Below are 144,179 nucleotides of genomic sequence, written 5' to 3'. Positions count from 1 at the left end.
ACAGGTAAATGCAGGTAAGAGCGGTGCCTTTACATGATAATGGCCCTGGAAGAAGCCTCGGTCTATTATCACCTTGCCAGGGCCATTATCACTCAAAGGCACCACTGTCCCATTTATTAACGTATATATAATGCTCATGTGTTTGGCCTGGGTTACAGAACTTCATCCATTTCATGTTTGTTACTGTTTATTGTAAGATATATAATAATTGCTTTTACAATAACAATTTTGAAATTGTTATATATTTTTTAAGAAATAAATCTGTTTTAAAATCATAAGCCACCAATGTATTTATTTTCGTTTGTTTGTTTGTATTGGGTTTAGCGCCGTTTTCAACAGAATTTCAGTCATGTGAAGTTAACCTAACCAGCGTCCCAGAATTCTCTACCAGTACAAATCTGTTTCTTCGCAAATAACTGCCAATTTCCCCACATGAATCAGAGGTGGATGACTAATAAAATTCGGACACAGTGTCGTTTGTCAAATAGTACATAACATACACCCCAACCGAGGATCGAACTCACGACACCGCTATCCGTAGACCAACGCTATACATATGGACCGGTGGTATAGTAGTAACACGCTTGGCTGTCAATCCAGAGGTCCGAGGTTCAAATCCCGGATCAGGCACTGGATATTTCTGCGTTTTCTTGAGTATCTCCCACCTGACTTAGAGGCTTGTACTGGTTCTTCCCAGGAAACACGGCTGCTTCGCGAGTATTGGTTCTATACATAAGCACGTTAAGGAAACAGACTGTCTTTTCGCACAGAGCTAGGCGTTCAGGCCTGTATGATTTCTCTCTATTAGTTCCGGGGGCTTTATCTCACTCTGTCTCTCTGGTCAGATCGCTCTGGGTGTGTTCGATTCGTGTAGAGTCAAGCGTATTTTTCACACTACCGACAATCGAACGCGGGTAGTGCAACGCTAGTTTCGGAGTCACAGGTCAAGAACATGCTCCTCCCGCATTGGGAAGAGAAGTCTAGCAAATGTGCGTTTTGACTTGATCCAAAATGGCGGCATAGCAACGGAAAGCGAAAAGCTAGCACAAACTTATACCGATTGTAAATAAAGTATAACATTTGCATCGAAGCTGATGATGAGAAACAATGCAAATTGATTGAATATATGTAGATGCGTCATTTTAGTAAAAAAAATCATATTTACATTCGACTCGACCCAACTCGAACCTGTTTGATTTGACAGTAAACTGCGCATGCGCGAGTGTAACACTAGTGTACTCTCGCTTGACCGAATCGAACACACTCTCTGTGTCTATACTAGTAATGGATGAATATATTTTTATATTTCAAGAAAGTAGGTAATTTACAGATTGTCTGATACCTAAATTGAAGGACTTGATGGCAAAGTCAGCAATGAGCTGTTGATTAAATTGATGAAATACTTGTGCTAAACTAGTACCATATATATATACGGATAAAAATCGCTTTTACCACAACCAATATTGCATAGTAAACAATAATAATAATGTAATCTCTTATATGATTTATCTTACATGTTTAGAGACGGGATTTGAAGAGAGCAAGGCGCGTAATCATGGTAAGTAAAAGCTTTATACACTTGTTCAAATAATAATAATATTTCCTGTCAGTTGTGAAAACAGACTGGTTCTTCTGTTTATCGCCCGACCAATGGCATAAATAGATGCGTTGAGTGGGAAATTGCTATCATGGTATTTTTCAAATGGTACCGCAATTAATAAAATGATTATGGAAAGTCGTTTTGAAAAATCGCAGCACTGGTGAATCACCTGATTTTACCGCGAACTCCAGGTACACTTTGTAGGTTTGAGACAAAATACACAAGAATATATATACGCTGCAGTTATATTTGGATCAACTATGTTTCACTGGTTAATAACACATTACAAATACATGACTGAAAGACTACTTTATAATTTAAATAATAATGATTAATCACATGTAGCAAAATATATATTTGGAAGCCTTGTTTTGAAAATTTGCAATTGTGACAAGGTCAAACATACTTAACAAGTATATATTTCTTTGAATAATTGTATAGATCTTAATCCTCGCAAAATAAACTGGATCTCCAAAATTATCAAAATTGGGATTCTATCATATTTGGAGTGCTCAGAGTGTAGGTGACACAAAGGTCGTTCTTAATATTTTAAAACAGCGTAAATACATCTATAAATGAATCCAGCCGAGCACTATTTTACAAGAATATATTTAAGTTCAGTTTCAGTAATAACTTAACAGTTATAAATAAAGTTCAGAATAGCATAAACAAGACTGAAGTTGTCATAGCATAGATTGGCTGTTGAGACTGGTAGATAGAGTTGTCCAAACAATATACCTTTTGAAAACAGAATTTGAACTGTCACATATTAGAGAATGAGTATCATTTTGTCATTGAATATCAGGCTTTTGAAGATTTAAGAAAACAGTATATTAGGAAGTATTTTTGGCATCATCCAAGTTATCTTAAATTCTTGCAATAATTCATTGATGAAAATAATAAAGATTCACGAAATCGTTAAAGCTTTTGTAAAAGGAAGTATCTTTTAGTAAATAGATAATCTATAAAGTTTAAAAAAGCTAAAACACATGCTTGGGTTAACAAAACTGTCTGTCCCAAAACAGTGTTATAACTGATACCTATGACTTACTGAAACAATTGTTACTCTCGTATTAACATATATTGTCATACATGATATGTTTACTTTGTACAAAATGTATAAGTATCGAATAATTGATGATGGATTATGTTTGATTTATTGCATAATAAAGGTTCTTCTTCTCCCTTTTTTCATGCAGAAAGATTTAAAGTCACTTTCGCGCATCATTTTGCGAAAATAAAATGCCCCGACCCCTATTTGCCTATTTCGTGGGGTCCCCACCCTTTTAACATCCCCTCTGACTGCCGAAATTCATAGCTGATAGGCTAAATATGGATAAATTTGAAATATAATTTACTTAATGGGGCAAGGGACAGTAGATTTGAAAATTCCACAGACCTGCGCTGTTACCAGTGCGAACAAAATATAAACAAACCAATTTTGAGAAATTCAAGGTAAGTGTTAAGCGGATGTATTATATCTACACAGCGCGTTTATATCACATTTCTGTCGATTCTGTCATTTCTATGGTAAAAAAGGGTAAAACTACGATTTCAGGACGGTAACTTTTGAAACAAAAGTGGCCCGAAATACACACTTTGCACGACCTGGACCATAATAGAGAGTTTGAGATTTCAACCTTCGCCTTCCCCTTCAACGTCTCTTGTGAAATTAACGTGTGAAGTTGAAGTTTGATTAAAATTCCTTGAGATTTCAATCTTTAGCATGAACCTTACTTCTTTTAATAACCCTTTCAATTTATCCGTAATTTTGATCGCTTTTATCGTGCATTTTGGTATCAACGGTATAAAACGGTATTGTAATGCTTGAATATTTTGAACTTCGTAAAATAAGTTTAATATATGCGATCAAGCAAACACAAAAGGCATGGCCATAAAATATAAAGGATAGATTCATCCGTCATGCTGTTGACTAGACTGGCATCAGTCGTTAGAGTCATTGAATGTAAAGCACCTGGCTTTCCTCTCTGATACCACTTCTAAAAAATTTACAATATCTCTTGCCTCTGTCTCTGAGCCTAGAGAGAAAATGTTTTTCTGAGAAAATAATTTAGTGTCAGTGTGAAGAAATTAATATTATTACAGACTATTTGATCTCAACAGACTTTGTAAGTCTAGCTGTTGACTAGTATTTCATAGTTTTTCTTGAAGTTTTTTTCACTTTGAATTGGTACATGTAGACAACGTACCTGCCGAAAATCTAACCTTTTAAAAGATATGTTGATAACATGAGCCAATATACACAAGTTATGAGTACGTTTAACAAGCGAATTGAAACAAATGTAAGATACTTTCGTGATATCATACGTTTTAGCATCATGAAACTCTGCATGACACTGTATAATGCCAAACTGTAAGACAGCACGACCGTGCCAACTTACCATGTTTCTAGCGAAACAGTGGGCATATACATGTATTTGTTTGAATATACTATTTTATAGGTAAACCATGTTTCAAGACCGATTTCTCTTGTAAAATCAAGGGGGGGGGGGGGGGCTGACCCACAATGCCCCTCTGCCAGGCTCTGGGTCCGTGCCTGTAAAGAATGGAGTTATCCAATACGGCTAACAGGAAACTTATCGCATCATGAGATCATAGATCTGAAATTGTCTGATACTTCAGAAGCATTTTCCGTCTTACTAATACCATTTTATGTTTATAATCAAACGAAACCTTCGTGTAAAGTGTCAGACAGAAACAGATTGTTTTTATGTGGAAGTGAATTTTAAAAGTTCCACCAAATAATAATCGCGAGTAATTATTTATTTTTCAAGTAAAATGACTGTCCTGCCATGTGCCTCCTTCCAAATTTCAGTGTTTGATGCCGAGATTGTGGACAGAGTAGATGACAAAAGACTGAAGTTTTGACTTTGGTGATATCACATCTTTGGACGTTCAAAACTTCACTTCATACAACAACTAGAATGTGTCTGTAGGACAAAGGGTGTGCCCCCCAATGGTGCATTTGTCACAAATAAGGGGCAATAATTCAAATGTTTGCTTTCTTAATGGGGTATAACCTCAACAAACATTTTATGAAAAGGATTCATTATTCTAGGCCCTATACTTTTTGAGCTATCACAAACAAAAATCCACTATTTTGGCTATTTCAAGGGCCATAACTCTGTAATAAAAGCTAAGATTCTCAAGAAGAATGCCAAGTGTGCAAGGTCATATCACAATAAAGACTCCAGCAAGGTTTCCTGAATTTACATCTAATACTTTTTGAGCTAGGCACATAATTAGGTGAAAATGTGCGTCATTTTACTATTTCAGGGGCCATAACTTTACAAATAGGGGGTGGAGCCAGTCAAAAAATTAGAGATGTGCAAGTTTATATCATTATAAAGACATATGCAAGTTTTCAACCATTTATATTAAATACTTTTTGAGCTAGGTGCGTCACAATTTGAAAATGTACATTTTTGACTATTTCAGGGACCATAACTCTAAAAATAGGGGCGGACCCAAATGAAAAATAGGAGGTGCGCAAGTTCATATCATGATTAAGACTCATGCAAGGTTTCATGAATCTATATCGAATACTTTTTGAGCTAGACATGTCACAAGTGAAAATACGCATTTTTGACCATTTCAGGGTCCATAACTCTGAAAATTGGGGGCGGACCCAAATGAAAAATAGGAGGTGCGCAAGTTCATATCATGATTAAGACTCATACAAGGTTTCATGAATCTATATTAAATACTTTTTGAGCTAGGCGTGTCACAAGGTGAAAATGTGCATTTTTGACTATTTCAGAGGCCTTAACTCTCAAAATAGGGTGCGGAGTCAGATGAAAAGTAGGAGATGCACAAGTTCATATCATGATTAAGACTGATTTTCATGAATCTATATCAAATACTTTTTGAGCTAGGCATGTCACAAGGTAAAAATTTGCATTTTTGAATATTTCAGGGGCCGTAACTCTAAAAATAGGGGGCGGAGCCAGATGAAAAATAGGAGGTACGCAAGTTCATATCATGATTAAGACTCATGCAAGGTTTCATGAATCTATATCAAATACTTTTCCAGCTAAGCGTGTCACAAGGTGAAAAAATTTGCATTTTTTACTATTTGAAGGGCCGTAACTCTGAAAATAGGGGGCGGAGCCAGATGAAAAATAGGAGGTGCGCAAGTTCATATCATGATTAAGACTCATGCAAGGTTTCATGAATCTTTATCAAATACTTTTTGAGCTAGGCATGTCGGGGCCATAACTCTGAAAATAGGGGGCGGAGCCAGACGACAAATAATAGATGCGCAAGTTCATATCATGATAAAGACTCATGCAAGGTTTCATTGATTTATATCAAATACTTTTCGAGCTAGGCGCGTCACGAACTTCGGATGGACGGACGGTGGAAGGTTTTGAGTATATTCAAAATTGGAACGTTCACCACCGGACAAAGGTGTCTGAAAATTGTACGGTAGCAATGCGCTGGTATGCGTTTTGTTTATTACTCTTCGTTTCCTATTTTGTACTTGTCCGCTTCGCATCCGTTCTTGTCCGGTAGACCCGATTGACGGTTGGAGAACTACCGGACATGCAACGGATGTAGAAATCAAACTAATACCTTATGCTATATTTCCTTTAGGACACAGTAAACAACAGAGACGAGAAATCCGGCTTTGAAGATACGAACTCCAATAGTCGAAGGCGGGGTTAGTGTATTAAAATCTTAATAAATAAAGAATAGAAAGTTTAGAAGGTTTACATGTTTAGATTTTTGAAGTTCGGCCTTTTATCAAAATTTGTTCTAAAATTCCACATTTTCAATTGATTAGTTTCAAATAATTTTAAGCAAATATTTTTATACGTTTGAAATGGTATTCGTGATAAGAACGGCAAAATAATTACAAAACGAACAATTAGATCAATTACTCCAATAACCAGCTAATTCTTACTTAACCTTTCAATTAAATTAGTTTAAAATTGAAGATATTGAAATTAATATAGTTTGTTACAAGAGTATTTACACATAGACTTGTAAGTAATTACTAGTCATTATTAGAAGTCTAATAAATGTGTGTTGTTCAAGGAATTTGCATTTATTAAAGAAGTGTTGCCATTGCCAAGTGTGATCTTGAAGACTTTGCATAACAACGTACTTACGGCTGGGTTGAAAACGTCGATTGAAACATATTAATGGAAAGTTCTCCTGTCCTCACATAAAATAATGAGAACTTGGGGTTTTCCTCAATCATTTCAGCATAATTCAAGAGGTATGATATAAACCCAATACAGTCATACAAAGATTTTGTTTTCAGATATGAATTCACAATTGCTGTCAGTTCAAATATTGAATGATAGAAGCACCACGCCAGCAAAACTATTCGTAAAATGGCTACAGTATGACTTACAGAAAGAACATCATATCAGAGCGACAGTAACAGAAAAACTGGAGGAGATGAAACTCGAAGAGAGACAAATTTTAGTTGTAATATGTAACAAAAGCGAATGTTGTTCGCTCACTGCCGCGGTTGAAAAATGCCTCAAGAATATTGATCGTACGTCTTTGTATATCACTTTTTGAAGAAAAAGTATAACTATTTTATGTAATGTCATAACTATAAAGGTATGCACACGAAAATGTAAATAATTATATTTCTACGATTTTAATCGATTAGGGTCCGCATATTCTTAGTAAAACTGTTGCTATTAAGAATATTTCCAAAATGGCCGCCAATACATTTAACATATACATTTCGATACCTGTAGTATGTTGACTTTAGTTGCGCAAACTATATAGTTTGAAGAGATCAAAAGGAAAAGGGCAAAAATATCATAATAAATTATGTGGTTCATTTGCCAGTGCTTTTCAAAAGAGGTCTATATTTAACGCATTCGAACGATAAGACAGATCAAGCTGATGAAAAAACTCTACATTGATACATGGCAGTATAGATTAATTTTATTTGACTTAGCGCAGTCTTATGAAATACGTTGAATACAATTTTCCATTGCTTCGTTTTCTACATGCAAGAAAAAACCGAACCTTTTGATAATAAAACAAAAAAGAGCCGATTTGCTTGCATCCTACATCATAATATCGCAAACAAGTATGCATTATCTATAAGCGTAAAAGTGACACGAAAAATAATCATTACAAAGTAAAAAGTACATAATATCATTCTTACACCTATTTGAATACTAAAAATCTTATAGTTTCATTAGTTTCATACATTTACATGCATGTATAGTAAAACTCGTATGTTTTCTACTTGATTATTGATACTATTCACACAAGTGAGCCGCGCCATGAGAAATCCAACATAGTGGGTTTGCGACCAGCATGGACCCAGACCAGCCTGCGCATCTGCACAGTCTGGTCAGGATCCATACTGTTCGCTAACAGTTTCTCTAATTCCAATAGGCTTTAAAGGCGAACAACATGGATCCTGACCAGACTGTGCTGGTCGCAAACCCACTATGTTGGTTTTCTCATGGCACGGTTCAATTATATATATTATATAATTTTGTATATAGTATCTATAATCATGTATATATTGGATTTAACGTCACATGATAGGTTATATGGCGACTTTCCAGCTTTTAATGTTAGAAAAAGACCCCAGGTGCCCCTTCACCAAATTATACATAACAAACATATCGGAATTGTTGTTTTGTAGAGGACAACTACATAAGAATCATTCTGATCGTATTGCATGTTACGAGGCACGAGACACTTCCAAAACTGCCTTCGAGAGGCGAACTGCAAAGTAACAAACTCTACAGCAAAATTGGTAGGGTAATAGATATGGGTTTCGACAGTAAAACAATATATTCCTGCAGAACAAATGATTGCGCTTTTGAAGAAATAACAAAGTTCTGTTCGGAATACGGATCAACATCAAACAACCCAGTTATACAGTCTACTGTGGAGAGACAAACCTACTTACAGGACTGCAATGTTAGCAAATGCATAAATGGTATAATCTTTTATAAAATTTGTTAACTAAAAATCGTTATACTCGAAAGAAAGCAAATTTCTATACAATTATTAGCCTTAGTCATACCTTTATCGTTTGGGAATTTTGCCATGGTGTTAAAAACCATACTACGCTTTCCTGTTTAAATCAGTCATTCTAAATCAATTACGTATTTTTAAAGTTTGCAAATGTTTATGCCTCAGCGTATTTTGTCCATCAGTTCCCAGCCAATTGATAACAACTGACTGATATGTATTTTTCCAGAATCGACGCGTCGTCCGACGTACATTTACATAATCGATCCATCGAATGCAAATGCAGTAACACGATTCATTGAAGCTTTCAACGAGAAACTAAAGACGACAGGGATTGTTCTTAAACAAAAGCAAATTCATGATGTCAGAGATCTTGACCAAGACCAGTGCTTAATATTACTTTGCAATGCCTCATCACGCATTGAATCTGATATTGAAGGATGTTTATCTTCCAATATACGTTAGTAATGTAGATGTGTTTAAATATGTCAATGTTGACATGTTACAATTTTTTCTATATACCAAACTGTTACTGTAACAGTAGTTTTATTGTAAACTTACAGTATAATATTCGTCAGCAAAAAAGGTAGATAAAACACTGTATCTGTGTACATTTGACATCTGTATGACTGGCTTATATATAAAGGTCTGTGTATTTTAGTTATGTTTTATTGATGCGCACATTTCTTACATACTGTGTTATAATTTTAGGATCAGTTGCCTGCACCCTTTCAACGAAACTAATTCTAATGACTCTTTGTCATTGACATGTTTTAACCCTTACCTTGCTAAATTTCTAAAATGGACAGGTCCATCATTTAGTCTCGGCAATACGATTTATTATTCAAAGGGGAGTTCACTGAAAATCAACCGACTGAATAGCGAACAGTGTAGACCATGATCCGCGCAGTCTGATATTGTTCTGACCTTGTTGCAAAGGCAAAACCACTTGCCACCAGAGTTAATGCAATGCCTCGAGATTTTTGCCAAAAGCTTTGGAATAAAAACACACACCAGTTTATAGTACATATGAATAGGAAAAAACAATTTCATTAAGTAATAGTTTATCCACCAGTCATATAGACGATTGAATATGTACAAAATGTTAGCTGTATATTACAAGACTTCCACCTAACTCATTGAGAAATATCATATTTAAATTGTATATACACTTTTTGGTTGTTTTAGCCCCTGCATGATTTACACGATTGATTGTGCCTGTGCAAACTATGTAGATTATCATCAGCCTGCACAGGTGCAGTCTAATCATGATATGCACTAATAACTATTCAACACTTTTTTTCAGTAAATTGGACAGTCCGAATTGGAAAATAGACAATGATATTATAGAAATTTAGCAGAGCAAATGAGTAAAAAATGAATTTCTCCTATATAATATCAGAATACTCAACAACGATTATCTGTTTGTTTGGACATTAATTCAGTATAATTTTACTCACATTTCATAAAGGTTGAACCAAAGTAACGGGCCATTTAGAGCTTCAGCATACATCTTACATAACGTTATGTTATCACTCTGAAAGGTCATTTGCTCTAAATACGAACTAAATATTATACTAAGCATTTATTGTGTGTTTCAAGTCAATTAAGCGATATCAAAAAATAAAAAAATATAAATAAATAAATGTCGACTGCAATTCAAGAAGGCATAAGAACTCATAAACCACAGAAAAAAAAACTTACTGTTTTCTCTTCTGGTGTATTTTACTGTATGTATGTATTACTGAAACTATGGTTCTTTTTTATAAATCATTAAATCATAAATAGTTTTGTTGCAATGTTTCATTACAACTGTAAAGTAATAATGGGTCATGTGCATGTTACTGTCCTTCATGTACGTATTCGCTTGAAAAGGAGTAAAATATGTAAGAATTATAATTAGTTTTAATAATAGATTACTTTATTTGCAGAGGATGCCATCTACATCAAAAGAATGATTCTTATAGTTTTGCACGTGGTTCGAAAAGGCCGGGAACCTTTCTGGGTTCTAAAATTATCTTTGGGTTAAATGAGCTTTAAAGTACTTGCTAGATTAGCTTTGACTAAAGCGGTCTTTAATAGTTCCTATTTTGTTAGGCCATACTGTAAAAAAGCAGTCTTGTTTCATGTTGCACTGGTGGTTGGATAATTAGGTACTGCAGTGTACCTAGCGGTTATATCAATCGCCGAGCGGCGGCGAGAGTAGCACTAGCAATGCTTTGCGGTTTTATCTAGCACCGTGTAAATGAGTAGCAAAGCACTATAGCAGCGTGATTGCACTGGTTGTTGGAAAAACAGCTACGGCGGCGGCGAGAGTAGCACTAGCAATGCTTTGCATCTGACTGTGTTTATGCGGTGCATATTTATTACAGATGACGCCAAACGGCGTTATTAGTGCAAAGGGGGTGGGGGCTTCCCGGGGGCTTTTCTTATAAAGTCCGCTCTTGGTCGCTCCTATGCATATGTCTTTCCATAGTTATAATCTATGGATCGAACAAACTTCATTAGTGTCGTCTGATGAGGTTTACCACGTCCGTCATGACCATATCCGCCATTCATATTCTCAATTATAATGTTGGAAATATTTTTTTACAAAATAAACTTGATGGAGTTATGTATATGCGGCAATGCAAAAATCGTCAATAGAAATATAAACTATCACATGTCGTTGTTGTCATTGGTATTTATCAATTGAGTCCTAGAATAATAAAGATTAATTTTTCATATTAATCTCATTTATTATGGCTTAATTGATCTGGTCAGCTACTTATTATTAAGCTTGTCCTAAATTGTCGTCTGCTGTCCATAAACCTTGATGCAAGTCACGCGACATATAGTATAAATGTAAGCAACACCGTCTTCTATCCTCTTTCAATACCAGTAAATCGAAGCCTACCCACCGCACCCAATTTCTTTTATATTACTAGTTAAGGGAAATGGAAATTCAATTTTCTGCCGTTGAGATTTTGTATATTTCAGTTTGTTTCTTCACAATGTATGGCAATGCATGGCAAACCCGGCATTTCTTGGCACTATCGTTGGTATACAAGAAGGATGAGTTTATTTTGCTGGATCTCGCTAAAAACACAATCTGCATACTGAAGCCGACCATAGTTGAGCAGTAAGACTGGTGGAATAAATATAGAAGTGTCCAAGTAAAATAGAAACAATAATATATTTAATACATAACAATTGTTTAGTTCAGAGTTTGGAGGAACTGAGGCAACGAGACACTGGTATCTCATTGTTATTCTAGGAAAGTAGGTCTTACATTCGCTGAACTGAAGCAGAAAGATTTTATAATTTGAAGTTGTTTCCACGTGTTTATGACAGCGGAGTGAATTTAATATTCATAAGGTTCCATTTACGAGGGGATGATGACTACAAACGAAGCTTAAAAGCAGTTTATGCTGAAGAGTGACTTTTATAGTCATAAGGTTTAATTTACAAACAGATGATGAATAAAAACGAAGCTTGAAAGCAGTTTAGGCTGGAGAGAGACTTTTATATTCATATGGTTTCATTTACGAGGAGATGATGACTAAAAACGAAGCTTAAATCAGTTTATGCTGGAGAATGACTTTTATATTCATAAGGTTTCAGAGGAGATGATGACTAAAAACGAAGCTTAAAATCAGTTTATGCTGGAGAATGACTTTTATATTCATAAGGTTTCAGAGGAGATGATGACTAAAAACGAAGCTTAAAATCAGTTTATGCTGGAGAATGACTTTTATATTCATAAGGTTTCAGAGGAGATGATGACTAAAAACGAAACTTAAAATCAGTTTATGCTGGAGAATGATTTTTATATATTCATAAGGTTTCATTTACGAGGAGATGATGACTAAAATAGAAGCTTGAAAGCTGTTTATGTTGGAGAGTGAGTTTTATATTAATTAGGTTTCATTTACGAGGTGATGATGTCTAAAAACGGAGCTTGAAAGCAGTGAATGCTGGGACATTTACAAATAAACGTTAATTTGTATTCTAACGCATACTATATACAATATCGTTGTTTTTAAGCTGTAAGAGTATATTGCTAATTATTGATGTTTCATTCAGATGTCTATATATTTTATAAACGTGCAATTATCATAGATATACATTATATGAAATATTTTCTGTCATGACGGCGGAAAATTTTTACGTATGGGGGCGGCCAGGAGTTCACATGTATTCTTTTTTCCCCTATAAGGCGGCCAAGATTTTACATAATAGATACATTTGATTTACCCCCTATGAATTTAATTTGCCTAGAGTGTCGTCTGTAGGTGGATAACAGTTTATAGGGTTCAAAAAATATTTTTCTGGGTTCTAAAATTATCTTTGGGTTAAATGAGCTTTAAAGTACTTGCTAGATTAGCTTTGACTAAAGCGGTCTTTAATAGCTCCTATTTTGTTAGGAAGGGCCCTCCGCGGCCGAGTGGTTAGAGTCGTTGACTTCAAACCATTTGCCCCTGATCGATGTGGGTTCGAAACCTCTTTTGGGGCGTAGAATTCTTCACGTGAGGAAGCCATCCAGCTGGCTTACGGAAGGTCGGTGGTTCTACCCAGGTGCCCGCTCGTGATGAAATTGTGCACGGAGGGGCACCTGGGGTCTTCCTCCACCATTAAAGCTGGAAAGTCGCCATATGACCTAAAATTGTGTCGGTGCGACGTTAAACCCAACAAAAAATATTTTGTTAGGCCATTCTGTAAAAAAGCAGTGTTGTTTCATGTTGCACTGGTGGTTGGATTAATAGGTACTTCGGTGTACCTTGCGGTTATATCAATCGCCGAGCGGCGGCGAAAGTAGCACTAGTAATGCTTCGCGGTTCTATCTAGCACCGTGTCAATGAGTAGCAAAGCACTATAGCAGCGTGATTGCACTGGTTGTTGGAGAAACAGCTACGGCGGCGGCGAGAGTAGCACTAGCAATGCTTTGCGGTTCTATCTAGCACCGTGTCAATGAGTAGCAAAGCAGTATACAATGTAGCAGCGTGATCGCACTGGTTGTTTGATAAACAGCTACGGCGGCGGCGAGAGTAGCACTAGCAATGCTTTGCATCTGGCTGTGTTTATGCGGTGCATATTTATTACAGATGACGCCAAACGGCGTTATTAGTGCAAAGGGGGTGGGGGCTTCCCGGGTTTTCTTATAAAGTCCACTCTTGGTCGCTCCTATGCGTATATCTTTCCATAGTTATAATCTATGGATCGAACAAACTTCATTAGTGTCGTCTGATGAGGTTTATCACGACCGTCATGACCATATCCACCATTCATATTCTCAATTATAATGTTGGAAATAATTTTTTAAGAAATAAACTTGATGGAGTTATGTATATGCGGCAATGCAAAAATCGTCAATTGAAATATAAACTATCACATGTCGTTGTTGCCATTGGTTTTTATCAATTGAGTCCTAGAATAGCTAAAATGTTTACCGCAATAAGTTCTATCGCCGCCAAATAGTATCATAAATGCTAGTCCTTTTGTCAGTTGGTGGGCTCGATATGTTGCCCGTAGGCATCTAGTTAAACTAAACATACTTTTATTTATTACAACCCAAGAGTTGGTTTATGCCACGCTTGTTATTACTAACTTCACCTCATCCAAATATTCAATATACATGTTTGTGTACGTCATACATTTTTGTATAATTAAAAATTATTCGTTAATGGATAATTGAAGCAATGGTCTACTACACTTCTTCACTACAGAGTCTATTTGTGTTTTGACTATTTTACGACGTGTGGCTCTGGCTATGCTTGTTATGCTCATTGTATCTAGAAACTTGTACATTTTACTTTACACGGAACACAAAATTTGAAAACTATTTACGTACAAATGGTTAGCACATAATACGACACTTCAGATGAAAGAATATCTTCGTTTCAATATTTAATTGTTTCGAGCGCATTTATTTTGACATGTCTACATGACCATTTGCTTGCATATATGCAACATTCCCATTTTAGAACATAATATTTAACGTGGAGCTGCGGCTGCTAGCAGATGCACATTCAAAATTCAAACCGCTTTGTGTCATTGGATATTGACACAAAAACTATAGGAAGGCACCTTTCAGTTGTTTGTAAATGAACGGGAATAGTAGAACGGGCATTATGAGCTTATTTCTTATTCAGTCAAGACATTCTATTTTGTAAATCATACACGATCCTTGTATGGCAATAACAAACATGTGATTATGTTCATTATTGAAAGTAAAATATTTGAAGGCTTACTGTCGTTTGAAGGTATAAAAGGAAACATGAAAACAAAATTTTGTTTGTCACTAACGTGTACAACTTCACGTAAAGACAATACATGTTTGTTTTACAGAAGATAGACTTTGGACACGTATCTTCAACAGGTAATAGGCACCATCACCTTCGCAATTCATAAACAAATCTCCATTTCAAATTTTCTCAGTTCCGAGCGCATTAAATTTGATGTTTCCACACGGCCCCTTGCACTTATATACATAATATATGCAAGACTGTATTTTTATTACAAATAGTTAAGGCTTTCAAAGTACATATAACTTTCCATATTGTTTTTGTTGTTAGAATGTTACTATAACATGTAACATTCATTTTATTTTTCTCTAAAGGAGCGGGAATTTCGAAACAGACATGAGTGTAACATATATACAATGACAGCTACAAGACTGATGATAGTTTTTTTATTGTATAGGCCTTTGCCCTTGTAAATTAGCCTCTATTCTGTTGAAAATCTGGTTGTATATTCAGCAGTTAAGACATTTACATATATCAGTAACAAGGCTGTTAGGTCTTCGGCGATAAAATGACTGTACATGTAATATTATGTATAAATGTCATTTCTAAAGTTAATAAAGCATTACTATTTTGGTATTGACAAAATTAGAAAATAGGTATTGCGTACCGTATATTTTTGCTTATAAGGCGCATTAAAAGCAGTCATATTTCCAGTTCAGAAAGTTGGGAGCATCTTATAAGCGTCTAACACAAGAAAAGTAAAAGAAAATGAAATCCCAGATCGTATGTCCGGTGTCTTATAAGGGAGTGCGTCTAATAAGCGAAAGAATAGGTACAGTTTTGTTTTTCTTTTCTTCCTTCTTTAAAACTCCTCGTCGTCATCTCTGGCCGCAGAACTGCTACGGAAGAAATCTGTTCCAACGTTAATCATTTGCCGTAGAGCAAGAAGTGGTAAGATATCTTTCTTGAAGTCCATCTCCATTTCATTTTCATAGTTTTTCACTGGAAAAATGTTTTGTTCCTGTAAAAAAAAATGAATCATGTTGTGAAAATCACAAAAACATCAAAACAACAATAGTATTTATCTGTTTAGTAGTACATGACGCATGCGAAGTTGAAAGAGAAGAGCGTCTAGGACCAAACTGCTAAAATATTTATCTAGTCTACAAAAACGTTACTATGGTTAACTTTATACTATTTTACATACTGATTTGATAAGGGGAATACGTCCGCATGAAAGTTCCATGTGTACCGCCGTATGAGTGAAACTGCAGATGTCTGTAAAATGTATTTTGGTACTCATAACATGTGTAAATGTTAAGTTCCGCTCAACGCCTTGCTTAAGCATTTCCACTACCGTTTATGAAAAGTCTCAACCAAATCGTGCCTGCAAAGTTTTCGCTTAACCTGTGGTTTTCCACATTTTTATTTAATTGTATTTTGTTATAGATCTTCAAAGGTACGTAGACCAGAAGGTATGATGCAACGATAATATTTTATATTGCATTTCCAACCCAATGAGGTTTTTTGCACTACAAGGAAATCTGTCCTTCGCACTTGGAAGACTTTATCTCTTTTCGGGTATTTAAAAGCTATAGCGATTAACATAATTTTGTATATACTAGAACATGTCATCTAATGGCCTCCGTAACTTCTAATCACTTCTCTCTCGCCTAGGTGGGTTCGAGTCTTGCGCGAAGCGTTGAATTGTTCACATATGGAAGTCATCTGGATGACTTACCGAACGTCGTGATTCTACCCAGGTGGCAGCCTGTGATGAAATAATGCACGAGCAGGCACCTGGGGTCTTTCTCTACAAAACTGGAGAGTCGCTATATGAAATATAATTGTGTCAGTGCGACGTTAAACTCAAACAATGTTTTTTAATGTACAAAAACACCTTTTTACCGGAATATAATACAACTCCTGTGCTAGACGTACAGCTTCTTCAACTTTTGGACTCTTGTAAACATTCTCAATATCTGCTTCAACCAATTTACACAACACGTCAATCTTGGTTAGTAACACAATTCTTGGAATATCTGTGCATAAAAATAACTTATCTGTATCAAAATATCAATAACCAAATAAAATATAAAAACGATATCTGTTGACAACTATTATTAGCACAATATGTCGTCATCATTCCCATTGTACATGTCAGGGACATATCTTAGCTCTCAATTTTTTAAATGTAAATTCTCTAACTTCCGTTTATCTTACTATGAATGAAGTTTGTTTGAATGGATCTCTGTTTATACGTGTGACCTAAGCATTATATTCAGACTTAATTAAAGACCAAATTATTCTCCTCAGTTTTAATCATTACGTTTTGAAAGTGGTAAGCTGCCTGGTTACGTTCCAAGCTACTGAAAGATTCACGGTGAATATGATTTCTGCTCTGCACTTATACAGGTGTTCATGAGCTCGATATTTCTCCAGACAGCACCAGTTGCCTTGGTTTACATGAGGTAGTCTAGATAATAATGCAGCGTTGTTTATATTTCTGTTGTATATCATCATACAAGTCATGCTATGTCGTTAATTTCGGTGCTAAGGGGAGTGCTGACTATTGCGCTTTCGTTTTATGCTTACGCAACAAAAAGTACACTGTTATAATTTCATTTAAATTTTGCTGTTAACTATGCTTCAAAAACATCTTATCATAGATAAAGTAGATTATGCGTTATATAACACTATTGAAAAAGAAAATTAATTAATAATACCAGTAACTTTAATGACTTTATTTTTAAGCAAATTTCTTACCAATAACTTTTAACTCATCTTGCAGTGCTTTAATTTTTGCTCTTGTCGCATCAGAAATATTGTTCTGTCCGATAACATTAGCATCACTTACAAAAACAACGCAATGGATTTTCTCCTTGTTGTTTGGATCTGACCTAAAGTCTTTATTTCCTTCATCAATTGGACTGGCAGGATTGAACTGAAAATGTAACTCAAATATTGGAGCAATTTTGTCTGGATGCAACGTTCTACGAGGGCCATTTTTTTATGTTCGTAGAGTAGGGCGGTTTTTCCCAATAATGTTTGCGATATTAAAATGTTGTTTATTTCAGACCTTAAAAGTATGCCCCATCTGCCTCCACACACTTTTCACAACAATCTACCTACTTCCGGAATGCTGTAGAATACTCCTCTTTAGGTATATGTTGAAGACACTGGTAGACTGCACCACAACGCGATTCGAACCGGCGTCTTGCTAGCATTTCCTTCAGCCGTGGGAACAACCAAACGTCACAAGGTGACAGGTCAGGTCTGTATGGAGGATGTTCTAAAACATCAAGCCCAGATTCTTTCAAGAACTCTTGTACTGTGGCGGATTTATGTGCCGGCGCGTTATCATGCAGAAATTTTATGCCGCGGACGCCAGTGCGCGGTCTGCGTTTGTGATAGAAATCAACGACTTGTGTAAGAACGTTTTCTCTATAAAACTTTCCGGTAACAGAACTACCTTTGGGAACTGGTATTTGAAGAACAGGGCCTTTTGAATCAAAGAAAATTGCATATAACATGCGATTTGAGGTCTTATTTCGCCGGGCGATAATAGGTCTTTCACCGTCGGAAGTAATCCAAACCTTATTTTTAGGCTTAGACTCGGGTTCAAAATGGTAGATCCAGGTTTCATCACCTGTAACTATTTCTATTTACTTGTGATGCCAGCCTAACCCTAGTTTGTTTCTGCTCATCAGTGAGCAAATGGGGGACCCAGCGCGCACAGACCTTCCGAAGTCCAAAGCGTCTGCGTAATATCTTAAAAATACTTGACGAATGAATGCCTGTTATATCAGCTATCTCTTGCACTGTAAATCGTGCATCTTCATCAATTAATGATTTCACGACGGCAGCATTTTTTCCGTCACGACAGAGTGAGGTCGGCCTCCCGTAGTGTCATTTTCAATTGACTCTCGACCATCTTTTAAATGCTGGACCTATTTACAAACTGTACTAAGCTTTAACGCATCCTTGCTATAAACTTTCTGCAAATCAGCATGAATTTCTACCGACAGACACCCGAATTTTACAGTATACCCTCTGTTCAGACTTAATTTCAGCCATATTGAAAGCGATATTTCAGTCTATTGTTTAAAAACCACCTGTTGTGCATCGTTTACCTTGACACCAATCAATAGGTGAATGTTTACACTAGCGCTGTGTAAAATATCGTGTAATTTGAGTTTCGGATAACCGAATCATTGTATATCCGATTCAAACTAATCCGAATATCAGCTTCGTAAGCAGTGTATCACGTTAAAGTTACCGACTAACTACTCTTGTTAGTTATACTTCTTTCATAAATATATACATTGAACAATTTGCTTCAAATGTGTAGATGTGCCGTTAGTATAATTTCATAACTTGCCTGTAGTATCAACTAGAAGTAGCAATACAGTTCCTGATACTCTTTTTCTGATGAAAAAGATGACCAGAAATCTTTTAAAATATACATTTACACCAAATATTATCAATTTAATAAAAAATATTATGCAGTAAAAATAACTGTAAGATTTCTTAAAAGTATCTCGTAACTAAAATACCTCATCAGATAATGAAACTTTGCAACATTATATTAAAAATGATGCCTGTTAAACATGTAAAACACTGAAATGTTTAGAAATCGTGGCAGAACCGGACGATTACTTTTAGTGTACGGAGGTATTTGAGCTACCCGATTTCAGGCGGATTAAGTTAGACGGTAGAAACATAGCAAAGTATGCACGAAATAGTCAACATGTATCAGCATTATGATATTATTTATTACGAGAGTACATAAAACATACGCAATTTAAATAAATTTATTTTCAAACGGGAATGCATTTACCTCTTTATGAAATTCTAGTATTTATTCAGTGTAATTCAAGAATAATACCTCAAAATAATGATCTTAAATGTTACTTTGTTGGGTTTTCCAACATTTTAATTTATGTGTTTAGTGGAGAAACATCGTTTACTTACTTTTGGAACATCAATTGTGGCTCTTACCTTGTAATCAGGTGGAATGTTTCCTTTGACAACGTACACAACATCCTTAAGATTGAGACCTCCCTGATCGCTATCCTCCACTCCCATTGTGTCTAATATACAGAAGTTCTTTAATTTCTCTGCTGGTCTATACTTCTTCAGCTGTTCCGTTTAAGCAAAGACACTTTTAAAGTGGTATGGAAGGCTAATATGTAATATGCTGCGACAATTAGTAACGGGTTTGCAAATTTGAAGATTAACTATAAAACTTAAATCTACTGCAGACAATACAAGAGGTAATAACTATATGTGTGAACATGTAATTAATGAAAAGAGTAATCGTGCTTTATGTTTTATTTCACTGTATATAAATATTTATCTTCATTGTATATAAATGTTTAGCAATTAAAATCATTTCCACGATTTTGAGTCTCTGCAATGTCTGCATTATATTCAATGCAGACATTTTTCTATACAGAGAGATCATATGTTGATAGATAAATTGATAAGCATTATTAAATTATTGTTTTGTTTACGTTGTACACTTTCGATGTGGTACACATTACTGTCTTCTGAACGTGTGTAAGCATGTACCTTTTTACAATATGTTCATTATTACGTAATGTTTCATTAACTATCAAGTTAAATGGTAGTCGATCACATTTAGACAACATTCTACAATTTCTCAATATATTCCGTTAGATTATTTAAGAAACAGAAAGGTTCATTACATAGATATAGATTCCAAAATCTAAATCAGTTAATCGGAAAATATAAATATAATATAAAAGGCAAAAACTTGGAGATTAGATTATTAAGATTTCTTTAGAGTATTTACAACGAAACTATTGAAAATAAACAAGCTATAAGAAGACCTTTTGAAAGCATAGAATTTAGGTTTGTTTAAAAAAAAATATATGTGCTGCATTGTTACACCCCTAAGCATCGGGTAAAGCGCAATTCTATTACAGTGAAATAAAATGTAATTATAGAAAATGGAAACACACCGTTTATATAATACTGTGATAATTGTTACTTGAGTTCAAATGGTCAAATGGTCAAAGTTTAATTTTTAAACTAAGTAACATGTGAATGTTTCTAAAAGATGACTGGCATAACAGTTTCATTAACTTATTATAGTACAAATAATGTAACATGAAATGAAATGCACCTGCCAGCTATATTCTAATACATTTGTACATGTAGCTATATCTACAAAAAAATTATTAGAGTCTTGATTTCAAACAAACATTTTTGACAAGCCGTATAATGCCATAGAAACTTTAAGTTTTCTTTACACATAGCGATGATCAAGACTTTTTCATAGTAACTATTTTGGTGCAATTATTCATTTAAATAATCTAATCTGCCTTGCTGTGATGTCATCGTTCTTAGAAAATGACGATCATGTGCAAATTATTCTTTTAATATTAAAATGTTAAAGCAGCTAGAAATGATATAAGCTTGACTTATCTGGCCTGCGGGACGTCCCTTTGCGTGACTTCTTGCGTGTGCACCTTTTTATTTGACTACTAATTTAATAGCTACAACTTAGTGTGCGTATTGCTTTCAACACAGAGGCAAAAGGTATATACCGTGTATAAGTAAGACTGACTAAAAAAAGTGTTTAATGATATAGTGTGTGAAAACTTGCCCATACCGCAGAAGTCGTACTGCTACTCGAACCTGCTGCAACGGTTATCTGTGACATTCTTCCTGTATCGATTGAAGCTACTGTATTCAGAAAGGAAGATTTTCCAGCACTGACTGGTCCCAGTAGCAAAATACGAATGTTTGAGAGATCTGTTTTCTTAAAATCATGTTTTTGTATTTCGCTCAAAAGTTCTTTAGCATACTGGAAAGCAATTATTATATATGACTGTAAAGACACATAAAGATGTTTGTCAAACATGTACTAGTATCGCACAAAGTTAATAAGGTATTTATTTTATACGCTTTAGTCATAACATTCCCTACAGTAAAGGCAGATCGTTGTGTTGAACAACTAAACAATATTGCTAAAGAAAATTTCTTATCAAGCATGATATTTATCGCAAATTAATGCCCTTGTGATTTTTTTTATTTAATATTATAAGGAAGATTTCCGATGTGCATAGCATTAATGAAGTGGTAAGCACGAAGGACCGAGGAAGACCACCTGCAATTGAAGTTTGTACACACGCAATACACTACAAGTTACCTTTTCCGTCCAGGTGCCTTTTCTACCTAAACATCTCCATGGTTCTTTCAAAAGGCCATGTTTATCTGGCGTTTCTGGAAATTAAACAACTTGAAATTTGTCTTAAAACTGTTTGGTAATAACCACTTTTATAAAAGACGTTTATTACTGTATATGATAAGAATTTTGCCATGATCAAGAACAATATGTAGTTTGCAAATAATATTCCAATAAATGTCAGCTTGAAATACCAGTCTTTTACCCGATTTGAGTTTGCATTCTCAAATCGACACCAGAATTACATGATATACGAATCCGTTTGTCTTTAGTAATATATAAATTAAAAGTGATGCCATGATCTACAAATATTTGTGACCTAGGCGTATTATGTGATAATGCGTGCGTCTGTTAGTCTGTCCATCTCCATCTGTCCGTCATATTTTCTGTCCGGAGCATAACTCATAACAATTCAAGATTTTGAATTTAAACTGGAGCCTTAAGAGACGATGTGCTGATCTAGGTCGCAGGTCCAAGGTCAAGGTCACAGCAAAATCAAATCTGTCTGTCATATTTTCCGCTAACTACAATTCAATGCATTGAATTTAAACTTAACCTACATTTATAGGTATGTGGCGATGACATGATGTGCAGAGCTCATGAACTTGGCTGGTAGATCATAGGTCAAGGACACAAAATAAGTTTAAATCTGTTCTTTTTATTTTGTTTCCTGAGCAGAACCTCAAAAATATTAAAGATGTCGACTTTTAACCTGGAATATAGGTGAGTGACGATAAGATTATTTGAGGAGGGCAACAGTCCACATTACAGACCAGGCTCCGAACGAAATATCATTTTTAGTTCTCTGTGCTTAATATTCCATCACAGTCGCCGCACGAAACACCCTAACCACAAACCACAGTTATATTTCATTCCCTTCCGACACTGACTCTAATATTTTCTCTCTACATTTTACTTCCTCCATTCTGATATATAAATTTGGGCGTATATTGTTCCGCTTTGTGTAGGAGTATTTGATTGTACTGTACAGGTAGACATTAACCTCTATATTTATACAATTTAAAGCAAATAACTCTCGGTCGTTTTCTTTCCTTTTTATCTTAAAGTTTATACTATTTAAGTGCAACTTCGATAAGACGACAAATACTGAGCATATACATATGAGTATTATGTAGATATTCCCCATCAATTGATTGAATTTAACTTGGCTATATAAACTTATGAATGTGACTAATTGCAGACTTGGAACTCCTGTGAAAAGTTATAAGCTCCGGTTTGAATCAAAAGTGTCTTTAATGTAAATATTGTGTAACCATCGTAATACTAACCCTAATCTTTAGTTGGTATATCTTACATACAATAATTGCGTGCGCATATGCAATAACTTGCGTATTTTTTCACAGTGCGCTCCAACTAATAATCACTTCCGGACATGCTTAGAAGAGCGCCCCAGGACTACAATGAGCAACATTGTAAAATTATTATGTTTGTAAACCTGCTTTCATAATAAAACGTGAAGTATTACAGTCATTTGCTAAAAACTCTTTTCAGTATTTCGTAACATTTGTACTGTGCTTAGTTATGCAATTATATTAAAGGTATGCACTTTTTAAGCTTAACACACTACTGTTTTATACAGACAAACATGCCAATGTTATGCTTACAAGATACTTTGAAGTTATTTATTCTATTTTCAAATACAGTGTAACTTCTAAAAACCGGGTCTTCTAAAAACCGGAAACCTTTGAAAACCGCAAGAAACTCAAAGTCCCGTTTTTGTTCCTTCTTATTTCTATATATTTTATATTCTGAAACCCGGAACTTCCGAATTCTGAAAACCGGACGATTTTTGAAGGACCGTTTATATTTTAACGCTAAAATTGACTTCCGAAAACCAAACAATAAAATATTTGCCAGTCTGTCTTTAAAGTGTTTTGTATAAGTTTGAATCTAATTTATATTTAATACACGGGTATGTACTTCATTTTTTAGACCTATTGGTATTTTCAGGATTCAAATTTATATCAGATGAGAACATTAAAAAGAAACTCAAATTCAAAAGAATGTCATACAGAACAATCCCATTTTACATTAATATGTTGTTTAAACACCTACTCTTATCTTTGTCATCTGGACTGCCTCCATTTCCTTTCGTCTTCTTACTTCCAAAAAAGCCTCGAACCTACAATGCAACAATAATGATAGCAACAAATAATTTTGATTTAAAAACTGTGTCAACGACAACGAAAGACAAAACTAAGAAGGCGTACAATAGTGCTATGAACCTGTGATAGCTCAATTGCCTCTTCTGCACATTAAGTTGACGGTGATAAATCAGGTAGCACAGTAGTAAATAAAGTGCTACATTAATATGTTTAGATAACAAGAATAATCATTTAAGAACCCAGTCTTAAAACATAGCCAAGCCCATTTTAAAAATGACTTTTTAAGTTCAGAAATGACCTATATCCACACGAACACCTAGACAAGTAAGGATCTTCTAAGCACATGTTTTTGATTTACATATCAACGCTATAGAACATCTCAAAAACAAACATTATTATATACCTGGTTTTCTATTATTGGGTCAATTCTATTTATAGGTTATGTTTAACCGGTTATCAAATTGCATTATATTAAGTTTCAATCAACTAGATAAAGTCATATCATGATTGTGTGACATTTTCAGTATCAAATTGCACTGCGCAAACATTAATGCAAAAATAGTTGTTGTTATGACATTGTGCCTAGCTGGAGTAGATTTTGTTCTATTCAAACATCTTATACTTAAATTCAGAAACAAATAACAGATTTATATAGTTCATTCCAAAGCAACTCGACTCCAACATGACTCAATATGATTTCCAGTTGAACAACGCCCTCGTGGATTAATTGCTACGCGTCTAAACTCGTGGTAAATCAGACGATAGACCACTCGAAGGTCTTGATTATTTGATAAATATACCAAGTGGCAACTCTTACAGGTATAAATTTGCAACATTTAGGCAATAATAAGCATTTTTACACAAATGCACCAAAAGCTGTAAAAATGTGGTTTTATTTATGCAGGAATATTGCAATCACAAGTTCATATGCTATCAAAATCTGTCCACAATAGCACATTAATATTCATATCTTCACAAATCTCAATATTTATCAATATTGCTGTTATAAGTAGGTCAGTAGCAAATAAAATTGCCATATGAGACGCGCCATGACAAAACCAACATAGTGGCGTTGCGACCCGCCTGGATCCAGACCAGCATGTGCATCCGCGCAGTCTGGACAAGTTCCACGTTGTTCACAAATGGACTCTTTAAGCAGAGATCCTGACCAGACTGCGCAGATGCGCAAGCTAGTCTGGATCCATGCTGGTCGCAAAGCCACTATGTTGGTTTTCTCATGGCGCGGCTCATATTTTCTTTATACACATGACATAAACGATTCCGGAGGGTTGTCACACATAGCCATGCACATTTCATAAGGAATTGCTAACCTTATATTCATAAATGTTTTTTAAACCACAAATGAACATCAAGAAAAGTATATTCTAAGAGATATTTATTTAATCTGACATGTCGGAACATTTTCAAAACTAACTATTATAACTTTTGTAAAATTTATACAGAAATTGCTAAAAAGATTATGGATATAAATGTGTAACTATGCATAAAAGTCAATTTTCGCAGAAAAGTTAAAAGTTGATAATACGTACTTTGTTCATAGTTCCTGTCTTTCCTTCAAAAGAGACTAAGTACGCAATGACAATACAACTACTGCACTACTTTACGCATTTGCGCAATCAAATACACGTGACAGGCATCGTATTTCCGGCGACCAAAACCGGTTAACTGTTCAAGGATAAAACTTGAATTTAGGAGGTAAGATTTTTTTATTTTAATTAACCTGTTAGAGTCAAGGAATACCAAATCTATATTTACTTGTTGTCGATATTTTAGAGATGTTTAATTTACGTTTTAGATCAACTATTAGATGCCTGAATATTTAAATATCTGTAGCTATTTAAACGACAGCTTTATTGTTATGAAAGTGTGTTTATGCTGAGATTTTCCCATATACAAAACTAGATACAATGATTTAAAACCTCCATGATTTTCCATTTGTGCTGTTCCAATGGTCGTGTAGTCGATACTATTTCTTCCTAGGAGCTACAGATATGTAAAATGTACTATAAGTAACAATTCGGTACCTACTGAACCTGTCCTGATTCTGTTTTCCCTCATTGGGATAATGACGATAACATGCTGTGGGATGGGTTGTATGGCATTTTCCCCTAAGAACATTTGCAACCCAATGAAACAATGATCTGCTAGACATTTGCCCCCACAACCACCCCCACCCCCAACACACACAAACACCCGTACTGAAACGGTAGATATTTATCCGCGTTTAATTTTCTATAATGATATGTGTGATAAAATGATGACAATCGAATATTGCGAGGGACCAAATGTTCGTTTCAGAAACGTCTACAATTTTATATGGTGTGTGTGTACGGGGGGCGGGAAGGGGTGGGGGGGGGCGAGCAAATGTCCAGCAGTTCACATTTTCAATACAAACACAGAAAAAATGTTCTTGTGAAGACAGACAAATGTCCGGATTCCCAAATGGATGTCTTTTTCTCAGTAAATCATATCTTTGGAGTGTGTAATCATTTTGGTAGGCATTTAAGTCCTTTAGACGTCGTTTTCACACCGCTAATTACCCTTAAAATATGTTTACAGGTCTTTTTTGTTGAAGATGTAAAGATAATAAATTTAAAATAGAGACATTATTTTTAAGAATTGTGAAAATGCAGTCTAAGCAAATACCTAAGAATATATAATTAAATCCGCCATTTTCTATTATGTTACCATAGAAACAAAATGGCTGCCATTTTATACAAATATTCTGTCATAGTTTTATAGCTTTTAAAAGAAGAAAAATGTTCAAAACGTTTGTTTTTGCCATGAAGCTGTGTAAAACTAATGTAAACACTCCTTCTATTATATAAAAAGAGAAATATACAGACAAATAATCCGCCGTCAGAGGAATGATCGTGTTACTTTAGTAGTTTGTATCTTTTTCCACCTTTTATTCATGTTGTGGATAAGATTACTTTTATTGAAGGTAACATAATGTCTTAGTATCGCTATTATTCTCCTTCAGTGTCATCAGGTGTATCAGTCGATTGTTGCAACCAACTTAATAACATTTGAAATATTTGCTCATTTATATTCATATGTTTTGTTGGTTTTTTTTTTAAGGAGAAAGTTAAATCCAGTTGCTTTTATGCGCGCCTTAAGATGGAGAAATGTGGTATATTGATTCTTATCTGCACGCCTAATTTTAACATATAACATTCCTTTAGCTCTAAAGTAGTTTCTACTTTATAGAATTCTATTCAACCCTTTATTGTTTATGTAAAACACATATGAAATAACGTATAATGTAAAAGCAGCAATTTACGTGAGGGTTTAATTTTCGCTATATTCGTGAGGCGCCCCAAGTGGTTCTGGGACGATCTGTATATGAAAAGAATTTGAACCACTGCCTTACCCTTGCATTATCGTAAGAGGCGACTAATAGGGTCTTAACACTTGGTTTTGTAGTAACTCTGTGATTCCAGCAGGTATGCAACTTTTGATTCCATACCTCATGTTTTTATTTCGATGTAAATGAGATGTGGAACCAAAATTTGTAGTCCTGTTTGGTGCCATATAACCTATACTGTGTTGGTGCGCCGTTAAACCCAAATAAATAAATAAATATTCGTGAGGCCCTACATCTCGCGAAAATTAATCCTCGGGTTAATATTCACCGTTAATATACTAGTAATCTAATTCAAGGAGGATACCATTTTTTACAGTTTCACGAAAATTTTGACCCAGCGAAAATATGTGCTTTTACAGTATTCACACAAAAATTAAAGCAAACGGGATAAACAAATAGGCTATAGGAAGAATAAATTTAAAACAAATTAATGAAATTTTGATATGAAGCCTAGTAAAATACCAGTAAATAGGAGTTTACATCGGATAACTGTGTATAGAATTTGATTCTGAATATACAACAACCCATAAGTTGCAAGATAGTGTAGAACAAACGTATTCCAGCCAAAGGAAAATCTATTTAAAAACATGCTGAAAGAAATTATAACACGACAACCTAAAACACATAGTTATACGCATATACCAATCGACAATTATTTGCAGAAGGCCTGGCAACAAGGAAAACACGTTCATAGGTAATTCGAACCAGTACATAAGAAAAATATAAAGATCTTCGAAGAGGCAGTGGTCATTGAGAACTTCCTGTCGTTCAGTTTTTCACGTGTTCATCTAGACATACGCATAGCTCCAAGTTGTAAAAAATGGCTAAATGCGTCGCAAAGTAGTCTGACGATTTTTAGTAACAAAACCTCTTTTAGTTTAACCGAACACCTTAAGAAATCTAGCGATGTTTGAAAACAAAATCACTTTAAAGCCATGTCCATGCATAATGTCTTGCACAACTGACTGCAGAATTAACATACAAATTTTTTTTATATAATTTACTGTTTGCTATCATCTAAAAATGTGATTTGTTCTTTTTTATCATTGTGTAAGTACTACATGTGTATCAAGAATGGCAAAAGATGAACAATGACTTGTTAACATGAATAAGGATTTTTTTTCTGTATTAATCTTTTATACTGCTTGTCTAATCAAATGAAGGGATTTATTGTAATCAATATATTACAAAATTTTAATAAATTTCTTTAGCAAGGCTACCGTTATTACAAATTACGTAAATATTTTGCCTAATTTTACTATCGTAATTCTGATTTGGTTTTAAAATTAGTAGTAATTTAAAGACACTTCTGCGAGAAGGTAGTTCAAAACCCGATATTTATGGGGATGTGGTTTAAGAAATTCTTAAGGTTTTGAGCCAACGTAATTTTCCAACTGTATTTGGTAAAATTATAAAACGTTATTTTAAAAGGGGTTACGATCTAACAGTTTTGAGACACACCGCATGTTTAGTATTCAAACCGATAATCTTTCCTGTTTGATTGTGTCTGACGGAAGATGGGGAGGACCCTGTGATCAACAGTTTTATTTAAAATCCCAACATAAAGGAACTATTTTGATTTCTATCTTCGGGCCCGTAAGTGTTCTTTCTCGTGATAGTCTGTCTACTGCAAAGGCATTGAGTACATGCGTTTTGGTTCTTAATGTTTACTTTGTATGTAAATATACACGAGCATTATTTGTGTTTTACATGTCATGCCTTCTGTTTCCATTGCGTGTGTTAGAGATTCACTTGGCGGGGATTACTTTTATTTACACTGTCCTATGACTTTGGAACATAGTGGCGTAAGAGTGCGGTTGAGTGCGCACGATAAACCGGTTTAAACTCCCCGGTGGTGTTTTTGTTACTGACCGTTCCAAGGCGGTGCCCCGATGTGTTTCTGTATTTGTTTTTAATGAATTTAATTGCTTGTCATACTGCCAACGGATCTTCGTTAAATGAATTTAAACTTAAAAAAAAATGAATATCCCTTATTTCTCTGCTCGTATACAGAACACACAAGAGCAGCATATTTCTACGAAAAAAACTTCAAAAATGTTTTGCCATTTTAATACCAAACTCGCCCCTACTATAATTCAATTTTTACAGGGTGGGGGTTCAGTCTCTAAGGAAACATATCAACTTCAAGTAAAAATTATGTCATAGAAAACATTTGTAAAACCGGCATTATTCGTCTCACTCAAGACCGAACTGGCGACCTCTCCCTCTCGAATGATAGTTAAGAACCCTCTTCTTTACATACAGGAGCCCACGGGCAAGATGTCTTCTCATAATACCTATCTTATGAATAATGAAAGTTATTGAAATAAGTATCATGCTATAAAGTTTACAAATTGATTAGGATTGATTTGTTATAAAACAAAAGTGACGGGGCCTCCACGGCCGAGTGGTTAATGTCTCAGAGCGTTGAACTCTTCATTTGAGGAAGCCATCCAGCTGGCTTAAGGAAGGTCAGTGGTTCTACCCAGGTGCCTGCCTGTGATGAAATAAGCAAGGAAGGCTACCTTTACCATCAAAGCTGGAAAGTCACCATATGACCTACATTTGTGTAGATTCGACGTGAAAGCTAACAACAGAAGTGTCATTTAATGTAATGGTATTGATCGGCTGGTCAACTGTGTGTCGAGCTATGCCATTGGTAACAATGTTCGTTCAGTTACCTATGAATGCTTAGCCAACGATCCTTAAACATGACATACCCATTGCCCTTGGGTTGAAAATACAGAAAAAATAATTTTTATCTGCATCAAAGGTTAAACTCACAATCACCCTTCAGAATGCACCCCTCATTAGTTTGAGGTTCTTAAGGCAAATGTCATGGTCACTGTCAAGCTTAGTTGTCAGAAAGACATTATTCCTTGTATCTGCAGAACCTCGTAAGCTAACCGTAAGATGACACGTATATATTCCCATATACCTCGTTTTCGTCGACATTCTTGTTACTTACGAGTTTCTCTCGTGTTAAAAGTCACACGAGTCTTTGTTAGTTGTGCAATAGATACGCTATTTAAACAGATTAAAAGTGTAAATACAAGGAGATAAACAAAGATATGAGGAAAATGAGTAAGATGAAACGTGTAAATAACATTTGAAATTAAATAAAAACATAGTTAAACAGCCGATCGAAAGGCCAAGTATGATATCTACGGCGAACCAAACAAAGATATATAATAGGGGATTTCTTTATGGGTTTTTTTGTTGTTGTTTGTTTATCAAAAGAAGTAATCGAAACACCCGGAAGAAATAGAAACTAGACATATTTTTTATACAGAAAGCTCTTTTTTTCAAAATGGATGGTAAATAATCCTCTTTTCTGTATACAGGGTCTACTCAGCTTACGATTTATAAAATAGCTGAATGCAATTCGATATAGATAATTTAAAGTGGAATAATGCACTGCAATTTACTTCAAAATGTCATTAAGTAAGTGAGATAAGCATCAAGTCATAAAAGCTACCAACTAGTTTAAGATCGTGTTTGTTGTACACTAGATACAAGATATTAAACTTTTTTCATGCATATGTCATTTTACTTTAAAATTCATGGAATGCTATGAAAATAGTATGTCACGAGTAAAATAAGACATTTCTTATACCTTAAGATGCATATTCATGACAAAAACTTTAATTTTCTGTTAACGTTATACAAAAATGTTTGAAACGTCTTTTGTTTAACATTTAGATGTTATTGACAGCAACGACAAGAACAACAACACATCTCCGTGTAGGTGGAACCTTATTAAACTTAAAAGGTAGATGTACGAGTTGCGTACAACTCTCAGTACCAGATCATTTCGACATTCGTACATCAATCAGAGGTGTTATATTTCGATCTTTTCAGATCGTTCAGCACGATATCTATGCTGTTTAGTTTTTAGCTTGAACATTTCCTCTCGGGTGGTCTCAATACTCCAACTTTTATAGCTCCGGGTATTGCATAATCAAGCTTGCCTTTGCATAACCTCAGATCCCATTTCTAAATTCCAGTTTGTTTAGTTCTACCCATTGTTTTATCATTTGGGGCAAACCCATTACTTTATCTAGGGACCAAACGCCGCTTTTCATGGAATTACACGCCAGAACCCGTGTATCAATGAAAGTTCCATGTTCACCGCCGTTTGAATACATCTGAGGATGTCTATAAATTGCTTTTTTGTACTTTTAGCATGTGTAAATGTTAAGTTCTGCTCAACCCGGAGCTAAAAGGCATGGACGGTAGCATGAATTTCCACTAATGTCCATGAACAGGTTCAATCAAACCGAGCCTGCAACATTTTCGTTTTTGTCATGTTTAGCGACCTGTGAAGTTTCTATTTTTTCTATTTTTTTTTATCACTGTTGACAGCAGTTTTGTTTCTGCCGTGTGGCGCCCGTAAAAAGCCTCCCCGTACATTCAATCCGGGCTGTTATATTTAGATCTTCTCAGATCGTTCAGCACGATTTGTATGTCGTGTTATTGGTACTGTTTAGTTTCTCAGCATGACCATTTCGGCCTGGGTGGTTCCAATACTCCCGCTTTCATAGCCATGGGTATTGTATAATCACCCCTTGTATATGGTGCCTGCCTTTTAATTTTGTCTTTTGACAGTTCCTGTGATATGCAGGCTGCATAACTTCAGATCCCCTTTCTAAATTCCAGGTTGTTTAGTTCTGCCCATTGTTTTCTCGTTTGGGGTAAACCCATTACTTTATCTGGGAACCAAACGCCGCTTTTCATCGAATTACACGCCACAATCCGTGTATCATTGAAGGTTCCATGTTCACTGCCGTTTGAATACATCTGCGGATATCTCTAAATTGCTTTTTTTGTACTTTTAGCATGTGTAAATGTTGAGTTCTGCTCAACCCGGGGCTAGAGGGCGTGGACGGTAGCATGAATTTCCACTACCGTCCATGAACAGGCTCAATCAAACCGAGCCTGCAACATTTTCTTTCTTGTCGTGTTGAGCGACCTGTGAAGTTTCTATTTTTAGCTCACCTGTCACATAGTGACAAGGTGAGCTTTTGTGATCACCCTTAGTCCGTCGTCCGTCGTCAGTCCGTCCGTGCCTGCGTGCGTGCGTCCGTCCGTCCGTCCGTCAACAATTTCTTGTCTGCACGATAGTGGTTTCATTTATGATTTTATTTTAACCATACTTGCACACAACTTGTATCACCATAAGATCACGGTTCCTTTCTTGAACTGGCCAGATCCCATTATGGGTTCCAGAGTTATGGCCCCTGAAAGGGCCAAATTAGCTATTTTGACCTTGTCTGCACAATAGCAGCTTTATTTATGATGTGATTTTTACCAAACTAGCACACAACTTGTATCAGCATAAGATCTTGGTTCCCTTCTTGAACAGGCCAGATTCCATTATGGGTTCCAGAGTGATGGCCCCTAAAAGGGTCAGAATTAGCTTTTTTGACATTGTCTGCACAATAGCAGCTTCATTTATAATTTGAATTTAATCAAACTTGCATAAAACTTGTGTCACCATAAGATCTCGGTTCCTGTCTTGAACTGGTCAGATCCCTTAATGGGTTTCAGAGTTATGGCCCCTGAAAATGCCAAAATTGGCTATTTTGACCTTGTCTGTACAATAGCAGCTTCATTTATGATTTGATTTTAACCAAAGTTGCACACAACTTGTATCACCACAAGATCTTGATTCCTTTCTTCAACTGGCCAGATTCCGTCATGGATTCCAGAGTTATGACCCCTTAAAGGTCCAAAATTGGCTATTTTGGCTTTTGCAGCCATATAGAGACTTCATTCATGGGGGGTTTTTTTATACAAAATTCCAAAATATCTTCAACAACAATAAATCGCGGATTCCATGACAAATCAGATCCAATCGTAGGTTCCAGTGTTATTCTATATCTGATTACCTCCCCTGATTGTAATCAAAATGGATTTATATCAGTAAGTACTTATAGGACTTATTTGAAATTTCATTATTGTTTTAAGTTGGACTGAGACATTCAGGGTAGATAACTATGAACTGATTTATGCCAAATTACCTCCCTTTATTTCAAATTAAAATGGGTATATCTCCATAATTAAAGAAGATACTGATCTGAAATTTCATTTATGTCAACAGATTTATTTGGCAGATCCTTCTTTTGTTCACTTATAATCTTTTTTTAATTCCCTTTTTACGTTACTATAAACAGCTTATTTTTAGTAACTTTTTTATTATTGGCCGTAGGGAAAAACCGAGACCACTTTTTGTGTGGTACAACATGGATGGTACCTCCAATTTTAAGGTGTATTTTGACATATCTATACCTTGTAAGAATTTTTTTTTTTCTTTTTGGTTAAATTTCTTAGCTTTTTTGTTCCTGTCCTTTGGACTTAGATATTTTTTCTGAGGACCTTCTTGTCCTCAAGTGCAATGATAACAGGTGAGCGATATATGGCCATCATGGCCCTCTTGTTTATATTTTTTCCTTTTGGCAGTTTCCGTGCAGGCTCCGTAATCTCAGATCCCCCTTTCTAAATTCCAATGTGTTTAGTTCTGCCCATTGTCCTTTAATTTAAGCCCAATACTTTAACTGGGGACCATACGCCGCTTTTCATGGAATTACAAAGTAGTGTATGATTGAATGTGTGTGTGTTTATTTTCTGAAAGTGGTGAAATGGTTTACCGATTTGTGTCCGTCTGAGGACGTTTAAATGCCATAAACTCGTATCCATACCAGGTAAAATGCATGATAGGCGGAGAGCAATCATCCTAAATTTCATTTTTTGACTTTTGCAAGACAGAAAAAATAGTTTATTTAATTATTCATATGTTTTTCAAATGATCCCGAAATTATTGCCTAAAGATAGTAAAACATTTCCCGAAAAGCTGTGAAAATATATCAAATATGTTTCACTGCAGTGGAAATATAGAAAATATGTTTCACTGTTACAGTAGTGAAACTTAAATAAGATGAAAGTATGCAATTTATTTCATCAATATTTATCGATAATTCTTTAGTATGTGTATAATCAAATAGGGTTATCATAATAGTAGCTTTATCTGGGATGCTGTTTTCGGATCGAGTAGATTTTGCCAGGTCGAATCACACAAGACGCACAAGCAACGAGTGTTGGAACTAGCTACTGTTATAATGACCCTTTTATTATATGCCTCCACCTTTTCAATGTGTATCGATGTAAAAGTAGAACTGAATGTAGTTTTTGTGTGCGCTATTTATAGAACTGTGTCAGATCATGCATATTAAATGAAAGGAGTCCGGTAGCATACAATACAAAAAAACAATACGTACAATTCTTTTTGAGTGTTCGTATTTACTTGTGAAATACAAGACGTATTGTTGACAAAATATAAATAAAGGTTTATAATAAAAGAGAAATACATATTATGTGATGGTAATGACCGTCCACCAACCTGTCTTTAAGCCTGTTCAACTGCTCAGTTTCTTTATTTCTCAACAACTTAAAAAAATCGCGTTAAAATGTTTTTTGAAAACAGTACGAGACAAACAGATTTTCTTTTGAAATGGACCTCTATAATATTCAGTTACTATTTATAAAACTTTAATCATAAAACAGTAAACAAGTATTTAGGACATACTTGACATTAGATACCAAGGATCAGACATAAGGTAAAATGATCTTATCGGCTAGAATGTTGTATCTATTAAAGTATTATATCAGTACATGTGTAGTTACATTATGTAAATGTCGCTTCTAACGGACGTAACATATGAAATGAATTCACCAAAAATATAGGCTTTTAAACAAGTGTTATTTGCTGTAGACATTTAAGTCAAAACGGGGCCACGTGTTATACATATACTTATATATGCAATGTACAGGAAAAAATAATGGTATGTGTTAAAATGAATATAATTAAATATGCAAATATGTTCTTCCCTAAAACCACAGTAGCTTTAGTTTAGACTGCTAATGTGCTTTACTGATCTTTATCTTTAGCAAGAAACTTGTTATATATCATAATATAGAGCTAAAACAACAAGCTTGAACTGCTAATGGGGAAATATTGGGGTCCAAGCCATTGAAAAAAAAAAATGCGGTACCTATTTGAACGAGATTTTTAATTTGTGCATTTTGAAGAGTAGATGCTCAATAACTGATGAATACGTAAACAATTTTATTGATTTTGTAATAAGAACAAAACCAAGAAATTTAAGTGAACATCATATTAACCCTTTGGTCAAATGTGGTCACATCAAGGGAGTCGCTTGATTTACATCAACTAATATATATTTATAAAAAAACCTCTAAAATTGCAATAGATAGAACAAAGATGTTTGGTATTTAGAATTATTAACAGACCTTCATCAGACTTCAACATGTCATGGCCCTGGTGTTAAAAGTGGCATCGCCTCGAAGACCACTTTTTTTACAAGGACACACTGTAAGAAGTTCTTCTCTGACCACTTCAGTTACAGATAAGATATGCATCATATCTAATGGGTTTGTTTCGAACTTGAACAAATCATGACCCATGTGGTTACCCAAGTGTCATTTATTTCACATCGTCTAACATAGGAAAGCACTATTATTGTCCGAAGCTAAAAAAGATGGACGTTAGGTTTGTTATCAAATTTAGAAAATACGACCCTCGAGTTGAATTGTTCAAAAGTATTACGTATTAAATGATTATTTACACAATTGTTTGTAGAGTATGATTTTTTTGTTTGGCATCATATATTACGTTACATGTGATGGGTTAACATGGTACACAATACATCAGGAAGTGTATATGGTCGCACTCATTTTACCTTCCTAAAGAGGTAGCTTTTATATTGACGTAGAAGTGTGTCCGCTGTACATGAAAGGGGTTTCGGTTTGAATTCCGTCCAGGGCTGAACACATTGGCACCCAGTATAAATAACCCACGATCAGACATAAATTAACATCTTAGCATATTTCACAGAAGTTCTAACTTGTTAATTCAGCCTTGCTGTAGAGATAGGTTTTAGAGCCAGCCACATTGTATAGTGTCCGCCTCAGAGGTTAAAGACCTTGTCAGGGTTGATATAAATATTTTCTAACTGCTACCTGTTTCCTGGTAACGCGACACTGGGTCAGCTTTAGATACTATCTGATCAATGCAACAGTAATTTGACAAGGCTGGGTCATGTCATATAACCTGTAAACAAATCCCGGATACATCAGAACCTTAGATATCCAGTAAAGTCTCAAGATATTTATGTTGCATAAATTGCAAATGTAGGGGGAAAAATGTATAATCACCATTCTTTTTGACACGGCAACTTGACTAGGCACGTGTCCTTTGGCAAATTATTAACCCATTGCAACATGTTTTATGTTCATCCCACAATGACAAAATATCGTTATATTAAAGACTTATTGCATCTGGTTTAAAAGTAAAAATGTTGGAAATATACTTTACATGCCTATGTTTGATGCTTTATTGTTTATTTGTTGTTGTTGTTTGTTGTGTTGTTTCTTATTTGTAGATTTTTTTATGTATTAATTCATTGTAGATGTCCGATACCTTAAGTCGTTAGCCTTTATTTTCTGTAACTAGTTTAATGTATCAAAGCGTTATACTATAGTGTTACAAAAACATAGTATAGTTTTTTGCTTATTCTATTGTATCGACACAAAGAAATAAAAAGCTTTCAAAATAGATGAATGTGGTATACAGTATACTAAGGCGAAAGTTAATACATTTTGTTTAAACAAGTACGAGGATAAACTAGACTTTTGGAAGTCAGGTATATACTACAGACTATATTTTTACAAAACAAGCAGATATCAAAGTGCAGGCAAATCATTCAAATAAAACTACTGTGTTTTATTCAATAAATGTTCTTAAATTATATTGCCGTTTACCCTTTATAAAGCACAATATATAGAGAATATTAGATAACTGTTTTTCTTAAGTTTTCGACAGATTTAGAGAAAGGTTTATCCACCCCGAGGCTTGCCGACAAACAATCCAGCTTTTTTTTCTCTATTGTAAATTCCTACGCCCTTGCTTGATCCAGTTACACACGATTCCTTACAATAAAATATTATTTTTTAGCATATGATTTGCCTTCTGAAGTGTTTTGTGTATTATAAGTCATCGGTGCCAACAGAGCATTCGTGTACAAAACAAGCAGAGTGGTTTTGACTCGGATAAAAAACAGCCGAAAACCACGCTTAAGATTAATTCAAATGCCCGCAGTCTATGCCTTAAATTTACTCCATTTCCATGCAAGACAATGTGGGGTAAATGAAATGCCTTCTACCATGAATAGTTCAGATCCAATAATTACAATAAACGACAGCTTAAATCTGGCTATTTGTGTAAATTTCTAACTGAAATTGAGTAAACGCCACAATACATAAAGTCAATGTCGATTCATCAAGACTTTAAAAACCGCACCATTCCGTATTGGGGTTTACTAGGATAAGAGTCATTTATATATCATCTGTATATAATATTTGTCCTCTCTTTTTATGATATTTTATAGTTCGAAACATCTATAACATTTCTTACCTAGCAATCACTTACATTTGAACAAACATTTTAATGACAAATTGTACACGTACAAACAAACTTCTAATGGATCAGGATTAGAATGTACTATTTCAGTCTCGTATTTCAAGCATATTAAATTATATTTTTCATCCGTTTTTTTTATACAAAGTTGATCTACGATAACAAGATCTATGTAAAGATCCTTTAGGGCTATAGAACGCAACTAACGTAAAAGTGCTATTCAGATGACGCTAAACTTTTACAAAATCTAAAAATACATATACGTGGCGGCACATTTGGAAATGATATAAAGTTAGCGGGGCATGCTCTTGAGTTTGGATGGACAAGTAAGTTATTATAATAAGTATTTGACTGTAATGATTCCGAGCCTGGTATTGACCCCACTTCTCTCGCAGGACTGAAAACAATAACAAGGTTATTGTACTGAAACCGAGGTCTCTTATCTGATAAAAATGTTTGTATTGTAGTTGTCCATTTTTAATTACAATGTTCAAATTAACTTTGTTTTCTAAATTCAAACCGAATGCTATAAATAACACTTTAATAATTGGGTAACACTGCCAGTACGATAAGTCATAATGCAATCGTGTCCAAAATTATCGCATGTGTTGTTTTTTTGTTGTTGTTTTTTTTTTAATTTCTAGAAAGAAAATATTTCGTTTATTTACAAACAAAAAGATATGTTTGTTTTCTTTTAGGTACAATGGGTGAAAGATGCTCTTGTGTAAGTCGTTATCAAACTGCATGTAACTAATCCTACCTTGGCAAGCTGTAACATGTATAAGTTAACTTCTTTTTATCAATATTTACACTAACACTTTTCAAATTAATTTAATTCCTGAATACATCTTAAAGAAATATCGTTCATTTTTGTTTTAGCAAGAGACATAGTTCGTAATATCTCTATATTTTATCACAGAGTTGTACATGTTTTTCACAGTCAGGGTTGAGTTTAAAATACATTTCACGGATGTCTATGACTGCATGGTAAAATATTTTGGTAAAGATTTGTGCCAAAATGCTGCTGAATGGAAATATCAACAAATGGAATAGGTATTGACAAAGTTATCTAGAGGTTCTATTGTGGAAGACTTCTGAAGTAGATGTCTAGTCTGCTTCCTGGAGAGTGTAACGTCAGTTATTGACAATAATTTAAAGTGTTACACATATAATTTTTTTCTGAAAAATCTTATTTTAAACATTAGAAAAAGGCAAAAGCTAAGGAGAAGGAGTCGGAAGATTCCGAAGACAAACCCGATAATGTTGAAGAGGTGATAATACATGCTGATTAGAACATTTTTCTTCAATTTAATGAATATGCATAATATAATATTATATACATGTATAATTATGTATCAATGAAAATCTGGTTCACTCTGAAGTTTGCTGTAATGTCCCCAAATGAAACTTTTTACAGCAGAAGACAATTTCTTGATCAACTCTACAGAATAGAATGGCTGACGCAGATTGCTTAAAACAAAAACAAAAATACTCTAAAAATCACATTTTTTGGTTTTTCTTTTTTTCAAAATTTAAAGATTAATGGAAAAAAAAGTCTGACAATATAATATAATGCTATAAAAATACAGTTCTGATTTTCTTTCACATTTTCAATGTTTCTGTTTAAGTATACTTCGGGACAAAGAGCAAGTTATATTTTTATGACTTCAAATTCATAATAAAATCGAACTTGAGAAATTACACTTCGCTATATCTATGAAATCCTATAATGAGCTCACTCTAGACCTAAACCGCTGTTACAGGTTGCCGCCCATGAAGAGAACATTGATACACCAGAACGTCGTGCTTTAGAGAAGGTTTGCAGTGAGGTAAGATTCAGTAACCATTGTTGTCTAATTTGAATAGAAGATAGTGTCATTTTACATTTTTAAATACGTTAAAGATATTCATTCAAAATATTCATGATACAGCAAAAGTTTTCTTGTATACCGGAAATTCCGGTATATTCCGGTGATTTTACCCATACCGGCAAAACCCATCTGGTACCGCCATGCCAGATGACTCTCGTGCTATTAAGGACAACTAGTGGTTCATGCACTGAAAATTTATTGTTTATGCAAAAACACGAAAAAAATGCAGGTACCTTGATAGTTTTTCTCCGTTCCCTATAGTATATTTCTCGATATAAAATATGTTAGTTTACCGTAAGGACATAACATTACGCTACAAACGATAAAACCAAAGCGGAACTTTGTTATTGCGCGTAACGCAAAACATCATGACGTCACTTTTGCTTACGGACGTTCATTTCCCGCGCTCTACTATAAGAAAGAGTGCTACAAAGAAAATATTTCTACCTGTTATTTGTAAGATATGGTATGCAAGAAACAAATTCTGCCAGAATAAAACACTTACATGTATACGATATGCAAGAAAACGATATCAGTCATGTGTTTACAAATCGGATGGAAATATCCGTCCCTCGGCCACCTGCGCATGGGCGGTAATTCGGCAAGATTATTACCGCCCAACGCGCAGGTGCCTTCGGGACGGATATTTCTATCTGCTTCTTAAACACATGAGAGATATTATTATTCCAAAATCTTAATATGATCAGTCATTTCATCCTTGTCATTTCGAAATGTCTCCCCGTAATATAGTATTATTTCGTATTCAGTGTTGTTATATTTTCTGGTCCTTTGGGATCATGGAGTGCACTCATGTTTACTGTAATAAAATTCCGCTTAAGCCGGTGCGAGGGGGCATGAGAGGTGTTGCACCTAACATTAACCCTTATGAACAGACTCAGTCAAACCGAGTCTGCTATTATATTGCTTGGCTGCATTCTAGCTTCCGAAGGATCGCTTTCAAGGTTTTTGCAGAAAAAGAGGCAGGTTACTGTTTTGATCATAATGATTGCTTGTCGGTCGGTTTGTCTGCCAGTCTATTTTTCGGTCGGTAGGCTATTAGGTTTCCGATCAATAACTACAGTACTAGTATAAAATACTTTATCCAACAATGATCAAGTTTTATGCGATGATTGACTATAGCTTGTAGATGACCCCTATCGATTGGAGGTTAGTGTGACAAAGCTCAAGGTCAAAAAAAAACTTGAGACCGAAAAGGTTCTTGGCCCTATATATAAAGACAGGTTTGGGCTACAGTCATCAAATTTCATAAAGTGACTACTTGTGGTCAGCAGATTTTTCTTTTTGTTATGTGGATTAGTATGTGAAAGGTCAAGGTCACAGTGACCTCGAGACTGAAAACGGTTACAGCTTAATAACTAAAGAGTGATTTTGCTTAGAGTCGCCAAACTTCAAAGGTCGACTTCCATTGCCAAAAAAATGACCCCTATTGTTTTGGATTCATTTAGCCAAAGGTCAAAATCAGATTAGATTGATAGCTGTTTCCACTTGGTAATGAAAGAACTCTTTGCCTGTTAAGTTTCGTAGGATTCTTGCCAGTTGTTATTACATTAACCCTTAGTTAGGTTCTACGGCTCTTTTATGATGTATTTTTCTTTTCGTTTCCACCTTAGCCCTCAAGCATTTATGAAATTTGAATGGTCATCAGGTTAGCGTTCTACACACCCAAGCGTAAATTTTATAAATTTACACGAGCATTTAACGGTTACCATATCATGCTTTCAGTTACTATGATATTTGCAAAGGATTAACCTGGTATAGATATGTAAATGTTACAGTACACTGTGACAGGAACTAAGAGAGTGTTTTGTGCACCTTTAACTGGTTGAGGCTAAAACGTGTTGTTTTGCCTATGACTATTTCAATATATCAGTTCTATCTGTGTTCCTTTGTGTGTATACATACACTGCTGTGGGTAATATATGATGGTGCGTCAATATTGGAATGTGGCTTTACCTACATACTTTATACTTCTTTGCAGTTTATTTGAGGGGTCAACTTCGCGGCTCGAACGGGATTGAACTCATGAATCCCCGACATAACGGCAGGCAAAGTATCAGCGCATCTATCATAGTAGATCTTTATATATTATTAAGTGCATGCATGCACTTTAACTTGCTTGCCTTAACATTTACGAACAATACTCAATTTATAGTTTTTTACAACCTAGGAGTTTAATTTTACTTTTGTTCGCATTTTCATTTTTTGAAATTGATTTTTTTATACTATAATGTAAATATACTTTTAATTTAGCTGGAAAAATTAGAGAAAAAATCAGATGAAGACGACATCAAAATACCAAGAAAGCAATTCCAAGCCATTATCAGAGACGTTAAGGTAATATCGAATAAAAAAGAACGCAGGAACATCTGTCGATAATGAACGCTTCATGCGATCCTGGGCATTTTTTCCTAATCTTATGGCTTTCCTTTTTGCTGCAGAGTCATTTTATTACAGATGAATCGGGAGTTAGTTGTTCGTATCTAATTGAGAAACTATTAAACTTATCAATAGCTTCAGTAAAAGGTAAATATCAAACACTGTGGTTTCTGTTTCACAGAACGTTTACGTTTTGTCACATTAGACCTGAATACAAAATTGTCTTTGATATAAGCATACTAAATCAATCAAAAGTAATCTACTGTTGCAAATGCTTTTATTATTTTAAAGTTGCATTAGTTCCTAAGGTAGAACAGTTACCTTTAAGCAAGGAATACCAGAGATATAGTTCTTTACAGCTGATATGGACATACATTTCATATAGATCATATTTCTCAAAATTAGTTAGTCCGTCAAAACATAACACAGATTAGTCTATATAAAAACTGCACACCGTTTCACATCGCCTTTTATACTCGTGTTGCTTTTCAACCATGTTTGTTTATTCGTTAACTGTGCATTTATTTTAGGACGCATTAAACGGAGCTGAAGGCAGAAGCAAACGTTAGTATTATGCTGTTGCGATAAGTAATTATATTAGCACTAGGAATAGCTGGGCAGATTAAGCCAATTATTCAGGAAAATACTGCATTTGGTGATGCAAGCATGAAATTTGGCATGTTTACTCGTCTGAGCTTCCTTTTTCAAAAATCCCGTTAGCCACTTGAAAATTCAAAATGGCGTCCATTTTTCAAGATGGTGAAGAACTAATTTGCCATTAATACTGACGTTCCTAGTTGAATCAGTTTTAATGTTATAGTCGAATAACATATTTAGAATGTTAAGGACAGTTTTTGTCTCGCCTGTGATTTTAGGAACTTACGGCGAACTAAGGCGTAGTTTTTTTCCCGCGGGACTGTAATGACGACGGCGACGGTGACGTCAACTTTAAGTTTGTATGTCAAATCAGTATCTCAGAAACTAATCTGTTTATTGGATTGAAACTTCACACATGCCTTTCTGGCCATTAGGCGCTGTACCAGGCCAAGTTCCATAACTCTGACATAGTTAACTTACAGTTTTTAACGTTAGGTCTTCGTATTAACTATTTTTCTCAGTACTATTAGGTTTATAGAGTTTCAACTTCACATGCGCCTTCATTGTCATTGGGCACTGTGTAAAGCCAAGTTCCATAGCTATGACATGAATGTTAACAAAATTATCCCCCTTTCAAAATTAGAAATTGTAACGTTAAAGTTTTGTGTCTCTACCTTGAATGTTATTCAATTATGTCGCTTCATGGCCGTCACTGCGGATTAGAACTTGTGGTTCAGCTTTATATAACGCAGAATTAAAGAGTATAAAGCATTCCACGTAGAAACATAAATTTTGATAAACAGAAGACCTGCTTTGTGTCATAGGTGAAACAATACAGATCTACTGTACTTGTCTCCCCTGGAAGGCATGTCTTGAGACTTTATAATTTTGCCAAATAGTTGTCACATTTTCAGCTGTATAAATCCGTAAACGGGAGTCCGAAACAATTGCATTTACACCTAGAACAACATTGTTTTACATGCATATTTGGTCAGTTTTTACAGCTATTTGCAATTGGTGGGTTGTTGTCCAGTGCATCTGCCAAAGGTCACATTGTTTCTCTTTACTGGCAAGCTGTTTATGTCCCTTCACAACAACATGCATGCAAAACCATTCGTATATCGAATTCTTCATGACAGCATGGCGTCAGATATATACCTAGCTGGTTGCATATGGGGACAGGCACAGTTTTGCCAAATGGAAGTCGATAATCCTGCTGAATGGGAATGGGGGAAACATGGTGACCTTTGGCAGATACACTGGATAACAACCCACCAGATGCAAATAGCTTTAAAAAAAACTGACCAACTGTGCATGTAAACAGAATGTTGTGGTAGGTGTACATGCAATTGAACTCCTGTGTACAGATCTATACAGCTGCAAATGTGACAACTATTTGGCCAAAATATATTCCAGTGGAAACAAGTACGATAGATCTGCATTGTTTCATCTATGGCACAAAGAAAGTCTTTTGTTTATCAAAATTAATGTTTCTACGTGGATTGCTACATACACTTTAATTCTAAAATTGTCTGTCTTATATAAAGTTTGACTACAAGTTCCAATCAAGCAGTGACGGCCATAAAGGGACATAATTAAGATATATTCCATTTAGAGACACAATAACTTATCGTTACAATTTCCATTTTTAAAAGGGGGTAATTTTGTTAGAATTCATGTCAGAATATGGAACTTTGCTTTGTACAGTGCCTAATAACCATAAAGGCATGTGTGAAGTTTCAACCCGGTTTAAACAGTAGTTTCTGAGAAAAAACTTAATACGAAGACTTAACTTTGAAAATTCTAATGTTTAAAAGGGGGATAATTTTGTTAAAATGTATGTCAGAGTTATGGAACTTGTCTTTAAACAGCGCCTAATGATTAAGAGGACGTGTGTAAAGTTTCAATCCAATAAACAATAGAGTAGGTTCTGAGAAGAAAAAAACTTGACATGCACCGCCGTCGTCATTGCCGTCACCGTCAGAAAAGCTACGCCTCTGTCCGCCATCAGTTTTAAAAGTCGCAGGCGAGACAAACATGTCCTTTAACACTCTTAATATGTTATTTGTCCATAAAAACATTAAAATTGATTTGACTAGAAACGTCAGTGTTAATGGCAAATTAATGCATTTTACATGAAACGGCGGCCATCTTGAAAAAAAGACGCCATGTTGGATTTTTAAACTAGTCTTTTGTACATCAAAAATAGGTTTTGCACACGCAAAACATCCTAAGATATATTTTTCTCAAAATTGACAAAAATGAACTCTGTATAGGTCTGTTCAATTCAAAATTTAACTTCCAATTTGAATTTTCAAGTGGCTAATGGGATTTTTGAAAAAAAAGTAGGCTCAGACGAGTACACATGCCACATTTAATGCTTGAATCACCAAATGCAGTATTGTTTTAGTTATCTGCCTAGCTAGAATGTATATATGATTGTATAAACGTTCATTGTAAATTTCAAACAGGGACATCGTCTTGTATTTTAAGGAATGAGTTCTATTGTAACGTTGTCCTTTTGAATATATAAACAAGTACTAAACTTGCCCTTTGAGTTAAATCTAAAGTCTCAAAGTACGGATATCAAATGAAACTTTGTATGCTTGAGTAACTGCGATAGGCAAGAATTACTGTACGTATGAAACTTAGCTTTCTTCATACAAAGCAGCCGGACAGAATGTTACATTGAGCTAAGTTTTAAAGTTTGTTTAAAGTCATGTTTGAAAGTTGAGATCAAATGTGACAATGCAGTATTTTTGTTGGTTCATTTTACTATCTTATGGATGAAAAACATACGAGATTAAATGTTTACATTAATGAGACCTTATAAAGGACACATGGATACCCAATATTAAAGACGTGCAAATAGATCAAATGTCAAAATGTCTTTCCATTTCTTTACATGTGGCATTTAAGATTATCAGAAAGGCCGAAGTCATATTTTTAGGATAAACATGCATTTCACTTATAACGATTCAAGTTAAGTATCTAAAGATTAAAGAACCATTTTATTATTTTTATACCAATAAATTATCTTTTGTAATTAGAGAATATTACTAAATATTTATTTTGCATTAAGTTTACTACTTTTCAGAATCAGATCGACTGTTTGCTTACTTAATTGATTCTTCAAATGCAAATGCAGCCAAGTCGTTCGTAGAAGCTTTCCAAGAGAGAATGAAGAAGAAAGGAATTTCGTTAAGCCGAAAGCAAATCAGTGATACGGATAAACTAGATCCGAGCCTGTTTTTAATACTAGTTTGTAATGCCTCTTCTCGCATTGAAGCCGACATTGAAGCATGTTTTGATAAAATCAAAGGTTAGTACGGTAGACCTCTTATAAATCCAAACAGCATATTTGGCATAATTTGACTGTATCAGATTTACTTATTTATATGAACGTTTAAGTTTTCTATGAAATTGATAAATATGTACACAGTTCGAAATAAATAAAATAAGAGTTAGGCTGTTTATAACATCATACATCAACATTATTAGAAGTATGATGTATGATTCAAAATATTCTTTAAGATTTGTCATACCTGATCCTGTTCTATTCGTGTTATGACCTCAGCCAAACTGTTGTAATTTATACTATCAGCCGTTTGGTTTTGACATACATAATCTGAAAAATTACATTCATGCTTTAGCTGCATATCTTATATATTCCTGCATTTTCTTCATACTTCCATCTATTCCAGTTTAATCTACTAATTTTCATACAGTCCTGTTTTATTTTCAAATTTTATATATTCTTGCTTTACGTTCATATTTTGGTATATTACTGCGTTACGTTTATCTTTTTATATACATGTAGCTATACTTTACTACCATATTTTGACGAATTCTTGCTTTACGTTCATATCTTGGTATATTTCTGCTTCTTGAATATGTCAGTGATTATTTGTGCAAAATTTAACTCTCCCTACTTGATTTTATGTATGCATGTATATATGCTTTCTCGGTTCAATAATCAGGTCACCAGAAAATCACACATATTATTCCATGTCATGCGTTATTACTGGTGTTTTCACTTATATATTTACCAAGGTAAACAATCTTCCACGGTGATTTATCTTAGATAAATTTATGTAACACATAATGACCAAGAATATGCTCTTCGTTTCTGCAGCATGATTTACTGTCCGGCATTATTGTTACAGTTTGCGTATGCGCACTTGTCTTTCCTCACTTGACCTACTTTATTTGAAAACGAATCGATTTTTTTATTATGAACTTCTTATTTGTTTCTTGTCCTGTTATCTGGCTAGTGTAAAGGGTGAATCCATCGTGTAATGTTGTTTTTGTTATAATACAAATTGCGTTGTTTTACGTGAATCTTCGTATTGCCGTTTTCCTCACGATATCTTTAGTTTTCCTGACGGAGGTACAGAGGAATAGGTGTTTCTCTCCTCACTCCCCGACTAGCTTCCGTTAGCAACATTTCGTTCTAGTATTCACTCATTAGATTTTCTAACAGTCTTTGACTCTTGTAGTTAATCAGAGGCATTTACACTTGAAGACAAAATATTTATCTAATTATTTCTAGCGAATTAAATACCAGTTTTATTGTAAATTTCCGCTTCCCGTGGGAACGGCCGCTTCACCCTCCAGCCTCGCCACAATATTTATTGTTTTTAATTTGTTCACGTGATACTGTCAATAATATATAAAGTAAAAGTGATTGAAACGTTACATCGACTTGAGTTTGCCTGCACATAGAAATACACCGGACTCCTGGGTTGATATTTCTGTCTTAGAAACACGTCGTCCCTGCCCCTGTACACGCTACCTCTTATCCATTGTGATATATATATATATATATATAGAGAGAGAGAGAGAGAGAGAGAGAGAGAGAGAGAGAGAGAGAGAGAGAGGGCAAAGGAACAGGTGTTACAATAGTTTGGCATATTTCTGCTGTACCTCCACATTTTGACGAATTCTTGCTCTACGTTTTATTTTGGTATATTTCTTTTGTACCGTCATAGTTTGACGTATTCTTGCTATACATTTATATTTTGATATATTACTTCTTTACCTCATATATATATATATATATATATATCTATGCCTTACCTTCCTATTTTGATGAATTCCTGTATTACAAATATATATATTTCTACTGTACCTTCAAAGTTGGACGTATACTTACTTGATTTTTTGTTTGTGTATTTCATTACGTAATCATTTATTAGAAAATAAATGTAGAATCTTTCTCGCCTGTACACATGTATCTAGATCTTGGCGTCACGCAGTTTAAAATTAAATAGAATATGTGTGTTACAGGAGAGGTTCACGACAGAATAATTCTAATAATCTTGCATGTGGCGAGAAGAGGTAAAGCGCCCGCGGAATACACTAGCAAGAAGCTAGGGAATAGTTTTTGTTCTGGAAGGTACAGCTCGGTATTCTCTATAATTGACATGGCATTCACTATAGAAGATGGAATATATGAATGTTCCATGAATGAAAAAGCATTCAATGTTCTTGAAAGCATTTATTCGGATAATCCCACAAACCTTCAAACGCAAGAAACAAACACAACAAAAGATACACCTTGCACTGAAGATACTTCCAACCACGACGAAGCTACAGAAGATACAGAATCACTGCTACCAAAATCTGTGAATAAAAAAGCATTCACCGGTCTCCAAAATTCCACAAACCTTCAAACGCAAGAAACAAACACAACAAAAGATACACCTTGCACTGAAGATACTTCCAACCACGACGAAGCTACAGAAGATACAGAATCACTGCTACCAAAATCTGTGAATAAAAAAGCATTCACCGGTCTCCAAAATTCCACAAACCTTCAAACGCAAGAAACAAACACAACAAAAGATACACCTTGCACTGAAGATACTTCCAACCACGACGAAGCTACAGAAGATACAGAATCACTGCTACCAAAATCTGTGAATAAAAAAGCATTCACCAGTCTCCAAAATTCCACAAACCTTCAAACGCAAGAAACAAACACAACAAAAGATACACCTTGCACTGAAGATACTTCCAACCACGACGAAGCTACAGAAGATACAGAATCACTGCTACCAAAATCTGTGAATAAAAAAGCATTCACCGGTCTCCAAAATTCCACAAACCTTCAAACGCAAGAAACAAACACAACAAAAGATACACCTTGCACTGAAGATACTTCCTACCACGACAAAGCTACAGAAGATACAGAATCACTGCTACCAAACTAAACAAAGATTTTAGCAACATTTTATTATAAATGAAAGCTTTTTACCGCATTTACTTGTGAAAATTGACTAACAAGTACAAACATTAAGACGAACGTCAGAAATCGCTAAATATAATGGCATCTGAATAAATTCGAGACTAGAACATCCCGATTTTATAGGAATGTCTTGTACAAACCTTGAAAGGTTTCAGTCAAGGAAAGTTCCAAATTGTATTTCATTAAAATTACAGGATGTTTTCTTTCTAAAGAGGTTATGATCCAGCTTTATACAGACACACCACATGTTTGGCGTTCCACACTTGATGGACGTGTGCCTTTTCGATGAAATCTGACGAAAGGGACGGGATAATAATATAATTTCATGCATTTATCGATGTTTCTATGAGATATTCAAAAGTAATTAATTGACTTTTTTATTGATATGTACATAGCATTCCTCATTATGTTTGTATTGATGACTTATTGTTTAGCCTATCTGAGTTTGAGATATCATACTTGTCAAGAAGTATTTATATGCTATAGTTTTCAAACTGTTTTCAACAAGATGTTAAAATTTTTAAGTCTGAGTTGTTCTAGTTTTTTTTTCCAGAATCACATTTTCTGTTCTTGAAGATACATGAAAGTTCTTGAATCTTACATGATGTTTTAAGTAGGAAGTTATTTGAGGACAGGGAAGAACATAGTCAATAAAATCTTATTGAAAAAGCATTCATGTATTTTTTGATAACAAAATATTACCAGTTTAGGATTTAAAACGTTAACTTTAAAAACATGATTTATATTTCTTGGATATACTACATACAGTCTGAGTAATATGTGAGATATTGAAATTAATACTTATTAGAATTAAATTCGACAAGGACTGGACTTGCTCTATTATTATATATTATAATTGGACTTAATGGCTAGTTAACATTTTCAAGGTATCTGAATTGTTACTTTTCAAAATAAACTGTTTTACTGTTAATAGTTGCTGATTTTTCCTGTTATATTTAGTACTAACTAACAAGCAGTTGTTATCGTTTGACCTAACATCATCTTGATAAAAAAAACAATGAAAAATGTATATGCAAAGCAATTGCATGATATGTATTCGACAAATTATTTATATCTCTAAATTGTTATTGTATGCATGAATATTTATTATATATAAAAGACTGTTTGAAAAACAATTGACTGAGAATTAACGTAACCTTGTATTTTTGGTTCACGAACCTTCTAGTTAAAATCTCTATCTCATGGTTCTTGGAGCATCTTGGAATATAGTAGTGCATAAACTATGATGAAATCCTTTTTTATGATGTAGCTTGTCATAATTACATTCAAGAAACGAATGTGTCGGCCAATTTAAACATATTTCAGTTGGAAGATAAGTAACAGTTTTCTGCAAAAAAAAAAAAAAAAAATCAAAAAATTTAATTTCTTCTTTCATCTTACTGACAACAATTGGTTTTGAATGATGTTTTGTTATGTCGTAAAACCCTTACATAAAAAGCTTTTCATAACATTTTGAAAACAAAACTGACTATGATTATTAAACCAAAGCGATTTCGCGTTAGAGTAGAGTCAAAGTGCTGTTGTCATGCAGTTTTGAATATTTGCAAAGTTATCGTTATATACAAAAAAAACTTTCATATTAATGTACTGCAGTATATTTGTGTAGTAGGTATGTCCTTTAAGCATATTTATATAACTCCGTAAGAATATCATCACCTGCTTTGTATATTCAGACATTTTATATCAATTTTTTGTGGTTGGTTGTATAAATATTCACGATTATAACTACTTATTTCTAAAGACATTCTGACTGTTTACTAAGAGTTAAATCTATGTTTGTATATACTGGTAAATTGATCTAAGCATCCGACTATCAAATACATGCTACATGTTCGTAGACTTAGACAGATAAAACTGAAAATAAATCTAAATCTGCAAACACAATTCGACGAAAAACCTTGTTCACCAAAACAGCTCCCGAAACCTTACTTTTATTAAACATAATTAACCGTTTATTGTTCTGTTGGAAGGCATAGTTACTGCAGTACGATATACTATGTTTGGTGTTTACCAGGTTTGATCTTACATTAGGTCCTTTTTATTCCAGGTATTGTAAAATGTTTAGTTAAATTAAATATGAGACCTATGCAAATACCGATAAATTAAAATGCCTTTGTCACAGACATGAAACAAAATAGATCGTCATAGCTTAGTAAAGTTTGCAGATTTCATCAGCTATCCAAACAGAGGTCTTTGAACGCCATACGGCTTCCATAAGGAATATTATTCTACTTGTACTCTGTATTATTTCTGATATTGTTTATACATTCCTTTTTTATGAAAGAGTTCCTTTTAAAACAGTGTTAGCTACGCGAGTGGTCTTGTACGTTTTATTACCCCTCATAAATAGGCCCAATTATAACGAGTTTAGTATTACTTTGATTGGTTGTATTCAAAGCTTCCTAAGATTTGTCTTAAATATTAACATACTTTTTCAAACCGAGTTTTTATTAGTTTAGGTACATTCAATACTTGCATACGCTTCTCCAATGTATTTTATTTGGATAGAAATAAAATTATATTTAAAAGCTGTCGAATTTGATATATTTTATCATTTGTTTATTGTGCGCGTAATATATGAAACTCATAAATTTTCAGGATAAAATCTACAGAAATCTTGAAATAAAAAGCTCATTAATTTGCATAAACTCACATTTCAGATTAATTTCTTAGTTTTACTAGTCAGAAATTGATGCCTTACCGACTGGACAATGAAAGTTAGTTGATTCCTGTTCTGCCTCGAAATGGGTTACTCTGATGTTGTCCATGGGAAAATTTAATATATACAGACTTAAAGATTAAACAGGTTAAAATTGTCTTTTTTAAGGCTTTTACTGTCATATGAATTCAGAAGTGAGAACAGCTCTGCAGTAATTAATGTATTTCGTAGTTTATAAAATCATTCAGATACCTCAAATACATTTGATACAGGAAGAAAAGAAATCGCAGCTTCTAATCAATCTTAAAGAAATAACTGTTGTAGCTTAATCGTGACGAGACTTATTTGATTTTTAAAACTCATCCGCAGTTCAATTAATTAGCAAACCAACTTTCATTCATCATAACAAATCTGTACATAACCTATTAAACATTAGGTTCATTCAGTTGATGTTTTCTGGATAAACGCTGTAAAAGCTTTGTAGTGTCCGTTTTACGTTAGTAGTTACCAAGAACGACATACTCGTCCTAGATTAGTATCACCTACTTTATCAAGTAGTAGTGTTCACTTGAAAATTATATGTATATTAGGGTATTTGTATTGCGACTTTAGTTCTGCCCATTGTTTTCCCGTTTAGGGCAAACCCTTTACTTTATGTGGGGACCAAACGCCGCTCTTCATGGAATTAAACGCCTCAACACGTGTATCATTGAAGGTTCCGTGTTCCTCGCCGTTTGAATACATCTGTGGATGTCTCTAAATTGTTTTTTTGTACTTTTAGCATGTGTAAATGTTGAGCTCAACCTGGGGCTAGAGGGCGTGGACGGTAGCATGCATTTCCACTACCGTCCATGAACGGGCTCAATCAAACCGAGCCTGCAACATTTTCGTTTTTGTCGTGTTGAGCGACCTGTGAAGTTTCTACCTGTCTCTATTTTATATTTTGTATGTGCAGTATTCCTTATTGTGTGAGTAAATTAAACTATTATTTACATTATGACACTGCATACATCTAATGAATTTGGACTCAAGACGCTATACACAAGTTGAGATAGTTATAAAGAATTAAAATTGGACAAATCCTTAATCGTTTATTACCAAGTCTATTCGTCATTGCTTTTGTTTTCAGAAATATCATTTTGGAAAAACGTTCCAAAAGAGCATCATTTACCTTAGAGCGTAAAGTAATAGTATATCTTATCTCTTCTGATTATATTATAGAAGTGTCTACGTTATAGTGCTGCCACATTGTAATATCTCGCCGTAGACACAGGACATTTTACCCCATCCGGTCACATGATACCAGCACCGGGGTTACTAGTCCAAAAGAATCTTTTTAATGCTGAGCACCAAGCAAGGAAGCTAAAAGTAACATTTTCCTTTGGCCAAAGAGCGAACCCTCGACCTTCCGTATTGCGATCCGGGACAATTTTGGTTTTCGCTGTTGTTGTTTTCGTATAATAAGGAATTTAATGGGCTCGTAGTATTAGAATTATTCTCCTATTGCCTTAATTTTCGGTCTGTGTAAAACGAGTTATTTTCATTGTGAAATATATGGCATCGATACTTTCTTTTCGGTAATCATATTTACAACATACATCTTTAATGATATTTTACCTAGCATAAAACGAACATACTTTACGTTGGCTTAGAATTAATATTCTGCTTAAACAAGATTTTTATTATCCCTAAAGCAGTCTTTTAGTGATGTCTGTTGACCGTAAAATGTCTCAAATTACATTGTCTCAGAGTTTTGATAGCCAATCCTTTAAAATCAGGAAGTCCATTAAATGTTCTTTGCTTTATTTTATTACAAAAAAAAATATCAATTAAGGTACGAATCTACTGCATAAAATGTGGTTTGTTGGACAATCCCACAATCGGAAAATAGGTGCAAGAACGGTTTACCAGGCATAAGTAAAATCACCAGAAACGCCAATTCGTTGTACTAAGAAAGAATGTCTCATGAATTCATCCTTTAATTGGTTGGAAATTTATGTGGCACATCTTAAGTTATCAATAGGAATGAGACATTCGATATCATATCTCTATAAAATGATTCTATAGACGCTGTAGTGAAAATATTTTCACGAATAATTGTAAAGATGTTCAAAGGATAATCTTTCCTCATAAAAAGGTTGATTAAACAGTTTTAATGAGTTTTGGCACCTTCCAGCTATGATCATACAATATCTATGTGAATAAAGAGAAGTTGATATCTACATGTATTCTGTTAGATAATTCCAATTCATTGTTCATGGTTTTATTAGGTTATATAATAAATTAGCGATAATCATGAGGATCAGACATACAAGTAACAAAATAGTCATTAAAAATGAAAGAAACATCTGAGTAATAAAACAGAAAAACAATGGAAATGACATGACATTATTTTTATAAAAATTTCAATGACAAATGACCATCTTTTGTCTGGAAATATTTCTTATCTTGACACTATACCACTTTATTTTGCTTTAGAATTTCTTTCTTTTACAAAGAAACAACAAAGATGGGAGGCAAATTAGAAAATATGAAAATAAGTATAGTCACAATAAATTTAAAACAATGTAAATAAGACACATGTTAGGGTCTTTAACGTATTTTATCTTGTTTTCCTCTAATCAATAAACATATCAGCAATATAACAAAAGATTTGTCTTAAGCATTTTGACATAAAAGTTCTCAAATCAGAGTTCATATAAAATATTGGTAAAAATAATAAGTAAAAAAAAATAGATAATCTGTAAACAAAGCTATCAAGCACTTTAAGCATAAACGCACAGTGCCTTTCTTTGTATTTTATTTTGTTTCCAGTTTTAGTTAGTAAAAGAAAAATTGTTCTGTCTCGTACTGCCAATAAAATGGTCAATTAGGAGAATAAAGCTACAAGTGGCCTAAAATGGAACACATGTTAATCAGTTAATAAGAGTATCCCCATCAAACCTTGCATTTTGTACTATATAAGGGCCGAAACATGTGTTTTCGTTTATCGTTTCAGAAGCTGAATTACTTCACTTGTATCTTAATGTAAATGAGAAATGTTGTTAGCCTACAAAAGGTTGTATTACTTATAATGTATCGTGGCATGATTGTCATATTAAAGAATATATCCACAACTATTAATGATATCTCATAGGGTAAATTTGAAATATAAAAACATCGACAATCATTAATTAAAGGATGTCACATATAAATTTTGAAAATAAGAAACATTTCTACAACCTTGATAGATATCTTGTTTAGTAAATGTGAAAATAATTAACATAAAACATAAACTTTCAAGGACATATGTCATATGGTAAATATGAAAATATAAAAAATATTCAGTGTCAATTGGTAAATGTGAAAACAAAACAAATCCAGTAGATGGGCGAAAGAAACGCTAATGCAATAGTTATATGAAGTAAATACAATGTACACGAATATTTAGTACAACAAACTTTTTGAGGAAAACCTATCGATTTCTCCCAGAGTCTTGTACTTTTATGTCGTATTTATTATCTTTAGTAATACGAGACACGTCATTCTATAAGGTCATTGGTAGAGTTCAAGAAAATCAGTTTTCATAAGAGTCTTAACTTTCCATTGCAGAGTCTTCACTGTCACTTGTGTTCACGGACATTTCGTTCAGATAATCTGTTCCAAAACGAATCATCTCCCTTAATGCCAAAAGCGGTAATATATCCTGCGTAGGCTTTAAACCCACTTCACTTGTGTAATTTTTCACCGGGAAGATGTTGCGGACCTGTAATTTATAATATAATGTTAGATACAGACAAAATAGTATATCATAAGACACACCTGACTAGTTTAATTTTTACAGGGAAAATTTTTAAGACATAATATATACTAAAAGTCAAAATGTGCACTATAATGTCTAGAATTTACAAACTAGTAAAACGCGTTGTAAGGGGAAAATTGTCATAATGATACATTTGTCGACCCCTTGTCGAACTCTTGAATAAATCAGACCATGCTTTATTACACATTTTTAACATTTGGCTCAGACATATGCATGTTCAAAGAACTTACTGACTTAGCCAAAGAGACTTTAATCTCGAATTCAAGAATTACCATAATAAGCATTAACACAATTGCATCCAGTTAATCAAAATTTGTTGTCATTCAAGAATGCACAGTATGCATGTTGTCTCAGTTCTGTTTAGCCATTTCAAGAATCGTGGCATTGTGATGTCATGATGTACTTTATTCAATGACGCCATTAAGTGCTATTGTCTATTCTATAAAAATGAAGATGACAGAGTCAAGGCAATTACTATCTAAGATTAATCCATCAGTCTAAAACATTTAAAATACAAATTGAATTGGAGAGGAACTGATGTAAAAGCTAGTCAGTATGGGCGGGGTAAATTTGGTCGTCAAGTTGACGTGATAACAAAACATATCAGGCAAGTGCTGGGGAAGTTTCAGTAGTAAATGCATGATAAGTATTAGTAATATACTCCGACATTTTCTTGTTGGTTATAGAAGATTACCGGAAGATGGAATAGTTCTGCGGCCATTTCTACTGCATTCTGCACTTTTGCACTTGTGTATACTTCCGTTATGTCTTTCTCAACTTTCTCACATAGAACGTCAATCTTTGTTAGTAAAAGCAGTCTCGGAATTCCTGACACATAAATGATAAACAACAGTTACCTTTTACATTTATAAACACGCAAAACAAAAGATGACACATTGCCATTATTTAAGATCACGTGCATGTTAAACTGATCTAAAGGTCAGTACATAGAGTAGTTCTGTGTAATGATATGTTTGATGGTATACTGTAAACCTAGAAATGGTTTCGCGCTATTTAATGTAGCGACTTTCGCAGTTGATTGTATCCGCGAAGTTTTGTAGCCGCGAACCAGCCAGCTACCATGAAAACGCGAAAGCTTGTAGTTTTCATTGTACATGACAAGAATGCTGCGATTTGTCGTTTATTCTCTAAGCCGGTAATAAAATCCTGCTTGGCACCTGAAAAGTTTAACATGATCTTTTTTATTAACTGAGATGTTTTGATAATGTACAAATTTCTTATTATATTATATTTATATTATACACTTATATCACAGGCAAACATGCATGTGATACAAACAAATACATCGTTTATGGGACAATATGCAAACATTTTATTTTAGCGGAAACAGGTTATAATGTCTAATGCTGACAATAGTAAACTATTTGTTTGAGCTTGGCTATGTTATTGTATGAGAAATAAATGTTATTGTTAAAACACTGTTACCTAAACAAAACTGATCACAAAAAATCGGTATAGACATATTGGTCTGCTTTCTTGTACTACTATACAGTGATTTGAGATTAAAAACGGTATATTGTGGAACGTATATTTCATTTACGATCACAAAGTAGGGTAAATTGAAAATGTGTTAAGGATAAGTAACCAAGTACCGCGACCACTTGTTATGTGCTTAAGCTATTAAGTTTTAGCGTATTTCGCGACCGGCGTATTCCGCAAATCTTTGTAGCCGCTAAATCGTCTGTTGTCATAAAAACGCGAAATATAGTGTTCACGAACGTTTCTAGGTTTACAGTATTTTGATATATATGATATTTTATTTTGTCATATTTCGGTCAGCCACTGAAGCTAAAAAATTAGAGAGAATCTTCTATTTTGCTACAAAAATGAATTAAATATAAACGCTGAGTGAACAACATCTTTTTTATGTATAATACATATCGCAGTTATGAGTATTATGTAGATCTTATGCTTTTCTTGCTTACCGTGGCCATCTTGATCGAAACTTTAACAGCTGATTAAGCTAACAGTCGATTAACTTTTAAGGTAATATTTCACCATTTTTGAAAACTTAGAAAAACAAATGTGTGACTTAAAGATTATGAACACTAAAACGTCTTTACAGTAAAATTAAAACATCATACTAGTGTTTCCTACCAAAACTAGTATTGTGAATCAAAATTTAACAGACGATTACTTTAACAGACTGGGATTTCTGGTGATTTGACCGGTTCTGGGAAACTTTGCATCCCTCCCCCTTTACTTCGGGTTGGTTTTTGTGGCTCCCCTTTATTCTGGCTGACGGAGTCTTAAGGCGGTACACAATTGTTTTTTCTTGCTTATATGAGTGCGTTTGTGTGATTGTGTGTCTAAGACTGTGCCCTACTGTTTTCAATGTTTTAGTTGGGTGTGGTTGTGTGTTTGATTTTGGTACATTAGTATCTGCGCTTTTGTGGTTTACGTTGTAGTGTGACTGTTATTTAGGCACGTAGCATTCCCTTGGTATGCCGTATTCATCTTTGTTCTTCTTTCCCCTTCAAATTCCTCCTCACTCCATTATTTTACCACTCCCCTCACCCACTATCTATATTTCACATAAATTAATATGTACTTGTTAGATGTTTGAAGCAATCCGTCTGTAATACTTGTTGTGGGCCTACTTTGCAAATGCTTGGCTCTGTTTTAGGTGCTCTGTGCTTCCGAGCAATCTTCCTTTACCTATTACTGTTTTACACCCCGGGGTGTTAGATGATTCTCGTGCTGTAAATAACGTAATACGAACTACATTTGCGTTGTTGACTGGTGTAGTAATAATTGTGTTTTACGTAAAGCGGGATAAAAATCGAATACCTTGCCAGTTTCTCTTCATTCCTAACAACATATTTCTCGATTTAAAAAGTCATTCGACGGAACAAACATAACCTTTCACTGCAGGCGATCAAACAACACCGGAACTATTACGTTGTTTTCGTCTTTGTAACTAAATGACGTACTTCCTGTTTTCGGAAGTAAAGTTCCCGCGCTTCATTAATACGCCATTATTAGAAAAACTGCTATGATAAGAAAACCAGTTGTTTGAATTCATTTTTACTATTATCTGTTGAATATGGCATGTAAGAAAAAGACTCAATCACTGTTGATAGGAAACAGATGGAAATATCCGGCTCTCGGGTAAATGTTCAAGCTGTAACTCGGCACGGTACAAACAGCTATCATCAAGCCGGATATTTCCATCTGCACCTACCACCAGTGACAAATCCTATAGACAGAACACGTGAAGCGCACCGGTCCATACACATTTTAAACACACCCATGTATTTTATACCCGAACGAAATAATATTTTCTCCTTACTTTTAGACTCCAGTTTAGACTGCAAAGAATAGATTTTCCTTCTAGCAGCGTCTGTGATGTTATTCTGCCCAACTGCATTAGCGTCCATCATAAACACTACACACTGAACTTTGTCCTTTTTCCTTGGTTCTTTCTTAAAAAAATGGCTCTCTGCTTTTATTGGGCTTACTGGATTGAACTACAAGAATAGATGCACAACAAATTTCTGACATATGTATAATAAATTTTGTGAAATGAAGATAGATAATTACAACTACAGGGGACTCCGCGGCGGAGTGTTAACGTTTAGGTCGTTGACTTCAAATCACTTCAACGATGTTGGTTCGAGCTTCACTAGGGGCGTTTAATTCTTCATGTAAGGAAGCCATCAATCTGGCCTATGGAAGGTCGGTGGGTCTACCAAGGTGCCGCCCTTAACAGTGCATGGAGAGGCACAAATACCTATTTTCGAGTTTTCGTGTTTTCGCCCCGCCAACACGAAAACACGACAAGGCTGGAGAGTCGCAGTATGACCTATAACATTGTCGGTGCAATATTAAGCACAATAACAATTCTCCAATACGTTTGGTTGCATTATATACAATGTACTTCCAACGGACCTTCTTATGTATCTTGATAACTATGATCGTAGCAAATCTTTTAGGTCTGTGTGGCAGATGTACTTGTTATTTAATCTACGTTACTACTTATTCAACCATTATTTTTTTTCTAAAATACATACTTGAAACCTTTCCAACAATTTTAAAATGCTTGTTTATTAATTATTTTAAACAACTTTATTGACCCGTCTCAATTTGGTTCTTTAAATTTCAATGAAAGAAAGACAAACAAATAAACAAAACAGCTGAAACATTGAATTATACTTCGTACAAAATCTGACACGTTCATAACTTTGAAACACAATGGAAACCAGGTAAGTGTTGTTGCAAAGTCCACCAAATAGATCGAGTTTATGCTGTAAAATATGTTCACTCACCTCATAATTTTGATCAATATTTCCATTTACAATGTATAATATATCATCTTCGTTCAAGCCACACAGGTCACCTTCTTCAACACCCATTGTATCTAGCAGCCGGAAATTTCCTAATTTGCCGTCCGGTCTAAATACTTGCAGCTTTAAAGTAAATATTAGAAAAAAAGAAAATACTTAATAAAAAGTTAATTAAAAGGTATCGCCAAAACCATGAACTAGAGCATAGATTAACATTTGTGATATCGGTAAATTATGTTAAAATAAATTGGTGTTACTTGGACAAGTTGATGATCTCTAGATAAATAAATGATACGAATAACGAACTATTTAGCGGATAATTTAAATGTGTTTAATCGAGTAAAGATGCGAACTCCATCGATAAAGAGAGTGTAATATACCTTGATGTTATATTGAAAATTGTACCCATTCAACTGACCTGGTCCAAGTAAAATTATTATATGAGATTTTTTAAAACTTTATCATGTATAAACGGGGTAATTCAGAAAAAAATGAGATACTCATTATGAAATATATAGAAAAAAAACTGCATTTCAGCAGTTTCTCGAAATATTTACCCTTAACAGATACGCACTTTTCCATACAAGCTATGCATGAGATAAGTATGACCTTGGTATAGTATGGAATTGTAGGGACTTGGTCGAGTTTGACCTTGGTGTAGTATGGAATTGTAAGGATTCGGCCGACAATTTTTCGACTTACAATATAGCCCTTGTCTGCAGGTGCATTGTCATGAATACGGCAGATGCCTGTAAACTAGTTTGTGGGCGACATTTTTATCGTAACTTATTTAAGAACCTTGTCCCTTTAAAATTTTCCAGTATTAGACCAGCCGGTTAGTCTGAATATTTACACAAATTGGCCTTTGGAATTCACCGTTCTTGCCATTTTCTAGGCCATAGCTTCTTGTTTATTCGCCCTTGTGGGTTGGAACAATACATGTATAATCATGTCTCATTCCCTTTTTCGAAGTTCATTAAAACTTCTTCCGGCACTGCTACAGTCATAACTATGATGATTTAGAGTACATATGCTGCTTGTAAAATGTCTGAGTCTCGTTATGATTGAAAGTTTACCTAAAAATTTTGAAATCTTACGCGCAGTTAACACATATTACAAAGATAAAATTTAGTTCTTTTTTAAGTACAATATGTATACTACACACTCTCAAATTTTTGTCGATATTGTTCCTGGTTATGGCATAAGACACAAAAAAAAGATAACCTCATACATATTTAATTTACAATATTGTTTGTACATGTGTTAATGACCACAGCTAGCCAGTAAACCAGTACTCAATGTTTATAATATTACCTGTTTACAATGTATATACATGTAAATTATGTGTGAACATATAAAATAAATTGAATAAATAGATGGTGTTAGGATTTTTGTGTATAATTCAGTAACCAGGTAAATTTCCAAAATAATTACTACGACATTGTTCTTCACGGTCTGCTTTACAATTGGCTGTAATTATTGTTTACATCTACTGAATATATATTAAGTTTGACTGCAGTAAAATTGCAAAATTTTATCATTTTGGCCAGAGAAAAATATCGAATAAAGTCATAATAAAGGTAGTGAAGTGCACATCCTTTTACTTGCATATGTTCACATAGATATTTTGAACATAATTATTGACTCTTTTGGTACCACTTAGTCATCTTTTATTTTTATAAAAAAAATGCATGTAAAATTTTGAGTAAAATGACCACCACCACTAAGTTGAGCTTATCATCATAGAAAAACCAAAGGAAAATCCAGTATAAAATTTACAAAGATAATGCTTTTGTATACGAAAATACACTGACAAAACGACATGGTACAACAGAAGCTGGAAACCTTTCCTTAAGGGATTTTTAAACGGGATATCCTGCAGACGTAATGGATACATGCAACATCACTATAATAACTTTAATAAAGTTTTAAATACGAAAATACCGTTTTAGTGAAACTCCTTTGTGCTCCGCCAGCAGGAGCAACCTCTGCGTTTCTCTCTTTATCAATGGAAGTTACAGTATTCAGAAAGGCAGATTTTCCTGCTTTGATCGGCCCAAGGAGTAAAATACGAATATTTTGCACACTGTCTTCCTTTGTCTTCCAGTTTTTTATCTCTTGCAGAAGGCTTTCCTTATACTATTAACAGAATAAAAGCATGACAAACTATATTTTCTAGTCCAAACTGTTTGCAAAGATTATACAAAATATAGCAGATATACACAAAGAACAACTTTCTTTCATAGTTATATACTTAGATAAACTGATGAGCAATTTACGGCGAAACTAATTTGTGACTTTCTTAATGAAATTTAAGAAAATCTAAACGGGTTTGTGAAACACATTGCTAAACAAAGTCAAATAAATCATTACTTACAAACTTATTATGAGATTTTGTTCCTGTCGCTAAAATGAGTAAATATAATGAGTAAAATAACCATTCAAGGTATTGACTGCAATGTTGTGAAATTGATAGGTGGCAATGAGAAAACGTTCAGAGTGCAATAACCAGATGAATGGATTAAAGGTCATAAATTTAGTTCAAATATGCCCTTTGTTTTCAGGCCGAAAGCATAACTTCCAAAACTATTGAAGGTTTTGACTTTAAAGTGCGAATAAAGGCGGATGGAGACAAAGTGATTTGAAGAGAGCAACAATTCAACATTACTAACACTCCCTGCACACACGCACATTTACATCCCTGAAAAACTGAGGGCAGGGCTTTCATTGGGGTATATCTGCGCCCTGGCAAAACATTTAAATCTAAAAAATAAATATTAGCCACATCGCGCAATATCTCTTGTATATAGTCGGACGTCCATAGACACTAACATTTTATTTCTGTAAAAACTTATACACATTATCTGCCTAATGCTAGATGTATTTCATCTAACTTTAAACTGGTTTCAAGTGTTTTCAAAACAACATGTCTGAAGAAATTTTCAGTCACGGAACATATAGAACACATGAGAATTAGTTGTTATTCAAAATGAAAAAGCGTTTGTAAAGGGTATCGGAGGTAAACTGCCTTGATTAAAATCATCGATAAGTACGTGTTCCTCTGTGATGAATCGGTGAAAAAGGCAGGAAAGTATTTATTGCCGCGATGGCTTAGTTGTTATTTAAACTTGAAAAGCGTTTGTAAGGGGTACCGGGGATAAACTGACATGATTAAAAAGCTTTATACTTAATACTTTATACTCTGGTGAATCGGTGAAAAAGGCAGGAAAAGGCCTGTGTTCGATTCCCGACTCGGGCGTGATTTTCTCTTGGTTTCACTTTCCTTTTAAACAGATAGTTAAGAAACACACTTTTAGGTTCTTATGCTCATAATATATGGAACTTTTATATTTTAGCCGAAATCTAAGCCCAGTCCTTTTCAGCCGTGTTGAAATGAGTCGTCTGATTGTTTCAAATAAAAATAGATTGCAATCATGGTAGGAATAAAAATAGCAATATTGGAAATCAGGTTATACAGAAGATATGAAGAAGCCAAAGAAATACGACAAAAAATCATGCATGGCATATGATGAAGCTTATCACAGGGCAATGATCGAAACAGTCTGCCCTCTGCGGGATTTGAAAGTTAAGCGTAGCGGACTACCTTATCTCTTCTGTCATCGCATTAGCGAAAGAAAAAAAAAATGAAGTTAACATTCACTGTGTCTCCGAACATTACTGTCAAAACTTCTTCCAGGAAGGAACTTGATAAGTTATCGGAATTTTAGAAAATCTTGTCGAGTTTGTAAATAACCTCTCTATCTAAAATTTAATAACTAATTAAAAACAATGATTATGGCAATATAAGGTAATGTTGAGGAAAAGAATTGCAAAGAATTGCAAAATTATTGACAACGAAATCCTTTCTGAATAAGGTTTTTGATTACGAAAGTAGAAAAAAGAGGAAAAGTGCGACGCATACAGCAAAAAGAACAGCAACCCATACATAATGATTATAGATTCTTGCAAATATTTTGAACTGTGAAATATATAACCCGAAATCATGCTAAATTTGATGCATGACGGAAATCAGAGATATAAAAATCAAAATTTTGTTCGTATAGTTTCATTGCTAGAAATAAAATCTAGAAAATAGATCCCTCGGAAGCACCGAGAACAAGGCAAACAGTGAAAATTGCAGACTCGGCTTGATTGAGTCTGTTCATGAGCAGTAATGGAAAATGCAACACTGCCCACGCCCCCTAGCACCGGCTTAAGCGATATTCTATCTTCAAATCTAAATGAGTTGAAATCAATGATCCCGAAGGACCAGAAAATATAACAGCACTGAGATGAAGTCGGGGCGACTTTTTACGGCCGCAACAGAGCACTTAACACCCGCTGTTGTGAAGTAAATGAAACCCTTGAATTACATCTTCTGTCAAGCTACCAATCCTTTCAAATTCTCTCCATGTAACAGTATTACTTTCACAGTCCCCTCCTCCCGGACCTGAGAAATTGTAAAGTTTTTCACTCTTCATTTGAAATTAACAGTGTAATAGTATATATATTTATAATTAATGGGGAATGTTTTCATTAAGTTATTTTGGAATTATTAAACCACCTGTGGGGAAGCCTTTCGTGTCGTGTGCAAATAAAGAATGAGAAATACGGGAAAATATGGCGTCGCTTTCTTCAGTTCAAACCATTTCAGCGGATAAGTCAGCAAGGTAAATCGGTTTTGTCTTCACTTTATATCAAATGTAAACGTTCCACCGAAAACAGCCGAATTTGCTCTTTCCTTGATACATGTGCCTATGTATTTTGTCAATGCTTTCGCTTGCTAATGATGCCCTGACAAATGAGAAGAAAGTGACCAAAACTGCATTTTTACGGTGGATAGGAGTTACATATTTTCCATATTTTACACAATAATCAGCTAAGGACGGGATATGACAAAGACAAGGACCAAAAATGGCCCCCACTATATATGCATGTAGAACAACCACATTCCATTGGTAATTAACTATATTTTTCTAAATCAACTAAGATAATGACCAGACGTCGGTAATGAACCAAAATTAATTGATAATTACATCTATCTAAGACTTCCGCTGAAATGATATTTGATCATTTAGAATGGGGGTACATAAAACTATTTTGCAATATACTTTAGTTTATATTGCTGAACCCTATAAATTGTATGTCGTCACAATAAACAGTGATCCAACTTCTTGAAACGAATTTTTATTTTGCATCCTAAGACAGAATGATCATGCAAAATTAATGGAGATAACTTTTTCGTGTAAGGACAAAGAACGAATTTTTTTTTTTTTTTTTTTTTTTTTATTTTTTACATCTACATTGGCTTAATTTCTAACTATTATGTCTGTTTGGTTTTATTTCATATAAAAAAAATCTTAAACTAAAATTCAAAACTTTTTTTTTAATTTTAAATGCGTTACCATAGCAACAAATAGTTAGTTTTGCATTTTTTGGATTTATAGTAACTTAGCGAGTTATTTCACATACTTGATGAAATATTTTTTTTTTTTAAATTTGTTTCTATATCTCCTTACGAATTTAGTGGGGTATTTTGTTTTGTATACTGAATGTTTTTCTTGATGTGTGACATTCGTATAAAACAAAATCTTCGTCGAATAAATCAGGAGGCAGGATTTTGTGTTGAGCGACCTGTGGAGTTTCCACTTTTTCTATTTTGTCAAAAACGTTTCCTTTGACAGGAAACTAAAATATCGATATGGGAAGCACGAAATATACATTAGCGTAATGTAAGATCATTACGGAAGGTGTGACATGAAAGGCACGTGCAGTTTCCCGCCAAAATGCCCTAATACATGTAATGTAAAATGATAAACGTAAAAAATGAAAGAAAATTATTTGATTTTACATTTGTACTCCATTATTCTATATTCCAATTACAATTGTTGCATTTACATTATGTACTGCGTTTAGTTCTATATTGCAATCAGTTTACAAGATGACATGGGATATACCTAAGTTATAACATCTGTATGCGATCATGAATACATTTGATTTTTTTTTCTGATATTAAACACTGAATTCATTAGAGTGGTAGGTATAGATTGTTTACAAAACAACAATAGGCCATGGTTGCACAGTGAGAAGCAGATGGCCCGAATTTCCACTGGATTGCAGCTTTTCCTTTTCGCAGATAGAAAGACAGACATATTAAAGCCTAAACGGCTGCAGCGATAAAGAACCGGCATAGTTGCTCAGTACGCATGTGTTAGTCTATGCACGTGCCCACGTAATAGCTAATAAGTGATCTCTATAGTAAGTTTTCCATTATGCCGAGTAGTATGGGCGCTGAGGTATTTTTTATACTAATACGTGCGCAGATGTTTAATACTATTACGTGCGCATGTAACACGTAACGTAATTCTTATTACGTGCGGAAGTAGTAGATATTATGTGAGCACGAAGTAACTAATACGTGCGCACGTTTTAGTATGACGAAAACATCCATACCCCCCTCTGTGATACTTCAACTACATGTATATACATTCCTCTGCTTTTTAAAAGATCATTACAGTTATTCTAGAACAGAGAGAGAGAGGAAACTTAACACCCGTTTATGTGCTTTCAATTTAAAAGCGAGATAAGATATTGACCGCTCAAGATAAGATGTCGTGCGCGCGAGATAAAATGCTGATCGCTCAAAATAAGATGTCGTGCGCACGAGATAAGATGTTGAGCGCTCGAGATATGAAGTTGATCGCTCAAGATAAGATGTCGTGCGCACGAGATAAGTTGATGATCGCTCAAGATAAGCTGTCGTGCGCTCGAGATAAGATGTAGTGCACATGAGATAATTTAATCTTAAAACAAGAGCTGTCACTAATGGTGACAAATGCCCCCGCAGCATCCTTGACCTTTGACCTGGTGACCCCAAGGTCAGTAGGGGTGGTGTACTTATAAAGTACTATCAGCATGTAAAGTTTGAAAGTCCTGGGTGAAGTGGTTCGCGAGTAAAGTGCCTTCATGTAAAAAAAAATAATGTTGGCCCCTGTGACCTTGACCTTTAACCTGGTGACCCCAAAGTCAGTAGGAGTGGTATACTCAAAAAGTACTATCAGCATGTGAAGCTTGAAGGTCCTGGGTGCATTTGTTCGCATATAAAGTCCCTTCATGCAAAAAGTTAACGTTGGCCCCTGTGATCTTGACCTTTGATCTGGTGACCCCAATGTCAGTTGGGTTGGTGTACTGATAAAGTACTATCAGCATGTAAAGTTTGAAGGTCCTGGGTGAAGTGGTTCGCGAGTAAAGTGCCTTCATGCAAAAAGTTAATGTTGGCCCCTGTAACCTTTGACCTGGTGACCCCAAAGTCAGTAGTGGTGGTGTACTCAATAAGTACTATCAGCATGTGAAGTTTGAAGGTCCTGGGTGAAGTGGTTCGCATGTAAAGTGCCTTCATGCAAGAAGTTAACGTTGACCCCTGTGACCTTGACCTTTGACCTGGTGATCCCAAAGTCAGTAGGGGTGGTGTACTCAATAAGTACTATCAATACGTGAAGTTTGAAGGTCCTGGGTGAAGTGGTTCTCGAGTAAAGTGCCTTCATGCAAAAAGTTAACGTTAGCCCCTGTGACCTTTAACCTGGTGACCCCAAAGTCAGTAGTGGTGGTGTACTCTGTAAGTACTATCAGCATCTGAAGTTTGAAGGTCCTGGGTGCAGTGGTTCGCGAGTAAAGTGCCTTCATGCAAAAAGTTAACGTTGGCTCCTGTGACCTTGACCTTTGACCTGGTGATCCCAAAGTCAGTAGAGGTAGTGTACTCAGTAAGTACTATCAGCATTTGAAGTTTGAAGGTCCTGGGTGCAATGGTTCGCGAGTAAAGTGCCTTCATGCAAAAAGTTAATGTTGGTCCCTGTGACCTTGACCTTTGACCTGGTGACCCCAAAGTCAGTAGGGGTCGTATGCTCAATAAGTACTATCAACATGTGAAGTTTGTAGGTTCTGGGTGCAGTGGTTCGCGAGTAAAGTCATGCAAAATGTCAACGTTGTGGCTTACGAACGAACTAACTAACTAACGAACGGACGGACAGTTGAAAACTAATATGCCTCCCTTCGGTGGTTTAAAATGTTTTAACTCGCGGCTAAAAATATAAAATCTAAATATAGGTTGCAACTATCAAAGAATATTACTTTTTGTCGTTTTTTTTTCTTTTGGCCAGAAAAATGTTTTACAGGATTACCACTGACACCTGGCATAACGTCGTGCGTACCGATTGCGTCACAGAAACCTTTATACGCCACTTTTCATGGAATTACACACTAGTGTAGCATTGAATGTTCCATGTGCTCCGCCGTATGAACACATCTGCGGATGTCTCTAAATTGTTTTGTGTACCTTTAACATGTGTAAATGTTGAGTTCTGCTCAACCGGGGCTAGAAGGCGTGGACGGTAGCATGCATTTCCACTACCGTCTATGAACAGGCTCAATCAAACCGAGCCTGCAACATTTTCGTTTTTGTCGTGCTGAGCGACCTGTGGGGTTTCCACTTTTCTATTTATACAAACTACGTCACAACTTATACATAAAGTACTATCTATATGTGTCTACTAGTTGCGGTGTGCATGAGACATCTTTCTTGTCCTGGTAACATTTATGTAAACAATAACAATTTTCTTTTTTAAACAAGCTTTATTACACTTTATTTTTGTCTTTAAAAATGCCGCTTAAACAAGGTCAACTTCAATATAATCCCGAAATACAATTCATGTAGATATAAAACATGTAACTGATCACTAAAATATCTAGATATACTTTCAGTTTCACTTTTGTATTAAACTCGGCTCTAAACATTTATTTTTCGTATAAAACCACATTTGGTTATCAGTTTCATGATTAGAACGAAACTCCCGCGTATCTGATGTTCGGTTGCTTAGTGATGAGCGCGTTATCCTGTTTCCTTTTAAGAAAAGTGAGGCTAAAACTTGCGGGAAAAAAGTGGAAATTCAATATGAGCCGGACCGGGTGTCAAGCTTTTTCTGAAAATGTACTATAAGTTTAGCACCAGAAAAAAAACCTTTGTTTATATTGATCAAGTTCAATTGCCGACCGTCATGACTACGCAGTCTTGTCTAATGTTATACACAAATAGGTAATGATCTAATATTATGGGGGCGGCAACTGGACTTTATTATAATGTCAAGCAAGGCTTTACCGAAGTCTTTTTGCTTTTTTTTAAGTTACCCTCTTATTAAGGCACTCAAAATTCTAATGTCTCTCAAACACAACATTTTTTATATATTACGAACAATATTTTTATTCATCATGACTAGTCTTATAAATCTACAATTTGCATTAGTTATCACGTTAATGACATCCAATTCCTTCAGTTTTAACAACTAACAACTGGTATAGCGAGTGTTAACATGTCTCTTATTTATAACATTCTTTGTATATTTATATTTATATGACACATTATCAGGAGTTATATTTTCAGTTCAAGACTATGGAGATTACAAGGTCATTAAAAGAAAAAGAACCCCATATGGCATGTCTGATTTTGTGGTGCGTCTTATAAGCGAGTGCGTCTAATAATTGGATGTATACGAGACATGAAAGGTCATATGGCGACTTTCCAGCTTTACTGTGGGAGACAGACCCCAGGTGCCCCTCCGTGCATTATTCAATCAGGAGCGGGCACCTGGGTAGAACCACCGACCTTCCGTAAGCCAGCTGGATGGCTTCTCCACATGAAGAATTCAACGCCAGGAGTGAGGCTTGAACCCACATCGATGAGGGGCAAGTGATTTGAAGTCAGCGACCTTAACCACCCGGTCACAGAGGCCCCGAATGTATACGGTAAAATCACACGGATCTTTGATAATTATGTAACAGACACGGTATTTAAACATGAAAACAGTAAAGATAAACAAAGATATTAGCGAGATGAGTAAGATGAAACGCATAAACAACATTAACCTTAACCCTGCTTTCTAAATTGGACTGGTCTATTATTTAATTAGGGCAGTATCATTTATTATTCGAAAGGGTGTTCACTGGAAATTTACTAACTGGATAGCGAACAGTGCAGACCATGATCAAATTAAAACCTAGTTAAGACAGCAAGCACGATATCGGCGTTAAACCAACCAATACGATGGGGAATTTCTTTGTGTTTTTTCTTGTTTATCAAAAGAAGTAACCAAATCACCAGGAAGAAATAGAAACAAGATATATTTTTCAAAATGCATGGTAAATGGTCCTCTTTTTTCTGCATACAGGGTTTACTCAGCTTACGATATATTAAATAGCTTAATGCCGCTCGAAATAGATAAATCTAAAGTTGGACAAGACATTGCAATTTACCATAAAATGTAAATAAGTAGGTGAGATAAGTGTTGAGCGACCTATGAACTTTCCATTTTGTCTATTGTATTTGTGTGTGTTTATTTTCTGAAAGGAGTGAAATAGCTTACCAAGTCGTATCTAAGGACGTTTAAATGCCATAATGCAGCATAAAATGCATGATAGGCGAATGGAAATCTCTCAAAGTTTGATATATTTTTACTTTTGCAAAACAATATTGCACTTTATTTAATTATTCACAGTGTTTTTAAATGATCCCGAAATTATTGCCTAAGGATAGTAAAATAGTTCCCGAAAAGCTGAATATGTTCCACTGTAGTGAAAATACGATGTAAGTCTTTAATTGATTTCATCAATATTTATCGATAATTCATCAAGTATTCGTATAATCAAGTATGGTTATCATAACAGTAGCTTGATCTGGGATGAGGTATTCGGCTTGAGTGGATTTTCGGTCTAATCATTCGAGGCGCGCAAGCAAAGACGGTCGGATCTAGCTACTGTTTATAATGATCATTTTATTATACATCTCCAACTTGTTGTTTATTTTCTTATCGAACGAAATTTTCTATGTTTACCGATGTAAACGTAGAACTGAATGAAGTTGTTTATACTCTACTTATAGAACTGTGTCAGATCAAGCATATTAAATGAAAGTAGTCCGGTAACATAAAATACAAAAAAAAATACAAAACGGAATTATTTTATAGTGTTCGTATTTACTTGTAGGGACAGGGAATTATGTGATGGTACTGATGGTCGCCAACCTGTCTTTAAGCCTGTTCAAGTGCTCAGTTTCTTTCTTCCAATAACTAATAAGAAAATTAGCGTTATTTGTTTTTCTTTTTTGCGAAAACAGGTTTCGTTCCCTTTTGAAATAAATCTCTAAAATATTCAGCAGTAAACATGTATTTAGGACATACTCGACATTAGATACCTAGATAAGGGTCAGACAGAAGGTAAAATGATCTTATCGGTTAGAATGTTGTATTGAAATATTATATCAGTACTAACATTATGTAAAAAGTCGCATCTACCAAGGTAACGTAAGAAAAAAATCATCACAATTACAGTCTTTTTGGCTTCTTTAAAAAATGTTGTTTTCTGTAAAAAGATAAGGAACAGAATATTTCTATCATTAAAATCCTTTGAACACCGTATGATGTATGAGGGACATCTCCATTACAAAATATAATCGTCTCTTTTATGATATATTTTCTTTTCTAACAAGTTAACATTTATTAAAATTTAAGTCCAAAACATGAAAGCCATACGGAGCCACGGAGCCACGTTTTATACATGTACAGGAAAAAGATATGTTTTAAATTGAATATAATAAAATAGCCGAAGCTAATTTATTTGCATAATGTTGCAACCGTCTTTTAAAACAACAAGATACGCATTATAACTTTAGTTTAGACTGATAATGTGATATACTGATCTTTATCTTTAGGAAGAAACTTGTTATATATAGCGAGAGGTAAAACGAGCTTGAGCTAGTAAAATCATTTTGCGGTACCTGTTTGAACGACATTTTTAATATCTGCATTTTGATTGGTAAATGTTCAATTTCTGGTCAATACTTAAACAATTTTATTGATATTGTATTAGAAATTTAACCAAGAAGTTTACGCGCAAATCATCATAACACTTTGGTCAAATGTGGCTTCAACAAGGGGGTCACTTGCTTCATATAAACTTTTATATATTTATGAAAAAGAAACTTTAAAATTGAACTAAATAGAACATAGATATTTGGTATTTGGAATTATTAACAGACCTGTATCAGATATCAACATATCATTGCCCTGGTGTTAAAAGTGGCATCGCATTGAAAACCTTTTTTGTTTCACGAAAACGTTTAAGAAGTTCTCCTCTGACCACTTTAGTAAGTAAGATATGCATCATCATCTAATGGGCATGTGTCGAAACTTAAAATAAGTCATGGCCCATGTGGTTTCCTAAGGCCATTTATTTCATATCGCCTTACATAGGAAAACAGTATTATTGTCCAAATCCAAAAACGCTGGATATTAGAGTTTAAAGTATTTCATATAAATGTTTTTTACCTTATTATTTACATGAACCTTTGTTGAGCGGGTATGCTTTTTCACATCACTACAGGTGATTCGTTAATATGGTACACAGTACAATTGTGAGAGCATGAAATGTATATGGTTGCACTCATATTACCTTTCTAGTAAGGAGGTAGATTTTGTACTGACGTAGTAGTGTGTCCGCTGTACATGAAAGGGATTTCGGTTTGGATTCAGTCTAGGGCTGAACTGTGTTCACTGGCACCCAATATAATAACCCACGATCACACATAAATTAACACATTGGGATGTCTCAAGGAAGTTCTAACTTCTGGATTTTTTGTTGTTAATCTGTCCTTGCTTTAAGGTCCACATTGTATAGTGTCAGAGGTTAAATACCTTGTCAGGATTGATTTTAAAATTTTCTATCTGCTAAATATTTCTTGGTAACGCGACACTCGGGTCAGCTTTTGATACTACCTGATCAATGCAACAGTAATTTGACAAGGCTTGGTCATGTCATATAATCTGTAAACAAATCAAGGTTATATCAGACTCATAAATATATCATAAAATCTCAAGTGGTTTTATGTTGCAAAACTTGAAAATGTAGGAAATCATTTTTGCATAATCACCATTCTTTTTGCCGAAAAAAATAACGAAAAGCATTGGTCTTTTGATGAAATATTAACCCATCGCCACATGTTTATGTTCATCCCACAATGACACAAAATCGTAATATCAAAAATATATTGTATCTGATTTAAACAGAAAAATATTGGAAATATACTTTACATGCCTATGTTTGATGCTTTGTTGTTTATTTGTTGTTGTTTTTTTTTTTTTTTTTTTTTGGTGTTGTTTCTTATTTGTTGCTTTTATATTAACTTAATGTACCCGGTACATTAAGTCGTCGGCCTTTATTTGCTATAAATAGTTTAATGCATCAAAGCGTTATAATATAGTGTTACAATAACATAGTATAGTTTTTTTGCTTATTCTATTGTATCGACACAAAGAAATAAAAAGCTTTCAAATAGCTGAATGTCGAAAGTTGATAAATATTTGTTTAAACAAGAACAAGAATAAACTTCTTTTGACTTTTTTACTACATACTGTATTTTGACAAACAATCAGATATCAAAGTGCAAGGAAATCATTTAAACAAAACTACTGTGTTTTGTTCTGAATCAATAAATGTTCTGAAATTATATCGCGGTTTACCCTGAAAGATAATGAAGCACAATTAGAATATTAGATTGTTGTCTTCCTTAACTTAAGTTTTTCCCCCGAGACGCTTGCCGAGGGGGATAAACTTTTGGGAAACGAGGTGGCTATACAAAAATAATCCAGACTTTTTACTCAATTGTTAATCCCTACGCATTTGTTTGATCCGGTTACACACGATTCCTTACGATTAAATATTTATTGATGTTTTACCACGTGATTTGCCTTCTAAAGTGTTGTTTTAGCTCACCTGGATGAGTTACTGTGACCGCTCAATAGCCGTCGTCCGGCGTGCGTCGTGCGGCGTGTGTCCGTCAACATTTTCTAAAAAAAATTCTTCTTGAAAACTACTGGGCAGATTTACACCAAACTTCACAGGAATAACCCTTTGGTGGACCCCTTTCAAAACTATTTAAAAAAATGAATTCCATGCAGAACTCTGATTGCCATGCCAATCGAAAGGACAAATTGTTCAAAATATTCCCCTAGGGTCAAATTTGGCCCCGCCCCGGGGTTCACATGGTTTATATAGACTTATATATGGAAAACTGTGAAAATTTTCTTGTACAAAACCACACGGTCTAGGGCTTTGATATTTTGTATGTAGCATCATCTAGTAGTTCTCTACAAAAAATATTCAAATTATCCGTTTATTGTTAAATATTGCCCCGCCCCGGGGTTCCCAAGTTTTACATAGATTTTTATATGAAAAAAGGTTTAAAAATCTTCCTGTCTGAAACCACAGCACTTAGACCTTTGATATTCGGTTTGTAGCATTATCTTATTGTCCTCAACATAAATTATTGTTCAAATTGTATCCCTAGGGTGAAAAGAGGCCCTGCCCTGGAGGTCCTAAGTTTTATATAGACTTATATAGGAAACAACTTTAAAAGTCTTCTTGTCTGAAACCATTCAACATATGCTTTTGATATTTGCTATGATGCTTTGTCTAGTAGTCCTCTACCCTACCAAAAGTGTTGAAAGAGGCACCGTCCTAGGGTAACTTATTTACTATGTGAGTAATATAGGAAAAACACTTAAAAATCATTTGATCCTATTTCCAAGACTGTTTAATTATAATTACCTGATGAACCCAAGTAATATGATATCACTGGACTGTGACCTTGGCCTACCGACCTACTTTCTTGTTTTTAAGGTATTTGACCCCTAATAGCAATGTTTAAAAAATGGCATTTGCTTGGTATATTCTTAAAGTTGACCATATTTTACACTGTGTTGCAAATTTTAAACAACTTTTACCATGCCATTTCTTCCACAATATGTAATCTAAAGAATGAAGGCAAAATAGAGAACTTTTACCGCATGTAACTCAATATTTTTAAAGATGTCTAACTCTACCCCTCCTGATTCAGAGGTAAATTCACATTGAACAGCAAAAAACCGCTTATAAAATGAAAATTTTTCACTTTTATACAATAAATACATAGCTGGTCTTGAAAGAAGTAAAAACTTACTAGAAAAAAGGAAAACATTGAAAAAAATTTGGTCCTAGTAGGGTTTGAACTACGCCCCCCCCCCCCCCCCCCCCTTGAAAATTGCTGTCAAAGTTGGTTTAAGGTAGATATTGAATACTCTTCATAAAGGAGATACTCTATTACGGGTCCAATACCTCAAAGATACAGCCTTGAAATTTTGATGACATACGTTTCGCACACCAATCGTAAATCTTAATTTCATTGACCGTGAATGTGACCTACTGACTGTCTTAATATTTTATCGTCAGTTTGATCTTTGAAACATGTAGCTCATATTACTCAGGTGAGCGATCCAGTGTCATCATGACCCTCTTGTTTTGCATTATAAATCATCAGTGCCAGTGGGTTTGACTCAGATAAAATAGAGCCGTAAACCACGATTGAGATGATTCAAATATTTTAAATTTACCCCATTGTCGTGCAAGACAATGTTAGGTAAATAAAATTCCTTCCATCATGAATGATTCAGATCAAATAACTACAATAAATCGACCGCTTAAATCTGGTTATTTGTGTAAATTTCTAACTAAAAATGAGTAAACGCCACAATACTCAAAGTCAATGGCGATTCATCAAGACTTTTAAAAACCGTCACAATACCATTTCGTATAGAGGTTTACTAAGATAGAGTCAACTAAATTTTTATTTTATTTTATTTTTACCGTAGCTAAACTGATGAAATGTTTGAGTTTCCAACTCTCGGCCCAGTTTACATTGCCTATAGTGCATATGCTTAAAAAAATAGTCCATAAGTTGTGTTGACTGTATGAGCCTCTATTGACTGAAAAAACCCGAAATTTACACGACAGGCTGACATTGGCTTGATAAAAGCTTAGTAGGAGAATAAAATAATGTAAATAATATTTGTCCACTCCGTTTATGATATCTTATAGTTTTTAACATCTAATAAATTTCTTGCCCAAAAGATGCTTATATTTTAACAAAATATATTTTGATAACTAATTATGAACGTACAAAATTATTATCAATAAAAAAAAGGGATGAACTCGAGTCAAATACCGTTACCTCTATATTCAAGGGACTGCAAAAATTGCATCGACGTAACCGAAGTTCGACGTAATGATATCGCCTATCTGGGGCTATATTTTGTATATGTGTAGGAGGTCTATATTGTCAATACATCCAATCCTTCTTTAAGAGGGATTGAAAGAGGAAAGAAATAAATACAAAACGTAAATACGTCAGTTTGAATGTGTTTCGAAAACAAAAATTTGCCAGTTAAATAAGAGAAAAATATTTCGTCCTTATTAAGTGTTATTGCCCACTTGCACGCTGTTTGAGACTAATTATTGAGAATTAAACTTGATATTAAAGGATGTACGAGCGGTTTTTTTTCAGGATATCTGCCATTTTGAAAAAAAAAATTTCTACGAATATTGGTATCTAACAAAAGTTTTGCCAACAATTAATGCTTAATAATTAAAATATGGCTAATAAAGTACCGTTTAACCAGATATACTCTACTTTTTGCGATAAAAATATTTTCACCCTTATTTTTTGGCTTTTAGGCCTAACTAAACTAAAGGAACCAGCGTGGGAGCCAACTGGTCTAGAGGCGTAATGGCTGCCAGGTATTTGAACACTAATTTTTCACTTGGCAACGCAACAGAGGTCTAAATTGTACCTAGTTTCTGTTTCATTGTGGGTGTATTTTTGACATTTTGGTAGGAAAAATGGGAGAGCAGGTTGTATTTGGTGAAGTCAGGCTCAATTTTAGTATGAGTATTACGTCCAGGTCACAACAGTGTGATTTTGATGTCAGTTTACAGTAAGCAAATGTGACCAGACAAATCTCTCTTAGAAGATATATGACCCCTACTTTTCTCTTCATTTTATATCTGTTTTATCATAACTCTTTAAAATAAGGTAAGGATTTGTTCTCTGAAATGGGTCTAGTTATGTTTGGTAGCTCTTTAAAAAAGGTCAGTTTTATATAGAATATATAGGGAAAACTATTTAGCTTATTATGACCTTTTATTTGCCTAAAATTGACGTACGGTTTACAATGGGGTAGGGGTAGGTAATTTCAAATATCTATTAAAGTAGATCAGGTTTTCCTGACTTATACATTTATTGTTAAGTTATAAGTAATATAAAAGTTTTCAAGATAGCACTATATACTACATTTTTATCTACAAAATACAAATTAAAATAAAAAAGCACAAAATCTTTGCACGGTGACCCCATCTTCTTTTCTTTCCATTTTGAAGCAATGTTGTGTGTCATCAAAGGTACAAAATACTTGGAAAATCTCTACGTCAGAATATATTGCAGATCTAAATACGTTTTTTATTCATTGAAAATAAAGTGGATGGAATAATTACGTCAACATGTAATAACGAAAGAGATTTTGTTTTTGACATTTGTGCTTATATATTACTGACATCACCGTATATTCATATTAACCTGTAAGACTTGAAATCCCTATAAGATTAATTAGGATATTATATGTTTTATAAAGTACCACCATTTTTTTTTCAATTTTACAAAAATTCAGAAATGCGTGAACAGTGGGTTCGAGAAAATGCCCTATAAAATTAAAACAAGTTCGGTGTTTTTTTTCTTTTTTTGTTTGTCTTAGAAACTAATGTTCTTCAAGCTTACAGAGTATGAAAAAATTCTTAATGTTACAAAAAATTCGAACCTACATCTTTAAATTAGATTAAAGATTAAATAACAAACAAAACAATCACAAAAACCAAGCTGATGATAATTAATACATCGTCGGACAACAATAGGTTGATTTTCAAACCTTACAAATAACATGGAAAATTTTTGACAAGTGTGATATCGAACAAACCAGCAGTAAAAACAGTACACGTAAGTTGTCGGGACAGAAAAATCCCATCGAGCTAACCAAAATATCGCACTAATAATATCGAGGTAATGATAAATAATACCATTTAGGTATTGGACCTGTAATAGAGTACCTCCTTTTTGAAGAATATTTAATTCCTACCATAAATCTACTTTGACTGCAGTTTTCAGGGTGCGTAGGTTCAAGCCTCACTGGGACCAAATGGTGTTTTTTCTCCATATTTTCCTTTTTTATAATAAGTTTTTACTTCTTTCAAGATTTATTATGGATGTATTGTACAACAGTGGAAAGATTTCATTTTACAAGCGATTTATTGCTGTTCAAAGTGAATTTACCTCTGAATCAGGAGGGGTAGAGTTGGACATCTTTAAAAATTATGAGTTACATGCTTTGAAAATTATCTACTTTGCCTTCATTCTTTACATTACATATTGTGGAAGAAATGCAGGTAGGTTTTAATTCTGTCCCAAGGTTATTGTTTAATGAAGTGAGAAAAAATCAAAACAGACTCACAGGATTCGACCTTAATTTTTCAGTGTTAGAGTTAGTATTCTGTCTCATTAAATATGTTTACTTGAGGCAACCTAGAAAAAATATATTTACAGTTTTATTTTGTGTTTTATAATTATTTAACAATAGTTTGATGTTTCTTTTATCAAAATTTATTGCTGTGATGAATTTTCAGCAAACGTTTTAGATAGTGGCATTCACATTGAAATTTGTCTCTACTTGAGCTTGAGGAAATTCCATAAATAATACAAAATTTACACAAAGAAAAAAAAGGCACAGTAAAAGTTGTTTAAAATTTGCAACACAGTGCAAAACATGGTCAACTTTAAGAATATACCTAGTAAATGCTATTTTGTAAACATTACTTTTAGCATGTTTAGGGGTCCAATACCATAACATATATAGTGACAAGTCAAGACCGACTAAAACACACTGTATTTGAATTTCGTATTTCAAGCATTTTTTATTTACAAAGTTGATCTACGATAAAAAGTCTTTGTAAAGATCCTTTAGGTCCATGGAACGCAACTAACACCTTGTAAAAGTGTAATTAAGATGACACTGATTTACAAAATCTGAAAATACATACAGGTGGCGACAGATTTGTAAAAAAGATATAAAGATAATGGAGTATGATTGTGAGTTTTGCATGGACAAGTAAGTTAGGTATTTATAATGATTTAGTGCCAGATATTGGTCCCAGTTCTGTCAACTCGCAGGACTGAAAAACAAAACAACTTTCCAAGGTATTTGTATCTGATGAAAAATTTTGCATTGTAGTTTTCCGCTTGGAATTACAATGATCAAATTAAATTTCTTTCCTAAATTCAAACCGAATGCTTTAAATGATACTTTGATAATTGAGAAACACTGCCATAACGGTAAAATAGAGAAAAGTGGAAACTTCACAGGTTGCTCAACACGACAAAGACGAAAATGTTGCAGGCTCGGTTTGATTGAGCCTGTTCAAGGACGGTAGTGGAAATGCATGCTACCGTCCACGCCCTTTAGCCCCGGGTTGAGCAGAACTCAACATTTACACATGCTAATAGCACAAAAAGCAATTTTAGAGACATCCGCAGATGTATTCAAACGGCGGTGAACATGGAACCTTCAATGATACACGTGTTGAGGCGTGTAATTCCATGAAGAGCGGCGTTTGGTCTCCAAATAAAATAATGAGTTTGCCCCAAACGAGAAAACAATGGGCAGAACTAAACAAACTGGATTTTAGGAAGGAGATCTAAGGTTATGGAGCCTGCGTATCACGGGAACTGACGAAAGACAACATTAAAAAGCAGGCAACATATCCAAGGGGTGATTAAACAATACCCAACGCTATGAAGCGGGAGTATTGGAACAACCCTGGCCGAAATGGTCATGTTGAGAAACTAAACAGTACCAATAACACGACATAAAAGTCGTGCTGAACGATCTGAGAAGATCAAAATATAACAGCCCTGACTGAATGTACGGGGAGACTTTTTACGGCCGCCACACGGCACAAACAACGCTGCTGTGATAATAAAATAGAGAAAAGTCACAGGTCGCTCAACACGACAAAAACAAAAATGTTGCAGGCTCGGTTTGATTGAAAAAAAAAAAACCTAATAGCTTCAGATAAAGGTAATATCAAACACCGTCACCTCTGTTTCACAAAACGTTAACGTTTTGTCACATTATCCCTGAATACAAAATTGTCTTTAATATAAGCATACATAAATCAATCAAGAGTAATCTAATACTGCAAATGCTTTTATTATTTTAAAGTTGCATTAGTTGCCAAAATAGAACAGTTATAGTTTTTACAACTGATATGGGCATACATTTCATGTAGATCATATTTCGTAAGATTAGGTGATCCGTCAAAATATAACACACGCATCTATATATAATAATTACACACGACGAAACCGTTTCATACCGCCTTTTAAACTCGTGTTTCAGTCTGACTTTTGAAGGGTTAGAAACGTACGTGTAATTGAAGACCTGATGATTTTTTTTTTTTTTTTTTTTTTTTTGTCATCGCATAAGCAATAGGAAAACAAACGCAGTTACCAGCTGTTAAAAGGCATAACACTTATTAACTTTCATAATGTCCCTGAACATTACTGTCAAAACTTCTTCCAGCACAACACTTGATAGTTATACAAAATACCGACTGGAATGTTAGAGAAACTTGTCTAAATTATAAATTACATATAGGTAAAATGAATAGTGATATACCATGAAATATCTTACACTTTAAAATTTGAAACCTTATTCAGAATCAAGCAGAATAAAATAAAGTAACATTTTGAATAAAAGAACTGCGAAGTTATTGAGATCTGCAAAGATTAAAATGCAATATATAAAGCCGCGTTTATGGAGCGCAAACACCCATGCATCATTGTTATAGGCTCTAATATATATATATATTTAACAGGAAAATACGTTGTCAAACCCTATCAAGTTGACGGAAATCAACAGTATAAAAATATAATATTATCTCTCCTATCATTTGATTTGTTTGCGTAGTATCACTGTTAGAGAACATTGACTTACATCGTTTGTCCAGCTACCATTCTCTTCAAATTCTCTCCATGGATCAGGTTTACAGACCGGTGCTCCCTGAACTACAAAATTGTTAAGAAATTTACAAAACATAGGAAATTAACAGAGTAATAGCTATACATTTATAACTAGATACGTCCTTTTTCATAGGTTATCTTTTAATATCAAAGCATCCTTCCCGTGAGAATCACTGTCATGGATAATTTTGGTCCAGGGCAAAGTTCTGACTTTTGAATGAATACTATTAAAAATAAATGCTTCATTGTAGTGATAAAACACTTCTCGTGAAATAACGTCTGCAAAAGCCCGCGGGATTATTTATGACCGAAATAGAAGGTCGAGATCACGAACATATCTCAAGGGTTTCTGCAGACGTTAATACACAAGAAAACATGTATTGTGACAGTCGCTTTTCATGCATAAAAACATGACACGACGAGTAAATGTTTTTTGCATATGTGGTGATTTTACCTTCCAGTACAGTCTTAAATTACCATTATGTCGTTTTTGGAAACGGTAAACATGCTTTAATTATCATAACCAGGGCCCAGAAATCAACAACACTACCAAAAGCATATACTGAAGATGTTTAAACGATATTTTATCTATCGTTATTACAAACATGAAATTACTAATAATTGTTCAATATAACTTTAAAATTTGTTTAGCAGGGGCACAATTTAAAGAATAAAAGCTTTACATTCAAGTTATTTTAAGTACAATCACATTTGGAGTACGGCTGAATACGAACGTAGTGTCAAGCTTTAAAGCTGTTTATATAAATTCTCAAAGAAATTAGATGAAAACATATCGACTAATGCTTACCAAAATCATAAATATGATTCCTAAAAGCAATCAATCGCAGAAGTTACCCGCGATTCTTAAACATCCACGGTTATCTACAAATACTGAAACGACGATGAGTTCTAAAAGGGGATAAGCAAAAGAAGAAGTGAGTACGAACATTGTGGGAGGCAGTACATTGTATGGTTTAAATTGCATTTTTACGCTATAAAAAGACGTTAGTATGGAGGTAACAAGACGCAGACACCAGATATCAATACGCTGTGAAATACATTTACGTCCTTTGACAAGCATTTTAAAAAATATACGCCATGTATTAACAGCACGTGAATTGCCTTGTTTCTCGTTAAACCATGGGAGGATACAGTGAAAAGTAGTTGTATGCAAGTATTCTTTTGAACATCAAAATTTAACAGAGCATATTCACATCTCTACATAAATCTAATAAAGATGCGCTATATATAGAAAATTGGCGACCTATCAGCCTACTGAATATAGATTATAAAATAATAGCTAAAGTCATAGCCAACAGAATAAAAAAGGACTACCATTAATAATAGATAAAGGTGAGGCGGATTTTATGAAAGGAAAACTATATTGGAGAAAACACTTCTTATCTTTGAAGTCTTAGAACAAATGGAAAATACAGATCAACATGCAATTTTGTTTTTCTCCGATTTTGAAAAAGCCGTCGACAGTCATAATCATAACTTTTTGTTTCAAACATTATTTTTTTTTTAACTTTGGAAGCCCTATATTACAATGGATAAAAAAACTCCTTTAGGAAGACCCTGAGAGTTGTATAATCAACGGACATATTTCGTATTTTTTTAGAATTAAAAGAGGCGTTTGCCAAGGGTGCCCGCTCCCTCCCTACCTATATATTGTCTGTATTGAATTGCTATCTAACTGTAATTGGAAAAAAAAACAGAAATATAAAAGGCATTCCAGTTAACACAACTGAAATCAAGAAGGTTTTATTTGCAGACGACGCCATTTTTTTCAAAGACGGGTCAAAAAGGTCCATTGAAATCCTAATAGCAGTATTTGATAATTTTGCAAAATTTCAGGACTAAACTAAACGAAAGCAAATGTCATGTGCTAAAAGCAGTCTCTTTATGCAACTCTGATGTTAAATACTGTCAAAATCGAAATTCGCACTGGATATCGGATAGCAAAAAATCATTAGGAATAACATTCTACACAAACACTAACCTATCATATCAAAAAAAAATCTTGAACCACAAACTGAATCATCTAAAATTTTCTTAAGCAAACAGAAAATTTACACTGCTTAGTAAAGTTACAGTTATTAAATCTTTTGCTCTCTCAAAATTAAATTGATATACTATATTTCTGTTTTACCATCCCCAAAATATGATGAAAATAACTTCTTTAGAAAAATGTATGTTTGACTTCATAAAAAAAGATAAAAAGAGATACATTGAAAAAAGGCTACTTTAATGGTGGCATAAAAATGATTGACCTTAATAAATTTATATACCCTACAAAAGCTACTTTGGTAAAAAAAATTACAAATAATGAACATGACCATTTTATGAAATCTATATATCAATCTAAGTTGGAAAAACTCGGTGGAAACTTAATATTTGAGTGTCAAATAAATGGAAAGGATATACAATAAAACTTTAAACACTGTCCGTTTCTAAGAGATATCATTTTATCATGGAATAAAGTCAAGCTAATTCCCGAATGCATAAAACCAAATAAGGAAATAATAAGTAATAACTTCAAAAGAAAATCGAAAAACAAAACCTTTTTTTATAAATCTTGGTTTGAAAGTGGAATTCGTTACCTAGAACATTTATATGATTTTAGAATTAATCAGATGTATTCATTTGACAATATCAAAGAGTTATATAGTATTCCATTCATTAGAAATGATACACCAAGCAAAGACATTTTGAAAAAAAAATGAATGCAGAGAAAACAAATAAATCCTTGAATGAACATCAAATGAAAAATGATATAACATCAGAAAATAAATGGAAAAACATCATACGAAATGCAGATTTAAAATGGAAAGTAATATATGAAAATATACTAACATCAAGTATAGATAGTAAATATAGAAATTTTCAATTTAAACGTCTGCACAGCATAATCGCGACAAATAAAAGTATGCTAAAACAAAAAGGTCGTATCGAATATACACAGTGTATGTGACTTCAGTTCAATGAATGTTGAATCTATCGAACACTTATTTTGTGAATGTTCATGTGCACATATACTCTGGATGGAGCTTAAAAGTTACTTTCATGCTCTACTTTTTCTGTCTTAATCACAGAAAAAGACAAATGTACACCAAGATTCAACTTCCTTCTAAAATATCTTTGGAGTATACTTGAAATCGAAAGCTGTATAGCATAGCAGCACGACAAAATAGAAAAAAAAAAACGTTATCAGAAATGGAAAGAAATCCCATCCTACATGTATGTGGTCAATTTCAATGAAATATAAAAAACAACAACAAAACTTCAAGAGTTGCGGTAGATGTATCTTCCCTTTTTCTTTATAATTCTTTTTTTATTATATCTGCTGATAATATATGCATATGCTTATTTTTATGAGAACAGTCTTGTGTGAGTGTGTACGTGTGGGCATATGCATATATGTATGGGTGTAGGTATACAAGTGTGTGTGGGGTGTGTGTGTTGTGGGGGGTGGGGTGGAAAATGAAAATATTTCTTTGTGAACATAGTTATAATATGAACATAGAGAAATAAAAATATAAAATAAAAAATATGCAAAAATACATGATAAATGAAATAGTTTCCCTATTTTAATCTCAGCATGTTTTTTTCTCTCTAATTTTATTTTATAAGGTGTCATGTTATGAGAAATAATTTTACACGATTTAGGGTCATAAAACTGTGTAACACGTAACACGAATGAAGAGATTACTACTTGAAGCAACCGCTACATATCAAGAAAACAATATGTACAGGATTATAATATCTTTTATCATTAATAATACATGCTGTCATAAGAATATTAGAAGTGTTGTGCTGGTCTACGCCCTTTACGGAACGATAACCAGTACCCGGAACAAGGCCACAGTGATTTCCCTTGAAACAGAATTATTTGACTCTGGTCCTTATTAACATCATGTAAAGACTGATTCTACCATACTAACTCGTAAACGTTTTTGGCTTAATTGAACATTTCTTCAATGGCTACATTATGTCTTTTCCTATCGTAAAATGGTATGTTGTACATGTAAAATCAAATTTTTCAGATTAATTTTACCTTTTTTCGCTGCCGTACTGGGGATTTTCTTTTCCTTTCCAAACAATGGCATTCTAAAACGAAGAAAAAATAGTAAAAGATGTTAGATTTTTGAATACGTTAAGAATGGAATGATAAGCAGACACAATCGCATAACTTGGTACTCTACGCAGTCATCTTTATGTGATAGCACAAAGCAGGTGACATTTGTAACGTGTTAGCTATAGTTTAAATGAAGGGTACTAACGAAACAACAACAAGCAGCTCTTAGAAATAGACCAAATCTGGAGCTTGACTGTATTTACTGTACTTACTTTGCGTTTAAAGGGGAGAGAGAATACTGTGCTCCATAAATTAGAACGAAAAACGTCAGGGGTTTGACTTACTTTTACTTACTTTGCTTTGTAATGTATGTGGGGGCGGTGGGTTGGTTGGGAGAGGGGGGAGGGGAGAGTAATGTTCTCCATGAGAAAGAAACGCAAGTCTGAATTTACTTTTCTTACTTTGCTTTTTAATTTTGGGGAGTAATGTGCTCCATAAGATAGAACGCAGGTAAAAGAGATTTTCTACTAGTAACTAGCCTTTCATATACATTGTAACTTCCAAAAACCGAACGACATCCGGACCAACCTGAAAGTTCAGTATTTTGAAGTTTCCGGAATTCGGAAGTTTGAACGTTTGCAGTCAAAGTAGACGTGGTGCATTAGAGTTATATTTTCTTACACGTAGGATGAAGGGGATTATTACCCTTTATAATTGTACAAGTTATAAAGTAAATAATTAGTTTATTATTAATAATTAAATAATTTATGAATTGATCAATTTATACAAACATTAAGGATAATCAAGGAAGTATGATACTTTTTCATTTTTGTATACAAAATATTATTAATAATAATATTTTACCATCTTCTAAGTTCCGAGTTTGCCAATATTTAATTGTTGTTGATAATGCATAGTTTAATCGATTTTAGTAAATCACTTAAAACATCAAACTTTCTTTCATCCAAACAATAAGATTTTTTTTCAATGACGTAAGATATTTAATTCATCACGTTTTCATAAACTGAAAACAAGTTAATGTAATTGTCGATTATCATTTCACTTTCCATCAAATGATTATGACACGGGTTAAGGCATTTCTGCACGTTTGGATCGATTTTTTTTTCTACAATGTAGAACTTGATTAAACTCTGATTTTTCAAAACTTCAGAATATACCTACAAAATTCAGCAAATAAAAAGAATATGGTCGTCTATGGGAGTCTATGGGAAAAAAGCAACGTTCAGAACATTTTCGCGAATAGAAAAATTTCCACACTGTAGATTTTAATGAAACTTCTCACAGTCGTAAATAAAAAATATGGTCTATAATACAGTGAAATAAAATGTGTAGGTCCGTGTGCTTATTTCTGAGATATTTGGCCATGATTAAAGTGAACTGCCTATTTGAAGCAAATATTTAGACATTATTTTGAATTATTTAACACGTCAGATGTTTTAACATCATATTTTAACTTTAAAAAGATAGAGACTGTTACAATTTAATAAATTTATTCACAGGTTGCCTTTAATTCATAAACTAATTTTCATTTCCGTACGCCAAATCCATGCTTTATTCTACGTTTTCCGGATAAATGACGTTACGCCATCACTTCCGGTTTATCAAACGTGCAGAACACTACCTTAATATAAACGCGCGCAGCTAATAGATTAACAAAAGATTATGTTGACAACTTAGCACTGGCGTTTTTGGATTAACAACATGTTAAAGACAGGTGACACATTTAATCCAGCAAATATTTTGCTGTTCGGTTTTCGGAAGTCAACTTTACAGTTAAATTTTAAACAGTCCTTCAAAAATCGTCCGGTTTTCAGAATTTAGAAGTTCTGGTTTTCAGAAGATAAAATTATATTGAATTAAGAATAGAAAAAAACGGGACTTTATGTTTCGTGCGGTTTTCAAAGGTTTCCGGTTTTTAGAAGGTCCGGTTTTCGGAAGTTATACAACAACATCTGAATTTTTCAAACCTGATTTATTATAACTATTTCTTGGTATATATCATTCATTTGTATTGAGGATAGAAGAACTGCCTTTGTTCAGTTCTCTAAGGTCTAAAAAAAGTTGTTTGTTTCCGTTCTTTTTTCTAAAAAGATAGGGTATGTGACTAAAGACGGTAATTTTTTCATGGATCTTTTTATTAAGCGGGACTTTTTGGAAATTATTTTTTTGGTGTCCATAACAAAATAGATACAAATATTGGGTTATGTTTTTAGGGCATCAGATTCTTAACACCACTGACCACAATCTAAGCACAAATGTGCAATTTAACATATTTTTGTTTAAAAATTTATAAACAATTCTTTAAAACCATAAAAACATTTAGGGTCGGGCCAAAAATTTAGTGTATATCGGGATACTGGAAACAAACAGGTAATCATTTTGGTTATATTTAGCCTAGACACAATACATCTAATGACTTGTTACTATGGTTACAGATTGATTTTAATGCATTTTTAATAAAAGCATCCATTATTTCTCCTCAACTACTTATGTTTGGTTTGAAATATTAAAATTTTATAAATTAAAAATATGAACGGATGGAAATCAGATCATACAGATTCAAACTGCCAAATACATTTGCTTTTAGGACACGGTAAGTATTAGTTAGACCCTTGTCTTGCAGATGTGTTTTACAAAATTTTAAAATCATTTTCATGTAATAATATTTTGTTCCTCTCAGACTGCGAATTACCATAAAAAATCTAACGTGAACAAACTTTAAAGTCAATACCAAACATTTGAACATTTAACAATTACATATTAATATAACTCTTAGTTAATTTACTGCACACTTGATCCTTTTTATTGGACCTATTCTGTCCGGACCTGCCCAATGTATGTTACTTTTCATAATGAACCACTACTGTCACTGCTTTCTACACGGTATTACTTGATGTTATCACTAAAACATATCCAAGTGACCTAGTAACGTTGTCAGCATCTTACGTTCTATCCAAGTGACCTAGTAACGTTATCAGCCTCTTACGTTCTATCCAAGTGACATAGTAACGTTGTCAGCTTCTTACTTTCTGTTTTGGGTTTAACGCCGTTTTTCAACAGTATTTCAGTCATGTAGCGGCGGGCAGTTAACCTAACCAGTGTTCCTGGATTCTGTACCAGTACAAACCTGTAATCCGCAAGTAACTGCCAACTTCTCTACATGAATCAGCGGTGGAGGACTAATGATTTCAGACACAATCTCGTTTATCAAATAGTCACGGAGAACATGCGCCCCGCCCGAGGATCAAACTTGCGACCCCGCGATCCGTAGACCAACGCTCTTACCTACTGAGCTAAGCGGGCGGGTCCAGCTTCTTACGTTCTATCCAAGTGACCTAGTACCGTTGTCAGCTTCTTACGTTCCAAATTTATATCTAAACATAAATACAAATGGAGACAACATACTTGAGACACAAACCACGTTTTTATATATCAGCAAAGTGAAAAAAATACTACAATGTATGTACACGTCATGTGTATCTCTTCACGCAGAATAGCGACTTCGTTATCAAACTATACATACAAAGGCGGACAGTCTCTTTTAGATATCATTTTCCAGTAGTATCAAAGGAACATTTTATGAAGAATATTTTGAATGTATCATTGAAGTGTAAATTTAAGATATGTATCGGAGGACCGTCCGTTTTAAAAACCTCAACACAGTTTAAACTATGACCCGAGTTTTCATTTACTCCAACATAAAACTGAATTATATTTGAAAACATAATAAATAACTTCATAGTATCTTGTAAGCATAACATTGGCATGTTGTCTGTATAACAGTTGTGTGTTAAGCTTAAAAAGCGCATACCTTTAATGTAATTGCATAACAAAGCACAGTACAAATGTTTACAACTAAGAAATATTGGAAAGATTTTTTTCAATAAATGACTGTAATACTTGACGTTTCATTATGAAAGCAGCTTTACAAACAGAATAATATTACAATGTTGCTCATTGTAGACCTAGGGCGCTCTTCTGCTCATGTCCGGAAGTGATTATTTTTGGAGCGCACGGCAAAAAAACCGCAAATTATTGCAATTGCGCACGCATTTATTGTATACTTTGTATGATATACTGACTAAAGATCAGGGTTAGTATTACCATGGCTACAAAATATATACATTAAAGGCACTTTTTATTCAAACCGGAGCTTGTAACTTCACAGGAGTGAGTGAGTCACATTTATAAGTTTATATAGGCAAGTTCAACCAATTGATGGGGAATACCTACATAAATGCACATTTGTATATGCTCAGTATTTGTTTTTTTTTTCTTAGATACAAACAAATCGAGAGTTATTTGCTTTAAAATGTATAAATACTAAGGTTAATGTCTACCTGCACAGTATAATCAAATATTCCTACACAAAGCGGAACAATATACGCCCACATTTATATACAAGAAGTAGAGGAAGTACATTGTAGAGAGAAGGTGAGTGTCGGAAGAGAATGAAATATAGCTGTTGTTAGGGATTGGGTGTTTCGTGCGGCGGCTGTAATGGAACACTTAGGCACAAGAAACTAAAAATGATTTTTTGTTCGGAGCCGGGTCAGTAATGTAGACTGTTGCACTCCTCAAATAATCGTATCCCCACTCACCTATATTCCGACATCTTTAATATTTCTGAGGTTCTGCTCAGGAAACAAAATACAAAGAACAGATTTAAACTCATTTTGTGACCTTGACCTATGATCTACCAGCCAAGTTCATGCCTTCTGCACATAATCCCATCGCCACATACCTATAAATGTAGGTTAAGTTTAAATGCAATGCATTGAATTGTAGTTAGCGGAAAATATGACAGATTTTTCTTTGCTGTGACCTTGACCTTGGACCTGCGACCTAGTTTATGCGCTCAACACATTGTCTCTTATGGGTCCAGTTTAAAATCAAAATCTTGAATTTTAATTGAGTTATGCTCACACGGACAGACTAGTAGACGCTCGCACTATCACATAATACGTCAAGGTCACAATTGTTTTTAGATCACGGCATCTTTTTTAATATATATTAAGGATTCGTATATCATGTATTAAAATCCAAGATACAAAAGTACTTTATAAATCGGGAAAGGCGCATATTGTGCTCAGACTGCGGACTACATCGAGTATTCTGGTGTCGATGTGAGAATGCAAACTCAAATCGGGAAACAGATTGGAAACGTAATGCATTCAATCTTGTTCTAGAGTCCTCGTCTGTTTAGACACCACTTTAAGCCATCAGTAAGGGTTTTTTGTATGTACTGTATGTTTTAGACTTGAGGTGCTAATGGATTTCAACCAGACTTTTATAAAAATATTATTGCAAACTACATATGATTCTTGATCATTGAAACAATACTTATCATATCCAGTAGTAAACGCCTTTTATAAAAGTGTTTATTACTAAACATCTTTAAGACAAAGTTCAAGTTGTTTAATTTCCAAAGGGACGCCAGATAAAAATGCCTTTTGAAAGAACCATGGAGATGTTTAGATCGAAAAGACATCTGGACGGAAAAGGTAACTTGTAGTGTATTGCTTGTGTACAAACTTCAATTGCAGGTCCTCTTCGATCATTCGTGCTTACCACTTCATTAATGCTATGCACATTGGGACTATTTCTGTGAAATATTAAACATAAGCCTCACAAGGGCATTATTTTGCGATAAATATCATGCTTGATAAGAAGTTTTCTTTTTCAATATTGTTTAAGTGTTCATCATAACGATCTGCCTCTACTGTAAGGAAGGTTATGACAAAAACATATAAAATAAATACCTTATCAACTTTTTTGCAATACTATTAGATGTTTGACAAGCATCTTTATGTGTCCTAACAGTCATATATAATAACTGCTTTCCGGTAATTTAAAAGAACTTTTTTAGCGAAATACAAAAACATGAAGTTAAGAAAACGGATATCCCAAATATTCGTATTTTGCTACTGGGACCAGTCAGGGCTAGAAAATCTTCCTTTCTGAAAACAGTAGCTTCAATCGATATAGGAAGAATGTCACAGATAACTGTTGCAGCAGGTTCGAGTAGCAGTACGACTTCTGTGGTATGGGCAAGTTTTCACACAATATATCATTAAACACTTATTCTAGTCAGTCTTACATATATACAGTATATACCTTTTGCCTCTGTGTTGAAAGCAATACGCACACTAAGTTTTAGCTATTACATTAGTAATGCATTAACAATATTGCAGACATTGCAGAGACTCAAAATCGTAGAAATGGTTTTAATAGCTAAACATTTATATACAGTGAAGATAAAACATTTATATACAGTGAAATAAAACGTAAAGCACGATTACTATTTTCATTAATTACATGGTCACACATAAAGTTATTACCTCTTGTATTGTCTGCAACATATTTAAGTTTTATAATAGTTAACTTTCAAATTTGCAAACCGGTTACTAATTGTCGTAGCATATTACATATTAGCCTTCCATACCACCTTAAACGTGTCTTTGTTTATACGGAACAGCTGAAGGAATATAGACCACAAGAGAAATTAAAGAACGTCTGTATATAAGACACAATTGGAGTGGAGGATAGCGATCATGGAGGTCTCAATCTTAAGGATTTTGTATACGTTGTCAAAGGAAACATTCCACCTGATTACAAGGTAAGAACAATAATTAATGTTCTAAAAGAAGTAAACGATGTTTCTCTATTATGGCATTTAAACGTCCTCAGACGGACACACAATCGGTAAACTTTTTCAGCACTTTCAGAAAATAAACACACAAAAATACAATAGACAAAGTGGAAATTCCACAGGTCGCTTAACATGACAAAAATGAAAATGTTTCTAATCCTGGGTTAAGCAGGACCCAACATTTACATATGTTGCAAGCACTGAAACAGTTTAGACATCCGCAGATGTGTTCATACGGCGGTGCACATAGAACATTCAATCATACACTATTTTGTAATTCCATGAAAAACGGCGTATGGTGCCCAGTTAAAGTAATGGGCTTACATTAAAGGAACATAAACAATGGGCAGAACTAAACACATTGTAAGTTAGTAAGGGGATCTACGGATAACGGAGCCTGCACAGAAACTACCAAAAGGATCACATTTAACAAACAGAAACTTCACAGGTCGCTCAACACAACAAAAAAGAAAATGTGGCAAGCTCGGTTTGATTGAGCCTGTTCATGGACGGTAGTAACAATGCACGCTACCGTCCACGCCCACTAGCCCCAGGTTGAGCAGAACTGAACATTTACACATGCTAAAAGTACAAAAAAAGCAATTTAGAGACATCCATCCGTAGATGTATTCAAACGGCGGTGAACATGAACCTTCAATGATACACGGATTGTGGCGTGTAATTCCATGAAAAGCGGCGTTTGGTCACCAGGTAAAGTAATGGGTTTACCCCAAACGAAAAAACAATGGGCAGAACTAAACAAACTGGAATTTAGGAAGGGGGTCTGAAGTTCTGCAGTTTGCATATCGCAGAAACTGTCAAAAGACAAAATTAAAAGGCAGGCACCATATACAAGGGGTGATTATATAATACCCATGGCTATGAAAGCGGGAGTTTTGGAACCACCCAGGCCGATATGGTCATGCTGAGAAACTAAACAGTACCAATAACACGACATAAAAATCGTGCTGAACGATCTGAGAAGATCGAAATATAACAGCCCTGATTTAATGTACGGGGAGACTTTTTACAAGCGCCACACGACACAAACAACGCCGCTGTCAACAGTGATAAAAAATAGAAAAAATATGAACTTCACAGGCCGCTAAACATGACAAAAACGAAAATGTGGCAGGCTCGGTTTGATTGATCCTGTTGTGGAAATTCATTCCACTGTCTACGCCCTCTAGTCCCAGGTTGAGCAGAGCTCAACAATTACACATGCTAAAAGCACAAAAAGCAATTTAGAGACATCCACAGACGTATTCAAACGGCGGTGAACATGGAACCTTCAATGATACACGGGTTGTGGCGTGTAATTCCATGAAAAGCGTTTGTCCCCAGATAAAGTAATGGGTTTGCCCCAAACGAGAAAACAATGGGCACAACTAAACAAACTGGAATTTAGAAAGCGGATCTGAGGTTATGCAAATGAAATGCAAGCTTGATTATGCAATACCCAAAGCTATAAAAGTTGGAGTATTGGGACTACCCAAGAGGAAATGTTTAGGCTAAAAACTAAACATCATAGAAATCGTGCTGAACGGTCTGAAAAGATCGAAATATTACAGCTCTGATTTAATGTACGAATGTCGAAATGATCTGATACTGAGAGTTGTACGCAACTGGTACATCTACCCTTTAAGTTTTATAAGTTTCCACTTTTCTCTATCTATATTTTCGTTGATGCTGTAATGGTAATGTATCATTTTCATTTCAAAATCAACACTAATATCGCCTGCACGGAGATGTGTTATTGTTGCTGTCGTTGCTGACAATATCATCTAAATGTAAACAAAAGACGTTTTCAAGCATTTTTGTATAACGTTAACAGATAATTAAAGTTTTAGTCATGAATTTGCATCTTAAGGTATAAGAAATGTTTTATTTCCATAGCATGCCATGACTTTCAAAGTAAAAAGACATATGCATGAAAAAAGTTTAATATCTTGTATCTAGTGTACAACAAACACGATCTTAAACAAGTTGGTAGATTTTATGACTTGATGCTTATCTCACTTAATGACATTTTTCAGTAAATTGTAGTGCATTATCCCACTTTAAATTATCTATATCGAACGGCATTCAGTTATTTTATAAATCGTAAGCTGACCCTGTATGCAGAAAAGAGGACTATTTACCATCCATTTTTTTTAAAAAAGAGCTTCCTGTATAAAAATATATGTCTAGTTTATATTTCTTCCGGGTTATTCGATTACTTCTTTTGATAAACGAAAAATAAAAAAAATAAAACATAAAGAAATCCCCCATTATATATCTTACGGTTGTTTAGTTCGCCGTAGATATCATCTTGGACTTTCGATCGGCTGTTTAACTAGGTTTTTATTTAATTTCAAATGTTATTTACGCGTCTCATCTTACTCCTTGTCCTCATATCTTTGTTTATCTCCTTGTACTTACACTTTTAATCTGTTTAAATAGCGTATCCCGTGTGACTTTTAACACGAGTAAAACTCGTAAGTAACAAGAATGTAACATCTTTATTATATCGACGAAAACGAGGTATATGGAAATATATACGTGTTAGCTTAAGAGATTCTGCAGATACAAGGAATGCTGTCTTTCTGACAACTAAGCTTGACAGTGACCATGACATTTGACGTAAGAACCTCAAACAAATGAGGGGCGCATTCTGAAGGGTGATTGTGAGTTTAACCTTTGATGCAGATAAGAATTATTTTTTACTTTATTTTCAACCCAAGGACAATGGGTCTGTCATGTTTAATGATCTTTTGTCTAAGCATTCATAGGTAAGTGTGAACGAACATTGTTACCAATGGCATATATCGACACACAGTTGACCGGCCGATCAATACCATCACATTAAATGTCACTTCTGTTGCTGGCTTTCACGTCGAATCGACACAAATATAGGTCATATGGTGACTTGTCAGCTGTGATGGTGAAGGTATCCCCTCTTTGCATTATTTCATCAAAGGCGGGTACCTGGGTAGAATCTCCGACCTTCCTTAAGCCAGTTGGATGGCCTTTACCACTCGGCCGTGGAGGCCCCCTCACTTTTGTATTATAACAAATCAATCTTTATCAATTTGTAGACTTTATAGCATGATACTTATTTCATTATCTTTCATTATTCATAAGATAGATATTATGAAAAGACATCTTGTCCGTGGGCTCCTGTATGTAAAGAAGAGGGTTCTTAACTGTCACTCGAGAAGGAGAGGTCACCAGTCGATCTTCTGTTGAGTGAAACGAATAATGTCGGTTATACAAATGAAACTATACCTTTCTTCCGGGTGATTCAGTTACTACTTTTGACAAAAACGTAAATACTTCAAGGAAAATCCCATAACATACCTAATACCTAAATTACCGTTAAACAACCACAAAAACGTTAGCATTAAACCCAAATCAAAATTATATATTTTACTACGCATCGTAAATATGCACGTTTTTATTTTCCAATGTATCCATGACATAATTTTTACTTGAAGTTGATATGTATTGAACCCTCCCCCCCCCCCCCCCCCCCCCCCCCCCCCCCCCCCCATCCTGTAAAATCTTAATCATAGTAGGGGCGAGTTCGGTATTAAAATGTTGTTTTTGTGTTGTTGTTGTTGTTGTTTCTTTTTCTTTTTTTTTCATAGGAATATGCTTCTCTTGTGTGTTGTGTATACGAGCAGAGAAATAAGGGATATATAATTGTTACAGTTTCATTTAATTAACGACGATTCTTTGGCAGTATGACAAGCAATTCAAGTCATTAAAAACCAAAACAATTACAGACGGGGCACCGCCTTGGAACTGTCAGTAATAAAAACACGGCCGGGGAGTTTAAACCGGTTTATGATGCGCACCCAACCTCACTCTTACGCCACTATGTTCCAAAGTCATAGGACAATGTAAATAAAAATCAGAATTACGATTATAGTAAAATTAAGTAAAAGATATACGCACTTTATTGTAATATATTTATTACGTTAAATCCCTTCATTTGATTAGACAGGCAGTGCAGTATAAAAGAGTAATACAGAAAAGCAATCATTATTCATGTTATCAAGTCATTGTTTATCTTAATCTGAAAACCTACTTTTGCCATTCTTGATATAGTCCTTACTCAATCATAAAAAAGGATAAATCACATTTTCACATCACAACAAACAGTAAATTATATAAATGCTTTTTGTATATTAATTCTGCTGTCAGTTGTGCAAGACATTATGCATTGACATGGCTGCTAAGTGATTTTGTTAGATGTAGAGTCTTAGAAAGTTTCTTAAAGTGTTCGGTTAAACTAAAAGAGGTCTGGTATATGCAAATAATAATGTGTTTCAGGTTGTTGTCTTGTAATTTGTTTGAGCATGTTTTTAAAAAGATTTTCATATGGCTGGAATACGTTTGTTCTACAGTATCTTGCACCTCATTTGTTGTTGGATATTCTGTATATAGTCCTATATTTACTTGTATTTTACTTGGCTTCATCCAGCAGTTTCATTAATTTGTTTTTATTCTTCCCATAGTCTATATGTTTATCCCGTTTGCTTTACTTTTTGTGTAAATACTGTAAAAGCACATATTTTCGCTGGGTCAGATTTTCAAAAATTTGAAATTTTGCGTATGTTCGCGATGTTTAATATTCGAGAAACTGTAAAAGTGGTATCCTTCTTGAATTAAATCAGTAGTATATTTACGGTGAATATTTACCCGAGGATTAATTTTTGCGAGATGTAGGGCCTCAAGAATATAGCGAAAATTAAACCCTCGTGTAAATTGATGCTTTTACGTTATTCGTTATTTCATATGCAGTAAGGTTCTGTTTTACATATACAATAAAGGGTTGAATAAAATTCTATATAGTAGAATTACCTTAGAGCTAAAGCCATGTTATGTGATAAAATTAGGGCACATTTTTCTATCTTTAGGCGCGCATACAAGCAACTGGATTTAACTTTCTCCTTAAAAAATCCCAAAACCAACAAAACATATGAATATTTCAAATGTTATTAAGTTGGTTGCAGCAATCGGCTGATACACCTGATGGCACAGAAGGCGAATAATAGCGATACTATGACATTATATCACCTTCAATAAAGTAATCTTATCCACAATATGAATAAAGGTTGAAAAATATACAAATTACTAAAGTAACACGATCATTCTTCTGACGGATTATTTGTCTCTATATATCTCTTTCTATATTAATAAAAGGAGTGTTTACATTAATTTAACACGACTTCACGATAAAAGCATTTTTTTTTAAACATTTTCCTTCTCAAAGGTATTTTTAAAAGCTACAAAACACCGACTGAACTTTTAGAATCGGAGTCAAACGACTAGTAATGACTAATTAAATATTTGTATAAAATGGCAGACATTTTGTTTCCAAGGTAACATAATAGAAAATGGCGGATTTAATTATAGGTCACAACAAGGTAAATAGCTTTTCCTACATATTCTATATAAAACTGACCTTTTATAAAGAGCTACCAAACATAGCCAGACCCATTTCAGGGAACAAATCCTTATCTCATTTTAAAGAGTTATGATAAAACTGATATAAAATGAAGAGAAAAGTAGGGGTCATGTATTTTCTAAAAGAGATTTCTCTGGTCACATTTGTTTACTGTAAACTGACATCCATATCACACTGCTGTTACCTAGAAGTACTACTCATGCTAAAACTGAGCTTGACTTCACCAAATACAAACTGCTGTCCAATAGAAACTAGCTTCAGTTGTGACCTCTTTTTCCCATGCCAAGTGAAAAATTAGTGTTCAAATACATGGCAGCCTTTACGTGACTAGACCAGATGGCTCCCATGCTGGTTCCTTTAGTTTAGTTAGGCCATACATATTCTTAGGTATTTGCTTAGACTGCATTTTCTGAAAAATAATGTCTCTATTTTAAATTCATTATCTTTACATCTTCAACAAAAAGCCCTGTAAACATATTTAAAGGGTAATTAGGGGTGTGAAAAAGACGTCTTAAGGACTTAAATGACAGCCAAAATGATTACACACTCCACAGATATGATTAACTGAGAAAAAGACATCCAATTGGGATCCGGACATTTGCCTATCTTCCCAAGATTGCTCAAACGAGCATTTGCTTCAGCACAGGTGTTTTGTGTGGGGGTGGTTGTGGGTGCAAATGTTTAGCAGACCATAATTTCATTGGGTTGCAAATGTCCTAATGGGAAAATGCCATACACCCCATGCCACAACATGTTAACATCATTATCTCAATGAGGGAAAATAGATCCAGGACAGGTACAAGTGTTACCAAATTGTTACTCACTGTACTTTTTACATATCTGTAGTTCCTAGGAATAAATAGTATCGACCATTGGAATAGCACAAATGGAAAATCATGGAGATTTTAAATCATTGTATCTAATTTTGTATGTGGGAAAAACTACATATTTAAATATTCAGGCATTTAATAATCAATCTAAAATTTAAACATTTCTTAGAATATTGACAACAAGTAAATATAGATTGGTATTCATTAACTCTAACAGATTAATTCAAATAAAAAAATTCTTACCTTTTTAAATTAAAGTTTTATCCTTGAACAGTTAAACGGTCTTAGTCGCCGGAAATACGATGCCTGTCACGTGTATTTGATTGCGCAAATACGTAAAATACTGCAGAAATTATACAGTGTAACTTCTAAAAACCGAACGACATCCGGACCAACATGAAAGTTCAGTATTTGGAAGTTTCCGGAATTCAGAAATTTGAAAGTTTGCAGTCAAAGTAGACGTGGTGCATTAGCGTTATGTTTTCTTACACGTAGGATGAAGGGGCTTATTACCCTTCATAAATTTACATGTTATAAAGTAATGAATTGATTTATTATTAATAATTGAATAATTTATGAATTGATTAATTTATACAAACATTAAGGATAATCGAGGAAGTATGATAAATTTTGATTTTTGTATACAAAATATTAATAACAATAATAATACCTTACCATCTTTGATGTTCCGAGTTTGTCACTATTTAATTGTTTTTGATAATGCATAGTTTAATCGATTTAAGTAAATCACTTAAAACATGAAATTTTGTTGCATTCAAACAATAAGAAATTTTTCCACATGTAAGATATTTAATTCACCACGTTTTCATAAACTGAAAACAAGTTAATGTAAATGTCGATTATCATTTCACTCAATTTTTTTTTTCTTGGATTTTTTTACAATGTATTAAGCGGGACTTTTTTGTGTCCTAAACAAAATAGATACAAATATTGGGATTGTGCCTTTAGAGCATCAGATTTTTAACACCACTGACCACAGTTAAAGCACAAGTTTGCAATTTTACATATTTTTGTTTCAAAATTGATAAACAGTTCTTTAAGACCATAAAACATTTAGGGTCTGGCCAAAAATTTAGTGTATATCGGGATACTGGAAACAAACAGGTAATCATTTTTGGTTATATTTAGCCTAGACACAATGCATCTATTGACTTGTTACCATGGTTACAGATTGATTTTAATGCATTTTTAACAAAAGCACCTATTATTTCTCCTCAACTACTCAAGTTTGGTTTGAGATATTAAAAATTTATGTACTAGAATATGAGCGGATGGCAATCGGATCATACAGATTCAAACTGTCAAACACATTTGCCTTTAGGACACGGTATGGTTAATTTACTGGTTTCCTTTTTATTGGACCTACTCTGTCCGCACCTGCCCAGTGTATGTTACTTTTCATATTCGTATTACTTGAAGTAATCACTTAAACATATCCAAGTGACCTAGTAACGTTGTCAGCTTCTTACGTTCTATCCATTTGACCTAGTAACGTAATCAGCTTTTTACGTTCTATCCAAGTGACCTAGTAACGTTGTCAGTTTCTTACGTTCCAAATTTATATCTAAACATAAATACAAATAGAGACAACATACTTGAGACACAAACAACGTTTCAAAAATTCTAGCAAATAAATAGAATCTACCTTATACATTGTATAGTATATTGTCTTTTCTCCAATTTATTTGCGTGATAAAATACGTAGGAAGTCATTAAGGTATTGGATCCGTAATAGAATACCTCCTTTTTGAAGAGTATTCAATTTTTACCATAAACCTACTTTGACTGCCATTTTCAGGGGTGCGTAGGTTCAAGTCCAACTGGGACCCAATTTTTTCTATATTTTCCTTTTATCTAGTAAGTTTTTACTTCTTTCAAGACTTATTATGGGCGTTTTGTACAAAATTTGAAAATTTTCATTTTATAAGCGATTTCTTGTTGTTCAAAATGAATTTACCTCTGAATCAGGAGGAGTAGAGTTAGTCATCTTTAAAAATTCTGAGTTACATACGGTAAAAATTCTCTATTTTGCCTTCATTCTTTAGATTACATATTGTGGAAGAAATGCAAGTAGGTTTTACTTATGCCCCAAGTTTATTTTTGAATGAAGTGAGCAAAATTCAAAACAGACCCACAGGATTCGACTTTTATTTATCAATGCTGGAGTTAGAATTCTGTCTCATTAAATCTGTTTACTTGAAGCACCCTAGAAAAAATGATATTTACAGTTTCATTTTGAGTTTTATAATTGTTTAACAATAGTTTGATGTTTCTTTCATCAAAATTAATGTTGTAATGAATTCTCTGCAAACATTTTAGAAATTGGCCATCACATTGAGGTTTGCCTCCATTTGACCTTGAGGAAATTCCATAAATTATACAAAATTTACAGAAAAAACAAAACGACACGGTAAAAGTTGTTTAAAATTTGCAGTAAGGTGCAAAACATGGTCAACTTTAAGAATATACTTAGCGAATGCCATTTTTAAAACATTACTATTAGGGGTCCAATACGTTAAAAAGGACAAATTTTATCACAAATCTAGACAGCTTGGGTTGCAAAGTATTTGTAATATTTGAATATGCCTAGGGCAGCAAACCAAACAGGTTCAATAAATATCTTCTACGCAGTTCATCCTAATGGAAGAAAATACAATGTCGGTTTTATGTTCCAAATCCAGTAAACTCTAGTTCAGCTACGTTGTATATGGAGCACGCATGAGAAAATGTATTTTAAACAAGCTTATAAGTATGTCAATACCCTAATGAGAATACTCTCAATCAAACTTAAACTTCTGATTAACAAGTTCGTCTTGTTCGTAAAAGGTGTTTGGTTCCGGTATCCTGACATACCCTGTTTTTTAGCCCGCCTCTAAGAGATTTTCTGGCCTTTGAGATATTTTCTTTTCAACATTTTAACAAAAAGTTGAAAAATTTCACTTTATATGCTTCAAACATGGTCAGTGGTCGACCTACCTAAATTTTTGGCTCGAACCTGTTTTTTATGGTCTTTGAGAATTTTTTCAACAAATTGCAAAATTTCACTTTTTATGCTTCAAACATGGTCGATGATGTTAGAAATCCATTTAATGATAGTCTAAAGGCATAACCTCCTTATTTGTATTTATCTTTTTAAACAGAAAATGATTTCCGAAAAGTCCCATTTCATAAAAAGATATATAAAAAAAATACCGACCAACCTGCCCTAATTGTTTTTAGCATCTTACCAGAAACAGAAAATTGTTTACGCCTTACAGCCTATCGAACACAATACGTCTTATGGAGAATATATTGCAATTTCTTGAATTTTCTTTAACTTTTGTCTCACGTCTTCTTGTGTAAATTTATAGGATTTTTTGTCTAGCTATACTAGTGGACGGTGTAATTCGAAACTCTTACTACGTATTCAAACCCCGTGCAGTAAAACAGCAGCTTTTTCAAATTTAGTGATTTTAACAATACAAATTTGCTACGGTAATAAAGTCTGGACCATTCCTTTTATAAATGAAAACATTATCCTTATATTGACAAATAAACACACGTTATGAATAACACGATAGCTTGTATCAATTATTGAAACTGTTTTAATCCTTGAACGATTGTAAATCGAGACAAGAAAGTCGCTTTAAAACGTCTAGAATAATGATATGAATGTATGATAGACAGGTACTTCTTTCAGTTGTTTGGCCAGGTACGAGTGTTTTCACATGAAATACTTATCGTTTAATGTAGTCAAATGTGATTATATCACAGGTATTATTTTCACGTTAAACTTATGAATAGATAAAACTTAAGTTATTTTGTTACAAATAATCACATGCAAGCTATTTGTACATGATTTATGTTGTACATATTGTGATTTGTCGTGCGTTAAGTATGTTTTTATTGTAAATTTAACATATTTTAAATGGATTTCTCGTTCTTACTTTAGACACGATGGGGCAAAAGTACAGCTGCGTAAGTAATTACTTTTGTATGCTTTATATGGGTGCTTGCTATTTGTGTCGATGAAAAGTCCAAAGCGAAACATATTAAATATTTTTATTAAAGTAAATACCAAAGTAAGCATATACGACATTTTTATAAAGATTAGGTGTACATCAAGTTGAAACAGGTAAGACTAAAATGACACAGACTTTAATTATATGAACAGTGTTGTGAAAAAGCGTCAGTATTCGTTTTGAATCATACTATCCTCTGCTCAGCAATGGCTTGTAGACGACGAAGTTTAGGTATCAGGTCCCAATTTTACGAAAAACTTAAGTAATTACTTAGTTCAGTGTGTTATTTCAAAATCGTGTTATTACTTAAAGTTAAAATACTGGCCAGATACGATTACGCAGCGAAAGTAATAGGAAGATCATTTTTTTCTACAGCAATGCATAAAACATCCGTTCACGAAGACATTGGCTGGGTTAATGTACTTGTAAATTGATAGATTCCACCGATGAAGACGGAAGTAAAAACAAATGTTACTTTTGGTTTCAGTGACACAATCGCCATCATTCGGATACGTCCGTGACCACGCTAAAGGAAGTGGCTAATCGTACGGTCCCGTATGAACAGTGAAATAAGCCGCAGGTGGCTATTTGTACGGCAGTTTTGTATTACATTGTACTGAATTTTCAGAAAATAGAAAATGATTTCGAATATAGATAAAGGCTAATTTTATGTCTGCGTGCAATAAGTGTGAATAATAAAAAATTCATCTATAGAAGTTCACATCATCGTTTGAATGTCATGTAATATGCTTACTTTTTCTTTCATATTTCGGTTGATATTGACAATAATAAGTCTTCTCTCTCTCCCTCTCTCTCTCTCTCTCTCTCTCCTCTCAAACCTATTCTCTTACTTGCAATTGCTTCCAACTGATAGGGGCATGTTTTAGTATCAAATATTATTAATCATCTAGATAATAAAATTTGCTTAATTTCTTCCAACGTGGCTTCTGCTCAAAGCACAGTTGTGAATCTCAGTTATTAAATTTTAGTTAAGAATTTTTGATTACCTTAAAGCTAGTAAATTGACAGACCTAATAGTAATGGACTTGATCAAATCATTTGACAAAGTCGACCACAAACGTCTGGTTTACAAGCTATTTCAATTAGGTATATATAGAAAGAAACATTCATATGAATTAAATAGTTCCTTTAAATACGAACAACCAGATATACCACATTTGGTATCAGGGGTACCGCAAGGGTATGTCTTTAGGCCTTGCCTTTCCTGAACATATCAAACACCTGTCAGGCTCACTAAGAAGCACCGTAAGACTCGTTGTTGATGATACAGTAGTTTATCACACTAAAAATATCACGCATGATTGTGAGACTCTAGCGGTACCTCCATCAGTTAGAGGTTTGGAAAAAGACCCAGTCAAGGGAGTTGAATTCCGATAATGCGAAGTGATTAGGGTATATAAAAAGAAATAAAAAAAAAACATTGGTTTTCGCTATAAACTACATATCCATGAATTTAAAACTATAAAACTGCTAAATATTTAGGCAAACCAGCAGTGTTAGATCACAAAAAAAGACACAAGACCCTAAATTACATGAAAAGAAATGATCAAACAAATAATAATGTACAAATTTAAGAAACTCCTTATCAAACATGTTCAACCATAATTGGAGTATTGCTCAACTGTTTGACATTCAACAATCTCTAACATATGGAATTGAAAGAGTACGAAAGGCTGCCGCCAGATATGTTCAAATCAACTATGTCTGTAGATGAAGCATCACAGAAATGTTACCTTTACTGGCAAACGTTAGAAACAAGGAGACATTTCACACCCCTACATTGCTGATTCTTTTATATAAAATCCGTCATTCCATAGTGTTTTTCGTAGATCACCAGTACCGGCTAGACTCTCAGGACCTACACTTTTATATTCCCTCCTCTCGCACCCATTATCACAAGAACTCATTTTTCCCCAAGACGCTGAAACAACCTACCACATCATGTTAAATCTAGTGCTACTCTTAATGAGTTCAGTAGTGGCTTAGATTACTGATGTTCAAACCTGAAATATATGCTTTATCATCTTTTAACCTGTAACTTGTAATATAATAGTGGTGATTTTAATATTGCACACTAATTTGTGTTTTCAATAAAGGCTTAAGTGTCGACCAAACAGTCGCCTCCCAGTCACAGTCAGTCATTGACAATGGGTACTATCTAGTTCTGGCTAACATAACTTAACTGACACTGTTTTTATTTTCTAATGGTCGCATTCATTTAGTTATGACGAAACCCCATTTGTTTAACTAACCAGTATCAAACCGCAACATCTCGCACAGTCTCTCCTTAGAAAATCATGATGTCATGCAACAGTTCAGAGCACGTGGTTATTCTTGAAAATCAGTGTCACAATTTTATCTATTTATGAATTTAATTTAATCGCATAAAATCTATAAAACAACATACAATTTCTAAAAAAAAGGGTCAATAAATAACGATTATCTACCGCTTATTGTTTGTTTTTTTTTAATGAAGAGTACCTTAAAAAGGTGACAACTGCAATGACGGACAAAAGATTGCAGACTGGGGTACCAGTTTAAAATTTGTGTTCAAATTATGTTGCATGGATTATTTATGCCAGATCAAAAGGAAAATTTATTAGAAATATTGTATAGTAAAAGGTGAGTCCATTGCATTTGATAGAATTATAGTGTGACAAACTTCTGGAACGATTCCTGGTTAGGTGTCAGTACGGGATTCATTTTAGCTCAGAGATTGATTGTGAAACGTACGGGACCGTAATACTAGCCACGCTAAATGATTGTTCGTACGGGAACGTACAAAGAGCCACGCTAAATTATTTTAAGAAACAAAACAACAACATGTCTAGCACATTCGTATCGCATTTTCTGGTAAACTGCCTTTCCTTTTATTGAACAACAAGCGTAATTTAATAACATTAGTTTATTACATACTCGTTTCTGTTCCCCGTTAAATTACACTGGTACCGGAAACGTCAATATTTTTCCATACACTGACGCCTAAATTTCATATCGGGTGCGTGACGTAATTCAGTATTTGTTGTTGCACTATTTTTTCTATTGTTTGTAGAAATGGCATAGAAAAGCAAAATATTTGTAAATTTCTGCATGTATCCGCCGTCTTTACACAAGATTCTATCACGGCCGGTCAGTCATTGTTGTTTTCGACGTATCTAATTTTTTGTCACGTGACAATAGCCATAAACGCGTCTGATATAGATGAAAAGTCAACATTGAAGACGCAAAAAGGGCAAAAACAAAAATTTGAACTAACAGACTTAGTTAAGCAATTACGTATGTTCGTGAAATCGGGGCCAGTTCTGCAAATAGGTAAATTTCAAAGCGTAATGACCCCATGTTTTTTGTAACATTTAAAAGAGTTGTGCCTGCTGAACAAGAATTAATAAAAAAAGAGGACCATAAATAATATGCAAAAATTATTACAGTCATGTTTGTTTGACTACGAAATGATAAATCTTAAACTGTGATAACTGAATTTCTGTTGATGTTGAAGTTCCATTGAAGACTATGAAGTAAAAAATAAAAATTCTATAACATACTTTAGTAATGTAATTTCTTTTCTTAACTTCTTCCTCAGTAGACATTGTATTTTCAAATGATGCCAAACTTATATGAGCTTACTAGGTATCAAAATTTGATATATTCTAATAGCACAAAGTCTGGTAACTTTAAAACTTAGAGGAGGATGGCACATAAACAAAGAAATAAATGACAGAGAAACCATCCGTTTGTATTAAATATCTTTTTGAGATACCTGAATGAATTCCTTTTAAAGTACATTAATATAAAACGTTTTTCTGAAATTTAGCAAAAACTAGGTCTAATCACCATTTTTGTTTTAAATATAGCAATTAATATTCTTGTAAAGTTTCAAAGAACGTATTGGTTTGGTCAATCAATAACAGATTTATTAAAGTAACTTGTACATATCTTTATTATAAATTGCTTTTTCTCAACTTCTTTGTCAGTAAACATTGTATCTGATAACTTTAAAACTTAGAGGAGGATGGCACATAAACAAAGAAATAAATGACAGAGAAACCATCCGTTTGTATTAAATATCTTTCTGAGATAACGTAATCAATTCGTTTTAAAGAGCATTAATGTAAAACGTTTATTGATAATAATCTATCGAAATGTAGCAAAAAAAATAGGTCTAATCACCATTTTTGTTTTAAATATCACAGTCAATATTCTTGTAAAGTTTCAAAGAACGTATTGGTCAATCAATAATAGATTTATTAAAGTAACTTGTACATATCTTTATTATAAATTGAAATTAAAGAGAACTTTCCTTTTAGAATGTATTCTAAAACATTTTGAGCTCTTTCTTTACTCTGGGCTAGAAGAAAAGAACGACAGCTTGCATTAACACTACCTTCCACCATGAACAGGCTCATTCAAAACTGAACCTGCGATTTTTATTTTCTGTCGTGTTGGGCGACATGAGGTTTCTCCACTTTTCCTGTTCAGTTAAAAGAATGCCAAGGTACTTCCTTTAAGAAATATGTTCATTATTTACTCACTAAATTAAAAAGAAATACAGCGAAGCATGTTAATCGAACTAAAAATGGCTATTTGAAGTCGTGAAAACATGTGACATTTTTCAATCAAGAATACAAACATAACATTCTAACAAATTGTATATTTAATTGTATTTCATTCTGATTAAAATATACTTTCTGTGCGAATCATTAAAGCGGCAGCGGTGTCTCGACATGCATCTAATTGTTTCGTATTCTATAATTAACTATGTACAACTTGTAGAAGAGAAATGCGGACGTTATTTGATATTCAAGATGACCTGGCTGGTAAAATTAAACACTGTACAGAAATGCGGACGTCATTTGATATTCAACATGGCCTGCCTGGTAAAATTAGACACTGTTGTGTCCTAGACAAAACTGATTGCTATCAATTGCACTTGAAAAGCACTTTATACGGTCATGTTGAAAATTTTAGAGGCAAGATGTCAATTAATCTTTCTCTGATGAATAATGGTGTCCAACGTGAGTATGTAATGATCCGTTTAGCTGACGGATACCATTTAATTAACTTTTCATCAAAGCTGAAATTTAGTTCAAATGAGTCTTTATCTAAAATTTAGTATTTAATGAAATAATGTTGTAACACGCGAAAAGACTGTGGATTAGGAGGAGCAAAGATGAATACCCTTGTCGTAGCAATATGATATGGATGTTTGAGTTACGAGGATACCGTATCATTTTGTCTAGATCTCTTACATACTTTGACTGTAAATCTTGTTTATTAACCAACAAATCTAACAGTATATTTAGCTGAATAATATCCTGACACAAGAAGCCTTTAGTCGAGCACAGTAGCTGTGATGTAATGGGCTATCTAATTTTGTAAGCTTAAAAGAAATATAGTATCTCTGCAGCGTCTGCTATAAGATGACAAACAAGTGATGAAACGTAAAGTCATCAAACAAGTGCTAGAGATTTTTGGGAATAACACATTTTGAAATGTTCGTCCTAAAGTGTGTTAAAAGTTACACTTCATATTTCTTATTTCAGGATGCACGTTGTTCCATAAATTAACAGTTGATAGAATAAAAGAAACAGAAAGCTTATCCAGCTTACGATGGTATATTCTCAGCTTCCATTCAGAACATTTAAACGTGCGAATTATTATAACTTTTTTTTAAAGATATATTTACATGATGATTTTCAAACTTCGCCAGGCATTAAACAGATAAATATTTTTTTTTTTCTTTTTAGAAACGAGTGTATACTAATTACATAAGTGTAACTGGAAAAAGGTTAAATTATAGTTACTGTATACAAATATGAATTGCTCTTTTTCGATATAGCAGACCACGGGAGTATTTTGTTAATGTTTTTTGTAGGCATTTTCTGTAAATCATTATGCTGAACATGTCTGTGTATTTTGAGACTTGTTAACATACTGTTCAAGTCCTAAAATATAAAATATGACATAGTCGTATTTAGTTGAAACGAAGAACCTCAAAATCGACATATTTTTCAAAACGTACTAAAAAATAACAAATCATGGGTATCCATCCGTCCATCTATCTATCTATCTAATCACGGGTAAGCCGTCCGGTCGACAGACCTACCTACCTGCTCTAAGTATTCATTTTAGGAATGTCCAACCATACAAACGAATTAAAGATAAATTAGTGTACTCATGACTAGAAATAAGAATGTTACAAACGGACAGTTTTAGTCTTAAACCAATTTTATTGCATGAAAAGCTCCAGTTTGGTAGCATGTTTTCAATGAACCATTGTCTAGGAGGAATATCCAGCAAACACAATGCGAAATCGTGATGAAATACAAAGTGAGCTAGTTATCCTGCCGCACACATGTCAGTTATTCATAAATACGTCAGGAAAAAAAATTTACATCTCGAAAATTCGTTTGGAAAATGGCAATTCAAACCACCACTGTTCGTATCAAGATTTAAAAAATGGTGACTGTAACTTGTTGACATGTGCCCGGTGACGTCAGCAAGGTGTACAGTTAGCAAAATTAAACATTTCGAATTCTATATAACAATGAAAATTATGTAAAGTTTAACGGCCCGAAGAAAAAATCTCTTAGCACCTATGGACGGCAATTATTTTTGGGATGTAAGTATGTACTTTCGTGCAGCATCGAAAAAAATCTTTTCTCTCCACAATACGTAATAAACATATAATGGAACCAATAATAACACTTGGCTTTAGTGACTGTATTCTACCATTTCCTGTCCTTGGTGTCTTTGGGTCATCGGCATGATAAAAAACTGGTGATTAGTCATGTTTTATTATCCTCAAGCGTTGAGCAAAAAAAAAAAAGAATAGAACACGAAACGCGAAATAATGAACTTTATGATCGTCCACACGATATTTTATTGAAATACCTCCGTGTGGACAAGATTAAAAGGTCGAGTATTCACCCTTTATTTATCGTGAGACACGAGGCCGCGTCTTTTTGTCGTCCTTTCGTGTCCTGCTTTCGCTGCGAGCAAATGACATAGCAACATATTGGTAGATACTGCAATTTAATACATCAAGTACATCTCCAATTAACGCTACGCTGAGGATCTGAAGACGTCTGATAGACTCGTTCTAGCGATCTTTCCGCTAGCGAATCAGACCCTTGCTTTCAACATTTTCAAAGTGAAAGTAGAAGTTTAGAATCTATATTTAGCCTGCATTTTCATGCTTATTATGACAACCACATTATGACTGCGCCCTCGTGTTTTGAGAAGCATCATATATTAAGGTACAGACGTGTTCACGCAAGGGGAAAATATTTGTCAGGCAGTTTCTTAGCTCAGTCGTTACAGCACTCGCCCTGTATGCGAGAGGTACCGGATTCGAGCCCCAGACTGACTTTACATTTTTCTCACCCTGTGACATTCGACGCTATTTTGATGGTTCAGCCAAATGCTTGTTAAAACGAGTCGTCTGATTGGTTCAAATAAAAGCAGATTTGCGAAAAAAACAGCAATATCGGAAATCCAAATATGCAGAAAGATGAATTGAATTTGAAAAGGTCATCCTCAGATCGTCATTAAGAAAATCAAGTACTTTAGTCAGATTGGAATTACATGAGCCACTGTACTGTCATACATACAACGAGAACAGTATAATTATTGAAATTCAACAGCAAATGTATATAACCACTGGCTCTCCCTGGAGGAAGGCGAAAATGACTATACCTATGGTATTTGCAAACGACTTTAACAGCATTTAAAACCTTTCGTGTTTTATAAAATCGCTTTTTATTTCATTAGAGATTAATATTACAGTAACAAAAGAAAGATATTTTAAATTTTAAATTGTGTAAACAAACATTGGGAAAATTATCTTATGTACACCGATTTGGCCAAATAAACTAGTTGCACTTTTTTTTCTTCATAATAAATGTTTGTCAACTATTTTACTTGTAACTTCAGGGTTTATCCGGAAGCAAAGGGAAAAGTATAGATGAGAAGATGTTTGAAGACTTGTACTATGATCTCGTAAGTTTAGAGAGTTTGTAAAGTTGATTATTAGGTAGTTATCAAAGATTTTAGTGGAGAGAATTACTATAAGCTCTAGCAGCTTTCAGTTCAATCCACTTGTCTTGATATTTGTATTGTGTGATGTTATATTATGTATTTTACATGTATTGTATATCGTGATAAATAAATATGTTTAAACCAAAAAATTTAAAGGCATTCACATGTATTCAGTAGTGATATGATTATTTTAAAAACAATTTAAGTATTTAGTTCTTCGTTTATTCGGTTTATGCCATATGTTAGGTATAGATATGTTTTACATTATATGTGTTGAATTAGCACAGAACCTGCTGTTTCAGTTTGAAAAATACAAGACAGACATAGAGGGTGGCTACGTCAAAATACCAAAGGACAAGTTTACAACATTACATTTAAGGGTTGAGGTACATTAATTTTTAAATTAGTAGTTGTCTTTACATTTCAACAGTATTCATGATGCACTGATGAAATTTAAAAATTCAAACTTAAGTAATAGACTATGTGTTCATTTTACTTCAAATCCGTAAGATGTTTGTTCACTTCTCTTGTAATTTCATTTTATTAACAGTAGTGATAATATATTATGTGATGACTCTCATACTCAAATGGTCGCCATCTTTATTTTTATTTACCCAATACCCATTATGTTCAAAAGCGAACATAATGTAAAACTGACATCTACAAAGTTTGCCGCAAGAAAATGATAACAGAATATCCAGAATTTGTAAAAGTTGAAAGAAAAAAATTTTTGAAAGGACACGAAGCTTACGTCACAAAACAGTTTGGAAAACTGCCAGAGCAGTTCAAAAGTAAAGTTGTTTCTTTATTTTCTTATGTTTCTATATATGTTTCCCATTCTTTGAAGAATAGTTTGACGTACATATAGAGAGTAGATATTGTTTTCTTTCCATCAGTTATGATTAAATTACCATGTGAAATTTTGTGGTCTGTAACTTACGTAAAAACATTGCCTGCTTATTAAAAAATTTCACTGGAAAATATGACACACTTTCCCCGTGATGTTTTTCGCAGAACGGTCCACTCCAGTGTTACTGATCATGCTTTCCGTGCCTAGATTTAAATGTACATGGTTTGCAAGAGATAATAGTTACCCAGGCACCTCACCTAAATTTGCAATGGAGTTCAAGTAGGGTTGTCTCTCTTTTTTCACATATTTCTAAAAGGCCAATATTTCACCCAAGATTTTCGGACAAAATAATTCTTTTTAGAAATTGATATTTTCATTATATTTTCAGACTTGGCACTTTGATTATAATAAGTTAACTTACATACATCTCAATAGGTTACGCATACTTTAAGTTTACATTTTTACTTCCACTTCCTACTAAATGTGAGCTCATTAAAACGATTGCTATATTCATTATGTCCGTATAATAGAATTACTGTTACGCAAGTATTGTTGGATGGGGCGTTAGGGGTAATTGTCACTTTTTTGCAACTCACAACTAGATTCTGAGCCTTCTGAAATGCTAAATAGATTTTTGTTTTCTGTTCTGTTTCGCCTGGCACTTGATCTACGGGTTTCGTTGAAGGGAGATATTTCTGTTAGATCTATCCTCGTTATTTTGGACAAGGAACCTTTGGTTAAACAAATTGAACTGGAAATTGCTTAATGCTTTTGACACCAGAGCATTCACTTTGAGAACAATCATGAAACGTCGACTTCAAAATGATTATCTGTCACATGTCACATAAAGTTTTGTATGATTTTAGAAACAGATTATTTTGATCTGAAAACATGGTAACTCTACTCTATAAACAGCTAGAACAATTATAATTTTAATTATAATAGTTCAAAATTTCTATTAAGGTTTTCAAACGAAACATGATTGCTCTTTTTATGATAAGTTTTATAAGAAAAACACAACCAAGCAAAATAATAGCAGACTCGGCTTAATTTATTCTATTCATTGGAGATAATAGAAAATGCGACACCCTTCAGGTATCCCTAGCACCGCTTTAAGTGGAAGTCTATTTCACACATTTTTAACTGGCTTCGTGATCTCTATTGACGAGTAAATATAACACATTCAATTGAAACCAAAACATAAATCTTACTTCAATATATTTACAGTGTATATTTGTGTAAACTAGTATTAATGTTCTGTTGGTTATGTTTTGTTCATGCTATGTTTGATTTTACATTGATCCTTTCAGAATCGAGTCTTCCGAAGTATGGACAGACAAGGCAAAAGTTTCAGTAAGTATATTATTCTTACAAACATGTATCGGGAGATAATTTTGTTCAAGATTTCAACCAGGCATATTTAACATTGTTTGTTTCGATGCAAAATCGAAATATACTTGATGCTATGTAGTATGTAAACGAGTTATTTCAATGATAAACATTGACGTTGACGTCAGATCGAGCTACTTGTAGGGAACAATGCAATATTACACTAGTGTGCGTTTAAACAATAAATAAATCCAAATAATAATAAACAATCAGAAGCGCTTTAAATTTAACTGATTCACTGTTCGAATCTACTACCATTATGTAGCATCAACGTTTTGAAGTAATAGCAATTCTAGAAATCATTATGAATTCTTTTATTATGCCCCCGAAGGGAGGCATATTAGTTTTCGACTGTCCGTCCGTTAGTTAGTTCGTTCGTTCGTTCGTTCGTTAGTCACAACGTTAACGTTTTGCATGAAAGGACTTTACTCGCGAACTACTGTACCCAGGACCTTCAAACTTCACATGCTGATATTACTTATTGAGTACACTAGCCCTACTGACTTTGGAGTCACCAGGTTAAAAGTCAAGGTCACAGGGGCCAACGTTAACTTTTTGCATGAAGGCACTTTACTTGCGAACCACTGCACCCAGGACCTTCAAACTCCACATGCTGATAGTACTTATTGAGTACACTACTCTTGCTAACTTTGGAGTCACCAAGTCAAAGGTCAAGGTCACAGGGGCCAACGTTAATTTTTTGCATGAAGGCACTTTTCTTGCGAACCACTTCACCCAGGACCTTTCAAAATTACATGCTGATAGTACCTTATGAGTACACCAACCCTACTGACATTGGGGTCACCAGGTCAAAGGTCAAGGTCACAGGGACCAACGTTAACTTTTTGCATGAAGGCACTTTACATGCAAACCACTTCATTCAGGACCTTCAAACTTCACATGCTGATAGTACACCACCCCTACTGACTTTGGGGTCACCAGGTCAAAGGTCAAGGTGCTGCGGGGGCATTGGTCACCATTAGTGACAGCTCTTGTTTTTTTTTTAAATCAAATGATGAATTCTCATTTCTTACTCCACAGTTCAAATATTAAACACAAGTCAAGCCAAACCCTCACAATTATTCGCTGAGAACTTGCGCGAAGAGCTGGATGTACGCTTCAAAATGAAATCGAGAATAGTACAGACGCCCGAAAAGGGAAATACTATAGTTGTTATTTGCAACAAAACTGACAACGAAGCTGAAGAACAAGCAGTCAAAAACTGCTTGGTCAATATTGAAAGTAAGTATATCTAAATATTTTTGACGATTACATCAGCAACCAGTTACGTAATAAAAAATATGTAAGTGTTATTTAGTACTCCTCGCTAACAGTGCGCTATTTAATGCCTATCTCTATCAGAAAACTACCTACCCGATTGTGTGTTACATTATCATAGAATTTAGTGATGTTTAAATAAGCTTTTGTCTCTTTTATGATGGTTAGCGTACATTAAGTACGACATTCATTTCATTACAACATAAATTTGTGTTAAATGATTGACAAATCTCTCTTTAATATTTGCAGAGGAGTTCTACAAAGATATCATTCTGATTGTATTACATGTTAAAAGGATGGGACAACTTCCGCGGACATCGACAAAAAGTAAAATTCAAGACTGCGAAGTCGGTACGATATTAGATATGGGATTCGAGGACCACATTTATCAATGCGAAAAGAATGATACTGCTTTCCTTGAAATTGAAAAGTGCTGTTTGAAACGTCAGTCAACGAATACTGATGTCGCGACCAAACCTATTTCAAGTCAGTCCGACAGTAGTAACATGCAAGGAGGTAAGTTTCACGCAAATTATGGGTTAGTATATAATTTATGTAGCTTTTAAAATGAACAACGAATTGAATGTATGGTTGAAATAAATGGTGCTAAATTGTTTCATTGTAATGTCAATCATCTTAGACTTAACCATTTTCTGATTGTATACAGTAAACATGTATTTGAACCGTACCAGGAAAAAAAACATGATAATAGCCTCCCGACCACCATGGATCCAGACCAGCCTACGCAGTTTCGCAGTCTGGTTAGGATCCATTCTCTTCGCTAATGGTTTCTCTTATTGCAATAGGCTTTGAAAGCGAAGAGCATGGATCCTGGCAAGACTTCGGGGATGCGCAGGCTGGTCTTGATCCATGCTGGCCGCAAACGCACTATATTGTTGTTTTTTTTCTTGGCCCGGCTCATTCGACAAATTTTCTGATTTTATGCAATACTTCCCTCAATATTCAGGTAAAACTTGATATCTCAGTGTTGTTATATTTTCTGGTCCATCGGGTTAATTGATTTTAATTCATTTAGACTTGAAGATTGAATACTGCCGAAGCCGTTGCTAGGGGGCGTGGGCAATGTTGCACTTTCCATTACTGCTCATGAACAGACTCAGTCAAGCCGAGTCTGCAATTTTGACTGTTTGCCTTGTTCGCATTGCTTTACTGACAGGTAGAACTATCTGCAATAGCAGCTACATAGTAATTAAATAGTTTCAGAATATCTTAAACAACATGATGTAAAATGATTATATCAACACTACTTGAGACACTCTTCTTACTTTTGTATTTAACTTAAGAAACCAAAAAATATTCCTAATTATGCAAATGTTAGGTGCTATCTCTGCATTATTCAGTTCGAAACATTTATAATATATGTAATCCACTATCTTATCTAAATACTTCAGAAGAACACCCTTGCACTGTGAAATATTTAAAGAAGAATTTATTAGTCCCCAACTGATTGAAAATCAGTTTCGGGCAATATTGGATTGCGCTTTTTCGTCAGCACGTAATTCCTACCCTCTGTCGGTCTGTCGTTTCAATTTCTTGTCGGACAAGGGCGTCGGAAGGTGTTTGATATTGGGGCCGCGAGGGGGCAGGTATGGGAGGCGGATACCCCCTCCCGTAAGGAGGGTATGGGGGATATCCCCCAGAAATTTTTTAAAAAACAGGATCATAAATGGCGAGATCTGGTGCATTTTAGGGGTACTGAATCGCATCTCAAGTCTCCAGTATTTTCTTACTATTTACATGACTATAAGCAAAATAAAGTTTAATAAACTCTTATCAGAATTAATAATGTGTAACGCAATACAAAGAATGCATGTATGTTGTTTTTTTGTATTTAATGTACTGAACAATAATTTTTCGGGTAAAAACAATTTATGTAATTAATTTCTTACATCTTAGCGGTGTGATAAATCTTAACATTTACCTCTTTCATTAAATAAAAACATGATAATTATTTTTCTGAATTTTATAAGTTAATACCTTAGATCTTTGCGGCGGGTATAGCTTAAACGTACCATTAACTAAAGACATGCCAATTAAAAACTTGCTGATTTGTTCATGAGTAATTAAGTCCAATCACGGACACGTGTGTATGACTCCAATTAACAACCCCCGATCGTGTCACCGTCACCACGGTAACACATTGCTCTGGACAGCGTGTATTGTTTACAAAAAAATCGTTTTGGGGCAAATTATTGGGGCCGCGACCGCTGCCCCTGTGGCCCCACTTCCGACGCCCCTAACTCTGTCTTTCGTCAAGATATTTTAATGATAATTTGTTCAAATTTTCCTATGATAAGACGACATTTTATTCGCAACATCCGGACCCCTAGCATAGAAAACGGTCACGTGGCTTTTATCTGTACGGTCTGTAACTTAACAATCCACGGAGGGATTTTGATAACACAAATTTACCCCATAATAGGCCAATCTGTCTTGCACTTATTTCAGACCCCTAACTAAAATTCCAAGGTCACATTTGGCAATTAAATGTTAATATGGCATGACCAAGGTCTGTTTCGAGTCCGGTTCATAACTTTGTCATTCATCAAGGGACTTTAATATTATTGACATAATTTATCATGTTCCCCATAGTCAGACGAATTGCCATGCGAAACACCCAAAACACTTGCTCAAAGGTCCAGGTCATACTTGGAGATCGAAAGTCAAAGGATTGTTTCCTTTCAGGTCCATAACTGTCATACAAAAACGGATTTGAATATAAGTCGGAATAAGAATTTCCCAGGATGAGACGCCATGTCATGCACGAATTATTGACACCTTAGCTGAAAGGTCAAAGAAAAAAAACAACCGGTCCTTTTCGTATCTGGTCTGTAACTGAATAATCCATAAATGGATTTTAATATTAGTTAAACTATGTACAAATATACCACTTAATAAGACGACATGTCTTACGTACTATCGGGCATATGTCTCAAAGGCCAAGGTCACACTTGGAAGTCAAGGGTAAATAGGGATATGTTCCTGCACGGGCAATAACTCTGTCGTCCATGACTGAATTCAATACGAGCTCCTGTTTCATAAAGACCCATCAAAAATGTGTTGGGGTAATTTCTTCAGAATTGTTTACTTTTAATATGATGATTTGTCATGTTTTCAACTACTGCAGATTTATGTTTTTGCGTATTTTATGATGTGTTATAACATATTTTATATTGAATGGTAAAATATTGTTTATACATCATTGACTGATACCAGACCATTATGTAATTATTTGATACTGCGATAGAGAAAATTACTAACCTTCCAGTAGGGGACTTTGTTTTACATGTAAATATCTCGTTCACTTGTTTTTAACAGGATATGTTATTGAAAGTTTCTACAGACTAACTTATGAAACATGAAAAGAATATAACGTCATTTTATTTTCTTTGTACATTACAATAACAACATAAGTGATATATTATTTATATCACTGAATTGTTTTCATATCTTCATAATAATGTACCAGTGTTGATTTTGTTAAGTGCTCAAGATGAGCTATTGTTACAGTAATCGCTCACCATCCGGCGTCTGTCCGGCGTCCGTCCGTTCTTTAAACAATTGTCCTCTACATAGTTTGTTTAAATTATCCCCCTAGGATCAAATACGGCCTGCCCCGGGAGTCACATGGTTTATACTATAAAGACTTACTTGCATTTTCCATTACTGCTCATGAACAGACTCAATAAAACCGAGTCTGCAATTTTCACTGTTTGCCTAGTTTTCGGTGCTTCCGAGGGATCTACTTTCCAGATTTTATTTACATGGGATAAAACTCTAAAAAATCTTCTTGTCAAAAACCACATGGCCTATGGCTTTTAAGTATGTAGCATCATCTAGTGGTCCTCTACCCAGATTGTTCAAATTATCCCCTATGGTCAAATATGGCTTGGCCCTTGGGGCACATTGTTACAAATGCTCGTGTATAAAGCCCAGGTATAGGATATTCAGTATATGTCATGCTCAAGTGGCCTCTATCAAGATTGATCAAATATTGACCATGGGTCCATGCTCGGGTGGTCCCTCGTTTTACGTAGAATTATTTGCAGCAGTAGCGAAGAAATTTGGACCACAAGCATAATGATTATACAGATTTCAAGGTCTTAATCATGACATACTGACCTACTTTCTTGTCCTATAAGGTACAGCATAGCAATGTGGAACAACAGATTTGTTTTAGACAGACTTTATTAGTTTTCCTGAATAATATTTGCCAAGACCTACTCACTTAGTTTTGGTTAGTGAAGCTTAAGCAAAAAAGTTCAAGCCGACAACTTAACTCATTTGAGCGATAATGGGACATAATGGTCCACTTGCGTATCGTTGTTATTTTTTGTTGTTGTTTTTGTTTAATCCCAATCCCAAGCCCTCTAGTTAAACTCTGTCTCCTCCTTTAAGGATGAATGCCAAAATCGATCTCATTGCATACCTGTGAGTAAAGAAGCCCCGAGACTTCTTCTGCATTGAATTTTACTAATTTCTGCCATGTTGCATGGATGCTTTTCGGGTCTCATGACAAAACAAATTGTAAGATATTGTACAATGTCACTAATACAGGTTCTTGCGTGGAATGGCGCAAACGTTTTAAAGTTTAAATACATTGGATAATTTTATTGTGAAGTGTCAAATATGTTTATATCTAACACAACATTATCGCAACTGAAAACACGATTACAATTAACAGATTTTATTTAATATCAGAAACTGACTTTCAGATTATTCGAATCACCTTGCATTAATACACTGGTTTTAAATCTAGATTTTGTATGGTTGTTATAATTTTAACTTTCAGATGTGTCAAAACAACTTGTTTACATAACAAATCCATCTGAAACAAATGCCACAAAAGCATTTGTTGATGTGTTTCAAAACAAATTGACGGAATATGGTTTCATCGTTAATCAACAACCAAAAAGCAACAAAACGAATCCAGATCAGAACGCGTTCTCAATCATAGTTTGTAATAACAATTCTCGCACTGGGGCCGACATTGACAGAGATGTTGGTGGTAAAAGTTGTAAGTATTTCATTATCAAATAGTATGTTGTATTTCTGAAGAAATGGTACAACAGACATCGGTACGCTTTTTCCACTATTGACCGGTTTCTAGACCTGGACAAAACATCATTTCAATTGCTTAAGAGGGTTCATTAGAGTCAATTCGTGATTTAAAGAGCGACGCCTTATAAATATTGTCATCAGTATATGGTTTGCGTGGCAACTAACAAAAAATATTTGCCTTGTAGCGGTTGTAAATATGGTTCTACATTATTTATCTAATTACTTAATGCTTTCTTTCTATTTGATACTTATGCATTTGTTTACAATTTCAAATAGCGAACGCAATAGAAACAATTATTTCTTTTATTAAGACCAACAAAAAATACATGGCTTACTTTGAAATAATTTCCTCAATGGTATTACATTTCAGGCGATATTCTTATTTTACTCCATGTTGTTGAACCAAATCAAATACCAAAATCCGCAATAGATCAAGTGCACAACGAAAAACTCAAATGTATTATTGAGATGGCGTTTACCATCAAAAAGGGAATATACGATTGTGAAATGAATAGAAATGCGTTTGCTAAACTTGAAGAGATATATACATGTTCAACCACATCTTCAACCAAAAAGCAGCATAAGCAGCAAGGGGCTTGCAGTAAACATGATGTTGCTCCCATGTCCAACTCAAGTTTGTTAGGACAAAATGTAGCAAATTGCACGGGCGACCCTACTGACGAACCAAATAAAAAGGCAAAAACCGAAACTCAAGAGAATATCGTCGAAAGTACACGCGTGTAATTTGAAAATAAATGTTTGTGAAACAAATGCTATTTTTTGATTGGGGTAACACCATATTTACATTCTTCATAAAATAAGCCATTCTAGTGATTGCTTGGTTTAAACAATATTTTATTAATCACAATTCATTTACAACATATATATATATATATATATATATATATATATATATATATATATATATATATATATATATATATATATATATATATATATATATATATAAAGCATGCAGGAATGGGTAGGAAGTTTAAAGCTTATTTGAAAGTGATTGCTTGTCGTGTTGTTTAATGTTTTTAAACAAACCAATAGTATAAAGCTTAAAAACACAAATAATTTTAAATGTTTTCTGCTTTAGAAATTGAATTAAATTTTGCGCCCAACAAAACAAAGAAACATAAAAATTCGAATGGATCGTATATGTAAAACTTACAAATAATCTTGTGGCAAGTACTTCATTCAAATCTTTGAATTGAAGCCATTCACAAAGCATTTATTAACTGTTATATTGAAAGCACAATCTCTTCATTAAGGCTGTTGACTTGAAGATTGGTGAAGACGTTTCAAATGGTTTAAATAGTCCAGGACCTCTATACAAACTACCTAATTTCTTCTTCTTAATAACAATGAAACTAAATGAACGTCTTATATTTAGACGTATAAATATAGAAAGTAATCGTTCTGTTTTCAACTTTGACATTTACTTTCATTTTATACCAATCTGTAAGTTCTGTTAGAAATTTAGAATGTTTACTTCATAAAAGATTGAGAATTTTAGAAAAATACAAGTACATATTAATTAATTTATAAACTATGCTGTAATCGTTTATATTCTTATTTTATGTTGCAAACAACTATAATATAATCATAATTTGTTTTGAATGAAGATTTCTGTTATGCCGTAAACACGTTATATTTTAAGCTTTTTATTTCCCTTTTTAAGCTGACATTATAATATTTTCATTTTGTTCACAATATCTAAAAGTACCCAGTGTGTAACCAATACATTTTGATAATAATGCTTGAAACAAAGACTGTAGAGTACATTCAAAGCGCTTCTGTCATGAGTTTTTGGATATTTGTAAATGTTATCATTATATATTAATGAAATGTTCATATTAATGTGCTGCTTTGATTTTTTGTATTACATGTAGGTATGTGCTTCAAATATATCTTTATACCTCTGTTAGAGTTTTGTATAATCAGATATCTTGGGACAGTTTTTTATGTTGATAGAGATATTGTTTCGTCATCACTGGTTTTATACCATGATTTTATGGTTTATAAATGTACAAGAGTCGGTTGTATAAATGATTAATGTTATACCTTCTTACTTTTAGAGACAGTTTGACTTTATACTAAAAGAGAATGCTATTTTTGTATGCTGGTTCATTGTGTTTATGGGGTGTGATCTAACATAATCTTCTATTTTGATTAGTCCAGGTATTAAAAGCTAGCTTTGTTTGCTTATACGTGTAATTAATGAGCAAGTTCTGAAAACGGAAACAGAAACAACACAAATAAAAAAAAGTATCTGCAGCACGCGTGAAACGAAATAGTTTAGATCGTCATTGTTTAGCAAAGTTTACAGATTTTATCAGCATTCACAACAGTGGTCTATGAATGCCGTACAAGATACCCTTGTACTTGGACTCTGTGTTGTTACTTAATCTATTCTAGCCATTATTTATGTTAAACAGTTTTCCATTAAAGCCAATGTTGGAGACGTAAGTGGTGTTATACGTTTCATCGCATCTCATAAATAAACATAGTGTTGTTATATTTTCTGATCCTTTGGGAACACGGAGAATTTTCAATTTAACAATTATAATATGATACCGCTTAAGTCATTGATAGGATGCGTGAGGGGTGTTTTACTACTTCTCATGTACAAACAATCAAACCGGCTAAGCTATAATGTTGTAATGTTACGTGCTTCCCACGTTTTTTTTAAAAATTAAATTGAATTTTATATCATTTTCCGTTGTTGCATGTTATGCTTCCAAAGAAAATCTTAATCGATTTAATAGTACCATAACAGCAGTCCATTAGTATTGTCTTTAAAACGCTTCCTTGTACCTAGATTTCGATCCGCTACAGCCGGTGTTAGGGGGCATGAGGGATATCGAATGTATAAATACTTTTCATGAGCATCTCTATCAAACCGAGCTTGCTATCATGTTGCGTAGGTGAATTCAATTCTCATGGACTGTATATTGATTGAGTTAAAATGTTTAAAAAGGGTCGAAATTAATATATGTATTATAATTTGTTTATTGTGCGTTGAAGTAGGGTAGGAAACTAAAACTTATCCGGGTTTAATCTACCACAAACTTCTTCAAACAAAACGTTCAGACAAATACAAAATGTATAGTTACTGTCTTACTAGTCAGAAATCGATGCATTGCCGTCTGAACTAGCAAATTCAGTGAGTTATTGTTCTCCGGGAAATGTAAATCTGGTCCAATTCACTGATTATCAATAAAAAGACTTATGACCATGCTGGTTTGTTCAATCAAATATGTAGAATTATATGTCTTTCTTTTTATTGGCTTTAACTGCCAACAAGAGGGTCATGATGACCCTGGATCGCTCACCTGAGTAATATGAGCTACATGTTTCAAATGTCAAACTGATGATAAAATATTAAGAAAGTCAGTAGGTCACATTCATGGTCAATGAAATTCAGTTTTACGATTTGTGTGCAAAGCTGTGTATGTCAAAATTTCAAGGCTGTATCTTAGAAAACAAGAAAGTAGGTCAGTAGGTCAAGGTCACAGTCAAGTGACATCATATTACTCGGGATAATCATGTAATTATAATTAAACAGTCTTGGAAATAGGATCAGATGATTTTTTTAAGTATTTTTCCTAAACATAATAACATAATAACTAAGTGACCCCAGGGCGGGGCCTCTTTTAACCCCAGGGGGCATAATTTGAACAATTTTGGTAGAGGACTACTAGACAATGCATCATACCAAATGTCAAAAGCGTATGGTTTCAGACAAGAAGATTTTAAAAGCTTTGTCCTATATAAGTCTATATAAAACGTGGGACCTCCAGGGCAGTGCCTCTTTTCACCCAAGGGGTACAATTTGAATAATTTTGGTTATGGACCATTAGACAGGGGTTTAAACGCATTTAGGGCAAGCCAACCTCACACTTACCCTATTTTCAACTAGTGAGACAAGTCAGTGTAAATAAAATCACTCCCCTCTGAGAACGGCTCTACTATTAGTGACAAAATTCGAGATCATTAAAGTAAAACATAAAAATAGGGTCAATCTAAGGTATAATTAAACAAATGTACTCAGCAACTTGTCTGAAGTCAGAGCACCAAGCGCCTAACTTTTAAAGGTAAGACTAAGCAAGCTGCAAGAAATATTCCATCCCCTCCGTCCGTTTTTGTTTTGAAGGAATTAGAGGAAATTTTATCAGTCTTCTTAGCATCAAATAATAGGCATAGGAAATAGAGAACAATATAATTGCACCTTTACTTATCCTACCAGGTGTTCTGTATTACAAAAGTGTTTCTATTGTGACATTTTGATACAACCAAAACTGCATAATCTGCACTATAAATTACTTACTGGTATAATTTCATTTTATTATTGGCTTTTTAAAAGTTAATTTTTTACCATATGTAATTTGACAGAATCATAAGAACCATATTTTGAGGGGTAAATCAACCACAAATGAATAAATCCTAAATGTTTTTGTTGTGAAAAAAATTATAATATTGTGTCTAAAACAGTTTTCATTTTACACCCTATTGTGTAACTGCAAGGGAAGTAAAGTAATAGATATCTCTGCTTATAAGTGCTAGCCAATGGCAAGAGCTGTCATTCTTTGTGAATCACAACTTTAAATTAAAAATTAAAACTTCTGTTATTGATATTAACGAAACTATCATAAACTTCACTTTTGTGAAATCATTTTTGGTTATTTCAAGGACTTTGAAATCAATTTCTAGACTTTATTTAATGCATTAATATCATCGAAAATTTTAGGGTCAATCTCTACAAATAGCAAAGCGTAGTGACTAACTATAGATGGGTCAATTCTTCGCAAGGGAATTTATCTGGTGATATGTCGGGGAATCCTTCAGGCCGTTAGTGCACGTCGTGTTGATTTGTGTTGATGCATAATGATTGAGAGTGATTATATATGTTTTACTTTCGTATAATAGAAAAATTAAAATTACCCATACTCCTTTTTAGCGGTTGGACACGGTGAATTGTGTTTGCATTTAATTTGGAATATTAGAATGGCACTTTTCTGTGTGCCAGTTCTTTCATTTCATTATTACAACTTGATGTTACATGACCCATGGATACAGGGCTAAGACACGTTTTTAATAGTGTTACGCCAACCAATACACATACATACACGATTTTTGCATTGTATCCCCTTTCAATATTAACACAATTCACAAATATTTGATTAAAATAAGTATTATGCTTAATTTTCCGAATTTCCGAAACTACATCTCTATAGTACATTTTGTATACCGAGTATTCAAGACCAAGTTTTAAAAGCTTTTTAAGGTTTGTGTTGTATTTCTCTAAAAGTTCGCACAATTAATCTTTAAAATTTATGTAACTCAAAGAGATTTGATACAGAACGGAAAGAAACGGCTTGTTCTAATTGCGTGAAAGGAAATAACTCTATTGTAATGATTAAGAGACTACGTTCATTTCTAAAACGCATTCTTGACTTAATAAAATTATCTGTAAGTAACATCATATGACCTATGAATAAACAGTATTCCTTTGCACGCCGCGATTGGGGAATCATAATTGTCTTGGGCTTTTGGCGTTTTTCTAGTATCCTTTTGGTCCGAATTTAGAGTTGCGTTTATAGTCATAAGCAAACAAATTTTCTTTCATCATTACAGGCCATTATTTATGCAGCATCATGATCCATATTTATTATTAATATTATTATTCATTTTCATATTCAGCAACAGTATCGTAACCATTCATTACCGTTGTTCATTTATTCCCTTGTCATTTACATTACCATCATCATATTTTTAACTTTGTCGTCCTTATCATCATTATAATCATCATCGTAATTGCCAATTAATTTATCATAATCAAAAATCATCAGTATCATTCATCATCATCACTATTGTGATCTCCACAAATACTTAACCTTTACTATGAAATCGACATCTGATATCAAATTATCTGTTGACTAATAAGACAAAACATATAATGAATTTGAAAATGAAGATGATAGTTTCATATAATCAAACACTTGTTGACTGGTAAGTCATAGAATATGATGTGATATTTACTGGTAAAATTTTTACTGATCTTAGTTTTGCCTAGGTCAGTATACCGCTTTGCCTGTAAATATCAGAACATAATCAGCAGTCAATCACTGTAAAATGTTCACTGAAGCTCGCATACGACATTTTAGAACATTTGAATGAAGGTAACTATTACTCAAACTCCGCTGTATGTGACAAACCGTTACAAAATATAAGATAGCATGGGACAAAGTTCATTAGAGGGCTATAATTATGCTAATATCAATTAAGAAAGATGTTTTATAAGTACACATGTACTTATACCATATACTTATTTCATCTCTTTTTTTTTATATCTTTCCTTTATTGTAGCTATAATATTGTAAATTTATTATTTACCACACATGTGCCTGATTAATTGTCATTGTTGTAAATTAAATTTGTAAATATTTGCATTAGGGAAGACCCGTTACTAATTTTGCGAGAACTTGTGGGTCGACCCTTTTGCCTATTATATGTACAATTGACGTAGTTATCTGTTTATATATGTATATATTGGCAATAAAATATGTTTAAACTAAGAAAGATGTTATCGACATAAGTAAATACAATCACTTACACCATATATCAACCACAATAAGGATTTGCCGCAAAAGAACAACCTGTTCACATGCCCTGGTTATGTATACATTACAGTCATGGGGCCATCTCTGGCGTTCTTGCCAATTCAAAGACAAGGTATCTTTCTGTAATTAAGAATTTATCTGCTTCATTTCATTTTATGCAAATTAACCAAAATATTAGAGCCGTAATTTTACTTGATCTCTTTGCAGTTTTCGGCACTATTGACCGCAGAACACCAATAATAAAAAGAACATTGAAAACAAAAACGTCTAAGCCTAAACACTTATCACATAACACTGTTACACTTCTTTTTGACACCTTTGACTGTCTCAAAAACCATTGCCCACAGATACCTGTGAGATTGCTTCGTACAGCATTGAACATAGAGCAATGTTAAACTACCTGAACACCATTTACAAAAAAGAAAAAAAACACCGATATTCCGAACATAACACAGAAAAATAGCCTTCAACACTACTGACCACAAAACACTGTTTAATTGCCTTAATCTCTATTCTGGAGTTCCGGAAAGGAACTTGATTATATGTCGTATATCTAAGTAGCTGCTGTTATTTTGTATATTGATTGCCAGGTATTGATGTTTCTGCTGAAAAAAAGATGTACCTCAATGCTCGGCACGGTATCCAAATGGCTACATGATGTACACGAAATTAACTGGTGCGGTTTTCTGGTGTCACGAAGTACTTTGAGCGTGTAAATACATTATAAAAAGGAGTACAATATAAATATGATATTATGATGATAAATTAAAATTAAGATAAATAATGACAATGTTGCTCAATTACGTAATGAATGAAATAGTTGTGTACGGCTCCATCCTACAGTATAAATGTTTTGAAACATTATCACAAGCAAGCAAGATTGATGCATTCAACTCTTTTATTTTGTCAATACATAAAGTAGACGAGAAATAGTTCACGCCAAATACAAAAATGAATAAATTTAAAAGCACTAAGAACAACCAGACGAGAAAGAGTCCACAGTATTTACCTGTTCATATATACTGTAGTCGGCTGAAAATGAGAGTAGGGATTAAAACTCAAATGACGGAGAGCTTTTTAAGCTCTTGCGGTCTAAATGTTTTTGAAGTTTTAATAACTGCACATATTTGGTACCGCAATACGTTACAAGTGCACAGAATTTCAGTATTACAAACATTACTAAAAGTGAATTTTAAAATGGAGAAAATGTTAAAGTTATTTATTCTGTAGAATTATCTCAGACTTCCTTTGATTAAATCTTACTATGAACAAAATGTTATTAAAGACTGTGACTCACTGCAGACCTCGAGCGCATGTATAAATTACAGACTCCGGTATATACCAGATTTTAGCAATTTGAATATTTGGTGTATATACTTTGTAACCATGGTAATACCCCATGGTAATACTGTGAATAACCTTTAGTCAGTATATTATACATACTATACACTAAATGCGCGCGGAGATGCAATAATTTGCGTATTTTTGCCGTGCGCTCCAATTGATAATCACCTCCGGATATGCGCAGAAGATCGCTCTAGGTCTGCAATGAGCACCGTCGTAATTAAATGTATGAAAGATAAAACAAAAACATTATCATTTGAAGCAGACGGATGACCGAGATGAATAGCTATTATATTAATTATTTTATAATCTTATTTGGTACTCTTCACACACGTAGTTTCAGTCATAGTACAACCCGTAAACCATAGCAACCGCAAAGAGAGATGTGTTACTAAATTTAGCACTGATGAAGTTGTCTGTTTCTTTATTCCATAGGCATCGAGAACCAAACTGCATTCCTGGTCTTTCTTTCATTGAGCCAATGGAAACAATGCATACCATTTTAAAGTGTCCATATCCCATGTCTTTTATTGTTTCTAATATCCGGGAACTTAGCTGCTGACTATACGTTTTACACTGAGCTGGCTCATACTCTTTGTCATGTAAATAGTCCACTAATATTTTCTCCGCCGCTTTCTCAATCTCCAAACTCACAAAGTTCTTTTCAGCTTCAAGTTTGTATGTGTTTTCGTATTTAATGCTACGTCGCTGGGCAGCGCTATTCGCTGCTAACGGCGTTACTTCCAAGAAAGAAGCGTTCTCTGTTTTCAGCCTTTCTAACCTATGACCCTGGCTTTGTCTTGAACCGGCCGTACTGATTGGAAGAACTCTTGCACGTGACATGCGTGGAGAGCCAATCATACTCTTCCTACCTTTCATCATCCTGAAAAGTGAACAGATTTTAACTGTACCAAAGACAGTACAAAAAGGATATATTTTGAGACTTAATCAAGGATTCTTTAATTATTATAAGACTAACAAATGTATTTGCTGCTATTCCTTATTAATTACGGTTAAAGTGAAATGATTAATCAGACAAGAAGTTAGTACTTTTAAACATATTGTTTAGAGCAGAAACAAACTAAAAATAGATGCAACAAATTAAACCGTCGTTCATAGCACGGCTATTTGGTTAAATGTTATACCATAAAGAAAATACCTTTAACTTACTATGATATTCATTTATGCAAATATAGATAGATAGATACTTTATTTAAATCCATTGCATCTTTAAATACATGAGGATAATACTACACAATAATACACGATATACTCCTGTACATGAAATAAATACATCTTACAGTCCGAAATTGCATTTAACTTACTAGTTTATAATCATCGTTCACTTTCATAAATTAAATGGCTCGTTGGCGACGTTTAAATTTATTATTTATTATTATATTGAAGTTGTTCGTAAACAGCGCACGCTTTCAAAATCGATAATCTGCATTGATCACCGACAAACAATGCAATAAATGATTTAAGGCATCTTTATAAACCAAATAAATCAGATTTAAAACAAAATATTTATTATACTTTATAGTGCGGTATTACAATCGGGGATTTAATCGATAACGGATCAGTGTGATATTGATCTTACGTTAAACAATCAGTAACTTTAATAATTGGAAGAGTTTAAATCTAAATAAAATAAACATCCATTACATTAATGCTAGACTGCTATTTTACAGTTTAGTAGGATGATAATCAGGGGTGTCAAAATGTTGAATGGAAATTTCATATATATATTATCTCGTGATTGGTAGATCTGCTAATTAGTCGTATTTTCTTTAACATCGCGTTTTATAATAATGCTGCAAATGTATCTTCGCATTAACTTAATATATCGAAACATCTGAAAACGGTAATCAAAATGCCGCAATCATACGTTTATTAGAACCTTTTATTTTCATACTTCTTGGCTCGAAATGAGACACTTTTTACTAATTTCCAGTCACTTTAGAGGTATATTTCAGCTTTTAAGTGTAGTTTACAACTCAATTTGATTAACTTCCTATAATTAAGGTAGACAATTTGTAATAAGAACCGGCAAATTACGTATTCCCCAAATTATTTTTCGGTATCTTCCGGACTTCACGGAAAACCATATGCGCTTAAACTATGTTTATGTCCGAAGAATGCCGAATTTCCGTTAAATTATGTATATATCCGAAGGATGCCGAATTTCCGTTAAATTATTTTTATGTCCGCAGAATGCCGAATTTCCTAGCAAAAAAAAAAACAACGTTATAATCCAGAAATTGGCGAGTGTTATTACGGGCCCACTACTCCAGACCTCATATGTTATGTTGATTTTTTTTTTATCCTCTCAAATATTTTCTCTACTTTCAAACCAATAAGATGGTTTGAAGTGTTTGTATGTAAAGGTTTTAAGATAAAGTGCATCTTTAAACTAAAAAAGAAGAAATATTTTGATTAATTTTCGTCATTCTTTATTTTGAAAGAGTCTCTTGAAAAGAATCAAATTTAATGTAACAACTCCACTCTCTTTGAAAACATATTTATGAAAACGTTTAAAGAAAAAAAATTGATAAAAAAGAACAGATAAACATTTAACACTCACTTTTCAAAATCCGTGTTCAATTTATCAAAATATAAACCTATCAGCCCGCTGAACACATTTTACAACCTGAAATAATACATATACTACCAGGTCACAATTCTCAATATACTTCGGTTAACAGTTTTAAGGTAAATGAAATCAGAATTTGTCCGGCTTAAATATAATGTTAATCCCTCCTCAAATGATTACTTAGTCGGACTTGATTTCCTAAGTTATATAACAGGTGTTAAGAAACAAAGAAATTATAGTGTTTGGGAGATTAAAATCGGATTTGATTTAAAGAACATGTCTTTTAAGTGCAAAAATAATATATGAAAACAAAAGCAAATGGTAACGAGAAACAAATATAGAGCATCTTAATTAAATAAAGATTAAAACTTTTGTGTAACTGAAACAAGTCACAAATGCATATTTTTCGTGTTATAACATCTGTATAATTCCTGGGATTTGGGTTGTGCTACAACCTGTTAGAGCGAGGGCTCTAAAGTATCCCGAAATCATCGGTGTTTGATTTATTAGCGAGACGACTCGTTTTAATTAAACATTAAAGGAGTGTTATCCTTTTGTTTCACGCCATGTAACGCATACATACAAAAAACGTGTTAAAATACCCCTTGAAAATAACAGCAGTTGTTAAATCATATTTAATTTCGTAATTAGTGCTTCAAAGATACAAAAAAATCTGCATTTAACTTACTAAATGGACTTCTGTATTGGCGGCGGTTACCCTTCTGTTCATCTTTGTTTTTATTTTCTAGTAATAACGACACGCAATTAAAGAATTTTAATTTTTTCGAAAAAAAATCACAAACATCTAACTCATACCTCTTTAAAGTCCATTATTGACGGATTATTTCACAAGGGCAAGCTGGTATTATTATTAAAATAGCAACAGATTTAAAGAGAAATATAATAATACTTTCTGGCAAGGAAAGTTTACCGTAATAGTTTAGCTTGACTCAAAATAATCTGTACCTATTAGAAGGAATTAAGGCTGAAAATATGACATTGTCGACCATGAATTTTATCATGTTATTAATTCCATAAAAAGGAAATATATAACTTTCTGGTAAGGGATGCGTACCACTCGGGTTTACCTTGACAAAAATATGTTGTGCTTTATAAATAGGTCACGATGTAAATATCACACAATCGACCATGGCTTTTATCATTCCTGTTATGTCGTATGTTTTAGGAAACAATAATATATACATAATTTCAGACAACTCGTTATGACCATTTCTGTGTCCGGTACATGACATTAAGTCGGGATGATGAGGAAATATCGCTACGGTAATTGTTAATATTATAAAGAAGCATAGAATGAACTTAAGTACGGAATCATGTTAGTGACAGGTGTACTATGATCCGCCGCGCTTAGAGGGCGATACACAACAACCGCGACAGCGGGATATGTAAACGCGAAAATGCGAAACGACGAACGACATGGTGAAACGGGACTCGATAAAGCGATATAACGGACGACAATGCGACGGGATAATGTTGCCATGCGCGTCACTAGCGCAGGTACAACACAATGACACGTCGTGATGTCACTTCGCATAGACGCGATGTCGTATAGCATTGTTGTGCATTCTGATCTGCACGCTGTGCGCTCGAAAACACTAAGCAACGCCTGATAATACGAAAAGTGATACTTTCGTAACGTTGTAACGCATTGTCTTACCCCGTGTATGCGCCCATGCCACCATGCAGGACAATGTGATACGGCATACAAGTGACAAGTTATGCGAATTAACATTTACAAAATTTCATATACCATAGTCGTTCCGACACGTTGTCATATGACACTGCCGCAACCCGATCAATTTAAACTACAGGCTATAAGTAAACGAATCGGAAGATGACAAGAATGAAACATGTAAATTAACATGTAATCGGTTGACCTACAACAGTTGCGAAACTGTCACTCCGTGTGATCAGACGTGAGAACTTTTTCGTATTTTGCTTCGAGTTTGCAGTCTTATAGGAGAGAGTATTTCCAAAAGTGAATCAAAATACTCTCGTGTTACAGATGAGATTATTTCAATATTTTAGTTGAAATATTCAGTCTTATAGATGAAATATTTCCGTACTTCGGAAAATACCGTCTTATAGCTGAGAACGTTTCCGTATTTTCCTTGGATTCCGCCGTCTTATAAATGAGAAATATTTCTTCGAAAATAACATGGCACTTATTTTTGAAACACATCTTAGTTACAGTAATAACGAAGAGTATCTGTATTTTACCTCAGCGCAAAAATATATTGGTAACACTAATACCTAAATCTATGTTTCGTATTACCTAACATAAATCATTAACCTACATAAACCATACAGATCAGTTACAGTTCTAATCTTATAAATATTTAATACTTGCTTTAATTTGAACATAAATTCAATAAAGTCATTTTCAGTGACTGACCTTTGGGCGTGATTAAAAACTAAAGATTTACAATGTCTTAAATTACATTTACTTTTTGGGCTATCAAGTGAAATAGATGAAAATAAAGATAGTGAGTTGAAAGGCGTGTTAAGATATAAATCTAATATTTCCGTTATTTTTTTACTTTTAAAAAAACAAATCGTCTTCGTATATACATGAATATAAAACTAGTTCTATATCAAATGTAAACAATAAACTGTAAAGAACATATTTAAGAGAATCACATGTAACATAATTGAGTTTAATAAGGCGGTGTACTTTACAACGAATCCGAATTACCATCATAAAAGACAAATGTTTTGAGACCATCAATGACGCAACATCAGTTTATCCAAAAACACTTTATGTCTTACTGTAGTGAAAAACTAACCTGACTCTAACATTATTCCTTAATGTACACATGTACATGGACTATTTCCCTGGCTTACACAGGTACGGTGCTATCGAATTATTATTCCTCCTTGTCTAACTTTTATTATCAAAATAAAAAAAAAATACTTGATGTTAAATTAAATGAACTAACATTATAACGAAGCACCCAAATGATATGAAAAAACATCAAATCTTCACTTCACATTATTTTGAATACATCTTTAGCATAAGAGAACTCCATATCTTAAGTTCATTAAAATTCATCTTTAATCTGTAAACAAACTAACTAGATAAAAGAGCGCCGCTTTGGTTTACGTTTATCACCACTCAAAGGGTTTGAAAACTGATTTGTTAAATTTTATCAGTTTCTTTTGAAAGGGTGGTATCTGCCTTTATCTTATTATAAGGAAATTGTGTTTAGGCAATATAGAATAAGTTTTCAATTGAAACATATAAATTTATGTAATATTAAGATCGTGGACCCGAAATGACAATCGGCTATTTCCGTGAGATTACGTATTCTCGTACACTCGGCATTCTTCGGCCATAATGCATAAAAACCGGAGAATGCCGAAATCGCTTACGGAGGTTACGTAAACGAACGGAAATTGCCGATTGCATACTAGTATACAGAGACTTTGTTACGCAAACTGTCAGTTTACTCATATTTTATTGCTCTTTTAAAAACATATAACATAATTAGTACACAATAGAATAAATATGAAAGCAGGAACATGTACTTTTTAAAGCAAATGAGTCGGACCACAAGTTTTACCAACAATAATGAAGGCCCTTTCCTAACAAAGGTATGACTTTACAGATTTTCATACTTTTTTTGTTAAATCTGTCCATTTTCACCTACGTGATAAAGGAGGAAGTTTATAAAAACGAAGTAAATAAGATATAAGATTGTATGGTTGATTTCCAATGTAAAGGATGGAGTTTTAAGATGCCCTTTGTAAAAAAAATAATTTGTCATGCTTAACTGAGCCATTCTCTTCACAATATTGAGAGACTATTTAACGCAAATTATCCGTAGCTTAAAACGATTTAAGTTTTTAAAAGGTCAGAAATCGTTTTATTCATAGACTAATACAAAATAAAATACCGTGCATACAACTAACATAAGGGAATGTCCATTTTCCGTATTCGTTGGGATGGGTTTCTGGGGGTTTTTTTGTTTTTTTTTTGTTTTTTTTTTTTTTGGTAAAGCAGCCAACAATTTCTTAATACTTTTCTTTACACTTGAAACCTAAAAATGTGGCACTACAACTATGTACAGAACACTATGTACAGAACAGTACATAAATTTATTTCGGATTGGTAAAATAAATACACCATCAGAAATACATACATTTTACAAAGCTGTACAAACTCAAAACATTAATGAATATCAGCGAGGGAGAACTATAACCCTACCTGTACGAAATTTTACAGCTGTAAAATACCTGTATTTTTGTTCAAAATAACAGTCATGCTTATTCCAAATTTACACCTGTAGATTTTATATAACAATATTGATTTTACAGCTGTAGATTTCAATTTACAGCTGTCAAACGACTGTTAAACAGTTCGAAATATGCAAATGAGCTACACCTGTAAAAAAAGTTACAGCTGTAAAAATGAAAAAAGTTACAGCTGTAAAAATGCCCAAAAGTTACAGCTGTAGAAATATTATAGGTATTGAAAAAGAGGGCATTATTTTAAGGGACGAAAGTAGAGGTGCAAAAAGTTTTAGGATGAATTGCAATTCTCTAGATAAGGTAGCAATTACTATGAAAATGGCAAAATAAATTATCTAGTACGTAAAGTATATGTGGTATGATTACAGTACAGCAACAGCACAATTCAAGAGTAGGATACAAAGTAGAACAAATGCAGATCTTGTTTATAAAACTTTCTTTGTCAGTCATGAAAACATATGACAATCTTGTAATTATTTCTTTTAAACTTATCGGCTTCCAGTATAGAGTAAATAGTTAATGTATGTACTTATACATGTTCTTTTACAACTATAATAGGTAATTATAAACATCTGTACTTACTCTATACCGCTTTAAATTCCAAAATTTTACAAGATGTGATGTCTGTGTGAATTTCAGTTATATCCCGCCAAAATGCATTAAAGATGGTTGACAATACTCATGATTCCCTCCAAAAATGTTACAGCTGTAATTCTGAGACATGACCATTTTACAGCTGTAACTTTCAACAATAAAATTTTTACAACTGTAAATTGAGACCTTCATATTTTACACCTGTAAATTCTAACTGTATTTCTGATCAGTTTTCCACTTACAGGTCTTTTACAGTTGTAATTTCAAAATGCAGGTCTTTTACAGACGTTTTACAGCTGTAAAACAGGTCCTTGTTTCGTACAGGTTAGCCTGCTGGTGGCAAGTGGTTTTGCCTTTGCGACCAGTGCATACCAAGATCAGCCTACACATCCGTGCAGTCTGATCATGATCTGCACTGTTAGCCATTCAGTCAGTAAATATTCAGTGAACACCTCTTCAAATGATAAATCGTATAGCTCGAAATGAAAGATGGACAAGTCCATTTTAGAAATTTAGCAGGGTAAAGGCTACTTTCAGTTCTGTGAAATTCTATGTTTATGATGATGACTATAGGTACATGTCCTGATAGTGAATGATCATGGCGTATCTTCTACATCTGAAAAAATCAACTTCATCTTCCGAATTTCTGTAATTTATGGTCGCCCAGCTCTAAAAAGCTCACGGATAGCTCACGGATAGCGACACATCTATAATTGCCTTGTTTTAACGAACGATAACATAGTAAAATAGATAAGATATTCGGAAAAATCTGTTAAATGTATTATTAATTGCATAACAGTTCAGTTTGTCAAAATATTCAAAACAGCAAGACTAATCAACAGTAAGTGTGGAATTGTTCCGATTCGTTGACTTCCGTTCACGTCTTCGCCGTTGGGTTTGATAGTTGTTACTATGGTTACATTAGTAGACCCGGATGTACTGCTTTGACTGGTTCCCGTGTTTTCTGATTCTCTCCTGGTACTTGTTTGGGTACTATCAGCCAGAGATGTGACCTTTAGAGTTGTCGCCCCTGGGATGAAGTAGAGAAAACAACGATTATACAGTTTACATCGTACAATTTGATTGCAAATGAATGATAATCAAATGGGAATAAACACATGTCAAAAACGCAACCTAAAAAACGAAAACCTACAGTAGGTTGTATATAATGAAGCGTAGATGATTTGAAATCACACACAAAAAAAATCAAGGGCAATGTATAACATAGACAACAACAAATATAGCGACACAGTCAAACAGGCATATCGGGAACTCCAGGCATTGGAACAGTTAGTGACATAATTCACATTTGAATAATTATGAAATATATAGACATAGGAAAACATATGGACAACGAACACAAAATACATACTCACCAAACAAGCTAGTGCTAAAACAACCCATTTGATAGGTTGTGTTCGAAGTCTGTAATAAAAAAAAACATGACATGTATTATCCAAACTTTAATATAACGCGCGGTATTTCAAAAGATATGCCACTAGCTTTGGTAAAACATTACTTGTTACTTTTTTGTAAGGTTGTTGTGATATATATATATTATTCTGTACCCATTTCACCTCTATCACGCCTCCCTCTCTAAAGCTCTTACCCCCTTATCTAAAGCACTCAAATTATGGCGACGATTGATCAGAAGTCTTTTATTCATAGCTTTATATGTTCGAAACTGTCTATACAATACTGTTTAAAACAAGTATGAATTATGGTCGGAATAAACTTGTACCTTGTTAAACAGCTCTATGCAGGCTGAGAGTTCCGGCGGGTTCACATCCTTTAGAACCATGCAGGCACTGAACACCGATGAAGTGGAGCACTTTGGCGGCGGATTAGGATCAGAACTCCTAGAAAAAAAAGATATCTCATTTGATTTTCTATCAATAAATAAAATAGTGTAGGAGTATAATTCTAAAGATCTATTTAGTATATGCGAATCTCTAAACATTTAGCGTAATAACCCTTATCATGGAAAGATTAATTCTGCCTTTGTGACCAGTGTAGATCATGATCAGCCTTCACATCCATTCAGTCTGATCAAAATCTGCACTGTTCTGTATCTTTTTGGTAAGCACACCTTTAACCAGTTAATGGTGGTCTTGTCCCAGTTGAAAGACAGAAACGTTCATTATAAAAAGTTAGTAGCATAAGGGTTTAACCAGTAATTTCTACATCAAATTTTTTTCATCATCCAAGCTGGATATGTTAACGCGAAGACTTGGTCTGTAATAGGTAAAGAATAGGATAGGAAGAAATGTCGATAAAAATACTTCATTTGTGTCTTTCATTTGCGGCTTTCCATAATAACTTTCTCAACTCTTATATACAAAAATGATATTCTCGTATTCTTTTATGTTATTCAACTCGTTTGATAAATTCAGCATGAAGAGATCCTTATTTGATACCCTCTTTTTATGAAATTGTATTCTCTACAATATTCAAAGGTTTGTATCTTTTTTGTTATATTTAGTAAGTAAGTATGTAAACTTGTGAATAATTAGAAAGGTTTATAATATCCAAAACACAAGACTACAAGGAGAGTGTTTATATACATCAGAAAAGTATTTCTATATTGCTAAATTTCTTAATATTTCTTTGAAATTTAGTACCGACAGATCATATGCTCTTTAAAAAAAAGAAAGGATTGTTTTTAACTATTTTTTCCATTCAAAACTGAAAAGCGTTTGTCTTTGGTTACTGAATACATGTTAACCATGTTAACTGTCATAATTATTTGTTTTTAGTCTTTTTCTTTTTTTGTTTAAACGTTTCTGAAGTACGGATTCCTTCGTACTAGGTGTATTGTTCAGCATGGTAGCAAAGACAACCGGTGTTCTATTCTATTTTCATGCAAATTTATCTTCTGATTTTCCATTATTTGAAATTGTTTAGAAACAAAAAAATGTCCGAACTTTAGTCTTAAATAAAGATATTTTTTAAGTTCACTACCTTCAAACATGTAATACATATTCATTATACAAATTCAACTCTACGTAGCCAAAATTCTTTATTTAGTAGGTTACCTGCCGATGCGTTCTGCGAACAATTTTAAGCCATCTACGGTCCCTTCTATTTCCACGTCGGCTGTTTCCGGTATTAGTGCTAAATAATTCAGTTTGGCAGTAAAACAAACTGCAAAGAAAAATGACAACTAGAGACCATTTTTCCATGAACAACAAAAAACAATAAATACACTTGATAAATATTGATGTCGTGGCTTTATGGTTAAGGTGTCGGCCGATTAAGCCCGGGGTCGTGGGTTCGAGCCCTACTGGGGTCACAACAACGCCTGTTGATATGATATCAGTATTACATGTAGCTTTTCCAGGAAGCTGAAGCAAGAACGATTCATATAAGCTAGGAGTTTTCATAACTATAAGTAACAACACTTAGTGTTTTGTCAATATCTTTTAAAAGTAATTTTATCAACACTATTGAAACTTTATTTACATTTAGAAAAAAAATTGTATTAATACGTAATCTCACTTACAGAGTTGTGCGGCCTCATCATTTCTTTTCATTTTCATACACAAATGTTTAGAAAGTAACCACATGAAGTTAAAGACACATAATTATATTTCAACATGTTTGGTATATTTTAAAACTAAATGCATTTTTGTTTTAAGATATGAGCTATTTTTCCTTGCTTCATGCATACCATAAAACTTTTTAAGTTCCTTGCACGTAAAGCGACAGAGTTTGTTGAACGTAGAAAATGTACAAGTGCCGTCTAGGAAACGTTTGCTTCGAATGGTTTGTATCCGCATGTCTGTGGCCTCATCATATACCTGAACGCGTACCTGCCCATCATGCACTGGAACTAAAAGAAAAGAATCATCAAACAGTAAATTGTATATAACGTCTAAACATAACATTACAAAAGAAAATGAACAGTTTAAGATACAAAATAACGATCAATATCTTTTTAAATACTGTAAAAGCAGAAATTTTCTCGAGGGTTTAATTTTCGCTGTATTTGCGGGGCCCCGCTTCTCGCGAAAATAAACCCTCGCATAAATATTTACCATAAGTATGATTCAAATTAATGTGGGATAGCTCTACCATTTTATCAATTTCGCAAAATTTACCTCGAGAACATACTCAAAATTTCTAATTCGGGATTTTTTTTGACCCAGCGAAAATATGTGCTTTTACAGTAATACGTATTTTGTTTTATATAATTATGCATGTACAATTTCAACTGTATGGTACTTTAAGTGGAACTTTATGTGTTGTAATTGACTTGAAATTATGTGGACACTAGATATTTATTTGTCATAATGATAATATTAGTTGAAGATTTGTCGCAATATTTGCTTAAATTGTCGTTTTATGCCACTTTGGACTAGTAAGACCTTCTGGGTGGAAATGAAATAAACTTGTAAAACCTTTTCAACACACAAAATAAAGGAAACACAGCTCATCTATAATTACAGAATACTTCATTTTTACTCGTTTACTCATGATACTAAATCAATAATAAAATGATGATGATGATGATAATAATAATAATAATAATAATAATAATAATAATAATAAATATTCACCGTTATCAGACGCTTCGAGCGGCACATATATTGCAACAATCAGCACTGTCCATATCAAAAAGTCCGTTCGGCACATGTTCTTTTCGTATCTTGGTTGATCTTTTGTCTGTCTATGGATGTTTTAGTTGTGGGTAACTCTGTGCTGGTTTATATACATATACAAACACCTACACATCTTGTTCATACTTCAGGGTATCATGCAGGGACGGACATATACGTGTAGCTACTACATCGGCGACGACCCATGCCAGTCATAAAGTATAACTTTGTCACACTGAACTCATACTAAATTATTACAGGTACTTTAACTTTAGTATAATTTCTTCTTACTGAAAAGTCAGAAATGATACTACGAAATATCAAGGAAGTTTAGCAATGTAAATGAACAAAATGTTTCTTCGGTTCATCAAAATAAACGACATAGCAACCAATTTAATAAGTATATTTTCCATCGCCAAAAGCCATGTCATATTCATAAGATTAGCGAAAAATACAATACAGCAAGAAATAATTCATTATTATTTTTTTTTACTATCATTATTATTATTATTATTATTATTTTTATTATTGCCGTTATCATAATTGTCACAATCACAATAGTCAATCAAATATTAGAAATTTATTTATATATTTACATAATTGTCACTATCACAATAATCAATTATTTATTTATTTATTTATTTATCTATTCTAGTTGTTATTTCAATGGTTTGTGTGTTTTCTCTCAACCTCCGCAACAAAGCTTGCATGTACCGCCCCTGATTTTTTAAAGTTTACTTTTTCTCCTACATGATCAAAGAGGATGTAAATAACAGGAAGTAAATAAGTAAATACCAAATAAATGTTGCGGTCGACTTCCAACATAAAGGATGGAATTTTCAAAAAACCTTTTTGTAAGTAACCCATTTCAAAAGCTATAAAAATATTTGTTTCGCTCAACTAAATCTATCCTTTCATAACTTAAGATTTTTATGACCATTGACTAATTGAATACGGCGCATACAACCGAGGGAATTTCCCTATTTTATTTCTTTTGACACGATACAGTATTAGTTAAGTTGCTTTGACCCGTACGGCCAAGTGGTAATATGTACAATTATTTCCATTATTTCCGTTTATTATTGGTTGGTTTTAATCGTTGATTGGGGTGAATATTTAATCTTAAAATGTTAAAATGGAACGAAGATGGAGAACAATATTTATTCGTTAAATGTCACCGGGTGAGAAAAACGTGCTGTCAGTCTTAAAATCAAGTCTGGGACACCTCGCTTACAGGGCTAGTGCTCAACCGAAATAGTTAAACGGCTGTCTATCATATACCCCCCCCCCCAGCACCCCCCCCCCCCCCGACCCCACACACAAACACACACAAACACACACGGAAAAAGGAAAAGTCAATATATTTAAAGTCTGACATTACAGCTTTTAGCATTGGTCTGTTCCTTTATGACATGATTTGTTTATCAGTTATGTACATTTGTATGCATTTGTTTATCAGTTATGTACATTTGTATGCATTTGTTTATCAGTTATGTACATTTGTATGCATGTAGTCGTCGTATTCAAAACGTTATAAGATACAATCACTGTGACTGACTGAATTTTATCATATAATCGGAAGAAAAAAATAAAAAATAAAGACAAAATAAGATTGTAGGTTGTTTTGTTTTTCTATATTCATTCTAAATCTGTATCATATCAGCCGATAATGTAAAAATTTCACTATTCTCCTTAATTCTTCATTAATTTTGTACCAGAATACATTGATTATCGTCACAATTCGATAGTCGGTGATTTATAAGTGATAATGAACGGTTATAATACCTGATCCAGTATCCAGTTATGTCTTAAATAATACTTGTACAGCTAATTTTCTAATACAAACTGTATTACATTTTGCATCAGTCGGTTTTCTTATCATAATGTTCATTTCCTAAAGATATTTGTAAAATTTTCATATAGACCCCTAGGTCAGTATACAGTTTACTCATACTGAAATACGGTTGTGGTACGGCAGGAAAGCTACACTCCGTGCCTTCCGGTGTACGTAGCAGACGATAGAAATGATCCAAGTTTATGTAAAGTATTATAATTTCCTTGCTATTTGCTCTAATTGTTATAGTCAAATTTTCTTTAGAAATGTCTATTTAGACTGTGAAATGTACATGATGCCCCTGTGAACATTGCGCCGTAGTGTAGTCATGTTCGGATATAATCCGCCAAGAAAGGATACATTATAGAAATGGAATGAATGTGATGATATAGAAATTTAGAAGTAAAATGTCTTTGGAAACTGTTCAGAGGTATGTGCCATTTCATTTTTTAACTAATTAATTAGGTCTGGGATGAAATATTTATGTAAATATTGTAAGGTTCAAGAATACAACAGGCTACATGGGTTACATTCGTTTCTCGGACATGTGTTTAGTACAGCAGACTGGTGTTTAAGTTTTCATAGTGTCTGTGCACATGGCTAAAATATTTTAAAAGATAGATGGACTATTATTTATGTATTGTGTTATACGTTACGGTTTAATCAACAACACTCCCCCCTGTCTTATTTTCTACAGAAACTAAAAAATATAGATATTAATTTCAACTGTTATTACCCATAAAACTGGTAACTAAAATTAAATAATATCACAGTCTGCACTAAGATAAACTAAATTTTATAAAACAACACTCCCCCTGTTTTATTTTCATGAAAAACTAAATTTTATAGACCAATACTCCACCCTGTTTAATTTCAAGAGAACTAAAAAATTAAGATAATAATTTCAACTTTATTGCACATACAACTGGGAACTATTTTTTAATAACTGCACAGTCTGCACTTAATGAAACTAAATTTTATAGACCAACACTCCCCCTGTCTTATTGTTAAGAGAAACTAAAAAATATAGATAATAATTACAACTGGGAATTTAAATTAAAGATGAGCACATTCTTCACTAAAAAACTAAACATTTCAATATAAATAGAATCTTTACTTTATTAAATATTCCATTATCCTTTGTTTGTGTATTCTCCTTAGTCAGTAATGTCTGTTGTGCTGATTGCATTTTGAATGTGTGACATTAGAGTGCCGAGTGTTTCAGCTGAGTAAAACATGTTTAAGGCACCACTACATTTTCACAAGGAATGTATAATGTCATATATTCTTGGGTCTTTTTTCCAGCACAGGCTGAACCGAAAGATAGTGTCTGTAGTGCTGGCTAAGGATGCATGACACCTTATTTTGCTTTATTTTTGTTTCCTATTCAATTAATACTTTAAAAATATATGAAACTCACTGCCTTAGGACGGCTACTTTAAATATTAATTTCAATACTTTAAATATATGCAGATCGCTGTAGGTAAACCCCCACCTTTATAATTTTATAAATTTTGAATATTAGTAATAGTTATAGTATGTGTGAGAGTGTGTTACCAGGATATATCAGAGCTAGGGGTACATCGAGGGTATTTTTCTCTGCACATATCGTCGAGGCCGGTAGGCCGAGACAGATATGTGAAGAGAAAAATAACGAGATGTACCCCTAGCTCTGATATATCCTGGTAACACACGAGCACTACATATTATAACTGTTTTATCGCATAGTTTATCATTAAAATTTATATATTATTTTCATTTAAATTTGTTTATTATTTTTTTTACTATTTTGATTCCCTTTCTGCGCCTCGCTGACTGAAACACTAAAACTTCTGTTTTAGAAAATGTGTTCCCCAGATAAAAGTGCCCAACAAATTTCTGCATTGGTTTTGATTCTTTGCATTTCATTGGCCAGACATACATTGTATTGTAAAACTTGTTGTTTTGTTTGTAAAAAAAATCAAAGAAAAAGAAACATTTGAGAAATCTCAGAATTTCATATATTTCATGTATTTCTGAATTTGGCAATAACTATCAAGTTTTTGAAATATTCTAGTTTATTTATTCTTTTACTTTATAAATGTAGGTGTTTGTGACAATTCTTTCTCTGTGAACTGTAAATTGGAGCTAAAATCATCTTTTCTTTGAAAGGAAAAAATTATACTCCCTTGATAGGACCTCAGTAGAGAAAAAGTGTTCCGATATATATCGGAACAGTTTTACTGTGCTGATATATATCGGAACACTGTTTTTCTTATGAAACTCCATAGAGATTTCCGTGTTGATATATATCGCAACAGTTTTGTAAGATATCAGAACAGTTTTGTAGTAATAATGTGTGTTACTATGTATAACATGCTGCAAAGATCAAAGGAAAATTGCTGCACTATGCGATAATATTGAATACTGAATTGATAGAACTGTTAATTCTGAATTAATTACATATTGTAACATTATCGGATTGTGGTGGTATTTGATGCTTTAGAATGGTTGTGCTAAATTATTGTATTAAACTATTTCAGTATCTAGTCGGAATTAACCAAAATGTTCTTATACAGTTGGACACGGCTAAAGTCTGTTCCACCTATTACGTTTACCTCGTTTCTGAATTATAAGTATCGGTAAAATCGTCCAAAAAAACATATTTATATACCATACATCAATATCTCTAGACCTTTTTTTCATTTTTTCAATAAAGTGTATTTCAAAGATATAATCTTGGATTTTTCTTTTTTCCCATAGACCGTAATGCTATATGACGTTACGCCGACTTTCCAATATGGCGGCGCCCGTAGCGTAATAAACTAGGGGTCAACTCAAAATTAAAACGCCCGAGTTAATATTTGAAAAGACTGTTTTTGTTATCATAATATGTTAATTCTTGGGGAAATTCAGGTTTGGCCACCTTAACATGAAAATAAATAAATAAATAAATAAATAAGAAAATAGAAAGAAACAAACACAAAAGAACAAGGACATTCTAAAAAGAAAAACAAAATTAATGTGCGTGCGAACGTCTCGATATTTTAGTAACACATGGGCATTCTCTTTATATCATGTTTTCTGTCGTTGAAAGAAAATTATATATCTTGACTTCAGTTGATGTGACCTAAATAAATATTTTCTCCCGGAAGTATCTTTATGGATTTAATTAATAAAAGTGAAAACTAAACTTCGCAGTCCGTCAGAATATATTCCCTTTCAATACGTCGCATTACTGAATTTGAACGGACAGGGCAAGGAAAAAACTATTTTAAACATAAAAGGGTTAGATGTCTACAATTCGAAATATTTGCGTTAAAATAAGTTCATACATACAAAAACCATCGTGACCGTTTAGAATTACAAATATTAGGTTTTCCTAAATAATCTTGTTAATATTTCTGTATTTTTAGGTTATATTTAGGACCCAGATCTAACAAAGAAATATCAGTTTATGTAAATGTTCCACTGACACACCAAATTTTAAACTCTGACCAGTGAGTATTCGGAAAACATACAGAAAAATAATAACTTAAAAAGATTTTTTCTTTAAGACTCCATAATTATGTTGCATGTAAAATCCTTTAGTCACTACTGTGGATAAAAATGTAGAACGGACCATGGCCTCTTTTTCAAAGGTAACAATTTAACGTTTTGTATTGCTATTATTAAAATAACATTTGATAGCAACATTGGTT

The 144,179-nt window shown here is 33.8% G+C and overlaps 6 protein-coding genes across 24 annotated transcripts; 2 read left to right on the top strand and 4 right to left on the bottom strand.

Moving 5' to 3' along the window:
- Positions 1-15,241: 15,241 nt before the first annotated feature.
- Positions 15,242-25,793, bottom strand: LOC128551095 (interferon-induced protein 44-like). The gene is made up of 8 exons (XM_053531476.1): positions 25,704-25,793; positions 24,104-24,170; positions 21,992-22,065; positions 21,452-21,646; positions 19,813-19,953; positions 17,578-17,755; positions 16,720-16,853; positions 15,242-15,832 (listed from the first exon to the last, which is right to left on the bottom strand). Exons 1-8 carry the CDS (start codon positions 25,710-25,712, stop codon positions 15,674-15,676), a joined length of 957 nt encoding a protein of 318 aa, XP_053387451.1. The 5' UTR covers positions 25,713-25,793; the 3' UTR covers positions 15,242-15,673.
- LOC128551093 (uncharacterized) lies at positions 25,739-51,702 on the top strand. Its single transcript, XM_053531471.1, has 7 exons — positions 25,739-25,869; positions 38,735-38,760; positions 39,800-39,865; positions 42,179-42,262; positions 42,835-42,868; positions 45,999-46,223; positions 48,191-51,702. Exons 2-7 carry the CDS (start codon positions 38,740-38,742, stop codon positions 49,114-49,116), a joined length of 1,356 nt encoding a protein of 451 aa, XP_053387446.1. The 5' UTR covers positions 25,739-25,869; positions 38,735-38,739; the 3' UTR covers positions 49,117-51,702.
- Positions 51,703-53,969: 2,267 nt separating this feature from the next.
- Positions 53,970-98,298, bottom strand: LOC128551094 (interferon-induced protein 44-like). 4 transcript variants are annotated; one of them, XM_053531474.1, is made up of 8 exons: positions 98,200-98,298; positions 84,978-85,030; positions 80,895-80,965; positions 61,885-62,079; positions 59,923-60,063; positions 58,947-59,124; positions 56,328-56,461; positions 53,970-55,576 (listed from the first exon to the last, which is right to left on the bottom strand). In XM_053531474.1, exons 2-8 carry the CDS (start codon positions 85,027-85,029, stop codon positions 55,406-55,408), a joined length of 942 nt encoding a protein of 313 aa, XP_053387449.1. In that variant the 5' UTR covers position 85,030; positions 98,200-98,298; the 3' UTR covers positions 53,970-55,405. The 4 variants fall into 4 exon arrangements, with proteins under 4 accessions (XP_053387449.1, XP_053387448.1, XP_053387447.1 ...); XM_053531473.1 differs by lacking the exon at positions 98,200-98,298 and adding an exon at positions 89,621-89,717 and having other exon boundaries at positions 58,947-59,079; XM_053531472.1 differs by lacking the exon at positions 98,200-98,298 and adding an exon at positions 89,621-89,713.
- On the top strand, positions 91,503-119,527 carry LOC128551092 (uncharacterized). Of its 13 annotated transcripts, XM_053531467.1 has the most exons (11): positions 91,591-91,638; positions 101,909-101,934; positions 102,354-102,558; positions 107,540-107,609; positions 109,932-109,997; positions 110,339-110,422; positions 112,197-112,239; positions 113,317-113,517; positions 113,803-114,069; positions 118,367-118,591; positions 119,006-119,527. In XM_053531467.1, exons 4-11 carry the CDS (start codon positions 107,607-107,609, stop codon positions 119,377-119,379), a joined length of 1,263 nt encoding a protein of 420 aa, XP_053387442.1. In that variant the 5' UTR covers positions 91,591-91,638; positions 101,909-101,934; positions 102,354-102,558; positions 107,540-107,606; the 3' UTR covers positions 119,380-119,527. The 13 variants fall into 13 exon arrangements, with proteins under 13 accessions (XP_053387433.1, XP_053387444.1, XP_053387437.1 ...); XM_053531458.1 differs by lacking the exon at positions 102,354-102,558 and having other exon boundaries at positions 91,503-91,638; positions 107,540-107,643; XM_053531466.1 differs by lacking the exon at positions 102,354-102,558 and having other exon boundaries at positions 91,620-91,638.
- A 6,617-nt stretch (positions 119,528-126,144) lies between these two features.
- Positions 126,145-132,325, bottom strand: LOC128551112 (dynein light chain Tctex-type 5-like). 3 transcript variants are annotated; one of them, XM_053531534.1, is made up of 2 exons: positions 132,298-132,325; positions 126,145-127,491 (listed from the first exon to the last, which is right to left on the bottom strand). In XM_053531534.1, the coding sequence occupies exon 2, from the start codon at positions 127,488-127,490 to the stop codon at positions 126,948-126,950; it is 543 nt and encodes a 180-aa protein (XP_053387509.1). In that variant the 5' UTR covers position 127,491; positions 132,298-132,325; the 3' UTR covers positions 126,145-126,947. The 3 variants fall into 3 exon arrangements, with proteins under 3 accessions (XP_053387509.1, XP_053387507.1, XP_053387508.1); XM_053531532.1 differs by lacking the exon at positions 132,298-132,325 and adding an exon at positions 132,009-132,254; XM_053531533.1 differs by lacking the exon at positions 132,298-132,325 and adding an exon at positions 127,934-128,153.
- Positions 132,326-134,398: 2,073 nt separating this feature from the next.
- On the bottom strand, positions 134,399-138,912 carry LOC128550943 (uncharacterized). Of its 2 annotated transcripts, none has more exons than XM_053531089.1 (6): positions 138,627-138,912; positions 137,738-137,899; positions 137,103-137,211; positions 135,809-135,926; positions 135,444-135,492; positions 134,399-135,097 (listed from the first exon to the last, which is right to left on the bottom strand). In XM_053531089.1, exons 1-6 carry the CDS (start codon positions 138,700-138,702, stop codon positions 134,868-134,870), a joined length of 744 nt encoding a protein of 247 aa, XP_053387064.1. In that variant the 5' UTR covers positions 138,703-138,912; the 3' UTR covers positions 134,399-134,867. The 2 variants fall into 2 exon arrangements, with proteins under 2 accessions (XP_053387064.1, XP_053387065.1); XM_053531090.1 differs by having other exon boundaries at positions 137,738-137,893; positions 138,627-138,907.
- Between the last annotated feature and the right edge of the window lie 5,267 nt (positions 138,913-144,179).

Source organism: Mercenaria mercenaria, chromosome 19 (assembly GCF_021730395.1).
Source record: "Mercenaria mercenaria strain notata chromosome 19, MADL_Memer_1, whole genome shotgun sequence".
Classification (NCBI taxonomy): Eukaryota; Metazoa; Mollusca; class Bivalvia; order Venerida; family Veneridae; genus Mercenaria; species Mercenaria mercenaria.
This window is presented reverse-complemented; position numbering and strand designations above follow the sequence as displayed.

What these genes read in the sequence shown, in the direction of transcription:
- LOC128551095 (XM_053531476.1), bottom strand. An exon ending in AAGGCACCTGGACGGAAAAG is followed by an intron (nt 21,647 to 21,991) that starts GTAACTTGTAGT and finishes ATTGCTTTCCAG; the next exon opens with TATGCTAAAGAACTTTTGAG. An exon ending in ACATTCCACCTGATTACAAG is followed by an intron (nt 17,756 to 19,812) that starts GTAAGAGCCACA and finishes TTACATTTTCAG; the next exon opens with TTCAATCCTGCCAGTCCAAT.
- LOC128551093 (XM_053531471.1), top strand. Translation starts at nt 38,740, where the DNA reads ATGGGTGAAAGATGCTCTTGT. An exon ending in TAGAGAAGGTTTGCAGTGAG is followed by an intron (nt 39,866 to 42,178) that starts GTAAGATTCAGT and finishes CTTTTAATTTAG; the next exon opens with CTGGAAAAATTAGAGAAAAA. An exon ending in ATGTTTTGATAAAATCAAAG is followed by an intron (nt 46,224 to 48,190) that starts GTTAGTACGGTA and finishes TGTGTGTTACAG; the next exon opens with GAGAGGTTCACGACAGAATA.
- LOC128551094 (XM_053531472.1), bottom strand. Translation starts at nt 89,694, where the DNA reads ATGAGTTTAAATCTGTTCTTTGTATTTTGTTTCCTGAGCAGAACCTCA. An exon ending in CAGTACGGCAGCGAAAAAAG is followed by an intron (nt 80,966 to 84,977) that starts GTAAAATTAATC and finishes ACAATTTTGTAG; the next exon opens with TTCAGGGAGCACCGGTCTGT. An exon ending in ATGGTAGCTGGACAAACGAT is followed by an intron (nt 62,080 to 80,894) that starts GTAAGTCAATGT and finishes TTCTGTTAATAG; the next exon opens with TATAAGGAAAGCCTTCTGCA.
- LOC128551092 (XM_053531458.1), top strand. Translation starts at nt 91,574, where the DNA reads ATGGAGGTCTCAATCTTAAGGATTTTGTATACGTTGTCAAAGGAAACA. An exon ending in AAGACTTGTACTATGATCTC is followed by an intron (nt 109,998 to 110,338) that starts GTAAGTTTAGAG and finishes CTGCTGTTTCAG; the next exon opens with TTTGAAAAATACAAGACAGA. An exon ending in CATTACATTTAAGGGTTGAG is followed by an intron (nt 110,423 to 112,196) that starts GTACATTAATTT and finishes TGATCCTTTCAG; the next exon opens with AATCGAGTCTTCCGAAGTAT.
- LOC128551112 (XM_053531532.1), bottom strand. Translation starts at nt 132,046, where the DNA reads ATGTACATGTGTACATTAAGGAATAATGTTAGAGTCAG. An exon ending in AGGAATAATGTTAGAGTCAG is followed by an intron (nt 127,492 to 132,008) that starts GTTAGTTTTTCA and finishes TTCACTTTTCAG; the next exon opens with GATGATGAAAGGTAGGAAGA.
- LOC128550943 (XM_053531089.1), bottom strand. Translation starts at nt 138,702, where the DNA reads ATGTGCCGAACGGACTTTTTGATATGGACAGTGCTGATTGTTGCAATA. An exon ending in GCATAGAGCTGTTTAACAAG is followed by an intron (nt 135,493 to 135,808) that starts GTACAAGTTTAT and finishes TTTTTATTACAG; the next exon opens with ACTTCGAACACAACCTATCA. An exon ending in TTTTAGCACTAGCTTGTTTG is followed by an intron (nt 135,098 to 135,443) that starts GTGAGTATGTAT and finishes ACTTCATCCCAG; the next exon opens with GGGCGACAACTCTAAAGGTC.